This window comes from Erpetoichthys calabaricus, chromosome 12 (assembly GCF_900747795.2).
Source record: "Erpetoichthys calabaricus chromosome 12, fErpCal1.3, whole genome shotgun sequence".
Lineage (NCBI taxonomy): Eukaryota > Metazoa > Chordata > Cladistia > Polypteriformes > Polypteridae > Erpetoichthys > Erpetoichthys calabaricus.
Genome location: NC_041405.2, coordinates 129,302,549 through 129,446,727, shown reverse-complemented (window position 1 = coordinate 129,446,727; position 144,179 = coordinate 129,302,549). Strand labels below are relative to the sequence as shown.

General features: G+C 37.9%; 2 protein-coding genes across 8 annotated transcripts in view; both read left to right on the top strand.

Annotated features, from left to right (window-relative positions):
* mast3b (microtubule associated serine/threonine kinase 3b) overlaps nucleotides 1-31,686 on the top strand; it is a 187,153-nt gene extending 155,467 nt beyond the window's left edge. For 4 of the 7 annotated variants that reach the window (XM_051935048.1, XM_051935046.1, XM_051935043.1 and 1 more), the window contains 15 exons: nucleotides 1,591-1,723; nucleotides 2,134-2,299; nucleotides 4,573-4,674; nucleotides 5,971-6,093; nucleotides 6,288-6,403; nucleotides 11,690-11,844; nucleotides 15,723-15,925; nucleotides 16,489-16,692; nucleotides 16,852-17,078; nucleotides 19,552-19,674; nucleotides 20,619-20,755; nucleotides 25,235-25,419; nucleotides 25,910-28,966; nucleotides 29,084-29,295; nucleotides 29,334-31,686. In XM_051935048.1, coding sequence (XP_051791008.1) covers nucleotides 1,591-1,723; nucleotides 2,134-2,299; nucleotides 4,573-4,674; nucleotides 5,971-6,093; nucleotides 6,288-6,403; nucleotides 11,690-11,844; nucleotides 15,723-15,925; nucleotides 16,489-16,692; nucleotides 16,852-17,078; nucleotides 19,552-19,674; nucleotides 20,619-20,755; nucleotides 25,235-25,419; nucleotides 25,910-26,967 — 2,932 coding nt within the window. In that variant the 3' untranslated portion in view covers nucleotides 26,968-28,966; nucleotides 29,084-29,295; nucleotides 29,334-31,686. The remainder of the gene's footprint in view (nucleotides 1-1,590; nucleotides 1,724-2,133; nucleotides 2,300-4,572; nucleotides 4,675-5,970; nucleotides 6,094-6,287; nucleotides 6,404-11,689; nucleotides 11,845-15,722; nucleotides 15,926-16,488; nucleotides 16,693-16,851; nucleotides 17,079-19,551; nucleotides 19,675-20,618; nucleotides 20,756-25,234; nucleotides 25,420-25,909; nucleotides 28,967-29,083; nucleotides 29,296-29,333) is intronic. The other 3 variants (XM_051935050.1, XM_051935049.1, XM_051935044.1) reach the window with 3 other exon arrangements.
* Nucleotides 31,687-45,253: 13,567 nt separating this feature from the next.
* On the top strand, nucleotides 45,254-139,337 carry pik3r2 (phosphoinositide-3-kinase, regulatory subunit 2 (beta)). Its single transcript, XM_028816178.2, has 16 exons — nucleotides 45,254-45,440; nucleotides 75,629-76,333; nucleotides 88,700-88,792; nucleotides 98,529-98,591; nucleotides 98,839-98,976; nucleotides 107,031-107,226; nucleotides 107,834-107,925; nucleotides 112,167-112,272; nucleotides 114,484-114,582; nucleotides 117,729-117,909; nucleotides 125,536-125,661; nucleotides 128,494-128,636; nucleotides 130,156-130,332; nucleotides 130,614-130,685; nucleotides 134,241-134,411; nucleotides 134,825-139,337. Exons 2-16 carry the CDS (start codon nucleotides 75,994-75,996, stop codon nucleotides 135,009-135,011), a joined length of 2,184 nt encoding a protein of 727 aa, XP_028672011.1. The 5' UTR covers nucleotides 45,254-45,440; nucleotides 75,629-75,993; the 3' UTR covers nucleotides 135,012-139,337.
* Nucleotides 139,338-144,179: the final 4,842 nt, after the last annotated feature.

Here is a 144,179-nt window from a genome sequence, read left to right as displayed (position 1 = left end):
TCTTGTTTTGCATCCAGCCTTATTAAGACAGGCTTTGGCTCCCTGCACCTCAGTAAAGGGAATAGGCATATTAAGACTGTAGATGGATGATCATTATAATACACACACACATGACAAAAAGGTGTATGAGACCTATAAAACTAAGCCTTAAACAAAATCCTTGATAGCCAAAATCCCCACTAATAACAAAAACCCTAGCCAAAATTCCTACTAGCCTTCCTAGATAAAGTTAACTCTCAGGCAGCCTGACTGCCTATGCCGATGGCCAGCTTAGGCCTATACCAGGTCAAATTTGGCTTCAAAAGTTTAAAAATAAAAAATATATATATATCACACATATAAAGTCCCAAAATATAGTCAAAATGCCCACACAAGGAAGAGATTTACCATTAACTCTTGGCTTATAGAGAGATGGTCGACAAAAGAACCTTTTATATAGAAAAAAAAAAAGGAATCGACAGAATTCTCAAAAGAGCAAACAAGAAACAGAAGACGTTGCCATCTAGGCAGTCCAAAAGTAAACAAGTCAGTCAGTCAGTCATTTTCCAACCCGCTACGTCCTAACACAGGGTCACGGGGTCCCAATACAAAATACTTAAATCAAAATCCTTACGTAAAAGCAAAAAGTTGAAAACACAGAAATTCCAAGGACAATCACAATATTTATAAAGTGCATTTACAGTATAAGTACATTAAGTGACCCATAAGAAAGTCCTGTTCCCGGCCTATTTTTATGGGGCTGGGGTGTTCCCTAGCAGTGATGTATTGCTGACCCTGTCTCTTGGGGTGGGGGGGGGGGGGGATTTCCACCCATAAAATGCAAGGAACAAAGGAAAATAAGACTAAGCACATAGAATGTAAATGATAAATAAAATCAAATTTACATAGAATATATCATTAGACAAAAAAAATACCAATAGTAACATAAACTATGGTAATGAATTAAAATATAGACCAGGGAAGACACCCTGGCAAAAATATAGCAGATGAATATTTAAATAACATTTAGCAAATCATTTTAAATATGAAAGTAGCTTCTAATATGACCACTATGTAGACTCCTATACATTCCCAGATTCTGTAATAACAGGACAATTTATAGCCACCAGTTAACATATAAATCTTTGGAATATACAAGGAACCCAGCGCTCACAGAGGTATAAACCTCATGTAGAAATAATGAGAACATGAAAGTCCACTTACTCCCCAATCAGAGAGGAATCTCAAGCCACCTCTTGGAAGATCAACCACCACACCATTGTACTACCTTTTTTTTGTATTTATTAAAATAGTTACATTTATATATTGAAATTATTTCTTTTGGAAGACATGTTAGTGAAAATTTTACAAAGTACATTGCAATGCTTTAACCTGCTTTACAGAATTTTTCACATTAAGTATTGTAAACAAAAGCATAAAACAGGATGATTTTCACATTGATGATTTGATGTGATTTTAACTGTTTGCAAAGCAGATACTTTTAACCGGTGTGTTTCCTTATTTAAAACACAAGCTAAAACTCAGTTTTAAATCTTCGGTAAAATTATGACATGCAAATGATTTTCTTTCTTTCTTTCCTACACCCCACAGTTTGTTAATTACATCCATGGGCCACATCAAGCTAACTGATTTTGGGCTTTCGAAAATTGGCCTGATGAACATGACAACTAATCTGTACGAGGGCCATGTTGAGAAGGACACACGTGAGTTCATTGATAAGCAGGTAGGCATGGATCATTAGTTCTAACATACTGGTAAACTGTAGGTAGACATCCTGTGACAAGCATAGTATTTGAAAAGATTCAGAAACCTTTATTTTAGAGTATGTATGTAGCTTAATCTTTTTCTTGCTTTTTGGCTTCTCAGGTTCTGTTTTGTTACAGATATTATTTTTAAAGTCAATATCTTTTTTTATGCTTATTTTTAAATACTGCATGACTATGTGATAACACCAAAAAATTCTATTAGCATATCTGCAGCTGAATTTACTACAGAATGTGGACAGTTGTCAGTGATCAGCTGCTTTCTTCAAGAATTCCTTAAAATGCTGATATCTTAACATTTTTCCCATTAGTAGTTTAATTCATGCTCTTGGAAATATCAAGTGCCTCAATAATCTGCTTATTTCCTCAGGTTTGTGGTACTCCTGAGTACATTGCTCCAGAGGTGATTCTGCGTCAAGGTTATGGAAAACCTGTGGATTGGTGGGCAATGGGGATTATCCTGTATGAGTTCCTGGTGGGTTGTGTCCCATTCTTCGGCGATACACCTGAAGAACTTTTTGGTCAGGTGGTAAGCGGTGAGTAGTCTGGAATGATATGCCGTCTTTTAAGATATGTTTCATTTAGATCTAGATAATTTAGAGCTGTACTCCTGTAGTGAAAAATAGATATATTTGTTCTTCCTTTTTGACAGACATGTTTTGAAAAGGAAACCTTTATACTTGCATCTAGTTTTTGCCTTCCATCCCCAAAAATTCTCCAGCTTGAGAACATCAGCACCTTTTGGTTGATTATTAGTAAATTATTTTTGATACTGCACAATTTATTCTTAATGCTTAATAAGTTTACAGAGATGAGGGTGTATTGTTTGCAGAGTAACCACAATTTATGTAACAGATTTATTTCTCTGTCGTAAATTAGTATGAATAATTTTGTGCGGTGAGCATCTTCCAAGATATGTTGTTTTTGCCACTGACACCATGTTGTTCACCTCCCAAATCAGCCCTACACTAATTATGGGGTGGGGGGGGGCAGTACTTGTAAATGTTGACAACAGATAACGACTCATCCGTAGTCTATAGTGGATACAGTGTGCTTGAAGTGTATAGTGATCATGCTGGTTGTTACACTATGTGACTTTTACATTACTATCTTCTAGACTTCAAAAGATTTACCTTATTACAGTGTTTGCCATCCTTTACCAGTGCAACTTTAATCCTTTGGCTCCTTCTCATACCTTCAATTTTGTAAAAGGAGGCTCAGTTCCTTGTAGATATAAAACTGTTGATTGGTGCCATTTTTGAGAGAAGACAATTTTAATTTTAAGGTGGTGACAGGAGATAGAAACTGTTCTTTAGAGAAGTTTCTGTTTCTTTATGGTGGTTACTTTTCACTTCTTCAAAGAATAGACCATGTTGTCTCATTGCTTTTCAAGGACCCTCTGTTGGTCCATCTTGCATTCACTGTGTGATGTAAACCATATAAACAAAAGAACTCTAATATAAAAAGTTTGAGGGGTGCTATGCTAGCTGTTTTGTATTTTTTATTTGTTTTTTTTCCCCTGTCATGTTTTACACTGTAGGCACACTGCTTGTTGATAATGTCACATTAAAGGCATTATTTAAAAGTGGCATGTTCCTGTGTGTTATTCTGACACCTCTATTATGAAGAATATGTTACAGAAAGTTGTGTGTGTTCCTTCAGATATGAAAGTACATGAGCTGCACTTTTTTTTTAATTAATCTGTCCAGCGTAATAACATACACTGACTGTTTGCTCATTGATCATGATCTCTTTATTCTACTGGGTCTCTTTCAAATTATTGTGTAGTGCCACACATCATGGTCAAAGAAAGCTATGAGCTAAGATTAGAATAAATATGTAAGTAAAGACTTTCACTCCCTGCTAGTGGGTCAGGTGAACTGAGAGGATGCCCACATTGTTAGTGGACAGGCTCTGCTATTTAACACCACCAAAAAAGCAAAACGTTTATATCTAGCTAGAGTACATTTAATTACATATTAGCTAGACGTCTGCTACAGTAGTAATTTTTACCTTGATTTACCCCTCTGCTCCACAGTTTAAAGTAATAAATCAATGTAAATTATTGCAAATACCCCCAAAGTTAAAGTCTGCAAAGTGCTCTTTAATCACGTCTAAATTGTTTGATTTTTAATTTTAATCTGTGGAGCACCGAGGTAAATCAAGGAAAAATGTGTCTTTGCCCCAAACATTAAGGGCACTGTATATAATTATGTTGCAATAGCAAAAAATTGGTACTTTTACAGAAGAGCTTCTATAGATTTTTAGATAAGAATCTTTTATATGTTGGCTACATTTCAAGGTAACAAACCCTACAGCTTGTTCTATTTTAATTACTTCCTAAAGTTGTGTGAACTGAGAAATTGATCTCTGGACCGTATGGTGCTTTTGCTTGTGATTGTTTATTGTATTAATTTTAAAAACCCTCTATTAGCCAACCCTATCGATGATCAGAGTTTTATATACTATTTGGTGAATCCCAATGATTAATTAAAATCATTTAAAAATGATTTTAATGTGCATTTTTCTAATTTCCAATAATAAACTAATAACTGTAAAATCTTCATTGACGCTTCATCAGTAAATTCCCTGCCAAACATGTTTACAACTTGATTTTTACCTGTGCTGTTGGCAGTGTATGTTGTTTATTAAACATTGTATAGCAATCACCTTCCACTAGGACAGTGCTTTATTATTGTTTTCTAAGGAACAGTAAATGTCACAATCTTGCTGCACTTAATGGAAATCTTAGTAGACAAGTTTTACAAACAATTTCAGAAATTGAAAATATTCCTTATTTTTGTCACAGATGAAATTGTGTGGCCCGATGGTGAAGATGTCCTCCCCACTGATGCTCAAGACCTCATCACCTGTTTGCTGAAGCAAAGTCCACTAGAACGCCTTGGGACAGGTGAGGCTGAAAATGAGCAGTCTTGCAGCATAATTTTACACACAATGTTAAAGTAGATTATTTCTCAACTAAGTGGTTAAAAAGAAAGATGATAAATAAAATGGAATGGATTGAATTTGAAATTGGGTTCAGTCCTCTATAGAAAGATTCATATGTGGTAAATGTGGTTTGAATTTGAGTTATCTTATTGACAATATGAAAACAAGGTCTTTGATGTGTTTTTTTTGCCATCCCTAGACTCATTTATGTGTTCTATACTGAAAATATATTAAACATTATGAAATGTTTTCATAATTTTATTTGTGAAATTAATACGTACAGTTATTAATTATTGAGTGCAGTTATTTGTTATTGTGTTAGTTGTACTCTCTTGGAAACGTTCAACTTCTAAAACAAATGGGTGTTGCATGACAGTATACCAAACCCAACAAAATCATTCACAACTTTGATAGTTAAGTGGAGGATACACACTCTTTGAAAATAAACATCTGACAGTGAATTACGCATGGTTGTCTGCTAACTTGCTCCATTGGCTTGGAGAATTTCTTTTTTCCCTCCATCCCTGAAATCGAATGTGCCTTCATCTTGCTTGTTTCACAACTTTTATAGCCCCTCCTATCCGTCCATTTTCCAGTTACAGAGTGACGACGCCATCCCAGACCCACGGGAACAGGAAATAACCCTGGATGAATATTCAACCTATTGCAGAGAATCTTAACCCACTAACAAAATCTACATTTTTATTCAGAGAATGATTGGGAGATACCATTTGGTAAATTTACATTAGGAAATAGGATTGGCTCCAGCAGACCCCCGTGACCCTGTGTTCAGATTCAGCGGGTTGGAAAATGGATGAATGGATTGGCATTAGGAAATATCCTCATACACACCACATATTTCCATGTTTGTCATGAGTAAATCTGTATGAAATTTAATGACATTCTCTGTAAATGTGGTGAGCCTGGTTTTTACTAAGGAAAAGGATTAATTCACTTGTCCAATACAGGTTGTCCATGACAACTTAAGGGGAAAAACATAAAATGCTAGTCTTGGTAGACTGAGAGACCTGCTCAAGGTCATCCATTTAACCAGTAGTGACATTTCCAACTAATCTAGAAATTACGTAGTCCTTTGGTAATTTTAAATTGTTGCACTCTTTGCCAAAGTGAGCATGTCATATGCAATAACATGCAATTTACTGACTAACCGTTAAGATACATCTTCATTTTGCAGGCCTTGGAATATAGTATCAGATTTTTGTTCATCTTTTCTCACACTTGTTGTTCTAACTCCTAGGTGGAGCCTGTGAGGTTCGGCAGCACCCCTTCTTCTCTGGTCTTGACTGGAATGGACTACTGCGGCAAAAAGCTGAGTTTATCCCTCAGCTGGAGTCTGAGGATGATACCAGTTATTTTGATAGTAAGTAATTTTTTGAGTTTGCTTCTTGTTCTCTTGAAAGTACAGGGAGGGTGGGTAAAATTTGAACACTTGACCCAATTTTGTTAGGACATCCTTGAGATTTACTTGACACAAATTGCATAAATTTACCATTTTTGGTTTGAGTCTTTGTGTCACCCTTGATGCTGAATTTCAAGTTGTATGGTTTCCTACAGCTCGCTCAGAAAGGTACCACCATCTGGCCTCTGAGGATGATGACGATGAGACCAATGAAGATGAATCGTCTTTGGAAATTCGCCAGTTCTCTTCTTGTTCACACCGTTTTAGTAAGGTACAACACAATCCTCTTCCTTGTTAAACTTTTTTTTTTTTTTTTATCATCATTCTTTCTTATAAACTGAAATTTTATGTAAATATAAAGGCTTATGCCACTGTTACAATACAGTTACCATGCAGCCACACAGGTTTATTTTCAAAGTTTATCTCCTCACTATTTCAGGTGCCTGTTGACAATCAATAAAATATCTACATGATTAGCACTTTGAAAGCAAGGTATGAGTTAAGTCATATCTCATTGAATCTGTTTATGGCGTGACATACAATCTAACTTAAAACTCAGTATGCAGTACTACCACTATAGATGCAGCCAGCTTGCTGGTGAGCTTTGCTGCCACATCTCCGTTATCTACTATAAGTGATGCTATCTTTTGGATAGCCATAAATTTTTTTTTTGACACAACAGCTTGTGGAAATTCATTATAAACAGACAGTCGGTAGTTATGTTGTCATAAAAAAGGTGTAAAGCTGCTAATGTTTTGAAACAACTAGATTTGTTTCAAGATTCATATTTTACTGATAATGTCAGTAATCGAGATAGTAACAATCAGTTGGATGGTGTGGAATCTGTAGTCTTTAGAACTGATAGTTACATAGCATCTGACTTGTCATGACTGTCAGGACAGCACTACATGGACATTCTACCTCCCACTGAGCGCAATCACCAACTACCAAATGTGTTGTGTGCAACAAGTGGGGATGGCGCAAAGAAATGTGTTATATTTATGGCGCATGTGCTTCTAAGCCTGCACTCTGCATATTATCATCCTCCAAGAACTCTCATTTAGTTGCAGACTTTTAGTCAAGTTGCTGGTCAAAATAAATTAAGTTTCTTGACATTTTTGACAGAATTACTGTTGATAATAAAACCATTGCTTTCCAATGCATTTCTTTAAAATTACAAATTTTGATAAAGCTCATTATTTATCATATATGCATAGACCTGTACAGAAGGGTCCTATTAATAAATGATTCAGCTGTCAATGTGTTAGAAAAATCTGGCACCTCAAATGCCATGCCTTTTGTTAATTGTCTTTACCAGGGTCATACAATGCAACAGGCCTGGTATTTTTACGGTATGTGCTGTTCTTAATTTTCTGCATGAATTTGTCAATCATGAATGTGAAAACAGGAACTTTTGCACATATTATACATGATGGTATAGTGAGAAAAAGTTGCTTGTAAAGTCTCACACACTCGCACCTTTAGTTTCTCTTTGTACAATGATTTGGGAAATAAACTAAATTAACAGTCTAATTCACCTCTAGCATTGTTTACAATTTAATATTATTTCTTAGGGGCTGAAATTACAAAATCCTTTTCATTTCTTTATCTATATATGTAATTCACTAAGCCGGGAGACAAGTAGCCACCCATGGAAAGCACGCCGGAAGGGGCGTGGATTCACTAAACCGCCGACAAGAAAGACGCCAATGGCGCACGCAGGAAGGAGCCACGCCCACCAACTCTTAGACCATTGGATACGACGAAAAAAAAATCACAGAGCCACGCCCACCAACTCGGACGCGGCGCCTCGGAAAACATGCCGTCATTTCTGTTTGTCTGTGCCACAGCCCACTTGCAGCTCTGAGCCACGTTGACTTTTCATTAGTCAACCTCAGTGGAACCTTGGTTCACACAGAGAGGCAACGCCAGAGAGAGACAGAGGCACACACAGGCAGCGCAAGAGAGAGAGCCACGCACACACACAGAGACAGAGAGACAGAGGCACACACAGGCAGCGCAAGAGAGAGCCACGCAATCCTTTAAAACTGAAGTTAAAACACAATGAAGGAAGCAGTCTTTAAAAACCAATAAGCCCTGTGCCTCTTTTTCATTAGCGTCTCACCTGCTTCAGGCCCTGCAACAGTCGAGACACTCTCTCTGCAGCTGACCTTCTCTGTGCCTGACTCCACTACTGTCAGTCACCTGATTAAAAATGGCCTTTTGAAGGGGAGCTATGGACCCGCTATACCACAGGAACATATTGCCTTCGAGCCTGCTCTCGCTCACTCTAACATACCGGCTTTCTCTCTCTCTCTCTCTCTCTCTCTCTCTCTCTCCTCACTCGCTCACACACTGCACAGGGGAGAAATGCCCGAAGCACGAGTCTACCCGGAAACCGTTTCAGCCACACTTCCACGCCCCTCGCTACACTGTGAGTGCGATGATTATTTATTTAAAAATGGGCTTTTGAAGGGGAGCTGTGGACCCGCTATACCACAGGATCACCTGTGACATTGCCTTCACATTGTTTTCCTTTTATTTATGATCCTGTTGAGCAGATCAGACACCCAGGCAAACAACACTGAATAATCAATAGCTGCAACCACTTTGCCCGCCCCAACTCCTCACCTGAGTCGGTTTTGTCTGTGTTCAGCAGTGTTTCCCAAACTCGGTCCTGGTGAACCCCTGTGGATGCAGGGTTTTGTTCCAACCAGATTCCTAATCATTAATGCCGGTGAAACTCATCCGGGATAAGTCGGTTTTTCAAATGCAGACGTGTAGCACATTAGTCTAGCAGACTAGCTGGATGTAAAAATGTCATTGACGAAACTGTTGCTCTCAAACTTCGCAACATGGCTGTTGGCTTTGTTTGCCAACATTGGGATAACGTCGGCGACGTGGTCACAAACTGCAACAACTCACCACACAAGGACGTCCTGTCTCTCGAGGCATTCACACTGCCGGAAGACAACCATGGGATACGCAGAAAACAGCCATGTCAGTCAACGCAGATCAGACACCCAGGCAAACAACACTGAATAATCAATAGCTGCAACTACTTTGCCCGCCCCCACTCCTCACCTGAGTCGGTTTTGTCTGTGTTCAGCAGTATTTGCCAAACTCGGTCCTGGTGAACCCCTGTGGCTGCAGGGTTTTGTTCCAACCAGATTCCTAATCATTAATGCCAGTGAAACTCATCCGGGATAAGTCGGTTTTTCAAACGCAGCCGTGTAGCAGATTAGTCTAGCAGGATGTAATAATGCGAGATGAATGCGCGCCCTCGCGCTGAGTGAAAAGCCAATATATATTGAGTCTACAAAACATGATCAGCAAGTCTTTCATAGGCTGCAACAAAATGAAAGAACGGGCGCACTTTTTTCACACAAGCTGAGTGGGTGGGTGTTAGTTAGTTAATTAGCAACTCGAAGGATTTCAAGATATAATATGCACAAGAGGTAACACTGCAAAAGTGGCCCAAACCAGAAAAGACGGCTGGCAAATTAAACGCGTGTGCATTGAACTTACTGAAAGCAGCGTTACGGATTTTGCAAATGTTCATTTTTTTCCCTCTGCTTAAAAAATATTGAAAAAGCGGCGCGGATTGGTTTACAGCGTGTAAAACAGTTTGTTTGTCGCGGATAATTTGCTATCCACACAGGGAGGAACCGGGAAGCGAACCCACAATCTTCCACTGTCTCCTTACTGCAAAGCAGCCGTACTACTACAGCGCCACAAGGCAGTTAAAGAATGCACCGGGCCACATGTTCATTTTTTCCCCTGTGCTTAAAAGACATTAAAAAACTGTTTCTCAACTGTGACTCCGGAACAACTCAGTATGCGAAAAGCAGCCAGAACCGCAAACAACAATGAAAACTCTACGTGATTCACAGGTAGTGATGGGCCGCTCGATACTCAGGTTTCGACACTGTCGAGCTTTCGAAGCACTGCAGATTTTAATACTTGATCGAATAATAACATCTGTGATTTAAGGATTTCACATTTTCTTTCTCAAATGTGCTTACCTATATCATGGCAAAGTACAGGGATAAACCTTTATTTTCTGTCTACTCCGTTTTAATTAAGACAGACCAAAGAAAACATTTAAGGCTATTAAATGTGATCTCAAGAAAAGATCAGGGTTAATTATAATACTAACAACAGGAGCAATTATAATGATACAGTGCAAAAGTAAATACTAATTGAAAGAGCCGGGAATGCATGAGGTGAGGCGTCTTATTTTGTTTAACTCTTGCTATCGTATAGTGCATTCTGCCTGTCGGCGTTAGTTATATTTATATTTTTTAGACATCACACACTATAAGCTGCTGACGAACCCTTCTCTTCGTTGTCAGTCTGTAGCTACGAAAAAACAAAACCAATACGACTTTTAACAGACGTCATTGAAGTGTATCATAAGTTTCTGTAACGTTAATGAAAATGGCCAGGAGGTGTCACGAGAGAGGTGAGTGTCAAATGCTTCGAAGCTTCGATACGATTTCCGACACAATTGCTTCAAACGTATTGATGCTTCGTGAGGCTTCACTCTGCCCATCACTACTCACAGGTTACTGAACGAGAAATCAGCAGACTAGCATGACGGATGGGGCGTAATGGGCGTCCTTCCCCTCTCCTCCGGATTTTTCAAAAGTTAATTTTTTCCCTGTACTTAAAAATCATTAAAAAAGCAGCCTGATTATGCGGCGTATGGTACGCCGCGGGTTGGCTAGTTTGCTATATTTTATCCATTTTGGTTTTCACTCAAAGAAATTTGATACAGTGTTCAGATAGAAAAGGACACTCTACATAAGATATTTTAACAGTGAAAATTTTCAAGACAGTTTAGGAAATTTAAACATGAACAAAACTTTTACTTGACTTTCATGGCTTGAATTTCTGTAAGATTTTGTGAGTAATGTGTATCATGTATAAATCCTGCATGGTTTAACTTGATAAAGTGTTCTTTATAAAAAAAGGCCTTTATTATGCAATCAATAAGCACATGTGCACATTCTAAGCAATGTCTTGCACTGAAACCATTGTTTTATTAGTTTTGCACCAAATCTGTATACTGGTGATTAACAGATGACTCTGCCTGTTTAGCTGCCACGTGAAATCCTTGAATAATAAGTAAAGTCTGATGTCAATCCTAGTTAATCTTGTCTTAATGGCATATCCGGAAAAATTGTTTATAGGCCTTGACAAACAATCCAACAGCACTAATGTGTCTCTTAGTCTAAATGACGCTTTCTTACTAAAACTGTCAGTATTGTGTATCTTTCCAGGGTAGGATTTTTCATGTGCTGCTTCTATCTGAGTTAGGCTTCATCTTGGGATAATCAACATATGTAGTGAACATGCTCATTTTTGCTGCAAACAACAGGCTGCAAGTTTCCAGGAGCAAGATTGGGACCAGACTGAAAACTATTCCTTCATTTGCTCTTTTTCTCAGGTCCCTCCTGTAATGGCAATTGTATAACAACATTGGTCAAAATGTTAGTGTGTCCTCAGATTCCTCTCTGTCATCTTTGAGTAACTCATTTTTCTAATATTTCAGGTTTACAGCAGCTCAGAGCACTTGGCAAACCCTTTGAGCCACAGTTCCTCTCCCTCAGAACGTAGCCATAGTGAGGACAAGTGCGACCGAACGGACAGCCAGGTTTCTCACGGCTTAAGCGAAGACATGGTGCGGGGACAGGGAAGTGAAAAGCGGTAAGAGGATGGATTAATAAAAGGCAAAAATTACAAGAAATTACAATCCTATGATTGTTTCTGTTATGTATCTTTACAGTGTGTATTGCATATTTTCAGTTTAAGTGTCTATTTTATTTTATATTTTTTGAAAAACTTTTCCTTCAAGTAGTGTTAGTAAGTAGTATTAAACTAAGGAGATTGTTCATTTTTACTGCTGGTTCTATCGGGGTAGGAAAAAAAACATATCTGTGATATACTGGTGACAGGGGGAATATTGGAGCAGAACTTTTTAAGACCAGATAGCTTAACTTAATCATCTGTTAAGCAGTTCTCATTAAGTTTTACAATTATATGAATGTAAACACGGGTGACAAACAACCCATTAGATTTGTATTTTCCAATGTTTGTTTATCCAAAAACAACCAATTATGTTAAAGCCATGTGTGGAAAAGATTTCCACCATGATTCAGTGCCTGTAGGACCATCATTGATGTTAGACAACATTTGTTTAAAAAGCTATTTTTTATTGGCTTTTATATTTTTATTGACTTAGACTTAAACATCCTTAAGCCTTTTTCTTTTTTCAGCCAATTAAATCTACAGTTTAATTATACTGTAGATTTGCAAGTGTGCTGGGGATCATTGTCCAGTTGCACAATATAGTTTTTTCCAGGTTTTGGCTGTCAGACAGAAATTCTCACATTTCTTTAGTGTTCTCTGATATAAAGAAGAGTTTATAGTGGACGCAATAACTGTAAGGTGTCCAGGTACTGTGTCTTTAAAAAGTCTAATTTACCATCTGATCATTACTGTGCTTGATGGTTTATGTGAGGTCATTGCAGTGATCTGCTGGTTTTGTTTTCAACGAACATGCTGTCATGTTCTGTTTGAAGAGAAGCACCTGGCTAACCCTCCATAAAAACTACATTTTTTTTCTCTTTGCAGTCTCTTTCAGATTGCAACATCATAAAATGTAACATTTACCATATTGATAGAGGTATATGGATTCCTGGAGGTAGCTTTTAGGTCTTTAGTTTTCTCAGAGCATTATAGTCTGCTCTTTAGATGAAGCTGATGGTATGTTTACTCCCGAGATCGTGGGCAAGTTTGAGTGTTCTCCAGTTGTGAAAAATTTAACACTGTTAAGTGGTAGAGATGGATAATGCATTTGGCCATATGACCCTTCCCAGGTTGGGAAACATAAATTAATGGTTGTCACTGAGATCATTGCTAATATCTATTGTCTTTGGCATGACGATACCTCAAGCTTGAACACTCTGTCCCAAAAATGGTTACCACATCTGCACTTGACTAGACGCACTAGACTCTTAATTACCTTTTTAGTTGACATGGACGTCAGGGGTGACTTACAGAAGCAATGTGTAAAAATGAATGTTAAATTATTTTTATTATATTATTATATCCGAGTTTAGAAAATGAAAAAGATTTAAAAGGAAGGGTAATGTACAGACACTTCTAAGGGTAATAATTCTCTGTGTTAATTGCCGTTTTCTTGCCATCATTGCTGGAATATTGTCCAAGTAATACTTCAGAGGGTGCAGTAACACTGTTCCAACTCTGGTTTAAGACAGACAAAGGATGTTGCAATATTCAACAGAATTTGGAACACCTATGCAAAGTGTTTGCTTTAACTTGCAATGCTAAATTTACTTTAATTTCTGCAGAATATCTATAGGTTGTATCCTATGTGTAGTTCCTTAAAGAAGGCTGATTTTGTAATATTCTGAAATTTACTTTTTTTGTTTTCATTATTTGCTAGCCTAAACTTTCAATTTAAAACTCTGGCAGTTTACTGCTTACCTTTTCACCATTTTAGGTCATTCATTAGATTCCAGCTGATTACATCTGAAGAAAATATGGAAAAACTGAAGTGTTCTAAAACTTTTGACCAGTAGTGTGTGTGTGTGTGTGTATATACAGAGTGACCCAAAAAGAAGTACATTTATTCTACAGAAACGCTACAAGATAAAATAAATTTCATTATGACACAAGCAAAATGACACCTTTTATTGGCTAACTAAAAAGATTACAATATGCAAGCTTTCGAGACAACTCGGGCCCCTTCTTCAGGCAAGATGTAATACACAAACTGGAGTTCCCTGTGTTTATATTACATCTTGCCTGAAGAAGGGGCCTGAGTTGCCTCGAAAGCTTGCATATTGTAGTCTTTTTAGTTAGCCAATAAAAGGTGTCATTTTGCTTGGCTTTTCTCTACATTCATAATGGCTAACACAGTACAACACCCTAGTATTACGACACAAGAAAGGGTATACAAAATAGATTTTTTTTTTCCATTGTGTTTCAAAAGTGATGTCTTCATGGTAGTGGCCATCATTAGCGATACACTCTTTGAGACAATTTCTCAACGCTCGCATGACTTGTTTGGCCATTTCAAGGGGAATAGCTGCTATTTCATGGTGAATAGCGTCCTTGTGGGCTTCAAGGTTTTGAGGTCAGTATGTGTATACCTTTTGACTTGAGATAGCCCCACAAGAAGAAATTAAATGGAGCGAGATCAGGCGAACATAAAGGTCACCCGACATCACCGCGCAGGGAGATCAGCTTCTCCAGAAACATTTCCCACAAAGCTTGGATGGATCTCCACGCTGTATGAACTGTTGCTTCATCCTGTTGAAACCAGGCATTCACCACACCTATTTCTTCCAGTTGGGGCTGCAAAAAGTTCTCTAGCATTTCAACATAACATTCTGAAGTGATGGTGACCATTGCTCCCCCATCCTCAAAAAGTAAGGGCCTACAGTGGCGCACCAAACTGTAACACACTTACTGTGCAGGGGTCTCTGATGAAGGTCACGAGGGTTGGTTTCAGCCTAATAGCAAAAGTTTTTGCTTAATTACACAACCAATCAAATGGAGGATTCGCCTGTCAAAGGACCCCCACCCCAACCCACTCAGCTGCCTCTACTTCACATTGTGACCTTGAGAAATGATGTACTTCATTTTGGCACACCCTGTATGTATATAAATATTTTTTTCCTATTAGAATTGCTTTTTTTGGCAAGATTATTCATTAGACTCAATATGTTGTAGTAATGTGACCCATGTGTCCTGTTCTCCATAACATCTCTCTTGAGAGTTACCCTTAGGACCAAATGCAGTGTGGTGATTTTTTTTTTTTTTTTGGGGGCCTTGGTATATATCATAGGTGACAAGGAGTAAACAGCAGAGTTTCTTTTTGCATACAGTTTTGTATTACTGAAACTAAAGATTGCTTAGGGGTGCAAAGTAAAGAATTTTGCCCTTTAAGGCCTCATTCACACATGAAAGTTTTCTTGCATTTTTTTTCTGCAGCTGACCAACACAGATAAATGCAATTATATTCTATGGCTAAGGAGTATAGTCTAATTTTTAAAAATGTGAAATGTTGTGTATAATTCCATATAAAGATGCACCAAACGTTGTATTGTTCACATTGCTGTGTTTTCTATGCACAAAGCTGACCACAAGTGAGTGTAACCTTTTCTGAAAAAAATTTTTTTTTTTTTAAAGATAATTTAAGCCCTAAACGAATGACAGAATCATGTAGAATTAGCAATATGAAAACACTTCTAGATATGAATTAAGTACCATATTGCTATGTTAGTGGCACAAATTTTGTTTGTTTGCATTAATTTTTTTGCAATGCAAAAAAAAAAAACAAAAAACGTTTTGCTGTAAATTCAATTTCTTTTTCACTGCTGGTCATGGCTAATGCACAACTGGCACAAAAATCCAAGAATTGCTTGCCATTCATCCCAGTATAGATTATGGGGACTGTTCATGCCAGCCAGGGTTAACATGTTGCAAACTGGAGAGAAGATGTGCATAGTGATGGTGCTAATGGATGTAGACTGAATATTTGTTTTTGCCCCCAGATGGAGACCAAGAACCTCTTCAAGCTCTTCACAGCCTGACAGAAGCAACAACACATTGGTGAAGAGTAGTACCCATAGCCTGGACACAATGCCACGCTTTGCCTTCTCCACCGAGGATGAAGGTGAGGAAAGCAAGCTGGGAGAGGGCCAGAGACCACAGTTCACTCATGGAGATGGAGGCAGTGAGGCAGCAGCCTTGCCAGGTACAGGTCTGTCCATTATGCGAGCTGTAGGGATAATGCTGCAATTAGGGCTTAATGGGCCAGGTAGAGTAGAAAGAACCTCATTTATTATGTACAGTACATTTCCATTAAGCTATATATGTTTTTATGTATGCTGTTCAACATCTTTGCCACATTATCTACTTGTTTTCATCGCCACTGAGCTCTTAAAACTGAATAATGGGCCTAGTAAGGATTTATTAATAATCTTGATGTTAAACTTTAAATTGTTGCTAATAATCGCAGTATATGTGGTCCTGCACTTCTCAGCTGCCTGGAGAAGAGTTAATAATTTTCAAGATTACTGTAACATCCTTGCACAGAACTGATTTAAAATTGCGAGTTTATTCCTACCTAATACAAAAAAAGATACAAAAACGTTTGTTTTTCTCTCCCAAGTAAGCACTCTTTATTCACATTTTCATTTCCACTCCTGTTTCCATTTGCTGCTTGCATTATTAACCAATCGGTCCCAATAAATTAGTTGCCTATGTCAAATCATAGAAGATTTCTCTTATTTTAGCATGTTTTTCATCTCATTTTAGCAGATATTGTGATATCCAGCATTCAGCGTATCCGTCTAAGAAGTAACAGCACCGGGACTAAGCACTCAACACCCAGAGACCCAGTTAGCAGCCGCAGGTTTGGATACCAGCAGCTAGATACCCCAGAGAAGCCAAAATTGTCTCCTATTGGCAGAGTTCCTAAGTCTGCCTCTGTTTCAGCACTTTCTCTCATCATTACCACAGGTATCACCATATAGTTTCTGCTTGGATGTTCTGAGTATCCACTATTTCAGTGTTACAGGATTTTTTTCTTTTCTGAACGTTACTATTTTGTTGCAGCCATTATGCTGTAGCAACTGTTCTAATGCATACAGATTATTTACTCACCTTGTTCTTTTCCAGATGACATGTCTGGTGCACCTCTAGCTAGTCCTATTTCTCCACGCTCCTTGTCATCCAATCCATCTTCAAGAGACTCTTCACCCAGCCGTGACCTCTGTTTTGGTATCAGTAGCCTTCGACCTCCTATCGTTATCCACAGTTCTGGCAAGAAGTACGGCTTTACACTGCGTGCCATCCGGGTCTACATGGGTGACAGTGATGTCTATACTGTGCACCACATGGTCTGGGTAAGTAAATTGGGATGCCCCTTTTCTGGAATTAGGAGACCTTGAGCTTTTTATTATACAGTATATGCTAATACCTAATTTTTTTTAAATTGAAAAGCATTTCTTTGAAAAAGCTTTAAAATGAATACATATTTAGCGTGTTAATTTACTTTTTATTCGGTTGGAGACTACATTACAGTTAATTTCCTGTTCAGTGTATACATTAAATGTGAATGTGTAAACCATCTAGCTTCTGTAAATTGTTAATATGTAGCTGTCATGGACAATCCTTGACTAGCCTTTTGACCTTCTTTGGAAAAATGCACACCTTCCTTGATACTTGTTTCAAAGCGTATGGCAGTTTAAAGTAAGACACAGAGTGAGAATGACATTCTAAAGCATCAGGTTGTGAGCATGATCCATTATGAAAACAGTAAAGCCGTGTTTATACTTCATGCGACATGTGCGCCTGTGGATGTTTCTGCTACACAAGCTGTGTACTGTTTATACTTGCACACGTACTTTATGTAAATTTGGAAGATTCCAGCAGGTGACAGTATGAGATACAGTATCATCACAGTGAGAAAACGTTTGGCTTTCCTGTGTTGTGAATTGCTTGAAACATCCATTAAATTCCGAGGACACCTTGCCATATTATCTCTGAAAAGGATGGATGTTTAATGATTACATCCATTAATCCAAGGATTTGCCCATTCCAGCATGCATTGGGCGTGAGGCAGAAACAATCCCTGGATGGGGCATAAGCTCTTTGCAGGGTGAATACAAGCACACACATACACTGGAGTCATTTTAGCATCACCAAATCAAACATTAGGCAGGGAACAAAAGGGATATGATTCCCTGCAAAGCAGCACCAGTACTGCTGCCACCATGCCGCCCCAACATGTATAATTATTAACAGTATTCATTACTTAAATGAAGTTAACAACTTGCCTGTAAAAATGTAATATACATGCTTTCATGCATTTCATCATGAAAGTGGTATCAAGTATAAATTTAAGGATTTTAAATGTGTGGAATATCATACATTTAATGTGTTCTGTGTGGTGATTGCTGCTTGCCGCTGCTGTCAGTTCAGAAGGAAGCCCCACAAGCATGTAGTGAATAACAAATGGGTCGGTTTTAAGATGGCGTTTACAACAGTCTACTTTAATGACAAAGTAAACTATGAGATTAAAGTGCAAATTCTGAGATTAAAACAAAAGAGATGTTTTCTTGGTGTCCCTAATTTTTTCTCTTCGTCTCAAATACACTGCCGTACATTGTGATGCTGTTGTGAAGGTGCAAAAAAAAAAAACCAGATGATATGTGAGACCTTTAAAATATATTGCGTCATATAGGAATGTGCAACGCTTGAATATAAAAGCACCATGAATACATTTGTATTTCAGCATTTCGCTTCAAAATACTGAATCATTCATCAAACATTGAAGCACGCACATTGAGCCTGTAGGATTTCCAAACCACCTTGCTATCACATGTTGATGGAACATGACGTCAGAGTCTCTATTTACTAACTTCATCACACTGTGACACCTGATTTTTTTGCTGTTACTGCAACTTGCGCACGCATCGCGTTCATTTCTGAGGGTGTGCTCAGAGGATGTGTCAAATGAATGCTGGGAATGCATGGCAGCCATGATGCATTCATGTACACGTTCTAAGCGTGAAGTATAAACCGGCCCTAGGTGAGAGGCTCAAAGAGAGAGGATCAAAGCTTGCCAGTCCTATTCATTTTACTCCTCCAAAATAATTTCAGATAGAGTTTTGAAGGTCTCAAGTCCTGCGATCTGCTGCACTACTTGAAAACTTATTCTGTGTCTGTGGTTCATAGTGTGAAGAAGAAAGTATTAATGTTTGTGTAAAATAGTACCCTTAACAAGTTTCCATGTGTTACAGCCTGCTTGTTCTGTATTAATTCCTTTCATAATTCTAAACATCTCAGTCATCAAAATGTGTTTCAATGGTTTATATATGCTATGCTATATATATATATATATATATATATATATATATATATATATATAAAATATACACACACACACACACATTTTTATATGTGTGTGTGTGTCTGTATGTGTATATATATATATATATATATATATAGGAATTTGTCTGAAGGAGTCTTGTGCTGTACCCGCAAAACTAAGATCATCACTAGATGGTACAGTGTTTGTTAATGGATGATTACTTTTTCCCACTTATTCCTGATGGTAAAATAACCAATGGTGTAGGCACCCCCTAGTCAGAACTTCCTGAAACTGTAATACTGGATGCTTCAGTGTGTAAGGTTATCTTCATAAACTGAGTACTCTATAAAGTACTTTCTGTTTTACTGATTGCAATTAGCATTTCTGTGTTCCAGAAGATTAATTGGGTGTAGCTGGCAAATATGAATTTTCATATTAGAATTGAATTTGTGCCTCTTAGTTGACATATTTTTTTATGTTATTCTTCTTGAATGTTTTTGTAGAGTGTGGAGGAGGGGAGCCCTGCACATGAAGCTGGCCTAAAGGCAGGCGATCTTATCACACATGTAAACAGTGAGTCCGTCCAGGGGCTCGTTCACACTGATGTTGTGGAACTGCTGCTGAAGGTGCGTCAGTCTCCGTGAAACTGGGGAAGTGGTGTTGCATCAAAGCTGAAAGACATTGGCTTTTCTTGTTCACACAAGAAGAGATATGCACAGTAGTAGATTGCTTATAGTTCTGAATATAATGTTATTCTCTTTATGTTGGGTGGGGATGGAGATAGACCCTAATCTAGCTGCAATGAACGCAAGGATGGAAACCGCCCAGTAAGGGTTGTTAATTTATTAAAGGGTCTCTATAGGAGGAATCCTATGCCTATGGAGAAAATGAAAAGGTTCAATATTCAGAGCATTTGTTTTTACTAGCTTTCACAGATACATTATGTGTAATGCTCGTTTCTGAAGTGACTGTACTTCTGTATTTCTACATTAGGAATCCATGCAGTTTTACTCGCACATTCAGGCTCATAAAATGAGTGAGGTTTAAAGCCCAATGCTTTAGTGTCAAGACCGCACTTGATTTTGTTGTGGGCAGTCCAACTAATTGGGCACAGTGTGAGGATTTTGTTTGTTTGGCACTTTTTTATATTTTTTTATAATGTAAGTGGTGTTGCCATTGTGGTGTAAACCACTCGATCAGTCCATGGACAAACTCAAGATCACATACTTGGGGACAAAAATGTTAGTGAAGAAGCTTTCAGGAAGGCAAGAGGGTTAAATGTGTTGCTGTTACGAAAAGCCAGCTTAAGAAATGAGTAAATATACAAAAAAACATAATGTTTTACAGCTGCTGATTTTCTATTTGCTATGGAAGCGTGCAATCAGAACAATATATTTCTCTGCAGGTGCATGTATTTTACAACTACCACTTGTGTACACATTTCTTTCTGAATGTTTGTCCCTGCCCCCTTCTTCAATGATGTATTTCTTTTTTAAATTTGAATAAATGCCTTATGTATTTTTGTTAGATTAGCCTTTAGTTGTTAATTTCTATGTTTTTATTTTCATAGAGCGGTGGTAAAGTTGCTTTACAAACTACTGCATTAGAGAACACCTCAATCAAAACTGGGCCAGCTCGGAAAGCCAGCTACAAAGGAAAGATGGCCAGGCGGAGTCGGAGGACAAGAAAAAAAGACCACCAAGACAGGTAATTGGCCAGGTTATAAGGGCAAACCTCTCTGTCTTTTCATTGTGCAAGCGCTGTTAAGTAAATAACTTCCATGTAAAATCAAGTGCTGTGTGTCCCCTGCAGAGCTATATGTTGTTATTTCAACATGGTGTTTAACTCATTAATGGGCTTTGTGTATTTACCCAAATTTTCATCAGTAATAACAAAACCAATAGATAGATAGAAATTAGTTCATAAACTTTAGAGTGAGTAAACACATCCATTTCTGTTTAGCCAAGGCCAAGTAGGTTCTGTTCATGTCAGTGTGCCGAAGTAGAATCTACAAATGATTTTTGATTGAATTTTTTTGTTTACATAATTAATGTTCAAAATAAATTTATACAACCGGAGTTGCTGTCCTTTTTCCCCAACATTATTTTCTGATAACTTTATTAATCAATTTATACTGGCCACAATTGAAACTTTAAGGAAGGATTGCCTGCAGGTCTCAAAAGTTTTGTTGTTCTTTGTAACCTTGCAGTTTTCTAATATAACAGTACATAAAAGAATCCATCCTATTTTTAACATACTTGTTCAGGTCAGGGTCATAGGAACTGGTGCCTAGTATGGCAGCTTTTGGTGTAAGGTGGGGATCAACCCAAGAAAGACAGCAGATCCATTGCAGGTCACGCTCATGCATACATACTGGGGCCAAGATAGTCACTAATTCACCTAACCTGCACATCTTTTTGGGGGGGTATTTCAACCTATGACTTTAGAGCTATATTGCAGCAGTAACTGCTATACCATGAATCTGAGCAGTAGATTTAAATAGGACTCAAAATACTTTACAATTCTAGTATTTAGTTATATGTTGTATAGACTGTAAAATTGTAAGAATCAACTTTTAAAACTGTAATAAAATATACATAATTTAGGTAGCAATTATTTTTTTTTTACGTTAGATATTGCTCACAACTATCATTTTCTTTGTTTTAATTTTAACTAAGTTGCTTTTCATGCCTGTTTACTGATTTAGCAATGCATACTCTGCTTTCCATGCAACAAAGAAATTGTTGTGGTGCTGTTAACGAACATTCCACTTTACTATCCAGTGCTTTAAGCATCTGCTTTCTAATCTCACCCATCCTCATAGCTTTTCCACATCATATCTTCTCCAGCATTTCACGTTCTGTTTTCTTTCTTATTTGTAATGTCAAACTAACTTGATTTATTTTAATCACTATAATATACTGGTGCAAATAAAGTGTATTACTACAAACCACTATGCAAGATGATGCACACAGTTTGTGTTTCTTTGTATTAACATACAATGGATGTTTTGTCTTGGGAATCTAAAAGAATATTTACATTCCGTGTCTATAGGTGCTTCTGTAAGTAACTCTTTAATTATTCAAGTTGAATCCTAGCAGTTGAGAGGTTTGTTTCTTCCATGCCTTTAATTTCATTAATTTGAAAATCATCTTTTACAGTATTCAAATGGCCAGAGACAATGTTCACATCAATATAATTTTATAGATTTTTTTTTAGCAGGGAATAATTTAATCAAATGCCTAAATGGTGGTCTTACTATATTTTATTAAAAATGCAATGCATCACTTCCCTAGATTGGTATGTCATACTTATTAAAACAAACTTGATTTTTGGTTTTGGCTATATTTTCTTTTAAAATATTGCTAAACAACAAAAACGAGAGGCAAGTGTGCTCACTGGGTTAGAGCAACTATCTATTGCATGACACACACATATTTGCTCAAACAGGCCCATTTTAGACTCCTGAATTAATTTACATGCATGTCATTGCACTGTAGGTGAAAGACCAGAGTATTTCACCACCCCTACCTTAAATACAGCATGAAAAACACTGAAGTGTAAAATGCAATAAATCTACTACATTTAATGCTATAGTTAGGAGTTATAAAACAATTTCAACTTTTCTAGAGTTAGCAATATCTATATAGAAGCTATAAAAAATAAAATTCTACCAAAAACATAATGTCAGGCATCAATTACTGTTTTTCTAAAGAAAAATAAAGACTTGCTACAATGTGCAAAATACAGACCAGGTTTACTCCTGAATATCAAGATTAAGATACTGCCAAACATTTTAGCTAGAAGTATCTAGAAAGTGCTTTTATTTGTAATATCACAAGACTAAACTGAATTTATTAAAGGTATACATCTAATATGTAATCATCAATGGTTATTTAATATAATATTCTCAACTACAGTATCTGACTGTCTGGGGGTCTTAATTTGTTTGGAACCAGTAAAAGGCTTTGATAGGGTTAAAAGAGGATATCTATGTAATTTATTGTGCAAATCTGGACTTGGACACAAGTATATCAGTATGGATTATATGACTTTATACTAGACCAGTAGCCTAAGATCATATTAATAATATGAATTTGTATAACTTCAAATTAGAATTTGGAAACAGAGACCCTTGTCTGTTATCACCAATACTATCTGTGATTGCCTCCAACCTATTAGGTATTCATCTCAGGAATCATTCAGAGATAAAGAAGATAATAAGCAAAGGCCATGAATATCTTTATCTTGTTGATATGGTACTTTTAAAGTCAGATCCACAATTATGTATACAGTTACTATTAAATCTTCTAGGAGAATGCTGTAGGATATCTGATTTCAAATTTTTTTTGAATTAAAGCATTCTTCTCTAGCTCATCAGACAAAGCTGAATTTTTTCACGAATTGTATCAGAGCAGTTAAGTATCCGGGGATGATTATTACAAGGAAACATGAAGATCTGTATGTACAATTTGGATAGAACAACAGAAATATCAAACACAATTTTAATAGAGAGATACTTTATTAATCCCAAGGGGAAATTCACGATAGTCCTCCCTCCATCTTAGTAGAGGGTTAGGGAGTATTAATGTTATTAAAATGAATATTCTTCCAAAGCTTCTATTTTTTTCATACCTTGGCAAATGTTTCTTTAAGAAATTAACCTCTCTTATAACATTTATTTGGGGATAAAATTAGTCACACATCAAAGCCAGCTTGAGAAAGAAGCAGAAGGTGGTATGGCACTAACTAATTTACAGTTCTATTATACTGCTACAAATATGCGTACAATAAAATATATGAAATTGGCAGAATTCCATGAATCAACTTGTGCTTTGTTTACGAAAAAGAAATCCTGTTCTAAATCTTCTTTACATGCTCTGTGCCTCTGTCAACACTAATTATTGTCAACCATTTACTAACAATATAGAGCCAATGTAGGACACCTTTTAAGGCAGGGAAGCTTTGATCTGTTCCCACTTTACAAGATTACAACCTAATTTTTCTATAACCTATGCAGGATTTGGTCTGTGGAAGGCACATGGAATTATGATTTTAGTCTTCTCAATAGTGATAATGTATTTACATCTTTTGAACAATTAAGCTCCAAATTTAACCTTACAGTTGCACATTTTTTTCTGTATACAAATTAGAAACTATTAAAAGCAGCCAGCACCCGCACCTCTTCTTGCATCTATCACCGATATCTATCTTTGAGACAATACTGGCTATTTTGAGTGAAGATTCCAATGGTATCTCCAGAATATATAATACAGTTTCAAAGAATTTACCCTTTTCTAGTCTTTCAATTGAAATTTAAGAAACAGAACAAAAAGCAGTCTTCATTAAATATATTCCAGGTCATTATGTGATAAGCATACCGTAATTCAACCAATTTTTTTTTTTTAAACTAATTGTGTATACTGTATCTGGTTTAAAAGTGTCTAAAATACACTCAGGATAAGATTGAACCTGTCAGTGATGTCATGAAGTGCTTGTATCGCTAAATGATATTGCAAGGCTACATGTTTTAGAATGCCCTACACTTAAAACAGTTTTGGGCAACAGTGTTTGTGTATATATCTTAGATTTAAAATCCCTCTTAATGCCTTAAAACAAATATTTGGAGTAACACCAGATTGGTTAAGTGTATTTTGATAATTGGTTGTAATGTCCAATACCTCACTACTAGAAAAACCTCAATCCACCTTGTATAACTAAGTGGAAAAGCAATGCTGTATGTTATCTCACTTTAGGGGAAAAAAATCAAATTCTCTGTAATAGTATCTTTGCAGAAACTCATTACTATAATTCCGAGCCTGTGCTTAATTTTTTTTTTTGGTGTTGTTTTATATACAAAAGACTTCTTTGGAATGGGCCCTCTGTTTGTATTACCATTTTCATTAGGTGGGGGCTGAAAGCAGAGTTTTTTGCCCAAAGCCCACCCAGCATGTTATTGTGGCTACTATTCTTATTTGTTTGATTGAGTTGTATAATTTTATAATATTTTGTTTTACAAATTAAATTAATCTTAAATAAAGAATGCATGAAAGTCACTCTTTCTGCAAGACTTTCAAGGGATCAAGGTTGATGGTGCAGTTCTATACACTTTGTATAATCCCTCCTGAACCTTGAATAGAATTGTACTCAAGTTGCTCACTGCAGCCACTCTCTGTCATATTACAGCAAGCGGCGCTCAATTTTTAAGAAGATTCCCAAGCAGACCGCTGTACTCCAAACCAGCCGAAGCTTTTCTTCTGGACTTCAGCATTCAGTTTCTTCCAGCGAGAGTTTGCCAGGGTCACCCACACATAGCTTGTCCCCAGGACCCTCCACACCTTGTCGTAGCCCAGCCCCAGACTTGCCATCTGGTAAGAGATTTCTCAGTGAACCTGCTTTTTTTTTTTATTTATTATTATTATTTTTTTTTACTTTCTTGCAGATAATCTTGGCTTGATATGGAAGGGGTAAGGTATTAAACTAAACAGTTTTAAATAATATATTTATTACCAAATACTACATTCACTGAGATAATCTGGAAAAATATCTTCTAATTCTGATGTTCCTGTGGTACTTAAAACCAAGAGCTAGAGTTTTGACTAGCAAAAAAGATACAGAGGTTATTTCACTGTAGGTGATGCAGAAAAAGACTTAACACATAATGGACTACAGGAGAGATCCCTTTGATGGATTTGTGCTGCTGCAACTGTGCATTTAACATACAGTCAACATTTGTCTAATTTGTTTGGCTTTTTCACCGAGCATGATTTAATTTCAGCCAAGTAACCTTATTCCTTTTGTGATATTCTTTATTTTCTGGAGTTGTTATATAAACATTTCTTGTTCTTCTTTCTCTTCTAGATCACAGCTCTCCACCCAGCACGTCACCCTGCTCTAGTACACCCAGCTCACCAGCCGGCCATATCCGCCCCAACTCTCTACATGGCTTGGGTGCTAAGTTAAGTGGCCAGCGCTACAAAGTGGGTCGACGCAAATCCACTAGCAACATACCCCCATCCCCTCTGGCTTGCAACCCTTGCCCATCACCTCAGCCCCCATCACCCCAAAGATCGCCTTCTCCTTTGCCCAATTTCACCAAAAATTTGCATTCCTTTCATGGGAAGACATTGTCCCCTCCCACAATCATACGACACATAGCTCGCCCTCGCAGTAGTGAACCACCCCGTTCTCCTCTGTTGAAGAGGGTCCAATCTGCTGAAAAGCTTTCAGCATCCTACCACTGTGAAAAGCGTGGTTACAGTTCTCACAGGCACACACTTGAGGTTCCCCATGGAGATGGTGCTGTGGAGGTGTCTGTAGACTCTGAAGGAGAAAGCCCTAGTGCCTTTGGGGGCTACCAGGGAGACCACTGTCGAGGACTCGGTTACTTAGGGACACAACGAATGCGTGACTGGACTGGTGGTGACAAGCCAGAAGGCATTGTAGTCATGAGGAAATTGAACCTGTCAGAAAGGAGAGACTCTTTCAAGAAGCAAGAAGCAGTTCAAGAGGTTAGCTTTGATGACCCTGATGTGACACCTGTAAGTGGTGAAAAGACAACTAGTGACTCTCAAAATAAAGTATGTGGAGTTCTCCCTGTCCCATACCGGCAACAGTTCAAGGCATCCTGGATTGAAAACGAGTCAAACCAGCCATCAGTCAGGAGGTCACCCTTGGTGCCCCAAATAGCTGTTCAAGGTTCAGAGGGAGAAGAACAGGGGAAGAATGTGGTGGAGTGGGATCATGATGGTTTGTACCACTGTCGGGATGCCAGTGTAGAAAAAGATGAAACAAAAGGCAGCTTTCAGGAGGAACCGGGAAACCAAGAGCTGCAAGTGACTGCAGCTGCGTGTTGGGAAATCCCATCAGCTGTGACAACAAAGGAAAAGGAAGGAAAAAAGCAAGAGTCGTCATCTTAGAAACAAAGATGTAATTATGGAGAACCAAGGAGCTCTACAAGTGAAGGGACCATCAATACTAAATTGCCAAAAACTTAAAGCACATAATGCCAACCTCAACATAAAATAAATTTCTGCAAAGCCCTTTAAATCAAAATGAAGGAACGAAATCTGCCAAAATGTAACAATTTTTGCAAAAAGAAAAATACACACAAAAGACAAACCTTTATTTTTTAAAAAGATCAACTAAAAAGTTTTACTCTTTATAAAATCCATACAAAAACCTTTGGCTCCCTGGAGCGTTACGCAGGGATTTATTTATTACTTTTGTATGTTGGTTAATATTTGTATTTGTGGCAAAAAAAATCTTGTTTTTTTTTTTTTTTTTTCTTGTTTTTTTGGATCAGTTCTTCTCAAAGTCCTTTTTAAATGTTTTTATATGTAGCTTGCCTCTGACTGCTCAACAGTCCATTTTATTTTATGTTCTTGGAGGAATTTTGTGGTACTAAAAAAAAGTTCAACAACCTGTTCGATTTAGCCTTTGAAAAATAATGTTATGTCCATTTTCATTGAAGTTGCCTTCAAAAAAATTGCATTCTAAGTCATGTGTTTAGAAAGATGACATTTTCCCCCTTTTCTTCTACAAATTGCGTCCTTTTGTTGCATATTAATTTTACTGTTGTATTCAAACTTTATCTCCATACTCATCAGTTGTTTAAAGACAGATGACAGGAATATAGTTTTAATTTGCAGTTTTCTTTTTTGGTGAAGCCAGTTGGGTGTAGTGGTGACTTTTTAAAATAATTTAACTCTGTTCCTCACTAATTATTTGCTATTTAAAAAATGTGAAATTGAGAGGAGGTGCATACTTGTAGATTTTAGTGAGTTTTAAGTTCCTCTCAGGACTGGACCCAACAGCATATATCCATTTTCTGTTGACATCAGGTTTGTCAGGAACTCCAGGGTGTTTTTTTTTTTTTTCTCTCTCAAGTGAAGGTTGCTGGTAATGCCAGTGGGCTTTGGGCCAGGTTTTTTTTTTTGTTTCAGTTCCAGCAGCAGCTACAATAGAATGAGAAGCTCCATTGATGTTTGCTTCATGAGATTATTGTGCTGAGTGCACAGGACGGCAGCAGTTTTTAGTTTGAAAAGGAAACATGAAATAAATCATAACCAGTGTAACAAGCAGGGATTTGCAACCAGGAAGTCAAAAAAGAAATAACTAGGAGTCAATACTGTAACCAAAATTGTAGTCAAGTAGAATGGGTGGAAATTCAAAACCCAATAAACACATATAGTCAAAACTTAATATTAAATTGTAGTCATAAAGTAGAGCCAGAATTAATTACAGTAAAACAACAAAAGAAGAATCCAATAAAGGAAAATTAAGAATTGCATGACATTTATATCCTTGACCCCCGGGTATGTTCTACACCTCCTGATGACTTTGCCTAGCAGTATCATTGTAACTGTCGTCATCAAACCCTCAAAATGGCGTTATGGGAAATTGTTAAAAAATATCAGGCACAAAAGTAAATGTGAACACTAGTTTCCTTGACAACTTAAACCCCTAAAACAACGTCTTAATTTTTTGAGAAGAACAATTTAATTAAGAACAAAAGCCTGATCATGACAGAGAGAATGACACTCATGCATTTAAAGAACAAGAAACCTTCTGTTGCAGCTTAACCTGTATATAAACAAATGTAAAATACCTACTGGTTACTTGCTTTTACTTGGTATGCAGATAAGACAATTCATTGAAAATTGCATTCTGCTTTTTTTCTTCTTTTATTGGTGAGGTGTTAAAATGTTAATATGCATTGAATTCATGGCTACCATCAAGCCTTGCTGAGAATGCCCCTGGTCTGCAGAAGTGTATATTTAAGTTTATACAATACCTATGCTTTCCTCTGATATAATTGCAGTAGCAACTTTAAGCTTTAATGACATTTTATAAGTCTTAAATGATCACACTATCAGTTCGGATTACCTGATAACAAATAGCCGACCCTCTTAAGTGGTGGCATAACAAAACTATACAAAAAAAGTTATTTTCACTTACCTGAGTTTATCCCATTTAATTGAATTGATAAAATGCATGGAGATTGCTGGTATAATTTTTTTTTTTTTAATGTAGCTTTTATCCCTCTCCAGAAATTGCTTGCCAAGCATGTCCCTCTGCACATGGACCACTCTCGTTGAGCAATTCAACAATGGTTTACATCCAGCAGTAGCTATGAGCTAGGTGGCAGTAAGAACTGTGCATCATTTATAATGTTTGTTTATAAGGAGAACAACTGGATCTGCATGTCAGAAAGTAACCAAATAATATTGGTACATACAGGAAAAGTTTTTTTTTTATTTTTTTTTTAGTCCTGGCTTTATAGTCCAGAGTAGCTTGCCAGTTCCTTTTCTGTTAATGTGTCCAAAACAATGTTGAATGGAGGCTTAAAAAATTTTCTGTGTATTTATATCAATTACACTACGAGGTAACTTTTTTCCATATATGTACAGTTCTTTGAGCAAAAAAGATATTTTTCTAACATATGTGTGAAATTTACCTTTTAAGCAGCTTCCTTTTGTTTTCAAACTGATATCAATCTAACATGTTTTCATAGCGACTTTTATAAAGCACTTTATACTGATATAAGAAGTTTAGTAGCCCATTGATATGCAACCAGACTGAGGGTCAAAAAAGTATAATGTGGTACATGTTCAAATAAAGCAAAATTTGTAATTAAGTCTAAAGAACAACATTCATGAGTAGCAAGGTGACATTCGTTGATGAAACCATAGCATGGCATGGTGGGGTGGGTTGAGAATTAATGTTGTATAATTTTAATTTATTACTTTTGTTTGTTGCTTTAATTTTTTATTCATGGTTGGCAGCAGGAGAACATCCTGGAAAATTTGCTTCCATTGATTACTTATTCTTCCATGTTCCTCTTTTTCACAAAGAAAGTAACATCATGTTACAGCATGTTTACACTTTTTGTCTGGGAAATTTACCAGCTGGAAATCTGCAGACTCATCAGACTGTTACTCTAGAATTTGTACTGAAAGTCGGCAATGGAGGGATAATTAAAGCATATGTTGGACTTTAATCTTGTCTTTAAAAAGCTTATCCTCCTTGATAGGATTTCAGGTTTTAAGGAGGAAAGTGACTTGATTGCTGGATTTCCTGTAATGTTCCAGAAGCTTTTCAATGTTGGTGCTGGCCCGCGATGGCCTACTGGTGGACTCTTTGCTAGCTGCTGCACCTCACCTCTGGGTGCAGGAACCTCTCTGTGATATCTGTGCATTTCTCTGAGATAACCGGCAAAACCGAATGTCTCCTTCCTTTCTGTCTTCTCGTTTAAAATGGAGTGATGTTTACATTTGTAAATGCGCCTGCTTGCTAGCATTTGCCACTGGAGCATAACTGTTACCTTTTTATATTAAAAACCTCCTCTTTGTATCTTTTACTTGTATATTTTGATAGGAATGTTTTGCCAAGTATTGAATATTTGCTGTGCAACTTTTCTTTCCCCCACCCTTTATATAACTTTTTTGAAGTCTTATTTATTGCTGTTATGTGTCTCCTCACTTGTGCACCAAATGCCCTACCCTCATGCACTGAGAACAATCTGGACTGCAAAATTAGGGGTCAACCATTGGCCAAGCTTCCCTTTAACAAAAATCAATCCATTGACTGAGCCTGCTTAATCTAATTTTAGGGTCACCATGTATCCACACTTTTTCCAACACCACTTGGCACAAGACGGGAAGCAACCCAGAATGAAGATTACACTCGCCTAAGTTCACTTGGGCCAGGTCAGTGTAAAACTAAAGAGAGCGCACAGCATCTAGACAGCAAACTCATGAGTGGTACTATAGCAGTGATACCTGCCAGGAAGTTCAAGAGCAAAGCCTTCTGGCATCTTGACAGTGTCTCAATGCCTTTAGCAATGTGTTTTTCATCAGGAGCCTTTCTGTCTGCTTGTTTGATCACTGTGTTTTTAGGTTGCCATTGCAGAAACATTCATCTGCTAGGCCACACTTCTCATACCTTGACAGATGGTGCTGCTTGCCTTGTACTAGAGTTTATTCCAGGCCTGGCCCTATATGGGGGTGCAGTATTTATTTTAATAGGAATGTCGGATGGCTGTTCAGCTTGCACATATGTGGTGTCATGAACAGAAGTCTTTGGTTTTTAGGTTCATTTTTACTGCTATTTTTAGTGACTTGTAAGTGCTGGGACAATTCAGGAGCTCTGCACCTAGATATGGATTTAGTGACCTACTCCAAATTTCTTTTCTGATTTAATTACATAGAGGCGATAACTCATTCTGCATACAGGCGCACTGAGAACAAAACACTTAAGTGCACAGCATTATATGCAAGTTAATTAAATCAAATTGAATTAGAAATTCACAAATGACCTGTTCCATTTCACTGTCGTCTCTGAAGAACAATGCAAGACCAGTAGCACACAGAGGGAATGCTGTGGACTCGTGGGATGGGGTGTTACATTCCAAAAATAAAACCATGCTGGGGACCAAAATGCACAAGTGAGGATTTGGCACGGTTTTTCCATACATAAAAAAAAATATATATATACGTATATATACATTTCTCAGTTCTGCTAAATGTCTGCGTGAGGACTCAAGACAAATGTCTTCCTAGGGTCTGAAATGCAGGCCATTGTTATACTTGTTTTAACTGCTAACTTTGTCATGTAATAAATTATTTACAAATGGATACATTTTCATATGAAACTCCATTTCTGTTTCGTTTTAATATATTATTCTGTTGGTCATTGTCGCACGGAAAGGAGTGTGGTGATGAGAGCAAAAATTAGAAAAACAAGGAGATGGGGCAGAGTTTGTGTTGACAAAAGTGCTTGTAAAATTCAATCTAATTATGGAGGAATTATGGTGATATTGTGTCTAGTCAACTCGTGGGGGTCTTGTGATTTGTGTGAAGTTTTTTTGAGTGAAATTTTAATTTCCACCTGCAGAATGCTCTGAATGTTTTGGCTTGATTGGAAAGCTTTCGGGTCTGTTGGTTGGGGGAACAATATCCCAGTGCATTATGTTACTACTTACAGTTTGACTGTACAGTGGTAACAAATGTAAATTTTATTTTTCCTACTATGCCCCCGAAAAATATGCCAGTGCTTAAATATAGTCAACAAATAATGCTGTGTACCCTGAAAACAAATATGTTGTATTAGTTGGGAGTGTTTTTTTTTTTTTTTTTTTTTTTTTTTTTTTATATAATATATACATAAGTTATCTCACTAGAGGTGTCAGGCTGTAGCACTGAGATCACATCCCAGCCAGCCTAATCACTGCCTGTAATTGTTTTGTACATCCACCTTACGAGTACTCGTCTGTGTTTCCCCCCACCAAACCCCCCACATCTCAGACAGTTGCTAGTTAGAGTGACTGGCCAGGTGTGAATGTGCATACCACCATTCCCCAAAATCCAGTTAACTGTTGTTCTTAAAGACAGCAGCTAGTTTTGTTGGTTTCAATAAAAGGAGCATTCCTGGCTGAGCTCTATCAGAAATACTGATGAGGTATGTTTGTAGTCCATTTAAGTGCTCAAAGCAGTTTCACTAGTGAGAAAATGCTGTATAAATGTAAACAATAATTACTATTATTATAACTTAATTTCAGAGAAACAGTAAGGGTCATTATTCATACACAAATCAGTGCCCATTAGGAGCCATGTAGAGGAGAAGTGCAAGAGGGCTGTGTTGAAACTGTTTAGGTCTTAAGATGTTTTAGATAACACATTTCTTTACACTTGATGTTTTTTGTGTTATGGATTCCACAAGATGTTGGAAATCTTTGAGATTCTGGTCTATGTTGACATGATTGCATCATGCAGTTTCTGCAGACCACATCTAAAAGGCCATCTATTGAATTCAGATCCATTGATTGGGAAGAACACTGACCTCATTGTCATGTTCATGAAACTTGTTTGAGACAACTTCAGCTTTGTCTCATGGTGTTTTAGCATGTGGAAGTAGCTATTGGAAGATGAATTGTGGATATGAAAGGATGCATGTGTTTAGCTACAACACTCAAATGGGCCGAGGCATTCATGTCGACAATTGGTGTTAATGGACCCAAAGTGTGTCAAGATAATATTCGCCACACCATTACACTATTAGTTGAAGCAGGGCAGCTTGTATGTATGCATTGATTAGTGCTGTTGGCTATAAATGCTGACCCTACCATATGTGTGCCTTATCAGGAATCAAGATTCATCAGACCAGGCTATGCTTTTCATTCTTCAGCTATCCAGTTTTAGTGATCCTGTGCCCACTGCAACCTCCAGTTTTTGTTCTTGGCTGACAGGAGTGAATCCATATGTGCTGCTCTACTTTGTAGCCCATCCACCTCAAGCTTTGACGTGTTGTGCATTCCAAGATGTTTTTCTGTTCACCACAGTTGTACAGAGTTGCAGAATGTTGCCTATCTGTTAGCTTCAACCAGTCTGGCCATTCTCCTCTGACTTCTGTAATCAACAAGATGTTTCTGTTCTCTTCCATCTCTGGATGTTTTTGTTTTTTGTTTTTTTTTGTGCACCATCCTAAATAAATTCTAGATTGTTGTCCATGAAAATCCCTGGAGATCGGTAATTATGGAAATACTCAAACCAGCCTGGCTGGCACCAACAAAACCTGCCAAAGTCTAAATAACTGAGGTCACTTTTTTTTAAATTTTCTAGTGTTTGGTTGACGGAAGCTCCTGAATGGTATCTGCATATTGGCAATATAGCAGTATAAAATGGTCACCTTTGGGGTCATTTCTACTTTTGAGCCTAAACCAGCTGTACCCCTAACCCCTGTGACCCTAAATGGAAAAAGTTTATAAAGAAAATTTACTTGTGCATATAAACATTTATCAATATGCAGAGAGTTTCAAGACAAGAGAATTGGTAAAGAAGATAAAACCTGAGATTTAAGGAAATAAGATGTTTTTATTCCCATTGGTGTCTATAAAGATTGCAAAGGCTACTAAAAATAATCCATTGAATTGTTTTCTGAAATAGCTTAATCATCAGAGATGCCTGGCATTTATACCCTGTCCTGGCATCATCTAGAGCAGGGGTAGTCAACCTTTTTATACCTACCGCCCACTTTTGTATCTCTGTTAGTAGTAAAATTTTCTAACTGCCCAGCGGTTCCACAGTAATGGTGATTTATAAAGTAGGGAAGTAACTTTACTTTATGAAATTTATAAAGCAGAGTTACAGCAAGTTAAAGCATGTAATAATAATTACTTACCAAGTACTTTGTCAGATTTTTGCTAAGTTTAGCTGAATAAATCTTTATAAAATAACTTACTATAGTTAAATTAGTCGATTAGTATGTAATTTGGTTGCTCCGCTACTGCCCACCATGAAAGCTGGAACGCCCACTAGTGGGCAGTAGGGACCAGGTTGACTACCACTGATCTAGAGCAAGAGGGAGAACAATCCTACAACCTATCGTCATAGGGCACATGCACTTACATGAAACCATTTTACAGTTGGTAGTTTTCCTACAGGGGTGTGGAAGGAACATCGGCCCACACTCTGAGAAAGACAGCCTTCAGACTCCACACTGGGCCGACCATGCAGGAACCCAGGCTCCTTCACTCTTTTAAAAAAAGAGTTGTGTGATTCCTTGTAGAGTCATTGCTAGACCAAGAACCACTTCATTCTGAGAAGGATTCTTTGCATATAAAATTAAATTGGTTTTCAGGGCTTTGAAAAAGCTCCTGATAGTTGGACAAAATGGTAAATCTTTAATGAATAGTCAGCAGGATACCAACAGATCAAGAAAACCTGAACATAGCCTGTGTTATTGTTTACATTGAGACTCCTTTTAAAATCAGAAACCCATTGGTATGCCACAAATCTGTTATATCTATTTATGGGTAATTATGAAACCTGCTATAGATCTAAATAAATACAAGGTCTTTCTGAACTTTCATCTGGATGATTCTTTTGGGGAACAAAAATGATTCTCCTATGGCATTGTTCTAAAGAAACACGTTGGCATCTTTAATTTGTAAGATTTTGGAGCTGTGAAGTGGCAGGCTTTATTACTGCACCAACATTTCCACCCTGCTACAAACTTCCATTCAAAGTTATTTACTCCTAAAATGGATCTTAATGGGAATGCTTCCTTCACCAGCAGTAGTAATGTTGTTTGCATTTTTTTTTTTTAGTTTAAAGAGAGGTTTTCATTTAAAGCTTTATCATATGATTTGTATTGATCATTAATAACTACTGTTAATAATATGATTATAATTACCATGCTAGATTGTTTTTATGTGCTTTTAAATCTGCACTCATTTCAGTTTAGTTTTAGTACTGATCCTTTGCCTGGCTCATGTAATTCATGACACTGTACCTTTTTTTTTTTTTTATGAATGCTCTATGAATGTGAAATCCACAGAAGCTTAATTCCCACCACTCAAAAAAAAAGTGTAATTTTACAAAGCTATTGTATTATTTCACAATAACTGTTGTGTTATTTCACAAATAAATTGTGTTATTTTGCAGCGACATTGCCTACGGAGGTCGGTAATAGTATTGCACGTACGTGTACACCGCACATCTAGTAACACCTGTTGAGGAAGATGATTAAGCATGTGCTTAGTGTGCAACCAAGTGACAACAACTGAACAAAAGATATAAGCACATCCTTTACATTTAATCCTGCATGGTTCGAGGGGTATATTTGACCTGCCCAGTTTAACCTCCTTAGCATTACATTTTTTCTCAAAAAACATGTAAAAAGAATTGCATTTTTTGGCTTGAAAAATGACATTTTTATTAAATCTCATCTTTCTATTGTAAATTTTCAAAACACTAACGTACAAAATCAGAAGTGTAAAAAGTATCTTTCTACTATAATAAAAAAGTTTTTGGAATACGAGACTTTTTATCCTGCAACGGGAAGTGATCTTTTAAAGAGACTTTTTGGAATGAAGTCCCGCGAGACGGAGACTTTTAACATGAGATTCTTTCAAGTCACGTCATATTTACAACCTTCTGGAGGCAAATTCCGTGAGACAGTGGCTTTTGCCATTAGATTCTTTCAAGTCACACTCTACTTACAAACATTTTCAAACAAGACCACAGTCCTCTCAGACTTGTGAATGCTTTTGTCAGACACACTTCTTGCACTCTAAGCTGTTATAAATTTTAACTTTTTCGTCACTTTAAGTTCCCAATTAAAGAAGACGTATTATGTCCAAATCTTATTGAAGAATTTCATCACGAAGGGTTATCAACAGAAGAAATAAGTACACGGGCAATCCTAGCACCGAAAAAGGATGAAATCAAATTAATTTATGCCAAAAATGTCGATCGGTTACACGGCAGAATTGTTAAACATGTATCAATAGACTATGCTGAAACAGTTGGTGGTGATCGTGTGGAAGATGAAAACATCCATCCATCCATCCTCTTCCGCTTATCCGAGGTCGGGTCGCGGGGGCAGCAGCTTGAGCAGAGGTGCCCAGACTTCCCTCTCCCCGGCCACTTCTTCTAGCTCTTCCGGGAGAATCCCGAGGCGTTCCCAGGCCAGCCGGGAGACATAGTCCCTCCAGCGTGTCCTGGGTCTTCCCCGGGGCCTCATCCCAGTTGGACGTGCCCGGAACACCGCACTAGGCAGGCGTCCAGGAGGCATCCTTATCAGTGCCCAAGCCACCTCATCCGACTCCTCTCGATGCGGAGGAGCAGTGGCTCTACTCTGAGCCCCTCCCGGATGACTGAGCTTCTCACCCTATCTTTAAGGGAAAGCCCAGACACCCTGTGGAGGAAACTCATTTCAGATGACAACAACAACTTACAATATCATGAAGAATATCTACAACCGTTAACACCATCCAGTCTTCCACCACATGAATTACTGTAGAAAGAATGATGTATCCAAGAAAGGTAATGTATTACATCTTCAGGGGATAACATTAGACAGCAAAGGAGATCTTGATATGCCATTCATATTAAAACATTAACAGTTACCCATTAGAATAACTTTTGCAAAGACAATTAACAAATCCCAGAGCCAAACATTCGAAAAAGTCATTTTATTTAATAGAGAGCAAGAAACGAAATGCAATCACGGCCTCACATATGGGGCAGAACCGCAGAGAGGCTAGTGCATATTGCTGTCCAGGGGGTTGGTGAGTGAAGCAAGCAGGGGGCAAAGCCCCCTTGTAATAATGATACAAATAATGCTGAATAATAATAATGCTGATATCATACTGTCAAAATATGTCTTCTGTGTGGTATATCTTTGAATGGGAAAACTGCTTAAATTACCCTGCACTTTTCAGCATAACTGTTCGTCTCACCAACAATTCTTTCGATTATGTCATCATCAAGAAATAATTTAAAGGAAGTAAGTGGACATTAGCTGTCCATGCTCACTTTTATTCTTGACTGCCCCACAAAATGAAAACGAGGTGGTGCTGGTTTATTTGAAGCATGGTCAACACAAACCCAAACGTGAGGTTTGCTTTAGAATTCATCAGAATCACTTTCAGGCTTTCTGTCTGTTTCACTTTCACCGCCTGAAGACAGATTCACTTCGTCATCGCTGCTGATGAGAGGTTCCTCAACATCACTGCTTGTATTACTATTGACAGCGTGCAATGCCTGGGCTGCTGAAAAACGTTTGTTATGAGAGGCCATTAGTAGGCTAGGAGAAGATGCATCTACACCATTGCCGGAGTAACGCTCAAGCCCTATGCTTACGTAAAACACGCTTATTCTGTTGCCTGAGTAACGCGCAGGACTACCACTGTTAGACAGGAGGATTACTCAGGCTGTTAAAGTGCTAACGCTTATGCAAGACATGTCTGTATAGCTGCTCAAGTGACATTCGGGACTAGCACTTTTTAACACTGTTTTCACAGCCTGAGTGATGCTCTGGTCTGATGCTAGGGAGGTTAAGTTCACAGGAAGCCAGTGATTATCACAGCAACACCAAGTGTAAGACGTGAAGCAAATGTGGTGGATGGTACTCCGGTCCTGAGTTGGGCTCAGTCACACAGCCAATCAAAAAGCAGTGTGCTGTGTGCAATCCAGTAACAAAAACCTCTCCTTCAATCCTTCTCAATTAAGAAAACTTGTCTAGTCCTTCATATGCTGTAAAATAAATAACATACAGTTAGGTCCATAAATATTTGGACAGAGACAACTTTTTTCTAATTTTGGTTCTGTACATTACCACAATGAATTTTAAATGAAACAACTCAGATGCAGTTGAAGTGCAGACTTTCACCTTTAGTTCAGTGGGGTGAACAAAACAATTGCATAAAAATGTGAGGCAACTAAAGCATTTTTTTAACACAATCCCTTCATTTCAGGGGCTCAAAAGTATTTGGACAATTGACTCAAAGGCTATTTCATGGGCAGGTGTGGGCAAGTCCGTTGTTATGTCATTATCAATTAAAGCAGATAAAAGGCCTGGAGTTGATGTGAGGTGTGGTGCTTGCATGTGGAAGATTTTGCTGTGAACAGACAACATGCGGTCAAAGGAGCTCTCCATGCAGGTGAAAGAAGCCATCCTTAAGCTGTGAAAACAGAAAAAACCCATCTGAGAAATTGCTACAATATTACGAGTGGCAAAATCTACAGTTTGGTACATCCTGAGAAAGAAAGCCAGCACTGGTGAACTCAGCAACGCAAAAACACCTGGATGTCCACGGAAGACAACAGTGGTGGATGATCGCAGAATCATTTCCATGGTGAAGAGAAACCCCTTCACAACAGCCAACCAAGTGAACAACACTCTCCAGGGGGTAGGCGTATCGATATCCAAGTCTACCATAAAGAGAAGACTGCATGAAAGTAAATACAGAGGGTGCACTGCAAGGTGCAAGCCACTCATAAGCCTCAAGAATAGAAAGGCTAGATTGGACCTTGCTAAAGAACATCTAAAAAAGCCAGCACAGTTCTGGAAAAACATTCTTTGGACAGATGAAACCAAGATCAACCTCTACCAGAATGATGGCAAGAAAAAAGTATGGAGAAGGCGTGGAACAGCTCATTATCCAAAGCATACCACATCATCTGGAAAACACGGTGGAAGCAGTGTGATGGCTTGGGCGTGCATGGCTGCCAGTGGCACTGGGACACTAGTGTTTATTGATGATATGACACAGGACAGAAGCAGCCGGATGAATTCTGAGGTGTTCAGAGACATACTGTCTGCTCAAATCCAGCTAAACGCAGTCAAATTGATTGGGCGGCGTTTCATGATACAGATGGACAATAACCCAAAACATACAGCCAAAGCAACCCAGGAGTTTAGTAAAGCAAAGAAGTGGAAAATTCTTGAATGTCAAAGTCAGTCACCTGATCTTAACCCAAATGAGCATGCATTTCACTTGTTGAAGACTAAACTTCGGACAAAAAGGCCCACAAACAAACAGCAACTGAAAGCCGCTGCAATAAATGCCTGGCAGAGCATTAAAAAGGAGGAAACCCAGCATCTGGTGATGTCCATGAGTTCAAGACTTCAGGCTGTCATTGCCAGCAAAGGGTTTTCAACCAAGTATTAGAAATGAACATTTTATTTCCAGTTATTTAATTTATCCAATTACTTTTGAGCCCCTGAAATGAAGGGATTGTGTTAAAAAATGCTTTAGTTGCCTCACATTTTTATGCAATCGTTTTGTTCACCCCACTGAATTAAAGCTGAAAGTCTGCACTTCAACTGCATCTGAGTTGTTTCATTTAAAATTCATTGTGGTAATGTACAGGACCAAAATGAGAAAAAAGTTGTCTCTGTCCAAATATTTATGGACCTAACTGTATGTTATTTATTTTACAGCATATGAAGGACTAGACGAGTTTTCTTAATTGAGAAGGATTGCTGACACATTCCCAATATGCAGAGTTAATACAGGCAGTCGTTTGCAGAAAAGCACACTCACTAATACCAATCAATCCATAAGTATCGGGGGGAACATGCAAACTCCATGTAGGCCTTGGCAGTAAGAAACAAGAGTGACAGCTCTGTGCTACCACTCTGTCCGTGTTTAAACAGCTGAACTAAATATACTGAACTTTAACCTGATTATATACAGGGTGGTCCAGATCTAACTAAGCAATTATTGTATTGTTTTGCATCGCATTAAAAGTTGCATAGTTAGATCTGGACCACCCTATACAAATGTATACCTATAATATTTGTTCAGTTCATATCATTTAATTGCATGCTATCCTTGCCTTGGTTCTCCCACACTATCTGTGGCCAGACAACCATTAACACATGCATGAATGGCAATAATGGAAACAGCAGGTGTTCTCTTTGCAAAATAACAGAATAATTATTGGGAAATAGCTCTTTTTTTTTTTTTTAAATAAAGCTTCCATATTTTTGTATTGCAATAATTGAGTTTGGAAAATGAATAATTGAAAATTTTAATTTTATTTGATTCCTTTTATTTGGGAACAAAACATTATAATGGAACACAAATTAATAAAAAGACAAGAATAGTAAGTATGACTTTGAAGATTTCTTTGAAATCTGCCCATTAATGGGTATTCAAAATGGGGAGTGGGATGGCATTAGTGCCCCTATGACAACAAGCATGGCCTCCCCCCCAATGAGAAGGTCACCTGGGTCTGAGAAAAATGTATGTGGGCAAAAAATTTTTAAGCACTTGGAATAGATAGATAGATAGATACTTTATTAATCCCAAGGGGAAATTCACATACTCCAGCAGCACCTTACTGATACAAAAAAATATATTAAATTAAAGATTGATAGTAATGCAGGTAAAAACAGACAATAACTTTATATAATGTTAACGTTTACCCCGTCCCACCCCCCCCCGGGTGGAATTGAAGAGTCGCATAGTTTGGGGGAGGAACGATCTTCTCAGTCTGTCAGTGGATCAGGACCGTGACAGCAGTCTGTCGCTGAAGCTGCTCTTCTGTCTAGAGATGACACTGTTTAATAGGCAGAACACAAAGAAAAAACGTGCCCGCCTTAAGAGTCCAACTAGAAAATAAGTCAAGTTGGTGAAAAGCGGCATTAAAAACAAATAAGAGTGAGCTGAATTATTTTAAAACCTGCTGTTTTTATTTTCTATGAGTAAGTTAGCCAGTTCTAATGAGCCTTGTTATTTAGAGGGTGGTTACAGACTGTGATAGAAGACTGCTCAGCAGAACAGAGGTAAGTTACAGTGCGCCATTTAAAGATGAAAAAAGTTCTTTGACCATTTTAATTTTCATTAATTTAATGGGATATTTTACACAGTTATTTACCTGTAGTTAAGTTGTGTAATTATAAGCAGAGCAGATTATCACTGAAAATGTATGCAACAGTAATGTTAACTAAGAATTTATGACATTTGACTTCACAGCATCTTTTACTTTCTAACGTTTGTTTTCCAAAATGTACTTCTCCCCAAAAAAAAAGTAACATGAGGATGAGAAAAGTCATTTAGTGCCAGATAATTCAAGTGCAGAGAGAGCTAAAGAACCAGGAGACAGAGTAGGAAGGCTGGTCAGCTGGAGAGACTGAACATAAGAAATTTGGCAAACGAGAGGAGACTAGTCAGTCCATCAAGCCCATTTGTTTAGCTACGCTGTCCCTAAATCTCCTCCAGATTTCTCTTATAGGTTGTCAAGATTTCTGCTTCAACTCCGTGTCTCGGTAGTTTGTTCCTCATTCCCACAACTTTTTTTCCTAAAGAAGTGCTTTCTGGCTTCAGTCCTAAATTCACTTCCCCTTCATTTCACTGATGTCCTCGAGTACATGATTCTCCCTTAAGCTGAAAGAATGTTGCTGGCCCTACTTTATCAACCCTTTGAGGATTTTTAAATACCTGGATGAGATCCCCTTGCACTCTCCTCTACTCGAGGCTAAACCGGTTTAATTCTCTGAATCTGTCAGAGTAAGACATGTCCTTATGTCTTGAGAAGCACTTGGTTGCTCTCGTCTGCACAGCTACTAGTGCTGCTATGTCTTTCTTGTACCATGGTGACCAAACCTGCCCCCAGTACTCCAGGTGCGATCCTACTTATGTATTATACAGTTTGAGCACAATGTCCCTTGACTTAAATGCAACAGTTTTTATAATATAACCTTTTATTTGCCTTTTCAATTGCTTCTGCGCATTGCTTAGATGATGAAATCGTTGCATCAACATATACCGCCAAATCCTTTTCAGAGGTTGCTTCCTGTATGACCGTGTCTCCCATCTTGTGGTTATAATTGATGTTCCTTTTGCCCATGTGTGGCACTTTGCACTTTTGTACATTTAATTACGATTTCTTGGTGTTCGCCGAGTTCTGAAGCTGGTCCAGGATATTTTAATTCTTTTTGCTGCCTCTTCAGTGTCTGACATCCTTCCAATTTTTGTGTGAGCTGCAAATTTCAGAAGTTTACTAACTTTTCCAAAATTAATGTCGTTAATGTGAATCAGAAAAAATAATGGTCCAAGAACAAACCCCTGAGAGACTCCACTGATGACCTCTCTCCATGTCGAGCATTCTCCTCTTATCTTAACCAACTAGAGATCCAGTTTTGTAGATTACCTCTGATGCGTAATGCTGGTTTGCAGTATAGTGGCAGAGAACAGAGAGAGACCAGTGAACATCTTAAGAGTGAAGCTGAGTCTGAGACCCAGACAGAGGAGCCATGTGTTTCCACCAGCACTGCTCCATCAGGTTTGTGATGATATGTGAGATGTTCTGCTACACTCTGTCGTAATGTGTAGATGTGTTTCTTAATGTTTGCTGATATCTGCAGATTATGACAAATGTGGAAATGATCCACCAGTGCAGCCAGTTTTAAAATTATACCCAAAGACTCCACTAGGAGACAGGAGGAGAAGGTTCAAGGCTGTCTGGTACAGTATTCACTTGAAGAAATTTTTTTTAAAATAGGACTCTACATATTGTTACACCTGCAGACACTTTAGTCCTCCCAAAAGCTCCAAGCGTGTACTTGACTAACCATTAGGATTTAACTGGAAAAAAGTGACTTACAAAGGTGGGTTTGCAATCCATGCAAAGTCTGAACAGCAGTGATTGCATGGAGACACTATCAGGTAGCTGTGAAAAACTGGTGAATGCCTTCACGAACACAACACACAGATTAAAGAAAATTGGGACTATATTAAGACATTAAGCTAGGTACTATTACTTACATCCACCCGAAACATTGCACAAAGAGGACACGACGAGTCAACAGTTAACAATTAGAAACAATTGCTAAGCATGACAAATCTGTGAAAAAGAGGTTGACTTCTACTCATATTGCAAAGTACTTCAGAAAGAGGGGCTGAGTTGTTTGGCAGACATGGTCGGAAGAAAAATAACTGAAGAAGTGAAAGAGAGTGAGGTCTTTAGCATCCTGGCTGTTGATCAAAAGAAGTTAATTAAAAAGAAGACCTCTCTGGTACTACTTCAGTGGGGCTTTTCATGAGCGTTTTCTCCACTTTGGATCAGCTGAGCAACTGGATGCACCTGACACAATTGTATACATACTAGAACATTATGGTCTTGAATACAGAGACAACTCGGTCACCCAAGCACACGATGGTGTCTCACATACAGGAGTCCAAGCTTGTACTTTATGTCCATTACAGAGCACATTGTCTAAATATAGCTTTAGTAAATAAATACGAAATATTTAAATTTTAATTGAAATTTAAATTGTAAATATTTACATTTTTAATTTTTTCTAAATATACTTTTAGTGGATGCAGTCAAAATTTTCCTTGAGGCTAAACAGTTCTCCTCCTTGATAGAAAGACTGTGTGCATTATGTGTATCAGAAATGGTTCAGTGTACAGGGAGAGAGAGCCCCCTGAGACTAAGCCACACTTGCTGGGCATGCTGGTATATGGCTCTGCGTAATATTATGAATAGACTGCCTGCCATTAAACAAATCTTGCAAGAGATATACTGAGCAAAACATAGGCATAGACCAGTTGAGGGGCGAAGTCTGGCTGCACTGTTAAGATTTTGTCTTGTTATATTGTACTTTTTTGGAGCTACCAGAGTTCTTGCCAAACTGCTAACAATCTCCATCGCTTGACCTTTCAAAAGCTGTTGGTTTAGCTGAGGCCTTCATTTAGAGTTTGAATGATTACATGGATGAGTCATTATTGATATCTTGTGGACAGAAGTATTGAAAGTGGCTGAGCAAAGTAATATCATAGTAGAGCCAGCTATAAAAAGACAAAAAAGGCTAAGCTCTCCCATTAGTGGAAAGTATACTGCACTCACTATTGTAGGTCAGAAATGAACAGATTCCCTGCTAGACAATGATAGCTTTCCGGTTGCCATTTTTATCCCTGTCTTAGATCAGATGCTCGCTGACCTTAGTAGATAATTCTGTAGTAAAACCTGTGACATAATGAAAGGCTTCCAAAGCTTAGACCCTAAAAGTGATGTATTTCCCAAAGAGCTCTGTTTTTGTATGCTAGAAAATATATGCTAACCCTAACCCGTAGCATGAAATACATCAGTTCAGGTGACTTTTATAAAAGAAAACTCAGGATCCCATGCAGAACCCCTCTTGTATTGTGGAGCAGACATCATTTATTGAGCCTCATGAAGAAGTTTCTTTGGAGCTCTTCCGGCTCTGCAAAACAGCAGTTTCAATCCCAGTCAGCTCTGCTTCTTGTGAATGGAGTTTTTCAACACTAAACTGGATGAAGATCTATCTTGGGTCTACTATGGCAGATGAGCGATTGAGGTATACGGAGTATTGAGTCAAGAAGGGCAAGAGTGTTGAATGTAGATGAGTCTGTTTGTAAGAAACCGTAAACACTGCAGAATACAACTGATGTAACAAACAAAATGAAAATGTAAGGAGTAAAACTAAGCACAAGCAGGTCATATAAGCTCTGATAAGCAGAGGGTACATTTAAGTGTAAATATATTGATATGTTAATGCTAGAATAAGAACCATAATAGTTCTACAGAATACAAATGTAAAAATGTTACATGTTGTGTTAATAAACGTTGCATTAACAAAATATTCACTGATTTTCATAATTGTCTTTTGATTCTTAATGTCTGTAATCTGGTGTAATTAATAAATGTAAAGTCAAATGCCTCTGGTCCTTCTAATAGAACCGACTAGCTGAAATGTTGTAGACCCTCCACAGTTTATGCAGCTCCCAATCTACATCCGTTTGATTGGGCCTTTATAGGTCAGTCTCATTCCTGCAATTTGCCCTGGTAGTTTCGTTTATTTCCGTCAGTGAAGATGATCGGCATTTTCCGACTCACTCGGGTATTTCCGTCATAATTGGAGTTCGGCTTTCTCCGCCTGCTTCGTGTCGAAAAGCTCAGCCCGCCTCGCCTCGGCTTTCTGCTGCGCTGGAACATGGCTGCAAGCGCGGGGGGCTGTCGCTCGTCAGGAGTGGGAGACTTTTTTTAAGACTCTGCAGGAGTGAAACGTTTAGTGGACTCCACGAGGTGACGGTGGTTCCACCAGAAAGATGTCTACGTCGGTTGCTGGAATGGTGAGTTTTGTGACTTCGTCTTTTTTCACGCAGAACAGGAGAGTTTAAAAGGAAAAATGGAGGCGGGCTGGAGCTACAAGTGTCCTGAAGTTTTTTGCGGAGCGCCGGCCGGTCACCGCCGACCTGAGGCTCCACGTATACGGCTAGGAAGGGAAGCGGAGACGAGATTTGGTGGCTGCGGGACGATTTGAGGGCTGCTGAGTGAGGAATGGGGAGCGTGTATTGGCAATACCAAGAAAATAAGGGGTACGCGGATTGGGGGGAGAGGATGAGGGGGTGGCGGCGGTGGGAATGCTTATTAACCCTTTCGAGCCCGGAGCGTATCCTTTCATGTGTATCGAAAACGAGGGGTACGGCGATGGGGGATGTTGAGTGAGAACGGTCATTAACCCATTCATTGCCGTGAGCAAACAGTGACTGTCCAAAGGAATTGCGGGTTGCCTGGTGCTGTGAAAGGGAGGATTGTTGTAGTGACCATTAACTCTTTTGAAGCCGAAGGTGGCTATTAAATGTCCGAAGGAGATAAAGAGTGCAAGGTTGGTGGAAGGCGGAGTTGCATTAGTGTTACCCTTCGTTAGTAGAATTAAGTGTATTAGGAATGAGGTGTGGGCACAGGGGAGAGACAGGACTTGTGCGCGATCATTAACCTCTTAGCTGCTACAGGTCAGCGCTGGATGCCCAAAAGGATTGAGGGGGTTGTGTTGGTAGAAGTTAACCCCTTTGCAGCCAGAGGTCATTATTGAACATGCAGAGGGGACAAGAAGTGTGGGGATTGGGGGAGGAACGGAGTGTAAGGGGTCATCAGCCTTTTTGCAGCTGTAGGTCATCAATGGAATCGCAAAGAGGATAAAAGGTGCGGGACTTGGATGCGAGTGGTTATTAACCCTTCCCAGCTGTGGTTCATTACATTTTATTTTTATAAAATTAAAATATATTTGGAGAATATTGTGGACAGGGATTTGCGAGTGGCAGTTAACCCGTTCAGACCTTAATGCCATTACTGGAAGGGACAGAGTGGGCGCTTTTCAGTACCTCATTCAGAGCCACGGAGGTGTGCAGTCTTTTTGAGCTCAACGTTCAGGAAGAATCTGCCCAAATCATTAGTAAACACAAATTAGCTGGTTACATCACAGAGTTTTTTAGTTTGCTAAGTCATCTTGCAGACTGTAGTGGAATTTGGGGAAAAATGCAAACAAGACTGACTTTTATATATAGCATAGCTCATGGCAGACACCATCATAAAGTAATTTGCAGGTACAGCAAAAACTGTTTTTGCACAAAGTTGAAGCTCAGGCAGGATAAATGACTCATGCCACAATTACAGAGTGTGACAGAAGTGGGATTTGAATCTTTAGCCTTGTGGATTTCAGTCCACAAACTTAATCACAAGGTCACACCACCTGTCAGCTGAGTAACAAATCACGTTATAGACATGAGTGACTTTCTGCAAGAGCTGTGTAATCTCCGTGGTCTCTGGATTAGGTTTACCTGTTGAGTGCCACATATCACTCCCTTTCAGCTCCAGAACCGTCCTAAATTCTTGGAGGCACGGATTCAACAAGGGGCCCTAAACAACAACAACAATATTTAAATAGCTCAAAGCGCTTTACTGGATATAGAAAGAGAAAAAAGACAAAATATAAAAATAAAATTGGGCAATACTAATTAACATAGAATAAAAGTAAGGTCCGATGGCCAGGGAGGACAGAGAAAACAAAAAAAAAAAAAAAACAACTCCAGAAGGCTGGAGAAAAAAAAAAAATAAAATCTGCAGGGGTCTCAGACCATGAGACCACCCAGCCCCCTCTAGGCATTCTACCTAACATAACATGATCTCAATCAGTCCTCATGGTTTTCAGGCTTCACATGGAAGAACTTGATGATGATGATGGTTATGTGGACCTCTGGCCTTCAATCCATCAATGTAGAGACTGCACGGTGCTTTGATCAGGTGGTGGTGGTGCAGATCACAACAACACAGAAAACCGGAAAAAGAACAGCAGAGAAAGTAGGGGTTAGTATGGATTATAGAGCCACCAGGAATGATAATGATACTGTAATTAAATGCATATACAGAATATCAGGGTCACACTAAAATGAAGCTATGAGAAAGCCATGTTACAATAATGTGTTCTTAGCAGTTTTTTTAAAATGCTCCACTGTATTAGCCTTGCAAATTTCTATCGGTAAGCTAGATTTTAGGTGCATAACATCAGAAGGCCTCCTCACCACTTTTTAAGTTTAGCTTTTGGAATTGTAAGCAGACACTCATTTTAAGATCTTCCTTAGTATTTTTTTTCCACGTGACTTGATATAATAATGCAGTTCTTGTAGGTTTTGCACCCACACTTTCATGCTGCAAACTTTTTATGTAACTAATCTCCAAGGTGCTCAATTTCATTGAAATTTGGTGACTATACTGGCCGTTGGCATGACTTCAGGTCATGGTTGTGTATGTGAACTTGGCTTGAAGGTTATGGGTGTGTTTTCGAAATAGTACTGGAAGTAAGTATTTGAAAAGGTTAGACTGTGGCTGTAAAGAGACACATTTGGTCAGCAAAAATATATAGGTTTGCTGAGGAGTTCAAATTATCATTTGTCTAATGAGTGCCAAGAAGACACGGCCCTCTCCATTACACTACTAACATCAGCCTGTACTATTAATACGACACTGGGTGGATCAGTGAATTCACACAATTTATGCAAAGTTCAGACCCTCCATCTGCTTGTCACACCAGAACTTTAGATTATTTTGACCAGGCAACATTTCATCTAATCTCAAATTGTGCAGGTTTGGTGGTCTTGTGCCCACTTTTCTATTATCACCCTTTTCTTAGCTGGCAGGAGTGGAACACGGACTCGGTGGTCCACTGCAGCTGCAGCAGTCTGCTTCAGAATCCATCATATCATCCACATAGAGATGCCCTTCTGTACATCACTGTTTGTGAAGTCTTGTTACCTGAGCATTTGTGGGACATCTTTTACCTATAAGTCAGGCCATACTCCCTGACCTTGCTCACTTCAAGTTGTTTTTACCACAGAACCTCTGCTCACTGAATGTTTTTTGTTTAGACTGTACAGACTAGTGTGTGAAAAATGGAAGAATGCAGCAGTTTCTGAGATGCTGGATGCACCACATCTGGCAGCAACAATAAGGAGAACATAGTTTGAGTTTAAGTGAATCTGACATCTTGCTCATTCTAAAGTTTGGTTGAACAATAACTAAACCTCCTGACCATGTTTGCATGAGTATATATTGAGTTGCAGCTAACTGATTGGCTATTTGGAGTACCCTGTACTGTATGTGTTAATCAACAGACAGACCTAATAAATTGTATGTCAGCAAAATTGTGCAATTAACTAGATAGAAATATTTGCTTCCAGGAGGGAAAAAACTTTGAGAATTTGAAGATATTACTTAAAAATATACAGTGTGTATATATATATATATATATATAATGAACGAGTTGTTAGTAGCAGTGAATTCTGGTGACGAGATCTTAGATTTAGTGCTTGCCATTGACTTACAGTGTCACCGCCAGTGCTCCACCCCAAAGATTTATATCCTAATGAATATCACTTTGCTGTTCCCGAAATAAATTGTGCAAAGCAGAAAAGACCTTAAACAAAAATGTTTGGCACTGACATGCAACGTATACACCAGTGGTTCCTCAGCTATTATTTTGTACCATCTTCTGCTATCCTGTCCCATTATCCGCATGTCTAACTATGTCCTCATATGTAAATAAATTTACATTGTGGCTGATCAATTGCCTGCTTTTTATTTGTTTAGTTCATGTGTAGTAAAGTGGGTCATGACTTTAACATTTCAGTCCATGATTCTTTAATTCCAAGAGTACTTTATGTCCTCCTTCCTATACTTGGGAAGTGAAGCAAATGATATTTCTGGATCACATCTGTATCCATATGCCTTCTGTTTAGAATTTGCTCGTCTTTTCAGCGTTCACTTGGGATTTCCTGTCATTAGTCTGGCTTGTTGTGCAGCCCCATAATTGTTTTAGTGGTAACTGATTATCCTAGTTATACAGACTTGTGCATATACATTTGCGATTGCATTGGTGTTCCGTGCTGAATGAGTTTTATTTTTTGAGCCTGGTTATTTAGAGCAGGGTTGAACAAGTTAGTCCTGGAAAGCCACAGTAGCTGCAAGTTTTTGTTCCAACCCACTTTCTTAATTAGAAAACAATACTTTACAATAACAGATCTTATTTAATTTTGTTGCTTCTTTGTGTTTTAACTCTTCAATCGGGTCATTCTTATATCATAGATTTTTTCCTGTTTAAAGATGAGTTGAAGCCAAAACAGATGAGTGATTTTCAGTCCTTCATGTTCTTCTCTTCAGTTTCCTTCCTAATATTTTATTAAACCAGACAGTTCACTAAGAAAACACACAGGTGGAAATGGAAACAAGCTAGACGGAGAGCTTCTGGTTCCTTTGTCATCTTCATCTTATTGCTAAAAAGGAGACATTAAAAACGGTGAATGCTGCTGTTTAAGACCAAAATAAGCACTTAAGGGTGGGGAAATTTTAATTGGCAAGACAACTAAAATGAAGCAGAAAATGGCACTTTCAGCAATAGTTAACTTCTCATTAAGCAATTTGGGTGGGACAGAGACCTACAGGCACTGGGGCTCTCCAGCACCATCGCTGCCCACCACTGATTAAGAGAATCATTTTTTTTGCTCCCTCATGCTTCATTTGGAATAACATGAGCATAGACAAGATATGTTGTTTCTCAGTGATCAAATTGACGCATCCTTTTTGTTTGTCGTTTTAGTTTCTTTTTCTAAAAGATGAACAGTAGTATTTGACAGAATACAAATTTTTTTCATATTTTCTGTATCTGAAGACCAAGTTTATGTTGCAGAGGTCAGATATGGTTGGATCTCTCCCACCCATGCTTGTCATCCAACTGGAACCTCTCCTGACCCCCACCCTTCACTTTGTTGTTAGTGAATCTACATGGTGGGTTTTTCTGACTGAGTCTGACCCGAGTATATGTGTCACCCAGAAACTAGCTAAGTCTGTATTCGCTGCTATGGTAGTGAGCTCTGCATAGTGTCTGAAAGAATGAGAGTGTGAGTACAAACAGCCAACATGAAATAACTATGCAGAGCTACTTGAGATAATACAGTAATCCCTCCTCCATCGCGGGGGTTGCGTTCCAGACCCCCCCGCGAAATAAGAAAATCCGCGAAGTAGAAACCATATGTTTATATGGTTATTTTTATATTGTCATGCTTGGGTCACAGATTTGCGCAGAAACACAGGAGGTTGTAGAGAGACAGGAACGTTATTCAAACACTGCAAACAAACATTTGTCTCTTTTTCAAAAGTTTAAACTGTGCTCCATGACAAGACAGAGATGACAGTTCTGTCTCACAATTAAAAGAATGCAAACATATCTTCCTCTTCAAAGGAGTGCGTGTCAGGAGCACAGAATGTCACATAGATAGAGAAAACAATCTCTAGCAAACAAATCAATAGGGCTGTTTGGCTTTTAAGTATGCGAAGCACCGCGGCACAAAGCTGTTGAAGGCGGCAGCTCACACCCCCTCCGTCAGGAGCAGGGGGAGAGAGAGATAGAGAGAGAGAGAGAGAGAGAGTGAGTTTGTTTTTCAGTCAAAAATCAATACGTGCCCTTCGAGCTTTTAAGTATGCGAAGCACCGTGCAGCATGTCGTTTCAGGAAGCAGCTGCACAAAAGATAGCAACGTGAAGATAATCTTTCAGCATTTTTAGACGAGCGTCCGTATCGTCTAGGTGTGCGAACAGCCCCCCTGCTCAATCCCCATACAACAGCAACAACAACAACATTTATTTATATAGCACATTTTCATACAAAAAGTAGCTCAAAGTGCTTTACATAATGAAGAGAAGAAAAATAAAAGACAAAATAAGAAATTTAAAATAAGACAACATTAATTAACATAGAAAGGAGTAAGGTCCGATGGCCAGGGTGGACAGAAAAAACAAAAAAAAAACTCCAGAAGGCTGGAGAAAAAAATAAAATCTGTAGGGGTTCCAGGCCACGAGACCGCCCAGTCCCCTTTGGGCATTCTACCTAACATAAATGAAATAGTCCTCTTTGTAGTTCGGGTTTTTCACGGGGTCACTTGATGCTGATGGTCATACAGACTTCTGGCTTTTAATCCATCCATCATTGTTGGAACATCATGGTGCTTTGGGTAGATGGTGACACCGGAAAAGGAAACAGAAGAGAGAGTAGGGGTTAGTACAGATTTTGAATGAATAGTTATTATAATGAATTGGATATACAGAGTATCAGGATTAAATTACAGTGAAGTTATGAGAAGGCCATGTTAAAATAATGTGTTTTCAGTAGTTTTTTAAAGTGCTCCACTGTATTAGCCTGGCGAATTCCTACTGGCAGGCTATTCCAGATTTTAGGTGCATAACAGCAGAAGGCCGCCTCACCACTTCTTTTAAGTTTTGCTCTTGGAATTCTAAGTAGACACTCAGTTGAGGATCTGAGGTTACGATTTGGAATATAAGGTGTCAGACATTCCGATATATAAGCCGGGGCGAGATTATTTAAAGCTTTATAAACCATAAGCAGAATTTTAAAGTCAATTCTGAATGACACAGGTAACCAGTGTAGTGACATCAAAACTGGAGAAATGTGTTCGGATTTTCTTTTCCTGGTAAGGATTCTAGCAGCTGCATTCTGCACTAGTTGCAAACGATTGATGTCTTTTTTGGGTAGTCCTGAGAGGAGTGCGTTACAGTAATCTAGCCGACTGAAAACAAACGCATGAACTAATTTCTCTGCATCTTTCGATGATATAAGAGGTCTAACTTTTGCTATGTTTCTTAGGTGAAAAAATGCTGTCCTAGTGATCTGATTAATATGCGATTTAAAATTCAGATTACAATCAACGGTTACCCCTAAGCTTTTTACCTCCGTTTTGACTTTTAATCCTAATGCATCCAGTTTATTTCTAATAGCCTCATTGTATCCATTATTGCCAATCACTAAGATTTCGGTTTTTTCTTTATTTAATTTGAGAAAGTTACTATTCATCCATTCTGAGATACAAGTTAGACATTGTGTTAGCGAATCAAGAGATTTGGGGTCATCATGTGCTATTGATAAATACAGCTGTGTGTCATCAGCATAGCTGTGGTAGCTCACGTTGTGCCCTGAGATAATCTGACCTAATGGAAGCATGTAGATTGAGAAGAGCAGTGGACCCAGGATAGAGCCTTGTGGAACACCATATAGAATATCATGTGTCTTTGATCAGAGAAAGTCAGCGCAAGAGAGAGAGAAGAGTAAGCAAAGAGTAAGCAATCTAGCTTCTCAGCCATCTGCCAATAGCGTCCCTTGTATGAAATCAACTGGGCAAACCAACTGAGGAAGCATGTACCAGAAATTAAAAGACCCATTGTCCACAGAAATCCGCGAACCAGCAAAAAATCCGCGATATATATTTAAATATGCTTACATATAAAATCCACGATGGAGTGAAGCCGCGAAAGGCGAAGCGCGATATAGCGAGGGATCACTGTATTCTCTGATAGGAGGAATAGATCAGGAATATGAGATAGTCTAGTAGAACTACTCCTTCAAGAGGAACGAACAAGGACATTTCTGGGATAAATTAGGATGCTCCCTGGGCATTTCCTACATGGGTTTAAACCAGGCACATGTCACTGGGAGAAAACTCTGGACACAGTAGGGATTGGTAGGCTTGGAACTCAAGTAGGAGGAGCTTAAGACTGTTGTCGAGGATAGTATGACCTAGTTTGTCTAGCTTACTGTGCTGCCAGTGCAACCTTCACCTAGAAGATCAAATATAAAGTGAGTTAATGATAGTTTTTAAATGTCCTTCAGTCTGAAACCATAGTTTCAGTTTCATTCCAAATTGGCTCACATTGAGAATGGAAGGCTAGCATTCCCTGTGACTGGGACAGAAAAATGTTTGTCCATCTTAGTCTTGGAAGACTGGCTGTAGGGTTTTATTGCAAAAACATAAACATAGTGTTCATTGCAAATTGGGTAAATTTTGATTAAAGTGTTTCGAAAAAGTTGTTTCATTCTGCAGACCAGATGAGTAGGTAGACCAGTTTTTGTTGCGGATGTGTAGCTGTCACTACTGTGCTTGTTCTTAGTGAATTATTCACTTTTAAATATTCACCATTGGTGCTTTACCACCCTGGACACCTGGACTCTTTTTTTCCAGCCTAGTTGTGTCTCTGTTTACTTTACACTATTTTCCTTGTGTTTTCACATTTTTAAATTTCCTAGTGCTCCAGTTTTATCTTTATATCCCAAACCATGCATATGAGGTTACTTGCTAATTCTACAAATGGCACTTGCATGTGTTCTTACTTTGTGCCCAGTGTGGCTAGGGGTAAGCTGTTCCTCTCTGCACTTCTATAATTTAAAAAGTGTTTTCAGAAGAGCGTAATACATAACTTTTGTACCCTCTGTTAATCCAATTCTTGGTCCCAGAGGGACAGACCTCGTCCTCACATCATTTAATGCAAGGTAAAAACCAGCTCCAAGGTAAAAGGATTAACTATATATCAATATTCGTTAAATGATTTGTTTAATTAATAATATTAGTTAAATAAGCTGTCTAGTTTACAAGTGCAGTTTGCTTTACTGGAAAGTACAGCACTTAATGCACATGTGTGTAAACTATACACTGCATATTCATTTTGTGGTTGAGGACTTGGGTACAGATCCAGGAAAGTGGGTAGTCTAATTAAAGTTATAATTTAGTTTAATGTGGAAATTGGCTGCTAATTAAGGGACTGTTTGCCACAAAAACCTGTTGACAGTGTGGCCCAGCAGGATTGAGACTGTGTGCCTCCACCTTAATGGAAATTTCATTGTTATATTGGGAACAAGCCTCTTTGGTAAAAGCGGCTTGCGTATGTACAAATGCATTTTATTTGTGTAGCTTATTCTGTTATTTTTGATTTACCTCAGTTTGACTGTATAAATGCAAAGTGCATTTCATTGAAGATCAAGTACAAAAAAATCTGCTATTCTTTGTTTTGAACCTTTCATATTGCATCAGTAACAATATGTGCTACAAGTAAAAGAATAAAACATCAAATACAAGAATGACATGCTGCCTTTTTGTATGTTTTAAAAAATTACATTAAGAAATTTTCAATGTATATACCTGATATGGACATATCAAACAATTCAGTTTACCCACCCATCTGCTTTATGTGGTAAAGTGTCATGGGTTGCTCCTCTATATTTAAATATGTTCATTTTTTTTTCTGTAAAATTAAAAAAGTGTTTCTTTTTCATTTATACTGTACATGAGGTTCCTAGGAATTTCCAGTAGTTTTGATAATTGGTTAGTTGTTGTCTATTTTAATTGTACAAAGCAACTTTCATACTGCTGTTAATTCTGTTCAGGGACACGGAAGGACAGAGTTCACCCTGACAGCATTTAATTCAAGTTGGAACCAACCCTGGATGGGGCCAGAGGTCCATCATAGGACCCACACTCACTCATGCATGGGGACAGCTCAGAAGAAAAAATGAATGTAGAACAAATGACTTTGTGATAAAGGTGAAAACCAGAGAAAATCCTTTGGTGTCACAAGAGGTACACTTAAACTTGACGCAGGTAGTGTCAGGCTTCAACGCTATCAAACCCCCATTTTCTTATCAAATTTTTTTTTTGTCATACATTTGAGGAAAATCTGGAAATGAATTTTTTTTAGTGCATTTGGCGAACACTTTCCTAATAAAACTGTGTGCATCCAGAGTATAAACTTTCAAGTACACACCCTGCACCAAATGGTCTTAACTACTTCATGTGTGCCTGTAGCTTTATAGTTTCTTAGCATGCACATTCCTATGCTAGGTAGATGTCCTCTTTTAGAATTGTTGACTTCTTTGTAGTAAACTCCTTCTTCTTTCGGCTGCTCCCGTTAGGGGTTGCCACAGTGGATCATCTTTTTCCGTTTCTTCCTATCCTCTACATCTTGCTCTGTCACACCCATCACCTGCATGTCCTCTCTTACCACATCCATAAATCTTCTCTTAGGCCTTCCTCTTTTCCTCTTGCATCCTTTTTCTCATTATACCCAGCATCTCTCCTCTGCACATGTCCAAACCAACGCAATCTCGCCTGTCTCTAACATTGTTTCCAAACCGTCCAGCCTGAGCTGACCTTCTAATGAACTCGTTCCTAATCCTATCAAACCTTGTCACACCCAATGCAAATCTTACTATCTTTTATTCTGCCACCTTCAGCTCTATCTCCTGTTTTTTGGTCTGTGCCACCGTCTCCAACCCATATAACATATCTGGTCTCACTACCATCCTGTAGACCTTCTCTTTCACTCTTGCTGATACCCGTCTGTCACAAATCACTCCTGACACTCTTCTCCACCCATTCCACCCTGCCTGCACTCTCTTTTTTCACCTTTCTTTCACAACCCCATTACTCTGTACTCTTCCACAATCCCAGTTACTCTGTACTTTGTTGTTCTGTTCATTGTAGTAAACTGAGCCTGTGAAATTCTTTACTATTGTCTTTGGGTTTTTGTGCATGTGATTGAAATGAGAGGCAATCTTTGAAGGAGGTCAATTTGCACAGATTCTACTCACTCTCTTGATACTTTTGGTAAAAATCTTGTATGTTTGACATAGAGGGGCCTTGGCAATGCATTTCCATATATTTTATTATTACACTGTGCATGTAAGTAATACAGACATGCTAAAACATTTTAATTTTTCTGTGACCCTGACATTTTTATTGTCAGATAGTGGTTACAGTGTGACCCCAATACTGTTTTTAAATAAATGAATTTTGAATGTAGGTATTTTTGAATCGATGCAATTTTGTGTTTCCTCTTTTTCACGTATTTGTGTCTATTAGAATAAAACTGAAAATTGTTTGGTGGGATGGGGGAGAAGGATTGCTTTTAACTGTTTTGTAATTTTGTGTTTTTCACTTAGAATAAAATCGGATATTCTTTACTCATATGCTTTTTTTTGTCATGTCCTTGTTAAATAGCATAACGGTTCCTTTGGGGGTTTTCATTTTAAGATCATTTCTTATCCCAGTGGGAAGTTTGAAATGATTTTTCAGGGTTGCCTGGAGCTGGCTTCTTCATACACTGATTGTAGAAAGTAGGTATCGCATACTCCGGTGATTTTAATAGGTACCTGTGTAAGTCTGGCAAAGCCATTTAAATATCTCAAAAGTTTCCAGAGGCATTTACTCGCAGTGGGAAAATTACATGAATAAAGCCATTGCAAGGTTTAACCATGGTTGTAAAAGAATTTTATGAAATTTGTAACATTAATCAAAGAATTATGGGCAAGAATTCTATTCTGTTTAAGCTCATAAAAGATAAAGATTGCAGTTTCTTTGGGATTATAAACATTTGTTTAAGCATATCATGAGCCCATTCATCTGGTTCCATTTATGAATGACACTGACTCAGTGACCCCCTTTACAATGGAATGAACATGCTCCTTCTGTATCAAATTCTGTGCCAGTTGCATAGCCGTTGGCTGTATTAGAAATCAGGTGCAAGTTCACTTGTGATCAAACCACATTCAAGCATGGTCAGAAATGTGTAGCACCAACATATCTCTCTATATATGGAAGGAAATCCTGGAATGGAAAGCAAATGCAAGGCTACGATACGTGATAATCTCGAAAGACATTTAAAAGGACCCGCAAGACCAAGGAGACTTGCCACAGTGTGTCTGGCAGGGACCGTAAACATGAGACTTGGTGCCAAGAGATTGTCCAGGGCCATAGCAAAAAGGACAGGGCTGTACAGGCTTTAAAGAGATCGAAGGGCAGCGCGACAGCAGCTATAACACCCCCCCCACCCCCCGAACGCGAGCAGCGTTATACATCCTGCAAGAAAGAATTCAAACACGCCGGGCCAGTAATAAAAGACAGGTATTGCTTTAACAACGTCACGCGAGACCAGGCAGTAAGCCGTCATTTAAAACAAGTCAACAGACCTCTAAGCTAGCAGTTGTTGGATTGCTTTTGGCAGGCAAGCATCATGTGCTTGGAGCTCTTAAAACAACGACATGCGACAGGCAGAAGAGGCAGCTAGCAAGCAGCAAAAAAGACAGCAAATGATCCAAAGGCGTGTCCTTAGCGTACGTACAGCCGCAACACCCTTCACAACACGAGCAGTATTATAAGTCTGGAAAGAAAGAGATGCAACCAGGCACGTGGCCGAAAATAAAGGACAAGTATTGTTTTTACAAAAGTTTTTAAAGTAAAAGTGAAAATAATGCATATGTAACAATTCACAAGAAAATAACAATCTCTTTAAATTGTAGATTGCCTGCCTAAGGTAAAGTCATCCCTGATGAATGGGAACGTGGGAATGAGGGGTCCTTTCATCGGATTAGTGCTGTTTCAGATGTGGAATGGCAAAATGGGGGGAGGCAGCTTGATGAATGAGGTCTCCAGGACTTAAAACATAACCAAATCATATTATGTGATATCATCTAATGTGAAATTCTACTCCGTACTTCTAGAATTTTTATTTTTATATTTATTGACGATTTATTCTGTTCTGTGTATTGTACTGTACGGCTCAGAATTAAAAGACTGAGTAAAATGACAAAGAACTTCATAAAGACGTTTAAAAAACGTTGATGCTAAACACATGCTGAGCAGGTTAGAGACTATGAAACCAGTGAAATTAGAAAGGCTCAAAAAAACAAAAAACGGCGCTATACACATGTTGAGAAAGTAGATATGAAAGTAGGAAAATTAGAAAATATAAAAAAAGAAAGTAAGGATCGCAGTAGCGCAAAAAAACAAACTGCCTCATTTAACTATGCACCAGTCTAACTTTGGTTTTGCACAATAATTACTACACTATTGCACCTTATCCACTTAATTCTACTTTATTCACATAATTATACTTATTTATTATGTTCTACTATACTGTTATCTTTCAATCTATGACTTTTTGTTAATTTAACTGATATTCTTCTAACATTGCAAAGTTTTTGATAAGCAGATCAGGATGCATTTCACCACGTGTTGTCCTGTATAACTATGCATGTGACAAATAAAGAATCTTGAGAATTTCAAAATGGAGTTTACCGCACATGCATTTATTGGTTACTTTGTTCATGTATATATTTATCTGTCTGCTTATTTAAAAAGCTACATTCACCCCAGGAGTCAAAAACCTTCAGTCTAGCCCTTGTACAAAAACCTAGACAAAAGCTGGGGTATCACCTTGGTAACCCCATGTACTTTTGGAACTGTGAGCGGAAAATAGCACGACCTTACAGACAGGAGTCTAATGCAGAACTCTACTTACTTTTTTACTTTGTAAAAAAAAAATTATTAACTGCTGATGATGTAGATCGTTTTGTCTGTGCTGAAATTCCAAACAGAGAAACCTATCCTGACCTCATTAAAAAAATTCAGCATATTTGGACTGGCAAGATTACAAATATTATTTTTACAGAAGTTCTGAAATAAAAGTGAAACTAATGAAATAGCAACAATTCAAAGAAAAAAAAAATCTTAAAAGTGTGTATCCGGGAAAACCAAACACGGGGGTTGGAGAGCGAAGCAAGCGGGGGGCGAAGCCCCCTAGTTAGTGTAAATATTAATGCCTTTTCTCTTCTCAGTTAATAACAGTAGAAGTGTATGCTTTCATGAATTTTGCAAGGGCAATATGCAGTCACTGGAGATGCATTTTATGCCAGGTGTAAATGTAACCTGGGTACAATCCAGATACAAAATATAGATTTAGTGTCAAATGTGAAGGGGGGTATTGACTGTTATACTTGCTTGAACCCTGCATGTGGCGAAATTATTTTGCATATGAGCTAGGAGGTAGCAGTAAAAATTTGTAATTACTCCATGTTTTAATCTGTCAGTTTCAAAATGAATTATCTGCTTGTTAACATGAATGTTCTATAAGAAAAAGGTAACTTTTTAGAAACACTTTAATCGAAATAACTTTTGTTTCACTCTGCAGACCTGATAAATAAACAGACTCATTTGTGGTTCAGATGTGTAACTGTCACCAACATGCTTGTTCTTAGCAAATTATTCATATCTAAAGTTGCTGAATTCTCATTTAATCATAAATATGTTTTGCAAAATATATAAACTAATAATTGAAAATGATTTTGAATGAATGAAATTTAAATTGTCATTTGTTACCAACTGTTTTTGTCAGTGACAGGATTTTGTAGCATATTTAATTTTGCTGTTGTCTTAAATTATCTTTTACATTTATTTGGTATTCCTTGCAAAGTAATAAAACCAAAAGATATACTGTTTACAGAAAAACAACAAGAATTAATAATATATCACATTTAAATTATGTCATTCTTCCCAAAGTGACAAAAGGAAAAGATATATACTAATAAAAAAAAAAGGTTAAAAATGGGGTGATCCATAATGTTAAAATTGTCAGTTATAATTGCACAAATTCTAAGTCAGTAAACCTTTAACACTGAAGTAGTGCGAAGATGTTTATAGTAATGCACAAGAAAAACAAACTTTAAGACTTTGTACATCATCCCTGGTGTGCACCTTCCTCGTGTACAATAATGAACTTATAAACCTCCAGCCAAAACATTGAATTGTAAGCAATCCCCTTGTCATTTTTGATAAAAGTCATAACAGCATTAGAACCTACATTGTAAAATAATAAAGAATATATTCAATTGCACACCTCAATAATTAAATGGACCTTACATCTTTATATAATAGTCCATGATGGTTTTTTTTCCTCTTTTTCACTAGTGAAATAGTAAAAATACAAAATGTTTTGCAATCGAGAATATGCCAGTAAAATAGAAACACTCATTATAAACATTGTCGGGGCTGGTCTGGTGCTCATGACAATGCGTTTTTTACAGATGCTTGTGGTTACATTCAGTGCATAAAATGTGAAGTGTTGTGAGTGAATCTCTGTAAAAATCCAGACTCGTATCACTGACACTAGAAAATGTTACTTAGGATTCCCAAACATCACAGGTTCAATAGGCTCCACTTGTGTGTGAATAATAGGAGCGGTAATCTCGTTAAAGACTGAATATGTGAAATACAAATCATTCATAGCATCAATGCAGAGATCAGTCCTTTTAAGTGACACTGACCAGTCGTATTGTGTAATTAGACATTCTAATGAGGGCAAACTCCTTCAGCAGGAGTGAAATTGGAGCATCACAACAGTGGCAGAAGCTGTGCAATATGTGTTGTCTTATACTAAATGTACTTTTCCAGTAATTCTAAAGTAAGTTATGTTCATGTATATAATTTTCAATTGCTCCCAAATATAGTTTTTATTGTTATTGAACTTTTTTTTTATGTTTTTGAAGTATGACATTCACAAACCAGTACATTTATAATCAAACTGGTAATTCAAAGGAAACTTTTTAAAACAACATTTGAATAATGCCATTAATATTATGCAATGCATAAACTCTGAACCTTTAATGTACTTAGACATCAGTCTGTTGTGGTTTGCCATACAGCCTTGCACACTTTTGTTATAGAGGATGCATTTATTTTTTTTGTTTTGTTATAGATGAACTATTTTTGCTTTGCGCCCTTCTCCTTCATAACCTATCGTCTATGGGGGAGGAGCGAAAGCTTTAGACTGTTTTTCGATGGACATCGATGTTTTAGGGTCCCCTGATACCGAAAACATCTACAGTGGGGCAAAAAAGTATTTAGTCAGCCACCAATTGTGCAAGTTCTCCCACTTAAAAAGATGAGAGAGGCTTGTAATTTTCATCATAGGTATACCTCAACTATGAGAGACAAAATGAGAAAAAATATCCAGAAAATCACATTGTCTGATTTTAAAGAATTTATTTGCAAATTATGGTGTAAAAAAAAGTATTTGGTCACCTACAAACAAGCAAGATTTCTGGCTCTCACCGACCTGTAACTTCTTCTGTAAGAGGCTCCTCTATCCTCCACTCGTTACCTGTATTAATGGCACCTGTTTGAACTCGTTATCAATATAAAAGACACCTGTCCACAACCTCAAACAGTCACACTCCAAACTCCACTATGGCCAAGACCAAAGAGCTGTCAAAGGACACCAGAAACAAAATTTTTAGACCTGCACCAGGCTGGGAAGACTGAATGTGCAATTGGTAAGCAGCTTGGTGTGAAGAAATCAACTGTGGGAGCAATTATTAGAAAATGGAAGACATACAAGACCACTGATAATCTCCCTCGATCTGGGTCTCCACGCAAGATCTCACCCCGTGGGGTCAAAATGATCACAAGAACGGTGAGCAAAAATCCCAGAACCACACGGGGGGACCTAGTGAATGACCTGCAGAGAGCTGGGACCAAAGTAACAAAGGCTACCATCAGTAACACGCTACGCCGCCAGGGACTCAAATCCTGCAGTGCCAGACGTGTCCCCCCTGCTTAAGCCAGTACATGTGCAGGCCCGTCTGAAGTTTGCTAGAGAGCATTTGGATGATCCAGAAGAGGATTGGGAGAATATCATATGGTCAGATGAAACCAAAATAGAACTTTTTGGTAAAAACTGTACTCGTCGTGTTTGGAGGAGAAAGAATGCTGAGTTGCATCCAAAGAACACCATACCTACTGTAAAGCATGGGGGTGGAAACATCATGCTTTGGGGCTGTTTTTCTGCAAAGGGACCAGGACGACTGATCTGTGTAAAGGAAAGAATGAATGGGGCCGTGTATCGTCAGATTTTGAGTGAAAACCTCCTTCCATTAGCAAGGGCATTGAAGATGAAACGTGGCTGGGTCTTTCAGCATGACAATGATCCCAAACACACCACCCAGGTATGCAAATAAATTCTTCAAAAATCAGACAATGTGATTTTCTGGATTTTTTTTTCTCATTTTGTCTCTCATAGTTGAGGTATACCTATGATGAAAAATTACAGGCCTCTCTCATCTTTTTAAGTGGGAGAACTTGCACAATTAGTGGCTGACTAAATACTTTTTTTGCCCCACTGTATCTTGATGATGGGTGTTTGTGTGTCACAATTTCTTGAGTAGAATCTAGAGCTAAAACATCTGGATGGAAAAATACCAAACTCAAAACTTAAGTCTGTTATGAGATGACAACGTGCTGATTATTTTTTGAGCCAAATTGTGTAAGAGAAAGAGACACTGTGGAGGAACCCTCAAATACTGTAATTCTGCAATTAATTATGAATTCTTCTCGTCAACTGCTATTGTAATGACCTATTTTATGATCCAAAAGATCAACATCAGAGCGGTAACTAATTACTGAAATGTGTTAGAATAGTTTGGATAACTTGGTTCTAAGGGCACAAAGCCTACTGATGCTTACTGTATATACAAATTATTTCTCTGTCTGATCGTGACACAAAACTAAACTCCAATACATCTTTAATCATGTGTATATACTGTGTATGTGTGTGTGTATATGTGTGTGTGTGTATATATATATATACAGTGATCCCTCGCTATATCGCGCTTCGCCTTTCGCGGCTTCACTCTTATCGCGGATTTTATATGTAAGCATATTTAAATATATATCGTGGATTTTTTGCTGGTTTGCGGATTTCTGCGGACAATGGGTCTTTTAATTTCTGGTACATGCTTCCTCAGTTGGTTTGCCCAGGTTGATTTCATACAAGGGACGCTATTGGCAGATGGCTGAGAAGCTACCCAACTTACTTTTCTCTCTCTCTCACTCTCTCTTGCGCTGACTTTTTCTGATCCTGACGTAGGGATTGAGCAGGGGGGCTGTTCGCACACCTAGACGATATGGACGCTCGTCTAAAAATGCTGAAAGATTATCTTCACGTTGGCTACCTTCTGTGCAGCTGCTTCGTGAAGTGACATGCTGCACGGTGCTTCGCATACTTAAAAGCACGAAGGGCACGTATTGATTTTTTTATCTGTCTCTCTCTGCTCCTGACGGAGGGGGGGTGTGAGCTGCCGCCTTCAACAGCTTTGTGCCGCGGTGCTTCGTATACTTAAAAGCCAAACAGACCTATTGATTTGTTTGCTCCTTTGAAGAGGAAGATATGTTTGCATTCTTTTAATTGTGAGACTGAACTGTCATCTCTGTCTTGTCAAGGAGCACAGTTTAAACTTTTGAAAAAGAGACAAATGTTTGTTTGCAGTGTTTGAATAACGTTCCTGTCTCTCTACAACCTCCTGTGTTTCTGCGCAAATCTGTGACCCAAGCATGACAATATAAAAATAACCATATAAACATATGGTTTCTACTTCGCGGATTTTCTATTTCGCGGGTGGCTCTGGAATGCAACCCCCGCGATGGAGGAGGGATTACTGTGTGTATATATATATATATAATATAATATAATATACAATGGAACCTCGGTTTACGAACGTCTCTGAACACGTACAAATCGGGTTACAACCAAAAAGTTTGCCAAACTTTTGCATCTGTTCACGCCCACACATTTGGTATACGAACAAGCCAGTTTCCCTTTCGGTTTGTGCACGTCGATGATTTCCACACGTGTTCAGTCTCTCCATGTGCATTCCCTGTGCAGCGAGAGAGAGAGGGGGCTGGCCGCCTAAGGCAGTTAAAGAATGCGCTGGGCTTGTTTTTAAAGAGACTGATTCGAGCATTGTTTTAACCTCGTTGTATTTAATGAAGACTTTTTTCTATTGGATTTTAACCTCCACTTCACTTCTGTTTACAGCAATCGGTTCATAACATGCATTGTTGCAATGCTACTTTTCTTGGTGGTTTATTAAATTACGGATTTTTCAAATGTTAATTTTTTTCCCTGTGCTTAAAACTCATTAAAAAAAAAAAAAAAGTGTTTTTAGCGAGCGGTTTGGAGCGCTATAGCGCGAATTCTTGCAGTGTGAGTTTTCTCTGTTGTTCAAGGTTTTCTCAGTGTTATTCAATGTTTTTACATTAAGTTTACTATTACGCTGTGCATTCTATGGTATATTTAACTATATTTGTGCTTAAAAATCTTTTAAAGAAAATATATTTACATACAGTTCGTATGGTCTGGAACAGATTAATTGTATTTACATACAATCCTATGGGGGAAATTACTTCGGATCACGACCAAATCGGGTTACGACCAGAGTTTTGGAACGAATTACGGTCGTGACCCTAGGTTCCACTGTATATATGTGTGTGTGTGTGTGTGTATATATATATATAATATATATACAGTTAAAATTCCGTTATAACGAACTCCCAGGGACCTAAAAAATATTTTGTTGTAATGAGATTCTGTATTTGTTAATATAGTGCTTTCTTTAACTTGTATCCAGGCGTTTGCAATCATTTCAATAGCTTCTTTCGCGTTACTTTTAATCTCCTCCTGCCTACAAGTTATGCTGACGAGAATTTTTCTCAGCATTTCCTTACGATAATACACTTTCAGGATGCGAACGATGCCCAAATTCAATGGCTGAAGCGCTGCTGTGCAATTGGGTGGAAGGTATTCAAAGCGAACATTATCTGAATGTGGAAGCATGTTGTGGGCAGCACAGTTATCAGTCAGGAACCGAATCATTATTCTTCATATTGTGAGGTTTCTGAACTCTTTTGAGACCCCCCCCACTCCCCACCCAATGGGAACGACACGCTGAAGTGCGTCCTGAAGCGCGATTGCAGCATCTGTGGAAGATTGTTTGTCCGTTGCTGGGGCAGGGCAATAGGAGGATCACATTGCTGCAGTGAAGCGCCACAGAAGCAAATCATAAAAGATCAGGGTTGTGCTATAGGTCCCTGTCTTGCACCCCAAAACACGAAGCATAGTCTCAGTACTTTAGCAAAACCAGCTTTATTCAGCTTGAAACAGGAACAGTACAGTTATTTATTGTAGTGTGATCTGCCACTCTGCTATGCACAGACACAGCAGTCAGGCAGGATCGTGGCCAGGTCAGTGATCAAGTAATCCTGTTACAGTATCTGCATTTACAATTTACGTGCTCCTAACCTTGCATCACCCATCAAGATCTTTTCTGTTTACTTTGGCGGAGAGATGCAGCATATCTGTGAGCCTGCTATTGCCCTGTACAGACACGGAGATCGCACTTCAGGATGCTCTTCGGCTTGCTGTCTAGTTCATTTTCTTGAATGAGTGCAGCATTACTAGGAGTGTTTCTTGAACGAGCATCACTGAACCACATAGAAACTGCTTTTTTGACGTCTTCAAATGCAGCAGTTCATATATGTTTGCAACCCAAGATTTTTCTTTTTTTACTCTGTCTTTCAAGAAAGTTGACCGTGTCAATGGCGAAATTCCGAATTCTCTTTTCTTTTTGCAGCAATCGAGAGCTGCAAAAAATAAAGTGTTTTTTTTTCTAATATGAACTGTTATCATTTTTCTGTGTCTGCTGTTTCTATAGGAGGGTGACAATGAGTTAAATTCCAGTGGATGTTTTTCAAATATTGATGAGCAATAAGTAAAAGGTATCACTGAAAACCGCAGGAAACAAAAAAGGGGGAAAAAAAAAAAACAGTACGAGGAAAGTTCAAAGAGAGAAAAAAAAATGAGTGTTTCTGTTTGGGGATTGTTGTGCACAACTGAGCTGCGGCCACAGAACTAACTGCTCTGTGGATGATTCATTCGGGTATTTCACGGTCTTTTGTGCACTTCGTTATAATGAAAGTATCTGCTGAATGTACTTCGTAGTAACGAGATTTCTATAGACTCGTGTCAAATGGGTAAGCTGTCGGAACCATAAAAATACTTCGTTGTAATGAAAATTTTGTTGTAAAGATATACACTATAATGGAATTTTACATATATAATATGTGTATGTATGTATGTATGTGTGTATATATATATATATATATATATATATATATATAAAAATGTGTGTGTGTGAAATAAAAACTAAACTAAAAGAACATTATGAAGGAACACTAAAACTAAATTGAATTTCCAAGTAAGATTAAAAATAAAAAGTAATATTAAAAGGCAAACATATAATTACCATGCTAAGAAGGATTCTTTTCCAGTAAACAGTAAATACAGGAGCTTTCAATTACATATTATAACTATAGGGTACATTTTATATAAATAAAGAACAACATACTGCATGTAATAGGTGACAGTCCATTTGTGGGCATACTTGCACTTGTTCACACTGGGCAAATTTAGATTAACAAATCATTCTACCATCTGGGATATAAAGGGAGTTTGAAGTACCCCAACAAAACATTCTGTCATGAAGAGAGTACAAAGTTTGAGACAGTGACCTGTTTTCTGCAGCTAATCTTGATCCCCGTGAATAACGGGAAGTAATGTGTCAGTGTGCTAATGTACATAGTTAGGATGAACCCATAATATTGATTAAACAGTGGTGTGTGCTATGAAATCTAAATACTAAATTGAAAAAAACTGATTGCTGTGTTTGTGTTTTAAAGCACATTGCCTTGGACTGATCAATGAGTAGTGCTCATCTTTTGAAATATGCTGTCTGTATGCTCACTGATGTTTTACAAGAAAATGCTGATTATATGTGAAGAGAACTTTTAAATCAGCCACTATTGACTTTAATATTTGCTAGGATTATTTGTAAACTCTTTCAGTTCAATTTTTTTATTAGGAAGCTGTACAAAAATGACCGCTATTGTTTTTAAACTGGTTTTATATATGTTTTTGATATGTAACTCTTGTAACAGATGACACTTTGCCATCAGTTTGCTTTTCTGGTACACTCAGAAAGCAAGAACTTTAATCTTTATTGCTTTCGTGCTATGTGTCTTTGAAGCTCCATATTATTTGGCCATTGTAGAACTTCAAATTGCCTGTTATTAGATGTTGCAGTGAATCTCCCCACATCGCTCAATTCATGCAAATACAAGCTTGGTGTATTGTGGTGGCAGCACTGACTCTTTAGTAACACCCCAATAGAAGAGAGTGACTGTAGTCTTCAGTCCTGTGAGAATCCTTTGATACCTGTAGGGCCCTTAACGTACAGTATTTTGCGCACTATAAGGCGCACTTAAAAGCCTTTAATTTTCTCAAAAATCCACGGTGCGCCTTTAAATTCGGTGCGCCTTATGTGTGCACTGAGTTCCAAAATCTGTAAAAATGTTGTTGTGCATTTTAGTAAGCGCTCTGCTTGATTGACTGTCAGACCATTTCCTGCCGACATAGGGACGTAGTAATACGTACACTATGAACGCTGGCAGCGATAAACCAATTGCAGAACATTACGTAAAGCCACGTACACTTACCTCCGCCACGCCTACGGCAGGTAGGTATATTGTACTACTGGAGCACTGCGAAACCACATTTGTTTGGCTAAGGACCCTGAAAATGGCATCAGAGAAGAGACATGCTTACGATGCACAATTCAAACTACAGGCTATCAGTTACGCGGTTGTAAATGGGAATAGAGCAGCAGCGAGAGAATTTAAAATCAATGAATCCATGGTTCGGAAGTGGAGGAAGCAGGAGAATGAATTGCGCCAAGTTAAAAAGACAAAAAAGAGTTTCCGCGGGAACAAGGCGAGGTGGCCAGAGTTGGAAGACCAACTTGAACAATGGATTCTTGAACAAAGAGCAGCCGGGAGAAGCGTCTCTACAGTCACCATTCGACTGAAGGCAATAACGATAGCACAAGACATGAAGCTCGAGCACTTTCAAGGAGGTCCGTCTTGGTGCTTTCGTTTTATGAAAAGGCGCCATCTCGCCATCCGCGCACGAACTACCGTGGCGCAGCAACTGCCAGCGGATTACAAAGAAAAGCTGACCATCTTCCGCACCTACTGCAGCAACAAGATTACCGACAAAAAAATCCAGCCCAACCACATCACCAACATGGACGAGGTCCCTCTCACTTTTGACATCCCCGTGAACCATACTGTGGAGAAAAAGGGGACCAGCACGGTATCCATACGCACCACGGGGCATGAGAAATCGGCTTTCACTGTTGTTCTTGGTTGCCACGGTAATGGACAGAAACTACCACCTATGGTCATTTTTAAGAGGAAGACGCTGCCAAAAGAAAAGTTTCCAGCCGGAGTCATCGTTAAGGCCAATCCAAAGGGCTGGATGGACGAGGAGAAAATGAGAGAGTGGCTGAGAGAGGTGTATGTGAAGAGACCGGGTGGGTTTTTCCATGCATCACCGTCTTTGTTGATCTGCGACTCCATGCGTGCCCATATCACCGCTACTGTGAAAAAACAAGTGAAGCAAATGAATACGGAGCTTGCCATCATTCCAGGAGGATTAACAAAAGAACTCCAACCGCTGGACATCGGTGTAAACAGGGCGTTCAAAGTGAAGATGCGAGCGTCATGGGAGCGATGGATGAGAGACGGCGAACACACCTTTACTAAGACTGGAAGGCAGCGCCGGGTGAGTTACGCCACCATATGTGAATGGATTGTGGATGCCTGGGCTAAGGTGTCTGCTTCGACTGTTGTCCGAGCTTACGCGAAAGCTGGAATCATTGCTGAACAGCCACCCGGCAACGAGACTGATTCCGACAATGACGAGAGGGAACCCGGCATGTTTGATGGCGAACTTGCCCATCTGTTCAATTCAGATACAGAAGGTGAGGACTTCGATGGATTTGTGACAACAAACTGATCAAAAAACAATGTGAGTGTATTTTTAAATACGTAGTAGAATAAGGTTTAACTAAACTCATTGTTTTGCTTCTGTTACCTTGTTTTTGCATGCGCCGAATAATACGGTGCGCCTTATGTATGGCTTAAGTACAGAAATAAGCCCCGCAATTGAGAGTGCGCCTTTCAATCCAGTGCGCCTTATGGTGCGCAAAATACTGTAGTAGGTTGTAGAATGTTGGTTTTAGATTGTAGACTGTGGGAAAGCTGCAAGAATGAAAAAATGTAGGTTGTAAAAAATAGGTTCTAAATATTTTTGCGGTTGTTACATACTGTATGATTTCTATGTAACATTCTGTTCCATAAAGTAACTGTTCATCAGTCATCTGTGGATGTGGAATGGCACTTGAACTACAAGTATACTGGAATCCCATTCAATGAGTGACAGGTTTTATTCCTGCAAACCTTAACTACAGTGACAATTTATTTTTGTATAGCTCAAAATCATACAAAGAAGGCCTCAATGGCCTTTAAGTAAACAAACAGTACATAGGGTGATTTTTGCTATGTTATTTTCTTCTTAAGTAGGCTATTTAAAGAATAAGATAATATTATTTTAGGTTGTTTGTTTAAAGTAAGACAGTTCCTTCCATTTGTTGCAATACATTTTAGTGGAATTATTAGTCTTCAGAAAGAAACACAGATGGTTTCAACAGAAAAGCAATGAATTATTCTATATATGACTTCTGTTGCATATACTTTTTTTGTAAAACTTCTATCACTTTTAAAGTAGTTAAACAGCATGGTGTACTTTTTAAATCTTATTCTAGTGGACTTTATGCATCTGGCTTACAGTATGTCTTTGGAAAGTTAAGGCTTAATTTAAAATGGTTGATAATGTACTGTGAAAACTCCAGCTGCTTGTTCTGTGCAGGCTATGCTGTTAACTCAGTGGCTTCAGCTTCACTACAGCTTTGGGGTGTCTATTTTTTATATGTGTGTGTTCCTAGTTACTTTAATTGCACTGTTGAAAAAGCAAAATGTGTGGTGTTTTAAACTGTATGTATTCCTTGAAAGCATTGGATTTTCTATAATAGCACTCAATGAGAAGTTTCACCAAAGTTTTGTTTTGGGTATTTTAGAGTACCTCAATAATAAATTAAAACACAAGTGTATCCTGGATTTTACATATGGGAATAATGTTGCAAGAATAAAAATAATGTGAAATTCTTACTAAGATGTACAGGATAAAAGAATAATCGTCATCTACATTATGACCTAATTTCTGTTTAGATTTTGTCAAACTGCTGGTCCTTGTTCAAAGTTATGTGAAATTTGATGTTCCTGTTACTCTGCATTTGAAATATTGCAGAATACAATCCTCTAAAGAAATTGTCAGCTCGCAATGTAACAAAGGCAGCATTTACCAGTATAACACACATTGTGCGTTTATATTGTACAAGTGTTTAGGCTAGTGAAAAATAAAGTTGTGTGTGTGTGTATTATGGAAACTAACAATCACTTCTTTACAGTTACATTTGAGAACAAGTAGAATATTTGAAGCCTTGTCTTTGAAGCATACGCCCAGCCATCTGCCTAGTAGAAGTAATACTGGGAAAACTTATTAGTTACTTGAACAAGCTACATAGACCAAACTGTTTCCTTCAATTTATAAATGATCTTTTAATCTTGGATAGATTAAACACTTTGTCCTTTACAGATGAAAAGTAGATTTCCCTATCAGTGTGCTGGTATTTAATTAAATTTGAATTGAAGGCTTCCATTGATGATATTAGTATCTCTGTGACTCATTTTATGATGCCGTACAGAGCTATTTGAACGGAACTATACAGTAGTTAATAGGGTTGATAAATTGACAGTAGTCTGTTTTTTCTGTGGCTATAACATTTTCTGTTATAATAATGAAGTATTAGTCACATGGTCACCATCTTTCAACAAATATCTTATGAAAATCCCTATGTTGTTGTTTTTTGTTATTGTCATTATTATTAATGAACCTTCATGAAATTCTCCTCTTAGATGGTTCAATACAAACGCCTCACTACCGTGCATGTGTAATACCTGCTTTAATGCATTTCATCATGAAAATGATATCAAGTGTTTATCTTAGCATTCTAAATTTTCAGAAAGCAGGAATATCATGAAGTGAATGGATTCTGTATGGTGATCGCTGTCTTCTCTTAGTGCAGAGGAAGTCAGTTTAAGAAGCGTAGTGATTAACCACTGGGTCGGGGAACGTTAACACAAAGCATTTAATGTGCTGCATTAATTTATGATGGGGTAAATTAAGTAATTGATTAAACATTGATTTTAGGAAAAAGTTTAGTTTACGACATTCTACTTTAATTATGAAGTAAACTATGAGAATAAAGTGGAAATGTCGACTTTAATCTCAACATAAACGGCGAGAATAAAGTGGAAATGTCGACTTTAATCTCGACATAAACGGCGAGAATAAAGTGGAAATGTTGACTTTGTTCTCGACATATAGGTTGTTTTTTTCTTCCCAGTATAGCTTAGCTTGAAGCAAGGTCCATATTAATGCAGTTTGCTTAAATGATGGTTCAGTTGGTAAAGATGTCATCACCAAGTTGCACTTGTTTTATTTTATTTTAATTTGGTGAATACTGTGTAATGCATCTGGGCTTGAAGTCTTGAAGTAATAGTGCAACTATCAGTAATAATACTATTATTTATTTTATTGTTATTATTTATTAGTTTAAATATTATGCAGTTTAATGATGATAAAGTTGTTTAAAAAGTCACTTTAACGTGTCAGTGGACAGAGATTGTTAACATTAACAGAAAGTGTAGTTGGTTTACAAAAAATATTTACTGTTTATTCCTTTTCTAAGACATATTCGGTGCAATACAATTTTTGACAAGCACTTCTGGATATTTTACTAAGTCTAAATGCCTCTTTGTATGGTTGAAAATATGTTGTCAAAATTATAGTTTGTTTTTGCAAAATATGTTCAATAAAAAGGTTCTATATTTTGACTGCATCTGTCATGCAATGTGATACCTTCTCCATTAGTGCCACCCCCTTGAAAACTATCACTTTATGGGGCAATGCAAAACTGTATTAATACTTGTGTGCACATTAAAATGTTTTTTTTTGTACAATGTACAATACTCTTGACAGTGGAATAGGTTATTCTTAGCCAGTAATTGCAGTGGAAAATGTGGTTAACATCCACTCATGCATGGGGAAAAAAATACCGTAGAATACCGTGAAACCGGGATAATTTAGAAAAATACCGTGATATAGAATTTTGGTCATACCGCCCTAAGTCTATCTGTTCCAATTCTATGGATGCTTGCATTTTTAAAGCCTAAATTTTACTGGAGATACTGTGGGCAAGTTTTGGATGACTGGTTATTTATACAGAAGCATGGCACAAAAAGTTACAAATAGTAAAGCAACATGTAGCTGCTTTAAAATATTATAATGCAATTTTAGGATATACAGTGTACAGTATGCATTGTTAATTTTAAGTGCTGAGTTAATTCCTGATTGGAGAAGTTTTCAGTTAGTGCTTGTCAGTTCCCTTGTTAGCTGCAACCCTTAACTGTTTATATGGATGCTGGTGCCTCAACTCTTTCTGTCCATCCTTTTCTTTCCAAGACTTTTACTTATGGCAAGCCATTTTACCATTTGATGTCATTCTTGACCACTCTTAATCATTTTTAATCATATTTTGCCAGCTCAGAATTATAAATACAGTATATATAACGTTATTTTAACTACTGAGAACTTGAATTTGAGACGAAAAAGTGAGAATTGCAAATACTTGTAATTTAGTATTTTTAGTTTGAACTTGAATTCAAGATATTTGTAATGTTTCATGAAATATGCAAGTTAAGATACTTTTTCTCAGATGGAAAGCTTCTCAGAAGTCAATATTTTTTCAAACTATGGATACCTGTAAAACATTTGCCTAACCAAGGTTTAAATAGATCTCTGTAATTTTGACTAGTTACAATTACAGATTATCATGAATTACATTGACTTTAAAATTGCATTTAAATATTAAAAGTTACTTTAAATGTATTTTAATTCAAGCAAATAAAACATTTGTAAGTCTAATCACAGCTAGTTAAAAGTATTTTGCACTTTGCTGCAATTGAAAGTTCCATAGAAATCCATGATAAAGTTTCCATTGAAAAAATGGACTCAGAATTGGTTGAGTTTGATGTGGAGTACAAAGTACAGTTTTGATCATTTTGATTTTTTTTCTTGAGTGTTCATCAGAAAAGACTAGTATATAGATGAGCAAGGCTCTAGTGTATTTTTTGTTCTATTCGCCCTGTAGGCTAGCAAGAAATCTAGTTTCAGTTAAACTGTAGCTGTGATTAACTGAATGTTTCTTTTTTTCTTCTTTCTGTCTGTCTTTCTTGTGGTTTGAGCTGTACTGCATCACCATTCATTAGAGTGAACTCCATGACTCATGGCCTGCTCCCATCTCTGTGGTTTAACTTTGGGCCCTCTTGCAGTGCAGTAATTCATACTGAACGTGTGGTGCGTGGATTATAACCTCTAAGAACTACATTTAATCATAGCAGCATGTCAAGGCTCGCTGTCCTGGTCTTTGCAGTGTTTCCATATGTGCGCAGTGATGAAAAGCTAAATATAGAACTGCTGCAAAAGGATTTAGTGGTAGTATAATGCAGTCAGGGTAGGGGCGAGGGTCTGTTGCAAGTTTTTTGCACCCTTAGGTTTGATTTGTTTTCATTTGTACAGGTTTCAAGCAGTTTCATTCTTTTGGACCTGACTTATACAAGGTACATGGTACCAACATCTTCCTCTCAATAACTGTCATTTTTAATTTGTACCTACTTGTTATGGTTTATTTTGTGTTTGCAGTAATCGTGAGGATATTTTGGTACTTCGTCTACCTTGATTATTCTTACTTTTGAGTGTTTCTTGTGAGGCTTACTCTGACTAGTTTTATCTTTGACTGACTCTTCTAAAATAGAAAAACGTTCATCTCTAGATATATAAAATGTTGGTGATCTCTAAATAATTCCTTAGGTTTTGTAACTACCTTTTCCATGTAGGTTTTGATGTCACTAATGCTCAACTGTTAGTGGTCTGACCCATTAGTGGTCCGACCACTGATATTTAGACTATTGATGAAGTTCTGTTACAGCATCTTATAGGGTTTACTCTATTGCTCCAGCTCTCTTGCTCATTCTTCTGAGGTTTGATAGGGTGTTCCTTAAAAATTTCCGTCTTGTTTGAAGATTCATTTAGTCTTGCTGATCTCTGCCTGCACTGTTTGAGGGTTGCTTGGATCTTCTTAAACTCTGGCTGACTCATCGGAGGTTTGCTTTGCCCTTGCTTGAGATGAGATGATCTTACCAACTTATGCCTTTCTCTGTATTTATTTCACCTGGGTTACCCTAATTTCTGTTAGACGCTCGTCCTTGACTTCAAGTTCATGTGGTCAACAGGGTTAGGAAGCTGATTTTAAGACAAAACACTGTGTATTTGCTTTTGAATTCAAATGATGATGACTTCTGGATCTTTCGCTTTTTTTGTTTATGCTAAATGTAAGGTTTTTACAGAACTTTTAACCCTTCAGTGTTTGTCCATCTATCCATCCCTTTAACCCATTTAGTCTGGTACAAGGCTGTGGTGAGCTGAAGTTTTTCCCATCCAGAATCAACCCTGGATGTGATGGCAGTCCATTGAAGAGTCTACTCTCTTATACCTACACACACACTGTGGACTAATTTTGAGAACATGATTACTCTAGCACATATCTCTTTGGAATGTGGAAGGTAACTAACATGCTGTAAATCCACACAAACATGAGGAGAAAAAACCGTTTGAGTCTGTGGCCAGGGCAGCAATTGAACCTGAGTGTACCCTGAACTGTAAGATATCAGCGTTAACCACTCTGCCAATGTGCCATTTTAAATGAGTGTTGATATAAGACATCTAAATTGTTTTATGTTGAACTGCTTATGATTCTCAATTTATTTTGACTTCTTCACAGTTTTCACCATACTTCAGAAGATAATTGTTTATAATGCAGTGTAACTTAAACCGTATATACTGTAAGTGCCTGGGTGACATATTTTAACTCAGTATAATTTTTTAAATTGCAAATATGATTAAATTGACACAAGACTGCTTAATGACGTGATGAAACTGATTCATCAAAGATTTCTGATTGTTAAGTATGATTTAACATGAAACTGGAGAGGGCTGGCAGAGTGTGCCTTAATAGCCACACAAAAAAATAAGCAACCCCCCCTTCCACAAATAATTGAGACTTTTGCTGTCTGTCTGATCGCTGGATTCTTTTCTGTCACAGATTTGTATATGTGAGGTTTTGTTTTCTCTAAGACTTTTTGTTATGTTCTGCATGCATAGAAGTTTTTATTTTATTTTTTTTTTTTTATATAGAAGAAGACAAAAATTGTTGGTGAGCTATTAGTGTCATAAATGCTTGAGGTATAAAATGCTTGTGCAGAATCTGGTTAGTTTTTATGTTTATTTAGTGAGTACAATTACCCGCTAAGTTCCAATACTAAGAGGTGGGTTTAAATATAGATATAATCCTTATACTGCTAATAGATTTTTTAATTTAAATTATTTTCTGTTTTCTTTTTCAGGTTTAACAGTTCATACCTGAAGGCTCAGGAGGAGATCTGCCTGGTTGCCTTATAAAATTGAAGTTGATCCAGCTGTTGATCCATTACCGCGGTTATGTTGGTCACAGTCTCCCTCTGCTCCATCATTTGGTTAAACCGAGGCTTTAAGCTGAGAAAAGTGCAGATGTTGGATATGGGCCAGTAGTGCTCAGGAGCTTACACACAGTAACACATTAAGGTGTTTGCTGTTTATTATGCGTTTCAGTCTTCGCTGAGTGCCTCTCTCTCTCTCTCTCTCTCTGGGTTTTTTTTTTGGGGGGGGGGGGGGGACAAATCAGTGCTGTAAATCGCTGGTTATCTTCAAAAACATTTGGGTAGGTGTAAACATGGCTGCTGAGGGCTACCAATATCAGGCTCTGCACAAGTATGTGAAAGAACGAGAGGAGGACATCAATTTGGAGCCAGGTGACATCTTGACTGTGGATAGGTCATCTCTCCTTGCACAGGGCTTTAAGGAAGGAGATGAGCAACATCCAGAGCACATTGGCTGGATTTTTGGGATCAATGAGCGCACCAGGCAAAAGGGAGATTTCCCAGGAACATACGTCAAGTACTTGGGACCAGTGGTAATGTCGCTGCCACCCATCCGGCAACGTTTCCAGAGACCTTTACCCGCTGCCCCTGGACCAGGACCACCCCGGCCAGAAAGTTCCCATGAGACATTGGGTAAGACATAAAGTTTTCTTTTTGGGATTCCTAGAAGGAAGTAGTTTCATCATGTGTTTGCAGGCCCTTCTACAAGTTTGTAAGTTTTAAAATATATAGCTGCACTTGTGGACTACTTAGGGAGTGGTGTTGACAATGGAAAAGCACTATATAAAGTAGTGACAGGTTGTTTGTATAATTATTTATTAATAGCTGTTTTCTTTCTTAAATACCTAAAATAGAAAACCCAGCCTATTTCCCTGCTATTTATTTGTTTGTTTGTTTTTCAATAGTTCCTCCTTTTTCACCTGCTTTCATGATGTACATGGCTGTTTAATATTTAAAGGTCTTTATATGCTGATGGCCCATGCTTTCCCTGCATTTTTCAATCAAGAGAGAATAGCACTAGAACATTAAAAAGCATGGTGCTTAAAGTCTTTTAACAGCTTTTGAAGTATGCAACAATGGAGCAACATTTCATGAACAAATTATAGTGTGATTCTATTTGCCTAGCTTACTTGTTACATTCATTAATAAAAAGTTTCTGAAAAGGGGAGCGAGACTGAAAATTTCTACAGTTTGACATTCTTCATGGAAGTAGACATCATTATTAAAGAGGTGAAATACCCGAGGTTTAAATTGTCTGCAGTAAATGTCTGAAGTTTGCTCTTGGTATCTTCAAATGTTTCATGTTTTCAAGTTAAAGCATGCATTTACTCTCTGAACTACTGTGATGCAAGAGTTAATTTGCAAAGGCAAAGATGCCTCCAAACATTTACTGAACTTATTGGACAATAGGTAACTGCCTGAAGGATGGTTTTGTCACTTATGGCTGATACAACTCTTAAGTGTGATTTGACAAATTTTGCAAAACTCTGAATATTTAAGATTGTGGGGCAGAACTAGGAATTGAATGTGATGGGGAAGGAAACTATTGTCTTTTTCATAGTCTGCTTCATTTGTGCTTGACAGTACACACTGTACATTGTCCATTCATCTATCAATATTTACTTTACATTGCACCATTTTGAACATGCACTATTATACAACACTTTATGTTGTGACATGTTTATAATACTGTGTCAAATATACAAAATAAGAGATAAAATTAGCACTACATATACATAAAAGTGGACACTGACAGTTACCTGAGAAATGTGAAGTATTCCAAACAAATTTTAAGCAGCAAGCATTAAAAATAGCCATTTAAAATGCTCAACTTCTACAGTATAAAACTGCAAAGAACTGAATTTTGCAAGAGTGTTAAGACATGAAATTAGTTATGGTGTACCACTCTTGAAACTCAGACCATAAGTGTGTAGTATACTGTCTGGTAGTGATATTACTCTGAATAGCAGGGATTGTTGGAAGTGTAGGTACAACCATTAGAAATCTAGACAGAACAGGTTCAAGATTTTAATCTGGATTGGAACACGAAAACTGAATGAGCCTTCTGAACAGTGAGTTTCAGACCATTGTAGCCAAAAGCAAAAATGTCAGTGTAGAGAAAAGAAAGCAAGATATAGTGTGCTCATGTTTGTTTTTCTTTTCAGTTCATGACTCAGACAATTATTCAGAACTTTTTGCAACCTGTAGATGCTTCACACAGGCTTATCACTTAAAAAGAATATTAGTTATACGACTGAGAAATGATTAAATCATGTGAAACTACTTGAGCATCTGATCTGCAGAGGTAGAATTGAACTCGGGCAGTGTTACATACATGAGTGCTTCTCAAGCTTTCTGGTTCTATGACCCACTTTTTCCCAAGTTTCTACCCCCTCTGTGAATCAAGCGTGATCCCCCTTGGTGAATAGAGTGTGATTGAACGCAGTTATCAGAGCGGTGACCCATCGTGACCCACTACTATTATAAACAATAGCAACTTGCGACCCTTTTTTGGGTTGTAACCGCATGGTGGAGAAACACTGACATAGATGGTACAATTAAGTTTTGCCTGCAGCAGAAATATAAGAAAGGCAGCAGTCTATTAACACTAAAAATGGTCACAGGACAACTGTTAAAGTTATGTAATACTTTTACTCAAACAAATCCACTTTATACTGTGCATTGTTATTTGAACTCTTGTTTGTCTTTTTTGTTATTTTTTTACCAAATGAGCAGTCATAATTCTGAGCCATCTCATGTATGCAAATCTCAGTGTAGGCACCTTATTTGACCTGTTTGGTGCAGTACACTTGTTTCAGAGATCCGAAAGTCTGCTAAAATGGAAATCCCTCCTTTTCACTAATGGGAAATGGCATTAGGTAGAGGCCATAACATGATAGAGATGCATGCAATAACTGAATGGACAGGCAACCAGAAATTCAAATCACCAGTAATCAAGCCAAAAGAAACACCATGTTAGCACATGTCACAATGTAATTTTGTAACAAGTGCATAGAGATATAAGTGAAAAGGAGCAGCTGACGGCCTCAGAAAGCACTGCAGTTGCAAAGAGACAAAGGCACAGTAAAAAAAAAAATAGAAATAAAGTATATATACTTACTCACACGTATATTTAAAAGTACACACTGATTGTGAGAGAAAATCTGCAGCATGACCTATCAAAATTAAATATTGTCTTGATGAGTACAGAGATGTTGAGGAGAGTATTGTAGTTAAATAATAAACCTGTGCTGTTAGATCCAGTGTTTCATTAGTGGGAGATGCACTTTTCACTAATGAATATTATCCACATAACCTGCATGATGCATACTCTGTTATTATGATGTACTTAACCAATTACTATTTTTTTTAATTCTTTAAACTTGCTGTATATGCGTGTTAGATTGAAATATCTAACATGTAAATATCAGGTATTTGGTGAAATTAAAATCAATTACACCAAAACACATAAAATAAGTGTTACTTATAGTTCTTCACAATTCTAAGCTCACAAACCTTTTTCTTTTGTCAAAATGAAAGTTTCATAACAGCATTACATTTCAGTCAATTGAAACAATTCATAATTAATTTTTTGTTGGTTTAAACTGGCTTCTAAATTTCAGGTTTTACCTGAAGTACTAGGGTGTTATACCATGTTAGCCATTATGAATGTAGAGAAAAGCCAAGCAAAATAACACGTTTTATTGGCTAACTAAAAAGATTACAATATGCAAGCTTTCGAGACAACTCAGGCCCCTTCTTCAGGCAAGATGTAATCTAATCTAATGTAAGGTTTTACCTGAAGAATTCGAAAGCTCATATAGTACAATGCTGAGCTTCCTGTGAGAAATTTCTAGGAGGCAGATAAATTGCAAATGCATTCATTTTATTTATTTATTTTTTTTTGCTAATCTTATAACGGCAAAAATCTTATTGATAATCTGTTAAAGTAGAGTATCACGGAGTAGTTTGTAGGTAAGAACATTGATTCATTTCACGGTGACACTTGGGTCAGGGATGTTTTCAAGTAAAAGTTGAGAGTGATGACCTGGTGCCCTCCTGCCTTAAATTTATGGAGTGACTGTTGTCTCCCCTTGCCTTTCTCTGTAGACATGAAAGTGTTAAACTCTGAGGGGGTGGGGGATGGGAGTTAAGTTTATCCCCAGCTGCCTGGACACTATTGGGCTCCCTTTATCATCTGGCAACTTTTCTGAACCCTCCCTATGGTTTTGGCTACAGCTTTCTTTCCTTGCATTCGTAAGGAATCCATAAATCTGAATCATGAAGGAGACCTGGCAAGCATCCAGTCTGCAGAAAAGGCGCTTTTTGTGTGCCTCTGGAAAAGCGACGATTTGCTGAAACAGCAAATTCCAGGCTGCTTGTGTGACTGTTGGCCTTTTGGGGTGTTCAGCATTTGCTTTCTAGTCATTTGTTCTGGAGGGAATAGGGCTTATGCACTTAATTCTGATGAAACTATACATGCTTTAGGAAATTGGCCTTTTCCCTTCACATTCTGTTCTTACTTAAACATTTATATTACATTTTATTGAAAATTTAAAAGGTGTTGGTTCATTTCTCCAGGAAAATATGGAAATGGTCTGGCTGATCATGTATAGTTAATCTAAATAATTTTATGGAATCTTTGTAACTTTTCAAGCACACATCTCTTCATCAAATTTTCTTTTTGTCTCATTTGCCTTGCATGTTTGATTGATTTTTTTTTTCTATTTCATTTTTAATGATTATTTTTCAGATGTCCAACTTGGGATGTGCAAACTATCTTGTTAATGCATTACAGTCCTGGCATATTCTCTGAGAAAGCAGCATAAAATGTAGAGGTTTAATTAGCAAATACCCTAGAGGCAGTTAAAGGTTTGCTGAAGAATCTAAATAGCATTAAAAATTTACCAGATAAAAGTAAAGTGGAATTTCATATATACAGAGTCGAAGAGCATTAGCGCTGTCCCGAAACTCAATTTAAAGCAGCAGAACACTAATTCTCTTTAAGAGATATTAGTATATTTTCAGATTGAATAATTTTAGTTGACTTCGCTTTGTGATGTCAAGCTAGACAATCCCTAGAAGAAAAATGACCTGTTAGCCTTTAAAACACAAATGTATTATTATCACTGAATTGCAGTTCTTTCAATGAATAATTTCGTAATGGTCCAGTGGGGAGTGCAAAGTTGAGGAAGTTTGAGTCAATAATAATTATGCAGGATTCAGGTGAACGTTGTAAATATATCTTGCATTACACGCTTAAATACTTTCCAAATAGAAAGGCTTCATAGCAGCATTAGTTACAATATTCATGTCACATTTTCCAAAGCCTGCTTAATCCTGTGCAGGGCCTAGGGGAGCTAGAGCCTATCCCAGCAAGCACAGGATACAAGGCAGGAACAGTCCAGTCCATAGCAGTGTAAACACTCCTACACACTCATACACTAACACACACTAGGGCCAAATTGGCATTGCCAGTCAACTTAACCTGCACTTTGTTGGATTGTGGGAGGAAGCTGGAGCACCCATAGGTAATCCTCACAAACTCAAGGAGAAAATGCAAGCTCTGCACAGGATGGACCAAAGATGTGGCAGCAGCAATACCACTGCCCCTCAATTATAATGTATCTATCCTTAATTTTAGTTATTTATAGAAATGGAAATGTTCATTGTATTCCTTTAACAAATGTTGTCTATACTGTACTCTAAATTATTAAATCACAACTAAGGCAGTGAGTTTAGCTTACTGAATGTATGATTTGGTTGAAAGGGATCACTTGGTTTGGTAATATTGTTAATATTTGACTTATAAGTCAGCATTGGAAAAATATAACATGAGATATTAACTATATAAAATAAATATTGAGTCCTAATAAATATAACAGACTTAGTGAACATGTAAATCTGGTGACTAGAAGAAAAAATGCCCAACACATACTAGAATAATGTGTTTTAATCCAAGATGTTTGGGTGTTGTAGTGATGTTAAATTTGAACTTTTTTTTTTTAACAACACAGGAGAATAAAACATTGGAATAAATATCACCATCTGACACTACATAATTGTAAAGCTTTCATGCAATTTGACTTATGCATACATAATTATCCTAGGTTAACAATTCATTACTTTCACCAGGTATTAGTATAGTGTAATTTAACAGGTTTTTAATGGTTATGGGAGAATCAGTGTTATAATTCAATGTGAAATAAGATTTAGACAAACCTGCTTTAAAATGTTTAAAAGACTTAAGATTGAGAGTACGTGCATATGGAAACGGCCAGAGATGGAGCTGTAAATGCAAGCCCAGGCTGCAGCTTCCATGTCTTGGCACAGCAGAAGGAATGTGCTGACACAGCGCTTAAGCTGAATACAGATTAATAACTAGTCACTTCTGGGCCTCTTTCTCCTGCCAGGATCACTGCTTGTGGTGTAGCCACAGATTTGAGAGCCTCTTGTGGAGTTTTAACTGTTAAACCTTCACTTTCAAGGGCAGTACCTAAAAACTGCAGAAGTAGATGTGCTATACTTCTATTTAAGAAGGGAGTCTAACAAATTTATTTACTTTAAAATGTGAATGTTTGTCTTTCATACAAATTTGTAGTTTTGACCTTCTGCCACTGTAGTGCAGGAAAGGTAGGGTTGTCATTTTTATCACGTGAGCCCCAAATCAGCTTTACATAAACTGAGTATAATTTCATGAGAGATTTATAGTTGGTTTCTTCCATAGTATTGCCTTGTGGCTGTACTGAATGGGAAAAATATGCAATGTAGAGCCATTGCTGCTGCTGTTATCTGAATGTGTGTATGCCCAGGTTATAGACCGCAAGTTCCTTCAATTCCTTGGGTTGGTTCTAAGCAGGTGATCTTGTTAAATGTAAGGATTTCCATATGCCAGAAAAAAAAAACAATTTTCAAAATTAGATACAAATGGGTAAAGCAAAATGCCTACAGTTCAATTTCAGTTAGTTCTTTTATAGAAGCATTCTTTTTGTGGAATCAGCTGTGCTTATTGGCTCAGGTGGAGGCCTTTCTTTTTATGTTTCTGAGATGTAAATTGTTGGAATAATGTAGCTGAAAAATGACTGACATCCATCTTTTTTTTTTTTAAGCTCATTATCCAGTTATGCCTAGCAGGAAGAACTATGAGGGGAAAAAAGTAAAGATTTTAATATAATTAAAAACAAGTGTAGAACAGAAAAAATGTAAATATATAATATATACCGGTATATATTAAATACTTTATTACAGTTGTAATAAGTAAATCGGAATCAATGAGGTGATTATTAGTTTAGAGTTTTTTTCTCATTTCATTTTAATATTCAAATCAAAATACAATAAAGCACAAACCTGATACAGTTAACAGAAAAGGGTGTCCCATATATTGTGGGCCTTTCAAGTACATTTCCTTTTTTATGAAGATTTAACTATATTTAAACAAAAATAAAATGTTTGTTTGAATAATGATTTTGTACCACATGAAAAAGATATATATATATAATATACACATTGTGTATGTATATGTATAAACCATCTTTTGGAGAAATAAACTTCAGTATTTTAAGGTATGTGACTAATTTTCTCCCTTTGTGGATCTCTAGCTATAAATATGCAAACCGTATTACAGATCTTCGCTTCCATATATAGATAAATATCTATATAGATACATAGATATATTCACTTATCCACCTATTTATGTATGTATTTATTTATTTAAATATCTTATGTATAAAGCTTAATTTCCCCCTGGGAACAAGTAATAAAACACTGTCTATCTAATAACAAAAAGCACGAGTACGAACAGTGATTTAGTTCCACTTCAAGCACAGGGACATTGTACATAGTTCACTATATTAATTTTTTACCTGTTTTTTCTTTACAGTGTGTTTTAATTTCATTGTATGTTCCATGTAAATGTTCATCTTGTAAAAGTCAATGTTATATGTAATAAGTTAAAGTAAACCATAATTCAGTTTATATTGATTTTGATCTGAGCACTACAAAACTATGTGATGGTATGAGATTACAGATCAAAGCATTAAAAACAATTTTGTTTGAAACTAGCTACAGGGTGAAATTATATTTATACTCAGTATTCTTGTTATTTGTACTGTATACCTGTTTGATTTAAAAAGAGTACAGTTTCCTGTTATATTTTTGTCCAATGACAATCAACAAAAGCCAAGGTATGTTACTAGGAAAATGAGAAAAAAGATCTCCATCACAGATGTTTTGCTCCTGAGCAATTGTATGTAGTATGTTCAAGAGTAAGGAGCTGCAGTGAACTGATAATATTAACCCAGTTTAAGAAAAGAAAAAGAAACGAATGTCTTGGTTAAAAAAAAAAAAAAAAAGTACTCTGTTATTGTAGTATGTCTAATACATCAGATTAACAGTGCTATAACCAAGGCCCATAGTCTTAGGAAATTTCCTGGGTGAAGTCCGATAACACAGCTAGTTAATAAATAAATAGATACATAGATATCTATATATATATATATATATATATATATATATATATATATATATATATATATATATATATATATATATATACACCAGAATGATAAAAAAGATAAAAAATAAAACGAAAGAAAGCCGTTGACTGCCAGTTACACTTGCAGTGAGGCATTGTGCAGACATATTGCTGTTGGTGTAAAGGAGCCCCAGTACTGTTTCTTGACACAACTGCTGAATAATTCCTTGGTTGAAAGTACTCCGTGTTAATGTGTCAGAGAAAGGATGTGCAGCAATAGTCTTAATGGCACTACATTTTGTTTTCATTTTGTAGTTCGCTTCTACCTTTAGGAAGTTCAGAGTGAGACCCATAATTGAGTCTGTGATTTGATTAGCTTGTTAAGATGCATATTAATCATGGACATTAATATTTCAGCTTGTCAATATGAACTTAAATTGGTATTGTGATTATTTTAACCCAAAATGAGATTTGATATTTCTCAATATGTTTTCAAAACACCTTTGAAGATCAATGCCTTATAGACATATATATGCATGTTTTCCACAGTGTTCAAAACCTTGTATATTTTCTCTCAAAAATAATAGGAAATATTAGCAAAGGAAACGGTTTTCCCTAAATTTAACAATTTCATGAATAGATGTGTCTTAAAGAAACATCTTTAATAACCTGTGGTTTATCACATTTATTTTTGTTTCATATCTTCTCTACTTATGTTGTGAGTTTCCATTGTATGCATGCTTTGCTTGTGTCTATGTCATCCAGTCAGCAAACACTGCTCTCTTTCTCTTTTTAATACAATGACAAAGCTCTTGATTCTTTAAAGCACAAATCACATTATATATATATATATATATATATATATATATACAGTGCATCCGGAAAGTATTCACAGCGCATCACTTTTTCCACATTTTGTTATGTTACAGCCTTAATCCAAAATGGATTAAATTCATTTTTTCCCTCAGAATTCTACACACAACACCCCATAATGACAACGTGAAAAAAGTTTACTTGAGATTTTTACAAATTTATTAAAAATAAAAAAATTGAGAAAGCACATGTACATAAGTATTCACAGCCTTTGCCATGAAGCTCACAATTGAGCTAAGGTGCATCCTGTTTCCCCTGATCATCCTTGAGATGTTTCTGCAGCTTAATTGGAGTCTACCTGTGGTAAATTCAGTTGATGGGACATGATTTGGAAAGGCACACACCTGTCTATATAAGGTCCCACAGTTGACAGTTCATGTCAGAGCACAAACCAAGCATGAAGTCAAAGGAATTGTCTGTAGATCTCCGAGACAGGATTGTCCCGAGGCACAAATCTGGGAAAGGTTACAGAAAAATTTCTGCTGCTTTGAAGGTCCCAATGAGCCCAGTGGCCTCCATCATCCGTAAGTGTAAAAAGTTCGAAACCACCAGGACTCTTCCTAGAGCTGGCCGGCCATCTAAACTGAGCAATCGGGGGAGAAGGGCCTTAGTCTGGGAGGTGACCAAGAACCCGATGGTCACTCTGTCAGCGCTCCAGAGGTCCTCTGTGGAGAGAGGAGAACCTTCCAGAAGGACAACCATCTCTGCAGCAATCCACCAATCAGGCCTGTATGGTAGAGTGGCCAGACTGAAGCCACTCCTTAGTAAAAGGCACATGGCAGTCCACCTGGAGTTTGCAAAAAGGCACCTGAAGGACTCTCAGACCATGAGAAAAAAATTCTCTAGTCAGATAAGACAAAGATGAACTCTTTGGTGTGAATGCCAGGCATCACGTTTGGAGGAAACCAGGCACCACTCATCACCAGGCCAATACCATCCCTACAGTGAAGCATGGTGGTGGCAGCATCATGCTGTGGGGATGTTTTTAAGTGGCAGGAACTGGGAGACTAGTCAGGATAAAGGGAAAGATGACTGCAGTAATGTACAGAGACATCCTGGATGAACTGCTGCTCCAGAGCGCTCTTGACCTCAGACTGGAGCGACAGTTCATCTTTCAGCAGGACAACGACCCTAAGCACAAGGCCAAGATATCAAAGGAGTGGCTTCAGGACAACTCTGTGAATGTCCTTGAGTGGCCCAGCCTTGAATCCGATTGAACATCTCTGGAGAGATCTTAAAATGGCTGTGCACCGATGCTTCCCATCCAACCTGATGGAGCTTGAGAGGTGCTGCAAAGAGGAATGGGCGAAACTGGCCAAGGATAGGCGTGCCAAGCTTGTGGCATCATATTCAAAAAGACTTGAGGCTGTAATTGCTGCCAAAGGTAATTCGACAAAGTATTGAGCAAAGGCTGTGAATACTTATGTACATGTGATTTGTCAGTTTTTTTATTTTTAATAAATTTGCAAAAACCTCAAGTAAACTTTTTTCATGTTGTCATTATGGGGTGTTGTGTGTAGAATTCTAAGGGAAAAAAATGAATTTGGCATTATAAAATTCAGATATTTTTGTTTCAGTAACTGTAATGGCCTTTCCTGGGCAGTGAAGAATAGAGCTATGCAGAAATCAAGGAGGTTAATTTCTATCCACGAAAAACTTAAACATAACAATAAAACAACCAGTAACTATTTACAATCCTCCCATTCTTGCGGACAAGATTCTTTTACTTTAGCCATTATTCTTTGTTGAAGGAACTTGCACATCCAGCCTACTACTTCAAATTCACGTCAGTCTGTAGAAGCCTCACGATTTTCCTATCTTGTAGCTTTTGTTAATCTGTGGTGTAGCAGACAATTTCATCATCCCACACACAGCTAGGCTCATGGCACTTCAACAACCCAAACTGAAACCACATGCCAGTTTCACTTTGCATCCTTTTTTTTTTGTTTTTTTTTTGTTTTTTTTTTTGTTTTTTTTTTTATGCCCAGTCCTCTTACCTCTGCATCTACAGCTGCTGCTTTTCATCATCAGTCAGCTCTTGAGGCACCCTGCTTTGGGGAGATTTTGACCAGTTTGTTACAGTGTTTTATTATTGTATTACTAACCTTTTCTCACAAAGTAATATGGTTGTGTATTTGACTTCTCCAATAATCATAAAGATTAATGAAAAATGAATGCACTATGTTGACTATCTATTACTGTAATTAGGAAGATCATTTCACATGCTAAACAAAAATATAAATTTAAAATTAAAATGTCCTGTAATGCAGCTTATCCCATAAACAAACACTGAAAAATTCTCAAGCACGCTAAATATTTTATGAAACTTAGCAAGGACCTTTTTTTGCTGCCTGTTGCAGGCATCCCAAAGTATTCAGATGTCTTTTTTTATATTCAGTAATGTGTTTTATCTTTAGATGTTATATTGCTTAAACTGTCATCCCAGGTAAAACCAAACAGTAGAGCAAGCCCTACCTGCTCCAAATTTTATTTATTTTTTTAAACATGCATCAGTGCCAGTCAATACAGTCATGCTTAGAGCACTTGAGACTTTGTAGGTTTTATTTAATGTTCAGAAGACGTTATGAAAAAAAAATCAAAGTGCTGAATATTGCTATATTGACTTCTGCAAATTGAATAATTTGATGTATTCCCAGCCCTAATGGATATTTGTGAGAATAATGCATATTCATTGAGATACTCCATAGTTTAGCAGTGTTCATGATGCAGATGTGCATATTTCTTCTAAGTAAAAGCCATCAGAAAGCCAATGCTAAAATTGAATAGTGAAGGGGTGTGTTTTTACCATAATACACAAAACAATTGCTAAACCTATAACTGAGGTGAAACATTTAACTCTTCTAATGGTAAAGGCTAACCAGAACTCTGCTTTGATATTTGATTTTGTAACTTGTTATTGCAGGACACATATAGCCACATTCATTCACACAGGAGACAATTTACAGTTGCCATTCCACCTACCATATATGAGTTTGGTAATGTGGGATGGAATCTAGTACAGGCACATTGATGATATATAAAAGCCACATAGATAGTGATAAGGGAGTGAGATTTGAACCTAGGAAACTGTATTTGTCTGGAAGCAGGGGCTAGCTGTGCTGTCCTTTTCAAATCAGAAAATGGAAATTCCTTTGCAAATTTGTATTTCACTAATAATGCATTGCAAGTTGCAGTTACTGTTTTTTTTTGTCTCCTTCTCTGTTGAATTATCTTTATTCATGTTAGTTCTAACAAAATAGGGACATCTGTATTTGCACATTTCTGTATGTTAGACACTTCTGCATGTATGATTTTAGATTCATGCACAATCCTAAGAATTAATTTAAGTGGTCACCATTGCTTCTTATTCGTTATAAAATTTTTTTGTTTTGCAGTGTTTTTTCTGGCATTATGTTTACCCTTTTAAACTTTTATATTACGTTTTAAAAGTTGCAAAAATGTTTTATATTAAGCAGCATGCTAAATACTAGTTTTAAACACTCTTAAGCATTATTTTACATCACTTAACACTGAGATACACATTGTTACTCATTCTGGGAATATGCAGAGTTTTGCAGTATAATTTTGATTAGTCCTTTCCAGTTAAATGATTTAATTTATGCAATTTTTATTTTATTTTTTGTTTCCTGCAGTAACCACAGTGCTTGATCTGACAGAGCAGTTCTCCCCTCCTGACAGTGCTCCCCCAATTCTTATAAGGATTATTGAGACCATCGAGAAAAGAGGTAAAGGATCAACTCATTAATTGGGTTAATAAGCTTTTCATATATCTGTTTTGTTTGTTTGTTTGTTTGTTTGTTTTTTGTTTTACCTTTTTACCACTATTCTTCTGTCTAGTTTTGTGTTCAACATTTAATGTAAAAATCATTTAAAATATGTATATATGTGTTTGTGTATGTGTGTGTGTGTATATAAAACATCAACCCCACATAGAAGTGGGAAAAGATGAAGAAGAAGATAAATATATAGATAAAATGCAAAGGTAACTGGCTGATTCACTTATCAACAAAACCACGAATTTCCATTTAGTTCAAAAGCTGAAATCTAGCAGGATGGTACATCTAGGGCTGTAGGTATTCACTAAGAGAAGACATTTCTTTACATCATTATTAATGAGTTAAAAGCCCCCACAATAGAAAAACTAAATACACCAAAATCACAAATTCTTCGACTGATTTAATTGAAACTTGGTAATGTTATGGAAAAAAGAAAATTAGGCAACTCATTTTTTTATTTGTCATTATTTGCTGGTAATAATATAGTTAGTGAGGGATTCTTGGGCACCAGGTCCTTTTTCTATCTAAGCACAGAGAAATGGGTCTTGCAGTTTATGCAAACGAGCACCACCACCACAACAGTGTTATTGACCAGGCTGAGGCTGTAATCGTGTGGAGAAACGGTGCTGCCACGTTATGCAAATGAAAGTCGGTACCACCAGTAATGTGAAAGAACATTTGGTAAAGCTCTTAGAAGAAATGCTTAGCAAGTTGCATCACTGGGTACATGCTGTACTCCCTATTCTCTTGACTTCTTCTTACTCCTCACTATGCATTAAAAATACATACAAATTCAAGCCAAATTGGGTTGTTGAGCACATTTATATACATATGCTTTATATGACAGGGTGTGACAATGATTGTCCTTTGGTGATGAAATATATGAAATACTGCGGAGAACTAGGGTGTCCCCTAGGAGGTTGGACCACAATGTGCTGCTACTCTGTGGTTCACAAAGCAGAAACTTTGAAGTGCCAGTATGTTTACAGGCCCGCTTCAAGCTCTGGGTACAACGCAGGCCAGGATCGATACCATGCCTTGGTAAATGTAAACGCTTGCACATTTCAGTAAAGGAGTCAACCACAGATTAATATTAGTTCGTGGTAAATATATACTTGCAGGAAAACTTTGGGATTGGTGGCAGGATTGGCATTCCAGCCAAAGTAAAAATTTCATGCAGCTACATAAATCCCGGTCAGTGTGAAAAGTAACGCTCGTGCACTCACCTGCTGCCCCACCCTGACTCCTCCCAGAATTTTGCATATTTTAATATGCAAATCAATATAAATAGCAATTTCCATTCAGTGTTCGGTTAAGTGAAAATAGAAAAAGCATGTGGGAAAAAAAAAAAAAAAAATATCAGTGAATGCCAAGTTGAGGCAAGGAAAAATGTAGTTTGTTGGCTTAAGCAGTGGTATAAACAACACAAGGAAATCGATCAAGTGACAGAGTGATGGAGAAACTCGAAAGTTCAAGTTCAGAAAGTCGCACAGTGCCCTAAATAAAAAAGAAGTGGTCGGATATCAAAGTCACCATAAAAAGACGAGATTGTATCTCACTGTCTGAGTGTCATATGGAAGCGTATTAGGGTACAGAGAAAAGAAAACAAAAACGGGGACACTGGGGAAAATAGGTCGAAATTTCCGCTTTAATCACATAGTTTATTTTGTCATTAAAGTAGAATGTCATAAACTTCATCTTAAAATCATTTCATTTACTAGTTTCTCAAATCCCATCATAACTAAAGTAGCACGTTAAATGGTTCATATTCTATGTGTTCTTCTATGTGCTGTATGTGTGTGAATCACTATGCTTCTTAAATGGCCTTTCTCTTATGCCAACAGGACACAGAATACATTACATTCATGATATTACAGCTAAATACTAAGATGTATACTTGATACCATTTTCACGATGATAGTAATTAAAGCATGTATAAAGCTTTGGGGCACAGTGGTAGCGACGAGCTTGCATTCCGTCCAGAGATTGTTCTTGCCTCCAGCAAGATGCTTGCTGCGCCATACATGATCCTCGATTAAAATAATTTCTTGCAGCAGTACTGTCTCTTTCAAATGTACTAACCCCCAATTCCTGTCATTCCTTTTCTTTCTCCAAGTAACCAATCACCACACAATCAGCTGTCAAGCCATCTGTAAGCTTAAAATGCATATTCTTCCAAACTTTTAAGGAATATTGAAATATCTTGTAGTACATGTTTAATTATTCCATCCATTTATCAATCCAGGGTTGCTCTAGTCCCAGCAATCATATAGTGCGAGGCAGGAACAATCCCTGAAAGGGGGCGCCAGTTCATTACTACCGCTGTCCACCGTGTCCACACATTTACTTATTAACAGTATACATTATTTAAGTTAAGGTAAAAATGTATATGTGTAATGTAATATACATTAATGCATTTCATCTTAAAAATGATATCAAGAGCTCCAAGAAGATAGCTCTTGGAAATCTAAATCGACTTAGAAGCCAGTCGTTGTCATCTGTAAATTATGCTCTCTTCTATTGAATCGAATTGAATTCCTTTATTGTTTATTGTATGGTACAATGAGATTCAATATGCACATCCTCCATAAACTTATTTTCCTATAAAACGGTAAAATAACAATAACAATAATAATATGATAAAAACAATGAACAATATGAAAGCATAAGTGGCTCAGGTTGTGCAATACTACAACTATAATGCAAGTTTACAGTGAGGTAATTGTACTTATAAGTACAAACAGTTCTAACGGGAGCACTTGATGGACTGATTAAGTGAATTTATAGCACTTGGGATGAAACTGTTTCTGAACAGCGAGGTCCGTACAGGAAAGGTCTCTGAAACGTTTGCCAAATGGGAGAAGTTCAAATAGACTGTGCCCATGGCTGAGGCAGCATGTCCTAGAAGCTGTATCCTGATAATTCTCCCCTCTCTTGACACAATCTCCCCTAGAGCTTTCCATTCAGCTGCTGCATAGCTGTGATTCGATACTCAGATACAATAGGTTAAAATACTCTGAGTGGTGCACTGAGAGTAACAATGCTAAAGTAGTTATGGTATTTGGAATAGTTTTGCCATTCCGTGCACCATTATATGGTTACAGGTTATTTACAATCGGATGCCTTAAACTGAAAAACGATAAGCAGTTGATTTTGGTGTATCTGATAAAGCCACGTCAGGAATGTGAATCTAAAAAAGAAAGGGAAACCACACAGAAACAGTAGCACTGCATTGACGCTGGGTGCCACCAGTTTGCAAAACTGAGCTGAAAAATTTGCGTACGCAATGGTTTGAGCTGGCATGAGAATGTGTGTGGCTTTACACCAAGTTTAGTTTTTATACAGTGTAATGTGAGTGTGGAAATGGGTGTATGCAACATTTTTGTGCGTACACACTGTTTATACATGAGGCCCCTAGAGGGAATAGGAGGTGGGCCGCTCACTGCTTAAGTCCTGAAAGGTAGCGGGAGTGGGAGAGAGGTGTTCTGTTGAGGGAGCCTTTCTGTGTCTGTAGACAGGAACTACCAGAGCCTGCGTTCAAATTGGGAGCCCTGCTGTTGAGTCATGTAAACGGCTGGGACCCAGACCTGTTGACCATAGTTGGATGGAAGGCTGTGTCTGTCGGATAGGCATCTCCTTAGCTGCAAGGTCCGGTCAAGATAAGCTGAGGAGATGTCAGTTGATGGATTGTTTGACTGATTTTAAGCTCCACAAGAATTTCTATTTTATTTGATTATGTATGTGTTGAGCATTTTGGCACTGCATTTATTGAGTACGGGGCGGCACGGTGGCGCAGTGGGTAGCGCTGCTGCCTCGCAGTTGGGAGATCTGGGGACCTGGGTTCGATTCCCGGGTCCTCCCTGCGCGTGGAGTTTGCATGTTCTCCCCGTGTCTGAGTGGGTTTCCTCTGGGTGCTCCGGTTTCCTCCCACATTCCAAAGACATGCAGGTTAGGTGGATTGGTGATTCTAAATTGGCCCTAGTGTGTGCTTGGTGTGTGGGTGTGTTTGTGTGTGTCCTGTGGTGGGTTGGCACCCTGCCCAGGATTGTTTCCTGCCTTGTTCCCTGTGTTGGCTGGGATTGGCTCCAGCAGACCCCCGTGACCCCTGGATTTATTGAGCACTTTGCTTGTGTTGGACTGTTTTTAATAAAAGCACTTCACACCAGTATGCACACACCCCTTGCAATGTGGGTGTTTTGTCCTCATCTGCCTGGTTCATCCGGTTATGTTATTGATGGTGTCGGATTCAAGAGGCTTCTAGAACAGATGTGGGAGTGTGAAGCTGACCTGCACTGTCACAATCCCCGAAAGAGTTGACACCATAAGAGAGCCAGTGGGCTCAGCCCTGTTTGGGATTGGAACTGGTGTGGTGCTAGGTTGTCGCCTGCTGCCTTGCAGCACTTGGTTCCCAATTTGAGGTGACCCGTATGGGTAGGCGCATGGAACGTCTTGTCTCTTTGGCATGATGATCATGTTCCTTTCCTGTTGAGGGAGCTTCATAGAAGCCGCATTTCAGTGGTGGCACTCTCTGAGGTGTGCAATCCTAGGACTAGGCAGATCTCTATAGGTGGGTACACCTTTTATTGGTCTGGCCGCTCTGATGGCTGTCATACTCGGGGAGTAGCTGTTGCAGAGGCAGATCCATTCCTCCAGATGAAGTCCGATATCACTTCTTTCAACGAGTGTTCTCTGGGTGACTTACAAGTTGTCTTAGTGTATGCTCTGACCGTGGTGGGTGATGTCTCAGTGAGAGAGACATTTTATTCGCAGTTTCTCTCGGAGGTCGATGGGTGCCCATGAGGTGACATTCCTCTGGTCATGGGTAACTTCATAGCGACCACTGGCACAGACAGGGCTGGCTATGAGGATTGTGTCGGTCCCCATGTGTCTGCTGACCATGGTGAAAGTGGCTCCATGTTATTTGACTTAGTAAAAGGTCAGGGGCTGCAGATCACTGGATCCTGGTTTCAGCACCATGAGCTACATCATTGGACTTAGTACTCCAGTACTGGTGGTGTGGTGAAGGAGAAAGATCACATTCTCGTGGGCAGAAACTGGAGGCTACTACAGAACAGCAGGGTCTGCAGAAGTGCCAATTTGTGAATTCTGACCACAGACTTGTTATTGCTACTCTGAAGATCACCTACTAGGAGAATGAGGCTGGACCTGGCCAGACTCCAAGATCAGGCTGTTTCTAATGAGTTTGTACACAGTTTGAGTAAGGACTATGCAGTTTGTGTCAGCAACTAACTGACTTGGGTGCAACTTCAGATCCTAATGTGATGTGGGAGACCTTCCGTGATAATACCCTGAAGGTTGCTGAGGGTTGTGTTGGTGTTGCCAGTGTTCCCAGAAGGAGATATTTCATCTTACAGGGCACCCTGGATATCCTCAAGAGGAGTCTCAGCTCATGGCTTGATGGCAACTCTGGTCTGTACCGGGAACCAAGAGGAACGGCTTTGAGGGCAGATAAGGAGGTGTTTGTTAGAGGAATCTGTGAGCAAGTGACACACCATCTGTGGTCTAGCAACCCACATCCTTCTTACAGAGGAATCGAAGCATTACACACATCTGAATCTGATCAATGGAGAGTCAGGACAGGTGATGGAGCAGTCCTTACAAACGATGCTGCAATTGTGACCAGCTGGGCTGGATACTTTGAGCAGGTGTTTAAAACTGAACCTCTGGCTCCATGGTCCTTGAGGCTGATCCTCCAATTAGCTGTGAACCACCCAATCTTATTGAGATTGCACAGGTAGTGAAACAGCTGAGGGTAGGGAAGGCTGTAGGGATCTGTGGTATCTGGGGTGAACTTCTCCAGGATGGTAGTAAGGCTGTGTTCCTGGCATTGCAAGCAATCTTTGCTTCCATTTGGGAGATGGGTGTCATTCCAACTGACTAGAAAATGGGACTTCTTGTTCCTGTCTGGAAAGGGAAGGGTGATTGCCTGGATCTCAGCAACTACAAGCAGATAACGCTGTTCTTGGTTCTGGGTAAGTTCCTTGCTAGGGCCAACTTCAATAGGATCACTTGCTCACCTTCCAGTGACTGGAGCAGTCTTGTTTTATGTTAAGAAGTCTTCCATCAACCAAATTCTGACACTGGACGTTCTCATCAAGCGCAAATGCAAATATTAAGAGTTTTTTTTGAAGCCTTTGTTGATTTTTTGTGAAACGTTTGACTCAGTTAATCAAGCTGCCCTGTGGGACATCCTGAGGCTTTGTGGGATCCTCCCGAAGTTGCTGAATATAATGTCCCACCTATACACTGGTACTGTGAGTGCTGTGCAGAGTGGAGGAAGAATCTGTGTTCCCCCCCATCATTGATTCTGGGGTTCATAAGGGGTGTGATCTTGCTCCTACTTTGTTCAGTGCTTACATGGACTGGGTGTTTCACAGGGTTGTGGAGTCCATTGGCTGTGGGACATGTGTTGGTGAAGAAAGATTTACTGATCTTGACTTTGCCAATGATGCTGCGATTATTGTGGAGTCAGTGGAGGCTCTGATCGGGGCTGTTGAGATACTGAGCGAGGAATCTGATTGTACTGGCTTGCGCCTGTCTTTGATAAAGACCAACATCCAGGCCTTTAATGATCTCTTGGGCACAGCCATCAGAGTGCGTCTTTCTGTGGAGAGGATGTCTGCCTCGTTGAAAGGTTTACTTACCTCGGCAGTGACATTCATGTCTCTGGTGACTCTTCCTGTAAAGTCAGGAGACTGATTTGGGAGAGCATGGGGGGTCATGAGGTCACTGGAAAGGGGTGTGTGACGAAGGTCCAAGTCTTTAGAGACCAGGGGCCTCATGTATAAACGGTGCGTACGCACAGAAATGTTGCGTACGAACGTTTCTACGCTCAAATCACGATGTATAAAACCTAAACTTGGCGTAAAGCCACGCACATTTCCACGGTACCTCATACCCTGGCGTACGCAATTTCTCCGCTCGGTTTTGCAGACTGGCGGCACCCAGCGTCAAAGCAGTGCTATTGTTCCTGTGTAGTCACCCTTTCTTTCTTAGATCCACATTCCTGACGCGGCTTTATAAATACACTGAAACTAACTGCATATTGTTTATTAGTGTAATGCATCTGATTGTAATTAACCTGTAGCAATATAATGGTCCAGGGAAAGCCATAGTATTCCAAATACCATAACTGCTCTAGCATTGTTACTCTCACTGTATCTTCTTCTTCTTTCAGCTGCTCCCGTTAAGGGTTGCCACAACAGATCATCTTTTTCCGTATTACTCTCACTGCACCACTCGGAGTATTTATATCACTGTATCTGAGTGGGGAATCACAGCAGCAGCTGATTGGAAAGAAAATTATCGGTATACAGCATGAAGTAGATGCTGCCTGAGCCACGGCAAAACGCTTCAGAGACTTTCCTGTGCGGACTTCGCCGTTTAGAAAAAGTTTCATCCCAAGAACTTTAAACGCACTCAATCAGTCCATCAAGTGCTCCTTGTAGAACTGTTTGTACTTATAAGTACAATTACCTCACTGTAAACTTGCACTACAGTTATAATATTGCACAACCTGCACCACTTTATAAAGCACGTATTTACATATGATGACGATATCATTTTTAAGATGAAATGCAGCAAAATATGTTGATTATATTATACAGATAAAACTTTAACTTATAATTAAACATGTGAGGACACGGTGCCGCAGCACTAACTAATTCAGGGATTGTTCCTGCATTGCATTGTATTCTTGCTGGTGCTGACGCGACACTGGAAGGATAGACGGATAGAATAATTAAACATGTACTACGAAGATATTTCAATGTTCCTTAAAAGTTTTGAAGAATCGGCGTTCTAAGCTTACAAATGGCTTCACGTCTATTACAGAGCTGATTGTGTGGCGATTGGGTATTTGGAGAAAGAAAAGTAAGGACAGGAATTGGAGGTTAGTACATTCGAAAGAGACAGTACTTCTGTAATAAATTGCGTGAGACATGAACAAGCACTGCGCCACAGTGTTCCCATGTTTAATAACATGCTTTCATTCCTATCATCATGAAAAAGATATCACATATACATCTCAGTATTTTAATTATTCAGAGAGCTGTAATATCACGAATGTAATGGATTATGTGTCCTGTCAGAGAAAGAGAAAGCCCGTTTAAGAAGCAGGTAGTGATTCACACACACAGAGCACATAGAAGATCAAATACAGAACTAAGCATTTAACGTGCTACTTTAGTTACAATGGGATTTGAGAAACTAGTAAATCAAATGATTTTAAGATTAAGTTTATGATGTTCTACTTTAATGACAAAATAAACTCTGTGATTAAAGTGGAAATTTTGAGATTAAAGTTGACATTTCGTGCTTTTTTCCCCACTGTGTGCCTATTTTTTTTGTCTGTACCCTAATAAGCTTTCATATGACACTCAGACGGTGGGCTACGACTCGCCTTTTCACGGCAACTTTGATATGTGACTTCTTTTTTATTTCGGCCCTGTGCAACTTTGTGAACTTGAGCTTTCGAGTTTCTCTGACACTATATATCACTCGATCAACTTCCTTTTGTTGTTTATATCACTGTTTAAACCAACAAATAGTACGTTTTTCCTTTGCCTCCACTTGGTATTCGCTGAAATTCTTATATTTTCCCCGGTGCTTTTACCCATTGTCTTTTCACAGAAGGCTATTTATATTGATTTGCATATTCAAAGAGGCGTAATTCTGGGAGGAGTTGGGGCGGGACAGAAGGCACGTGCGTTACTTTTCACGCTGATCTGGATTTATGTAGCAGAAGAACGTGGAAGTTTGCGTACGTAGATTCCTGCATCTGGATTTTTCTGTGCGTACGCACATTCCCGCTTTTGTGCTTACGCCATATTATAGTGTGAGTTCTACGCACGGCGTTATACATGAGGCCCCTGGTGTTTCCTGTTTTGTTATTTGGTTGTGAGACATGGACACTATCCAGTGACCTCAGATGAAGACTGGACTTCTTTGGTACTATGTCTCTTCAGAGAATCCTTGGGTACTGTTGGTTTGACTTTGTTTCAAACGAGCGGTTGCTTAAGGAGTCCCGAAAGAGGTGCATTATCTACATTGTGAGGGAGTGTCAGTTATGGCATTCTGGCTATGTGGGGCGATTACCCGAGGGTGATCCGGCTCGTTGGATCGTCATTGTTGAGGACCTGAGGAGCTGGGCCAGGCCAAGACGACCCAAGCAGCTAGACCAGGCCAAGGGGATGCCCATGTAATACCTGACTGTGGCAGATAGATGGTCATTTGCGGAGGGTGGTGCTGGACCAAGTGTCTGCCAGGGGGGTTGCCAACCAGGAACCTGAGCTGTTTTCGTTGTGTGGTGGGTGCAGCAATTCATAGATAGGATTGAAGCTTATTAGAAGTGCACAGTTTTCTTAGGAGGAAAGGAATAGGTCACTTACTTAAAATTCTCTTTTTAAAATAACGGGATCCCTTCCAGAGTCACTCATCATTCATGACAGCCAAGAGGATCCTTTCATACTGCTTTTGTGACATGACCGTTCTAGTTACCAATAAACACTAGGATTTCTGATGCTAACAATCTACTGTGTGTGAATATGTACTGTATATTTAATTTTAATCATCATATTTTATTCAGCATTTAAGCTCCTTAGCAGTTTTTAAGACTCATTTTTCTTTTAGGAAGAGATCTAAAATTTGAATTTACATATTACAGGTTTGGACAGTGCATTTTTGTACAGAACTGTCGGGTCAGAGCCACAAAAAGCCACGAGAGCTGGTGAGTAGGGCAGCTTGGGCTTGTCACTGCTATGACTACTGAGGCTTAGAAAAATTATTCTACAGTTTCTCTCTACAGATTTAAATAGCACATAAATACAAGCCACTTACAATCACTTATTTTGGTGATTATTGTGTATATTATACAGAGAACCTTTATTTTTATGTAGACTTTGTCAATATTTGAAAACTTTTTTTATCCAAGTATAGAATTGCTTTTATTTATTGTCTTATTCATGTTTGGTAAGATTTCTTTGCAGTGGATGTTGAACAGCAAGATACCCAGACATTGTGCGAAATGGTAAAGAGTTTCCTGCAGGAATTGCCAGCGCCTGTAATTCCTGGAACAGTTTACTCTGAACTCCAAATGGCTGTGCAAAGTACATGTGAGTATACAGCATTGTTCTCCCACTTTGTCTCTGTAAATACAGTTCTTTCCTAAGTAAAGTATATCAGGTTTTCAGAATACCAGATTTCGTCCGGCTAATATGAGCTTCTTAGAAATCTGAAAGTGTTGTTATTCATTTCTAAGAGTGACCTTGTGACACACTGTCTTCATATTATTCTTAACATCAGCAATTTGATTTTTCAGTTGAAAACAGCCAAGCTAACCATGTTACCTTGTTTTACCAATTCTTTGTAATAAAGTTGTGAAAATGAACATAAAACAATAAAATGAACAAATAACTATACAATGACTTAACTGAATACTAAATGCTTTAAACGGTACATAAAACATTAGCACATTACATTTGTGACTGCAGTGTTTTTTTGTATGTTCTAGCTTTAGTTGTGTAATCTTGTAACACATTCTTGAATAAAGAAATTCTGCTTTGTGCATTTGAATAGGGAAAGCATTTAATTTTACCATTCTTTATGTGTACATGAAAAGTATCAAAGAATAGTTGATCAAACAAGAAAAATCTAATGGAGAATGTTATGCTGAGAGTGGAGAACCGAGTATGTTGATTTGAGTTTTGTACATTCCTTTAATAAAAACCTTAGTACTAGGGTGTTGTACCGTGTTAGCCATTATGAATGTAGAGAAAAGCCAAGCAAAATGACACCTTTTATTGGCTAACTAAAAAGATTACAATATGCAAGGAGTCATTTTCCTTGGCTTTTCTCTAAAAACCTTAGACTAATCTAACTCCAGAGAGGCACAACTCATTCATACAAAAATATTTTACAGTTTAACATTTAAAGTATGCTTTCATGTGGTGACATGAGTCAATATAAAAAATTTTATGCTTTTGAACAGGAGTTTTACACATCCTTTCCTTCGTAGCTCTGCATTGTATTTACAGAGCCAATAACTGTCAGGGCAAACATGTCAGTGGTTTAAAACTCATCCTGAAATAAGTTATTGGCTCCATGGTAAAACTGATGGAGAAAGAGTTCCACTTTTAACTTTTTTTTTATGAGTGCAAACATTTTTTCCAATTCTGAATACGTTTTTTAATCTTTTAAGCAGAGTTGCACTTTAAAATTTTTGCAGTCTAATATATAATGCATGTTAGTTTTTATGCAGCATTTTTTACACATTTCTGGGGCATGCCCACAAACCCCAGAATGTCAAAATTTAAGGGAATTTATTACTGTCCAAACATTAATAGCAGTTCAGTATGTAATTTGAAAGAGTTCTGTTTTGGCTTTTGTACATATTCTTTTCATAGAAATACATTAGTAACCACTTGCAAATTTTCAGCTTCTTATCCAGTTTGGAGATCACTGATGCCCTCTGTCACGGGTATTAATTTATCTATCTCTCCATTTATCCATTTAAGTGTGCTTAATCTTCTTTCAGCGCCAGTTAGCTTGAAGTTCAGATGGGATGAATGGTCTGGGAGTTATTGATGTAATAAAGAGTAACAGGATGCAGGATGTGTGTATTTTTTTCATTATTTGTCCCCTTGCTCTCTTTTGTATGTACAGAGTCTTTCACCAAAATTTAAACAGCAACTTTTATCCTTGGTCTTCTTGAATGCACATCATCTGATGCACAAGTGGCCAATGAAGAGAATGACTGGTTATATTGTTAAATCATTGAAAGTAATTTTTGACAACTTTTCAGCCTGTACGTGTATATTATCACTGGTCAACAAGCATTTTGCTATTGGAATTCTTTCATCTGTCCTCACAGGTGGCGCAGTGATAGTGCTGCTGCTTCGCAGTAAGGAGACTGTGGAAGATTGTGGGTTTGCTTCCTGGTTCCTCCCTGTGTGGATAGTGCTTTGAGTACTGAGAAAAGCGCTATACAGTGAACCCTCTTTTATCACGGTCAATCCGTTCCAGACTCTACCGCGATAAATGAATTTCCGCGAAGTAGGATTCTTTATTGATAAATCGAATATTTTCGCAGTTAGAGTATAGAAAACCTGTTTACGACCTTCTAAATACGTTTTTTAACATTATTAGAGCCCTCTAGACATGAAATAACACCCTTTACCATTCCACTCGTATTACCCAATATATTAGACAAAAATAAGAGAAAATAAGACCTATTAGACGTTACAAATATCATATTATTATTATTGTACTGTACATTTAATTACACACACACACAGTTCTTACACACAACCACTAACCTATGAAGGCACAACCTCAGTAGGAGAGTCTTCAGGTGGTGCAGTATCTTCAGCAGGTGCGTCGTTCTCTTCTTCCGCTGAAGGAGTACTAGAAGTAGGCAGTGGGTGTCTGGGTGCGCGGCTGAAGAACATTGTGATAGGCAGTTGCTGGCACTGTATTTTTATATGAGTGAGAAGGCTTTTGTAGGGTATTGCCATCTTTGATCATATCCAAGAGTTTCACCTTCTCCTGAATGGTAAGAATCTTCCCCCGGTGCTTAGTTTTATTGTCAGAAGCCTTAGAAAAAGCAGCACATTTTGGAGCCATCGTGGGGCTTAGATAAAAGTTCTCAGAAAGCGCATACGTAGTGACGTAAGCGTGTATGAGAAAAAAACGCAATAGAGTGAAGCCGCGAAAGTCGAAGCGTGATACAGCGAGGGATCACTGTATAAATGTAATGAATTATTATTATTATTATTATCTGTACTTTAACAGATTTCACTTGCTGACTCCAAATCTGAAAACCGTTTTCATCCAGCACGTCCCATTTTTTAGTTGTGATGTTCCAGGTCTTGGACAACTAGGGTGACTGGACAGTAAAGGCGATGCGTTTCAGCATTTAAGAAATAAGTTTGGTCTCGAGAAAGTGAAGCCAAAATTAAGGAAGGTGTTTTTGTTGGCCCTGAAATACGTGAACTGATGCTTGAAAATGAGTACAGAAAGAAACTGAAACCAACTGAATCAGCACCCTCATTCGTGCAGATTGTCCAGAATTTTCTTCAAGAGCAGAGAATTATACTGCGCTTATGGAGAATATGCTGAAAGTATATTAGCTCACGGCAGCTAGAATGTCACTGAAGATGCATTTTTTGCATTCTCATCTCGACTTTTTTCCACCAAATCTAAGCGATGTAGGAGATGAGCATGGGGAAAGATTTCATCAAGATATAAAGGTGATGGAAAACTGATCGAGCATGATGGGTGACTACTGTTGGTTCTTGCAAAGAGAGATGGATGTGCAGTACAAGCGCAAAAGCAAGTGTCTCCAACATTTTTGGGCATGCTGACCTCACATTTTTATATTGAGATAAATTGACATAAATATGCTTTATCGTGTCTCTGGTATCGTCTTCTGGTTTGTTTTCAGAATAAACACATCAAAACAATTTTGGTGGGACATAGTCTAAACTCCAGATATCGTGTTGATATATTATATTGATATTCAAAAGTGTCAAACGTCAATGATGTGTATTTCAAAAACCTGACGTGCTTGCTTAATTCTGATTTCATATATGAAATCAGTGTAAAAAAATTAATAAAGAGATGCTCTGAAGTTCCCAGAAGCAAACAAAAAATATTTTTTTGTAGACTAGTGAAATCAATTGGTGGTTTTGTTAACAGTTTCTGGGACATAATTCACTGGCATTTTTTAAAATTTTTAATGCATCAGTTGTTGAGAAGTGATGAAAAGCTATATCCCTTTTCTTACTTGGTCTGTGTATACCTATGAGAATATGCATTATTTTGGGTCAGTTTTTTGGGGGGGCTTTCAGCCAATTTCTTTATTTTTTTTCTTCTTTTCTTTACTGGTATGCACACAATGTGAGTCACTGTGTCTCTTCCTTCCTGTTAATCAAATGTAGGCTTTGGCTTTAACAATAATGAGGTTACACATGTTCTTTTTCCTAGAAGCCTGTGAAAATTTTTTTTCTCCCTGAACATCGTACTTTCCCTAACATACATATATATATATATATATATATATATATATATATATATATATATATAGGCCTATGTATTTTCTGTGTGTCTCTGAACACATACAAATCGGGTTACGACCAAAAAGTCCGCCAAACTTTTGCCTAGAACACCCCTTAAATTCCAATGACTGCAATATCTCAGAAAAGGATGTTTATTGATTAAATCCAGGGATGTGTCCATTCCAGCAAGCATTGGACACAAGTGAGAAACAATCCCTGGACGATGCCTCGGCTCATCGCAAGGTGAATACAAGCACACACATACACTAGCATCATTTTAGCGGCACCAATCCCCAAATCTGCATATCTTTGGAAGGAAACTGGAGCACACTGAGGAAACCCAGCAGGAAACATGTAAACTCCAGGCAGGGAATATCAGCGACGTGACTCCCTGCAAGACAGCAGCGCTAACGCTCCGCCACTGTGTCACCCCATGTGTGTAATTATTAACAGTATTCATTATTTAAATGAAATTACAGATTTATCTGTAAAATGTAATATACATCATACTTTAATGCTTTTCATCATGAAAGTGATATCAAGTATAAATCTAAGGATTCTAAATGTGCAGAGAGTTGGAATATCATACATTTAATGTGCTCAGTGTGGCGATCTTTTGCTGGCGATTCGCTGCTGTCAGGAGCAGAGGAAACCCTAGAAAAAAAGATGGCATAGAAGACAGTATGTGAGAATTTTAAAACGTATCGTGTCATTACAACCGGGAATATGCGACGCTTGAATATAAAAGCACCATGAATACATCTATATGTCGGCATTTTGCTTTACCACATTGAACCATTTATCAAATATCGAAGCGTGCACACCAATCTCGTAGGATCCGCAAAGCAGCTTTCTGTTACATGTAGATAGTAAACAGAGACTCTGATGTCACATTACAACGTTTAGCACACTGCACCCCCCAACTTTTTGCTGGTACTGCAACTCGTGCACGCGTCGCGTTAATTTCTGAGGACCTGCTCAGAGGACGCATCAAATGAACGCTCAGAACGCGTCGCGGCCATGATGCGGGCGCGTACACATTCTGAGCGTCAAGTATAAATGAGCCCTTAGGGTAAAGGTTTACTCAAATAAGCTGTCATTGTTTATGCCCAGCTACGAAGATACATTTAGCCTCACAACTTATCTCTGGTTTTGTAACCTGAGTTTTGTAATTGGTTGCCTATTTGTGCACTTATTGTGCCTTTATGGAATGTATATGCAACCCTAAATATATTTTATCATCATGACTACGCTGTCACTATGGAGCTATCTTGTTGTTTGCTATTCTTGTTTGCACCACTATTTTGTGATAGTTTTGTGTTGCCACAGTGATTTTGTTTATGCCAAAGACATCTATTGTAAGTCTTGTGATCGGATGTTACCATTACAAGTGAATTCATCATGTGCTTCCTATTCAAAGTGAGCCAGTTTAACTGTATACTGTATAGGATTTATTTTGAAAGTAGAACAAATGTATTTTGTAGTTTACGATGAAGAAAGTAAATCTAGATGGTTTGAGTATCTTTTTGCCTTCTTTCGACTTTGATTTTTGCTGGATAGTTAGCTTGTCAACACGTGTGATTTTGTGCTACTTTACTTTCTTATTTAAATAAAAACATTACCCATGATGGTCATTGTGAACATGTTAATGTATAAGCACGTATTCTTACGTCAGAAACATAGTGCCAAGAACCTGGGATAAAACCTATTGCTTCCAATATCCTGTTGTAGTCATAAACATACCTCAAAATACTGAAAGCATACTTTCTGAAATTTGAAATTTTGGTACTTCAAAGTGGACAGTTTTGATACAACAGAATATTTCAAATAATAACACAAATGAAAATGGCCTGGACCCTTAAGCTAATATTTTGTTGCACAACCTTTAGAGTCAGTCCCTACAAACAGGTGATTCATGTAGCTCTCATCGAGACTTCTGCACCTGTCAGTAGATAGTTTGGCTCACTCTTCCTAAGCAAACTGTTCCAGCTGTGCCTGGTTTGAAGGGGCCTTCTTCAGACTGCATGTTTCAGCTTCTCCTTACATGTTTGATAGGATTCAAACCGGATTTCAGAATAGTACAATGTTTTGTTCTTAGTCATTCTTCTGTGCTTTTAGCTGTGTGTTTTGGGTCATTATCCTGTTGGAGACATGACCTGTGACTGAGACAGAGGTTTCTGACACTGGGTAGTATGTTTTGCTCCAGAATGTCTTCATCTTGATTTTTCATTGTTCCCTGCATTGACTCAAGGGGGCCTGGGCCTTGCCAGACACAGTAAAGCAGCCCTAAAACATGTTCTTTTATTTGAAAGCTTCATTTTCTTTTCGTCTGTGGACATAAAGCTGATGTGACTTCCAAAAAATCTCCAGTTTTGTCTTATCTGTCCAAAGAACATTCTCCTAGAAGCACTGTGGCTTGTCAAGATGCATTTTAGCAAATTCCAGTCTGTCTCTTTTGTGTTTTTCTTCCATTGAGCCCACTGTCATTTAAAAAGCATAGGATGGTACAGTCTCACACTGATTGACCTTGACCTTGAAGTTCAGCTTATATTTCTTTGGACATTGTCTTTGGCTTTTTTTCTACCATTGGTACATTCATTCTGCCCATTCTGGGGTCAGCTTTCCTCTTATGGCCGTATCTGGGGAGGTTGGCTACAGTTCAATGGACCTTAAACATCTTAAAAAATATTTGCAGCTGTTGTCACAGGGACATCAAGTTGCTCGGGGATGATCTTATAGCCTTTGCCTTTACCATGCTTGTCTATAATTTTCTTTCTCATCTTCTCAGACAACTCTCTCCTTTGGTTTCTGCGGTCCATGTTCAGTGTGACACACTTTTCAGGAGGCATGCAACACTTTGTCATTGAGCTGTAAGGGTACCAACAAATTTGTCCATGTCTGTAAGCCTGCTAAGAAATAAGTTAGCAGATATTTATCGTAAGAAAGATTTTGCAATGAATACACCCTGTTGTAGAAAGCCACTATTAATCAGTTGAAGCTTTACGTTTTGAGTAGTGTCTTAACCAACAAATACTTTAGTTTAAAGATTAAATTATTACGGCCTCTAACCTCACCAGTCTTGACTACCCGAGTGTTTAATGTGTAAAATAAAATTCTAAAATAGTTCAGTCAGTAAAGTTGAATTGTCCTAATTCAGTTCAATTTTATAACCACTACTAGCTGTGTGTGGACTTCGAGACAAAAAACAACCCGAAGACTCCCTAGCAGTTTTATTGTATTCGTGAACTTGGTGAGGCATCAGATGACTCTTCAGAATTACCAGTGCAGAGGACGTGGACCCACCTTGTGGTTGCTGTCTCATTGGTTTTCGTAAGAAGACACTGGCGATACCATATCTTAGCCATATCGCTGGCATATGTGTCCTATTAATCTTTGTCTCAAGAAAATACCTCCAGGTATACCATATTTTTAGTGAAAACTTCTAGCCTTGCCCTCTGTTGCTGCAGTGTTTCACTTGCACATTGTTGCGTAGTAGCGTTTGCTGAACACAGCTGTTTCGTAGAGAGAAGCAAGGTGCATGCATGTGCTGAAAAAATTTAAAAGTGCATGCATGCACCATCTAGTGGCTGTGGTTGAGCGTGAATAGAGTAGACTGCTCCATGTACACACTCTCACATTCACCTCTTTTTCATTTTAACCACCATGCCAATGAGCATATTAAAAAAAAATATGTATTTTAAGGTCCAATAGTAAAATTTTAACCAATGTTTTTTTTTTTTTTAACAGTGGTATCATATTAAGCATGTTTTTCATAGGAGACCAAAATGCCCAGGCCTGAATATTTATGGAATAAATCATTTATAAAGTGATTGTTTTCATTTTGTCTTGTGTAATCTATAAGGTTTCTTTGTTGTCTTATTTGTGCCAACTTCTCTCCATATTTTTTTGTCTCATTTATGGTAATAGTCAGTGGTGACAATGTAATAATGTAATAATAACAGATCAAACTAGGGCCACAATTTATCTGATTTGCCACTCTGTATTATATCCTTACCTTGTCTAATCATTTATACATATTGCTCCAGGTAGGGAATACTGACTTTATGTGCACAAAATAATCTGCATTACTTACTTTTCCTCACTTTCTATAGCCACACCCAGTGACAATTGCCGACAGCTCATGCTAATTCTTGAGTCTTCTACACTACCACTTCAGAACTTTCTGACACTGCAGTACCTGCTTCACCATTTTGCAAAAGTATGTGAATACTGTGACCAGAATGGCCTTACTACCAAAATACTTGGTGAGCTTCTAGGTCCCCTGCTCATTAGACTTCCCTGGCCTGGGTAAGGAATTTTGAATTTGCTATTCTCTGAGGCATTTTTGTAACTTGTGCTAATGCATAGAATTTCTGACACCTCATTTTAACTTAATCTGCTTGTGGACTTTTGTACCCTATTCAGCCAATAAGTAGTATGTAATTATCAAATATATTTTGTTTTTACAATTGGACAGAAGAGTTTTATATAGTGCATTTTTATGTATTAGTTTTTGTTATATTTATTTTTGATACTTTAATCACTCATAAAAAATTCCATGCCATCTTATTCATAACATCCATTTCAAGCCAGTCATTTTCTAGAATACCAAATTGTTTTTGTCCAATGTTGTTGAGTACACTCTGGCTCCACTGTGACCCTGAATTGGATGAGGGGCTTGAAATGTTGTCAGTATCATGCAGTATATCTGCTACAATCATACCCATTACTTATTTGTGAAAATGGAGGTATTTGCCACTTTGATTTTCACACATTAACTTGGATATCAATTTTAATCTTTTATCATATTGTACATATCAATAAAGGCTATCAGTTCAATCTGATTTATGTAAAAAAAAAAAAAAAAAAGGTATGGTGCAAGGTGATTGGATTACCACTGTTATTTCTTTTGCAGACTTGAGATAAGCTCAGACTTGCCATCTGTGGTTCTGGAGAAGCTCATTGTAGGGCGAAGATTAGAGCAGAAGCAAGAACAAGCCCCCCCAGGTACTATTGTCTTTTTCCCTCATTATCCTTATGCTGAATATTCATTTTTCTCTTTCAGTTCCTTTTTTGTTGCCAGTATGACTTATTAGCATGAAAATGGATTTAAACCACAAATTTCCATTGCATTCCTCACCTCTAATTCTGTGTCTCTGAGCAAGTGGCACTTGTGAAGCTCTGTACTTGTAATTTGTTTAGTACTGGTGTTTTATAAAAAATGAATATTGGTTGTTTGTGAGGTCTTCAGTATTTATATACAGGTGCTGGTCAAAAAATTAGAATATCATGACAAAGTTGATTTATTTCAGTAATTCCATTCAAAAAGTGAAACTTGTATATTAGATTCATTCATTACACACAGACTGATGTATTTCAAATGTTTATTTCTTTTAATGTTGATGATTATAACTGACAACTAATGAAAGTCCCAAATTCAGTATCTCGGAAAATTAGAATATTGTGAAAAGGTTCAATATTGAAGACACCTGGTGCCTCACTCTAATCAGCTAATTAACTCAAAATACCTGCAAAAGCCTTTAAATGGTCTCTCAGTCTAGTTCTGTAGGCTACACAATCATGGGGAAGACTGCTGACTTGACAGTTGTCTAAAAGACGACCATTGACACCTTGCACAAGGAGGGCAAGACACAAAAGGTCATTGCTAAAGAGGCTGGCTGTTCACAGATCTCTGTGTCCAAGCACATTAATAGAGAGGCGAAGGGAAGGACAAGATGTGGTAGAAAAAAGTGTCAAAGCAATAGGGATAATCGCATCCTGGAGAGGATTGTGAAACAAAAATGTGGGGGAGCTTCACAAAGAGTGGACTGCAGCTGGAGTCAGTGCTTCAAGAACCACCACGCACAGACGTATGCAAGACATGGGTTTCAGCTGTCGCATTCCTTGTGTGAAGCCACTCTTGAACAAGAGATAGTGTCAGAAGCGTCTCGCCTGGGCTAAAGACAAAAAGGACTGGACTGCTGCTGAGTGGTCCAAAGTTATGTTCTCTGATGAAAGTAAATTTTGCATTTCCTTTGGAAATCAAGGTCCCAGAGTCTGGAGGAAGAGAGGAGAGGCACAGAATCCACGTTGCGTGAGGTCCAGTGTAAAGTTTCCACAGTCAGTGATGGCTTGGGATGCCATGTCATCTGCTGGTGTTGGTCCATTGTGTTTTCTGAGGTCCAAGGTCAATGCAGCCGTCTACCAGGAAGTTTTAGAGCACTTCATGCTTCCTGCTGCTGACGAACTTTATGGAGATGCAGATTTCATTTTCCAAGAGGACCTGGCACCTGCACACAGTGCCAAAGCTACCAGTACCTGGTTTAAGGACCATGGTATCCCTGTTCTTGATTGGCCAGCAAACTCGCCTGACCTTAACCCCATAGTAAATCTATGGGGTATTGTGAAGAGGAAGATGCAATACGCCAGACCCAACAATTCAGAAGAGCTGAAGGCCACTATCAGAGCAACATGGGCTCTCATAACACCTGAGCAGTGCCGCAGACTGATTGACTCCATGCCACGCCGCATTGCTGCAGTAATCCAGGCCAAAGGAGCCCCAACTAAATATTGAATGCTGTACATGCTCATACTTTTCATGTTCATACCTTTCAGTTGGCCAACATTTCTAAAAATCCTTTTTTTGCATTGGTCTTAATTGATATTCTAATTTTCCGAGATACTGAATTTGGGACTTTCATTAGTTGTCAGTTATAATCATCAACATTAAAAGAAATAAACATTTGAAATACATCAGTCTGTGTGTAATGAATGAATCTAATATACAAGTTTCACTTTTTGAATGGAATTACTGAAATAAATCAACTTTGTCATGATATTCTAATTTTATGACCAGCACCTGTATGTGTTGAAAATATTACAATTATAGATATTATAAAAGGATTGACTATGGAATTATTATAAAGTAGAATAAAAATGCTATACAGAGAGAATTAACCATTAACTATTTTCCCTGAAATGTGTAAACTGTTGAAAACATTAGTGTTAAAATTCATCATTGTTTACACTGCACTACAGATTACTCAAAAAAGAAAAAGAATTTGAATTTAACATTCAATCTATGTTGAAGTGCATACAAAACAAAAGCTGTAGCCAGCCACGCCATGAGCAGGAACACACAAAGACTCAAACCAAGGAAAAATGCTTCCCTTCTCAGCCTTCATTTAGAAAATGCAGAAAATAGTTTTTTTTTTTTTACTCATAGATTTGAATATGCATTTCATAAAGCTGGGCAGCAGATGGTACACTATAAGTGTTGTCACATCTGCCAAGATTACCTGCTCTTGTCAAGTATTTGTTTTCATATTGGGTTCGATAGTGTAACAGCAATGAAAGAGCTTAACTTGAAACATGCAGTTTGTAAACATTGTAATATCAAAATTCTCTACTTAGGCACTCAACAAACTTGAACAGTCATTAGCTAAACAGAGAATTTGAAGGTCAATTCAAATCAAATTGAATTTAGAATTAACAGAATGAAGTAATCAAAGAGAACGTGTTGATTTAAAAAAAAAAAAAAAAAAATTATATGTTACATATATGTTGTATAATATACAAATAGTTAAGCAGGTACAAATCATCACTGGATTTCAACCCACCATCATTAATTAACATAGATTTATATTGTTTGATTTACCGCTACATTGTGTTCAGTACACATTATTGTATTAAAATTAAGTACTATTTTTATTGTGAAAAACAAGTTAATGTTTTTAATGTATTTCATTAACGAATGCATTGTATTTATATGGAACCAAGAATTTTAAGTACACATTAGTATATATTTTAACAATATTTTTAACAATATTTTGGTATATCAAATATTCTTATCTCAGTTAGTTGTTAACAGCCGTACTACAGACATAAGGGCTCATCTCACAGGGACTCACAGAGCTAAATTTCGAAAATGTACTGATACACTTGTGTTTAATGAACCGTACTTTGGTATTCCCAGTCTTGCTGTAAAATCTATTGATATAGGGAAGTCTATTTCCAGAATTAAATGATTTAAGTGAGATAAATTAAGTGAAGAGATTTTTAGTTGGCTGTAGTGTATTGAAACTTTATTAAAGCTGGGGATATAATTAATTTAGCCTTTTAACTTAAGTTAAATAGAAAGAGAGATGTAATTCAATTTTACAGTATAAATGCTTAGTATTTTAAAATAAAAAAATCACTATGTTATTGTATTTCAATCCGGATATTGGGATAGTGTCATGTTATTGAGTCCTTTAAAAATTTTAATGTTGTGCATATTGTTCTTCTTGATTGTTACGAAATCTTCACACTGATGCTAATTGCATGTTAAGAAAACTTAAATGAACAAGTAGTACCAGTTTTTAATACATTTATTTAATGGACAAAGTCAGATTTGGAAAAATAAAAGGTATTTTTGGGGAAGTTATCTGTAACTTTTCTCTTGCAGATTTTGAAAGGAATTTTTTTTTTTAGGAAAAGACAAGGACTATAAACAAAAAAGATATGTTCCACCTACTGCTGCTATTGTACTTTAAATGATGTTGCATCAATGTTTAAATGTATAAATTCAGATAGTGCTCCTGGCCCAAACTGATCTGATGTAAAATCTTACAAGTATGTACAGAACAATTGTTGTACTTCTTTTCACAAGCTGTTTCAGTGGTCAACAGAAATTGGAGTAGGCCCTAATATCTGGAAATGTGTGGTGATTCAGTATATTGGAGTGAAAGAGATAAAAAGTGTAGTGATTCAAAACAATAGACAAAGCAAAGAATGATACATTTTCAGTTTTATTAACCTTTGTATCTCTAAATTGTTTCAAGCTCATTATTTTAAAATATTTTTTTTTCTTCAAACTTTTCATGTTTTATATGCAAATGTGCCTTTAAAAAGATAAATGGCAGTTGTTTTTAAATTTTAGCAGTTTGTACTCTTCTACTCCATGAGCAAGACTAAAGCTGATGGACCTCTTGAGTTATTTCAGAACTTTTCCTGTTAAAAATAGATTTAATTGTACTGTGTTAAACAGTGCTTAATTGTCCTTATTTAGACAGGAGCCTGTTTTAGATAGTGTTTAACATGTGAAATTCAACCAAAAGGAGTGAACTGGGCTTGTTGTGACAATAAAGTTAATCTGTTTCAGATAACTAAATGTATTTTGAGATTTTTTTTCCTGGCATGCTTATTTGGACCTTACAGTCTGTCTTGGTGAAACTTCTGACACATGGCATTTTCCTGTTAAATTTTAGCTCTCCCTCCAAAGCCTTCTAAATCCAAACTTACATCAAACAATGTGGTCAATGGCAACAGTGTCTATTTGAATGAAGCGGAATGGTACTGGGGTGACATCTCCAGGTAAGCAGCCAACTTTAAATTGATTTTTCATTCCCAGTCCAGTCTTTTTTCACTTGGGGCCTAATCATTTCAAACCTTATGGTATTTATATACATTTGCAGAGCATAAGATCTAAAATCCATGTAACATTTTATTGAAGATATCTAATTTTATAATAATATGGAAGGATTTGTGTAGCTTGCTTTCATATGCAAGTGATAAAACTCATTTTAAAATATAAAAATACTATTGAAAACATTGCATTTAGATTATAGCAGAGGTTGTTAAAGTTGAAATGTCATATGTTAGACTTGAATCACCTCTATGCAGAAAATAGTCTAAACTGTTAAGAACAAATTCCCTCAAATAGTAAAAGAGAAAGATCCACAAACAATTCCATGTGAACTATACAGAAGTTTGTTTTATTGTAATCCTATAAGATTTTTTAATAGAAATTTGTATTTTTTTGATACTATAGCACTTAGAACCTGTACTCAGAAGAGAGAACTAGACAAAAACAAACTGATTTGAAAGGAGAATGTAGTCTCTGCTTCAGTTTCATATCTTGAAATGAGTGCTTGCACATCAGCTATCTTTGGTCATCCTCAGTCCCTACTAGAACAATGGATTTAATAGATGTTTTCATATTCAGAAAATTCTACAGATTCATCTTCCTGGGGTGTTCTTTCAGTTCCAGGTTCCCCAGTTTGTGTTTATAGTCTCCTCCAATACAGCTTGAAATTCTTGGATATATGAAGGTTTATTCTCATCCTGTATTTGAACACCCAGCTGCTCACAAAAGAAATCTCAGCATCAGTTCCAGGAGATGAAATTTTTGCAGAAGCTGAATCAATTAGGTTCTAAATGGAAATACTGTACCAGTTTGTTTCTTTTGAGAACGTATAGTTTCCAGTCATGGTATTAGATTCAGTGAAGAGGCAGAAATTTCCTTTGTAATAAAGATCAAGATTTCTTACGCAGGTAGAAAGGTCTTGTTACTTTCTGTTGAGTATCGGTTCACACCCTCTGTTTTTACTCATTTGAAATTTATCTGCTAAAATTTTCATTCATGAAGTGGGCAATTAAGTACATTTCCCTTAGGTACATTCTGGATACCTGTTGTGTGCATTGGTCTTCAGAAGTACTGTAGTCTTTTCCAGATTAGGCAGGATTATGTTTCAACAAAGGTCTTGATATTTTGTCAGATCTATTTTTCAGTTTCGCTTCCTGATTTTAGCACCTTTTATAATTTATTCATTATTTTAGAGTGGGCAGTGACAAAGTTACTAGGTATTAGCAAAGACCACAACATGTCTTAGGATCTCTTTGACCCTGAGGTTTCCATCTGATGTTATCTGAAGGTATGATAACAAACATTTCAGACTGCAATCTGAAATGTCATTTTTAACTTAGGAAGAATTTTTTTTAGAAGTAAAAAGCAGTTTTATATCTGGGATATCTATTATTTCAGTTATCCATTTTAATTGCTAGAAGTGTCTCAACTTGTCATCTTTCTGTGATAAGTTCATAGTCATTCTACAACTCCAGTCTAAAAGTATGTAAATATTGTATTTATTTGCAGATTGATTTGTTTTTCTTTTCCTCCTTATGACCATATTTTCAGACAAGCTTGATGTCTTTGGCATACTACATTTTGATAGTAATATGTGTGTGACCTTGTGCTACTAAACAAGGACTTTTCAAAAAAAGTTAACAGAAGTTCAAAATCCAGACATTGAAATCTAGAGTCCTTAGAAATATGAATCTGTAATACTTTAATGTAGTCACATTTTATCACAGATGACGTTTCACAGCTGATATTGGAGCAGCAACATGCTATCAGTAATTTTTTTTTTTTTTGGTTATATCTATTTTTCTGGCATCTTATGATGCTTAAGAAAGAAAATACTGGCAATTGGGTATCATTGAGTATAATCATTAATTAAAGTGATTTTTATTTCTTTTTAGTTTTACATACTTGTATTTTATTTTGTCTACCATTTAATGTTCCCAGAGTCTACTAATAAAATAGAACTCAAGCTTATGTTTACAATGAACAATTAAATTCAAAACTTTAAAAATGTATGAATATATTAAACACTGTATAGTTCGATTCCACACTGGATATTCCTATTGGAATAATTTGTTGCATTTAAGTTGGTTTATCCCTTTGATTTGTTCTAAATGGTAACTTTGTTTATTAATGTTCATTTTTTTCTTTCTTTTTTAAAGGGAGGAAGTAAATGAAAAAATGAGAGACACTCCTGATGGAACATTTCTGGTCCGAGATGCCTCCAGTAAAATTCAAGGAGAGTATACACTAACACTCAGGTAAATAATAATATCAAGAACAAAATGTGCATTAAAGATGTTCAGGTTTGAAATCTGGAACCTTGGGTAGAATTACTTACATTGTATATAAAAAATTAGGAGTTAATTGCTGTTGAGAAATGACCCAGGGTCATGCCAGGTACACAAAAAGTGGTATCTTTGGTTAAATCTTGCTCAGCAAAATAAGTAAAATGTTAAAAAAAAAATAAAAAAAAAATCACAAAATTGCAAATTTGCTATAGGAAGAACTATTTTCTCTTACATGTAACATCTAAAAGTGGACAGACACAATTATGTGAGTTCAGTAGTTTAAGCTTAACTTAGTGATTGATAATATTAGATGCAGCTCCCTTTTCCCCCCAGTTGGATTTCTTTTATGGTTTGCTGTTCGTGGCATTTTTAAAAAGATTCACCTGTAGTGTTTGCATTGATTTTTGTCTGCCTGTTGTAGTATTCATGCTTTCAATCTTCAGAAGTTAGAAGGACCTGCAAAAATTTAGAACCAGAAATAAGTATTACTGTCTAATGAGGATTGACCGCTCTCTTTTTAACTTTAGATATTAGGCAGGAACTAAACATGAATTAATCATTAAGAGAATTTTTATACAGACCCTCAAAACCCTTTTCTGAATTGCTTTATAAAATAACCCAATTATCAATCATCTTTTTAAAGTAAAATCCCTTTACCTCTACAAAGATTTAAATAATAGTAAATGTAATCAATTAACATTTACTGACAAAGCAGTGTTGGCATTGATATGGTTTGGCTTGAAAACAAGAGTATTCTAAGAAGCACTATTTAAGGAGGAAATAACAATATATATTGATACAGGCATCAGGGCTATGGTATTTATACAAGAATGCTTTTTTATTGACTTGTGAAGTTGGTTTTGGTGTTGGTACGTAGGATAGCAGTAATATTGAGGCACTTAGAGTAACACTTCTTGGGGCTTGCGATTTATAATAAATGTTTCCTTTCACGCCACTAAGTACAGTAGAGTAGTACTGATAGTGATAACTTGCGACCAATGTTAGAGCTGTCAATTTTTCGTGGCTACAGATTCCCTTCTCTTACCTTGTATTGCAATATGTTTTACATCCACAAGATGGAGTAGAGAGCTGAGGAAAATGAAGTGCACAATGAATAGAAAGAATGTTTTATTTATGTAGAAGTGGCCTTCTGGTGTCTTAGAATTATGATTCACTGCTGATCAACTTAGAAATCAGGGTTATAGCTTAAGGGGAGTAATATATAGATGGCAGGTTAAGCTAAAGTTGATGAAGAATGTTTATTTTGACAGTAACATTTCTGTAACATGAAATTATTATTTACATGAGCTACTTTGTCGTCTTTTGAAGCAATTATACTGTGTGTTTTTCATTTCAAACTCGATTTTTTACAGTTACTTTTGAACCTACATTAGTAATGCATCACTTATCACTTAGGTTCAAGTGCTTTCTTTTGTCACTTCTTCAGTCTTAACTGAATTACTAGGGAAATGTTCATATTTGTAGTAGAGTTCATACTTGTTGCACACTGGCTCTTCATGCAAAATTAGCTTGTCTGTCATTATTTCTGTGAAGCAGCTTGTGTTATTACTTGCACATTAATTTTATTGGCCTACATAATCCAGTTCAGTTTGGGGTATTGTAACATGGAACCAACCTTGGAGTGAAAGGTTAGAAGGCACAACGGAGGGATTAAATTTTTTCCAAGTGGAAACTCTGCCCTGTACTTATATGTATTACTTTGTTCAACCTTAAATGCATAAGGCATCAATAATAAATAGTGTTTGATTCAAGTTAAGCTTGCAGTCGGTGCTAGCCATTCATAAGGCACAAACATGTCAATAATACCAATTATAGTTTTAACCCTGAACACTTTATAACAGTCCCAGCTTGTTTAGCATGAAACACAACTAGATATATTTATCAGCTTCCCAGTGCTAAGTAAGCAAGTTTAGAAAATATATGGTTAGATGGATCACATTCCGTTTAAGCTCACTCATCTCCCTTGTGGAAATAAATAATATAAGAATAGGCCTAGTGGCCAATGACAGGTCCATCAGTAAACAGCATTTCATATAAATAAGTCAAGTTTTACAAGACTTGGTTCAAAAAAAAAGAAGGAAAAAAAGAGGGGAGAGAATCTGCTTCCTCAATTAAAATGCTTATTCTAAAATTTTATTGATTAGATCCTGCCAGGTTTTGAAAGTTTTATACAGATCCTCTAAGTGAGAATTTGTTTTTTTCCAATTTCAAATAGTATATAACATCAGTTACCCACTGACTTGGTATAGGTGAGTTAGGATTCTTCCAGTTGAGCAAGATAAATCTACGTGCAAGTAGTTGTAGTAAAGGCAATTACAGTTTGTTTGTCCTTCTCCACTTTAAGCCCATCTGGAAGTACACCAAACACAGCTGTTAGTGGATTAGGAGGGATTGTGACTCCACAGCTGTCTGAAAGGCATTTAAAGATTTTGGTCCAGAATTATGTTAATTTGGTGCAGGCCCAAAACGTGTGACCCAGTGAGGCTAGAACTTGATTGCAACGTTCGCAGGCTGGATATTGCCCTGCAAAACATTTTAGACAATTTTAAACGAGACAGATGCGCTCAATATATAATTTTAAGTTGAATAATTATATGCTTTGCGCATATGGAGCTCGAGTGAATTCTGTGCGTTGCTACTTTCCACTCCTTTTCTGAGATGTTGAGTAAGAGATCCTTTTCCCACTGTACTCTTGGATCTTTGAAAGGGAGGGACTGTAAAATGGTTTTATATATTAGAAATGCTGTCTGAGTCCTCAAGACTGATCAATATTTTTTCCGGCATAGAGGTAGGTGGGAGGTGAGGAAAATTGGGCAGGTTTTATTTAACAGAGTTTCTAATTTGAAGGTAGTAGAAAAAAATGTGTTGCTGGATAGTTAAATTTGGAGTGTAATTGTTCATCTGATGCAAAGATGTTGTTTGTATGTAAAGATCTTCAAGTGATTTAATCCTGAATGTTTTTCAGACATTAAAAACTACATATGTTTGAGAGGGTGGAAAAAGGTGGTTACACCCAGAGTACACACTTTTGATTGTGTATATTAGTATTATGAAATGAATATGTGTACTTATATTTACATGCCTTTTTCTTTCAGGAAAGGTGGTAACAACAAGCTGATAAAAATTTTCCACCGGGATGGCAAATATGGCTTCTCTGAGCCACTAACATTCCCATCTGTTGTGGATCTAATCAACCACTACAGGCATGAGTCTCTTGCCCAGTACAATGCTAAGCTGGACACCAGGCTGCTTTACCCTGTGTCTAAATACCAGCAGGTAAGGAGTGAGTTTGAAAATGAGTCATTTAAAGAATCCATGTTCGCCCCAATCTAAGTGTTGATTTACTTTTTAAATTAACAGCTTTGTAAATGTCTGTCACTAGTACATTCTCATGCACTTAAAAAACATACTGATTGTTTTTGAAGCATAGTTATTGTGGAGCTGAAGCTGTTCTGGATTCTTCATGTAATTACGCATACATATTTAGAAGCCACTAATGCTGCTATACAGACATTGTGTGGTTTGCAGTAGGTTGCTTTCCAATCTGTACATGTTTCTGAAGATTGCAATTTAATATCTGGTGCTGTCTCAAAGCAAATGTATTCTTTGGGTAGGTTTTAAATTTCTTAGTGATACTGGTAGTTGTTAAGAAGCGGGAACTGTGTGCAGATGGTAAAAGGCTTTGTAGAGAATAATGAAAGAACCCATGAATAACTAAACATATGTCATTTGAACAGCTTAAAGCTGCCAGATATTAGAAAAAAAGTGAACAGCACTACATGACATTAGTTATGCTTAAGTCACAATCAGAGGAAGATATGTGGCAAACACTGCATTATCTGCTTAAGAAATCCTTGTAATGAATAATGTAAAATATGTATTTCTACATTTTGAAATAAGCTTGTATGAAGTGTTAACATGATGAGACATCAAAAAAATCGGGAAGAAAAGAAAGTTACTAGCAGTTCCATAGTGTGACACACATGCAAATTCATAAACTCTGTGAGAGAAGCTATGCTGCTGTGAATGCCCCCCATATTTAATATCAATAAAAATAAATCTAAATCAGTTATAGTATAGTAAAGAGGAATAAATGCTCAACAATCACATCCTTTCAATACCTCGCACAGACAAGTGTGCCATACGGATTAATTTGATTCACAGTAGCTTATTGGTTTTGACCCAACATTGTCTGCACACTTACTTTTGCACCTAGGCGTGTAGGAAGTCCCAAAGGTGACTGGAAGTTATCCAGATCTACATCTCTTTCTACATTAATAGGATCTGTTTGACTAGATTCCAGTATAATAATGGATATTTGCATAGACATTTCTTTTACTACATCAGCTTCAGGAAAGCTTTGGTAAACTTGCTTATTTGCTGTGTACTATGTCATTTTGGTTGCATGCAGTCATTGGTCTTTAGTTGTAAATCCATCTCTCTGAAGTCAGTTTTCTGTGGTGGTGTTCAAGATTCACTGCTTGGTCCACTTTATTTTGTCAGTTGGTCACTATAGTTGATTAATCTACACGATAGCAAGTTCCACTAGGGTGCTGTTAGTATTTATCATTACTCCAGAATATAAATGAACACCCAACATATGCAAGCTCACTGCTTTACATAATTACATAAGTACATCAAGGTAATCCCCAGCACTTCAATAACATATCCAGATAAACCATGGAAACTTACTGACTATGTGCATCACAGTCTGTAAAGGTAGCTGCTCTGTGTTAGATGATTAAAACTGAGCAAACCATCATCAAAAGCCAAAAAATATATAGGTGGTACTGGATTAAAAGTTTGATTCCTCTGGAGAACACATTTTTTCAGAAATTTTAATTCCTGGAAAAAATAGGTGAATATAATAGACTGATCCAAACTGAACATAAATATGTCTTCAGATAGATGGAATCATGCAGGAATATGAAGAAACATGAAATTATCTTTTATTGAATTTATCATGTTTAATCACTTAATGATGCTGACATATTTCATTAATTCAGTTGAACTGAAAAAGTTTTGCTGCTAATTGTCATTTGCACTGATACTTCAGTGTTCAAAAATAGTCGACTAGCACTGATATTTTCCACTTGCCCTGATAATGCTTCTTCATTGTTGCAGTTTCCTTGCAAAAACCTTCCACCGTATTTGTCACTGACTGGATTAGTATTAGCATGGTAGAAGTCCAAATGTGAATGCAGGAAATGAATCTTTAGCTACAGGTTGAAATTCAGTTCTTCCGTATGCTTGAATTATGTTGTCAACCAGCTGGACGTAGTTTGGTGCTCTGTACTTGCCAAGAAAATTCTCAACAACACCCTTGAATGCCTTCCATGTGATTTCTTCCAGCCCCACTAGAAGTACAAGTCCTTTACCTTCCTTGTTCATTGCTTTTCACCACTGTTAATTTCCATATCAAGTGTAAGCAAAAATATCTTTGTTAGGTTAACCAATGGTTTATGTGTCACAATTTTCTTTCCTGGAAAGAAATGCCTGTGGAGCAGCCTTGTACTGTTCTGAGATTCTTGAGCACAGCTGACCCATTTTCAAATCACACAGCAGTACTTTGTATATCTGAGCTGCATAACTAGTAGCAGTGTCTTTACTTGTGCATCACCACAATCTTGCTGTTGTAGTTGTTTGTTGTATTTGTATACTTATAAAAGGAAATTACAAAAATAAGTGATGGCAAAGCAACAGTATAGTGATATGAACATTTAAAGGTGTGATCAATAGAAAATCCATGAGATATACCCAAAAGTATTCTGGATCTTCATTGTCAAGGTTTTTTTTTTCCCCACCAAGAATGTGTCTTGTGAAAATGTTCCCTATTGTGGTTCTATCTAATAATAATAATAATTTTTTATTTTTTTACAACAACAACAACATTTATTTATATAGCACATTTTCATACAAAAAGTAGCTCAAAGTGCTTTACATAATGAAGAAAAGAAGAATAAAAGACAAATAAGAAATTAAAATAAGACAACCTTAGTTAACATAAAAAGGAGTAAGGTCCGATGGCCAGGGTGGACAGAAAAAACAAAAAAAAACTCCAGAAGGCTGGAGAAAAAAATAAAATCTGTAGGGGTTCCAGGCCACGAGACCGCCCAGTCCCCTCTGGGCATTCTACCTAACATAAATGAAATAGTCCTCTTTGTAGTTATTGGTCGCACGAAGTCACTTGATGCTGATGGTTATACAGACTTCTGGCTTTTAATCCATCCATCATTGTTGGAACATCATGGTGCTTTGTGTAGATGGTGGTGGCACAAGCCACCACCAATAGGACACCGGAAAAGGAAACAGAAGAGAGAGTAGGGGTTAGTACAAATTTTGAATGAATAGTTATTATAATGAATTGGATATACAGAGTGTCAGGATTAAATTACAGTGAAGTTATGAGAAGGCCATGTTAAAGTAATGTGTTTTCAGTAGTTTTTTAAAGTGCTCCACTGTATTAGCCTGGCGAATTCCTACTGGCAGGCTATTCCAGATTTTAGGTGCATAACAGCAGAAGGCCGCCTCACCACTTCTTTTAAGTTTTGCTCTTGGAATTCTAAGGAGACACTCAGTTGAGGATCTGAGGTTGCGATTTGGAATATACAGTGGTGTGAAAAACTATTTGCCCCCTTCCTGATTTCTTATTCTTTTGCATGTTTGTCACACAAAATGTTTCTGATCATCAAACACATTTAACCATTAGTCAAATATAACACAAGTAAACACAAAATGCAGTTTTTAAATGATGGTGTTTATTATTTAGGGAGAAAAAAAATCCAAACCTACATGGCCCTGTGTGAAAAAATAATTGCCCCCTGAACCTAATAACTGGTTGGGCCACCCTTAGCAGCAATAACTGCAATCAAGCGTTTGCGATAACTTGCAATGAGTCTTTTACAGCGCTCTGGAGGAATTTTGGCCCACTCATCTTTGCAAAATTGTTGTAATTCAGCTTTATTTGAGGGTTTTCTAGCATGAACCGCCTTTTTAAGGTCATGCCATAGCATCTCAATTGGATTCAGGTCAGGACTTTGACTAGGCCACTCCAAAGTCTTCATTTTGTTTTTCTTCAGCCATTCAGAGGTGGATTTGCTGGTGTGTTTTGGGTCATTGTCCTGTTGCAGCACCCAAGATCGCTTCAGCTTGAGTTGACGAACAGATGGCCGGACATTCTCCTTCAGGATTTTTTGGTAGACAGTAGAATTCATGGTTCCATCTATCACAGCAAGCCTTCCAGGTCCTGAAGCAGCAAAACAACCCCAAACCATCACACTACCACCACCATATTTTACTGTTGGTATTATGTTCTTTTTCTGAAATGCTGTGTTCCTTTTACGCCAGATGTAACGGGACATTTGCCTTCCAAAAAGTTCAACTTTTGACTCATCAGTCCACAAGGTATTTTCCCAAAAGTCTTGGCAATCATTGAGATGTTTCTTAGCAAAATTGAGACGAGCCCTAATGTTCTTTTTGCTTAACAGTGGTTTGCGTCTTGGAAATCTGCCATGCAGGCCGTTTTTGCCCAGTCTCTTTCTTATGGTGGAGTCATGAACACTGACCTTAATTGAGGCAAGTGAGGCCTGCAGTTCTTTAGACGTTGTCCTGGGGTCTTTTGTGACCTCTCGGATGAGTCGTCTCTGCGCTCTTGGGGTAATTTTGGTCGGCCGGCCACTCCTGGGAAGGTTCACCACTGTTCCATGTTTTTTGCCATTTGTGGATAATGGCTCTCACTGTGGTTTGCTGGAGTCCCATAGCTTTAGAAATGGCTTTATAACCTTTACCAGACTGATAGATCTCAATTACTTCTGTTCTCATTTGTTCCTGAATTTCTTTGGATCTTGGCATGATGTCTAGCTTTTGAGGTGCTTTTGGTCTACTTCTCTGTGTCAGGCAGCTGCTATTTAAGTGATTTCTTGATTGAAACAGGTGTGGCAGTAATCAGGCCTGGGGGTGGCTACGGAAATTGAACTCAGGTGTGATACACCACAGTTAGGTTATTTTTTTAACAAGGGGGCAATTACTTTTTCACACAGGGCCATGTAGGTTTGGATTTTTTTTCTCCCTAAATAATAAACACCATCATTTAAAAACTGCATTTTGTGTTTACTTGTGTTATATTTGACTAATGGTTAAATGTGTTTGATGATCAGAAACATTTTGTGTGACAAACATGCAAAAGAATAAGAAATCAGGAAGGGGGCAAATAGTTTTTCACACCACTGTAAGGTGTCAGACATTCCGATATATAAGACGGGGCGAGATTATTTAAAGCTTTATAAACCATAAGCAGAATTTTAAAGTCAATTCTGAATGACACAGGTAACCAGTGTAGTGACATCAAAACTGGAGAAATGTGTTCGGATTTTCTTTTCCTGGTAAGGATTCTGGCAGCTGCATTCTGCACTAACTGCAAACGATTGATGTCTTTTTTGGGTAGTCCTGAGAGGAGTGCATTACAGTAATCTAGCCGACTAAAAACAAACGCATGAACTAATTTCTCTGCATCTTTCGATGATATAAGAGGTCTAACTTTTGCTATGTTCCTTAGGTGAAAAAATGCTGTCCTAGTGATTTTATTAATATGCGATTTAAAATTCAGATTACAATCAACGGTTACCCCTAAGCTTTTTACCTCCGATTTGACTTTTAATCCTAATGCATCCAGTTTATTTCTAATAGCCTCATTGTATCCATTATTGCCAATCACTAAGATTTCGGTTTTTTCTTTATTTAATTTGAGAAAGTTACTATTCATCCATTCTGAGATACAGGTTAGACATTGTGTTAGCGAATCAAGAGATTTGGGGTCATCAGGTGCTATTGATAAATACAGCTGTGTGTCATCAGCATAGCTGTGGTAGCTCACGTTATGTCCCGAGATAATCTGACCTAATGGAAGCATGTAGATTGAGAAGAGCAGCGGACCCAGGATAGAGCCTTGTGGAACACCATATAGAATATCATGTGTCTTTGAGTTATAATTACCACAACTAACAAAGAATTTTCTCCCTGCCAGGTAGGATTCAAACCAGTTTAAGACACTGCCAGAGAAGCCCACCCATTGACTAAGGCGATTCTTAAGAATATTATGATCAATAGTGTCAAATGCGGCACTCAAATCTAAGAGGATGAGAACAGATAAATGGCCTCTGTCTGCATTTACCCGCAAGTCATTTACTACTTTAACGAGTGCAGTTTCTGTGCTGTGATTTGTTCTAAAACCTGACTGAAATTTATCAAGAATAGCATGTTTATTGAGGTGCTCATTTAACTGCATAATGACTGCCTTGTCTAGAATTTTACTTAAGAAAGGCAGGTTAGAGATGGGTCTATAATTTTCAAGAGCAGAGGGGTCGAGATTATTTCTCTTAAGTAGGGGTTTAACTACCGCAGTCTTAAGACAGTCTGGGAAGACCCCCGTATCTAATGACGAATTTACAATGTCAAGAACATTATCAATAAGCACACCCGATACTTCTTTGAAAAAATTTGTTGGTATTGGGTCAAGGGCACAGGTGGATGGTTTCATTTGAGAAATTATTTTATGTAAATCAGGTAAATCTATCCTAGTGAAAGACTCTAATTTATTTATTATGGAGTACTGGGGTTTCGGGGGATCCTTAGTGTTGGGGAGATATACTATGTTATTTCTAATATCATTAATTTTTTGATTGAAAAATACAGCGATAGCCTCACAGGTTTTACTGGAAGTACTTAGGAGGCATTCCTTTGAGTTACCTGGGTTTAACAGATGATCAATTGTCGAAAATAAGACTCTGGGATTACTAGCATTGTTATTTATAATCTTAGAGAAATAGCAGCGCCTCTCAAGACGGACTGTGTTATTGTATTCTGTTTTTTTAACTTTTAATATCTCATAGTCAATAGTTAGTTTAGTCTTCCTCCATTTACGCTCAGCTCTACGGCATGTTCTCTTTAAATCAGACACTCTTTGGGTCTTCCAAGGTATAACAATGCTAGAAGATTTTTTAACTGTCTTTTCAGGTGCAACTATGTCAACAGCAGCCCTCACTTTAGTATTAAATCTTTCCACCTTACTATTTACATTCTCCTCGCTATTATAGTTGGCACTATAAACGGACTGATTGGTTAGAATGTTTGTAAGTTTTAAAGTTGCTGATGAGTCAAAGAAGCGTTTTTTAACAATATGCTTCTCATGAGTGTTTTCTATCATTATTTCTATATTAAAAAGTAGAAGAAAATGGTCTGAAAGACCCGTATCAATGACCTGCTTTATATCAACTTTTAGTCCTTTAGTAATTACTAAGTCTAACGTATGACCTGCTTTATGTGTAGGCTGATTAACGAGCTGTCTCAAATCAAAAGAGTCCAGGAGGTTCATAAATTCTTTTACTTTTTGGTCACATTGATTATCTACATGAAAATTAAAGTCACCGACTATTAAGAGTGTGTCATAGTTCGTAATTAAGATTGACATCAAGTCAGAGAATTCCTCAAAGAAAGACGCGTTGAATTTAGGAGGTCTATACACGGATAATACTAGAACGTGAGAATCTCCCTGAATAACAATGGCGAGATACTCAAAAGACTTGACTTTTACATTTATATAACGCTTTTCTCACTACTCAAAGCACTCTACACACAGGGGGGACCCGGGAAGCGAACCCACAATCTCCTTACTGTAAAGCAGCAGCACTACCATTGCGCCACTATCTATACTGAAATCACTACTGTTGCTTAAATCTCTGTACATTTTTTCCCCCAAAGGCTGTTGCCTTTAAATGATGTTTTTCAGAAGTCTCCAAGCACTGCTTACAACTTGCCTTCTGCTACTATTTTATTGTTAGAGCTAGAATTTAAATAATGGACTTTTTGGCTTCTCATATGCAGCACATTTTTCTCTGATTTTTCCAGGATCAGGTTGTGAAGGAAGACAGCATTGAAGCAGTAGGGGAGCAACTTAAGGTATACCACAAGCAGTTCCAGGAGAAGAGCACAAAGTATGACATACTGTATGAAGACTATACGCGTACATCTCAGGTATTCATACTTAAGCGTAATTTAAGTCGTTTTATAAATGTAAAATACATACTTATTTGTTTAGATGGCCCAAATAGTACCTTAAAAGAGCAGCAGTTTTGAGTCTTTTATTTAGGTCCTTGATTTGGTCATCTGTACTCTTTCTATCTATATTAAAACAAAAAGCATCTTACTGTAGTGATGTGTCTTTTTAAACATTTAACTATATAAAGATTAAAGGGGTCAATCTGTAAATTATTTTTCCATTTATGTTTAAAATGCATATAATTTGTATTTTAAATACATGTTGTTAGAAATATTTACTGTATCTTCTCCTTCTTTGGCGTTACACTTGACTGTTTTTTTTTTAATCTAGAAAGATCCTAATACCTTCTTCTTCTTTTGGCTGCTCATGTTAGGGGTTGCCACAGCAGATCATCCTTTTTCCATATCTTTCTGTCTTCCGCATTTTGCTCTGTTACACCCACCACCTTCATGTCCTCTCTCACCACATCCATAAACCTCCTCTTAGGCCTTCCTCTTTTCCTTTTTCCTGCAGGCTCTATCCTTAGTATCTTTCTCCCAATACACCCAGTGTCTCTCCTCTGCACATGTCCAAACCAATGCAATCTCACCTCTTTGACTTTGTCTCACAACCGTCCAACTTGAGCTAACTCTCTAATGTACTTATTTCTAATCCTGTCCATCCTCATCGCACCCAGTGCAAATCTTAGCACCTTTAATTAACTCTGCCACCTCCAGTTCTTCTGGTCAGTGCCACCCTCTCCAACCTATATAACATAGCTGGTCTTACTACCATCCTGTAGACCTTTCCTTTCACTTTTGCTGATACCTGTCTGTCACAAATTACTCCTGACAGTCTTTTCCACCCTGCCTGCACTCTCTTTTTCACCTCTCTTCCACACTCCCCCTAACTCTGTACTGTTGATCCTAAGTATTTAAACTCATCCACCTTCGCCAGCTCTACTCCATGCATCTTCACCATTCCACTTACGACCCTCTCATTTACATACATGTATTCTGTCTTGTTTCTACTAGCCTTCATTCCTTTCCTCTCCAGAGCATATCTCCACCTCTCCAGGGTCTCCTCAACCTGCTCCCTACTCTCGCTACAGATCACAATGTCATCGGCAAATATCATTGTCTACGGGGACTCCTGTCTAATCTCATTTGTCAATCTGTCCATCATCATTGCAAATAAGAAAGGGTTCAGAGATGATCCCTGATGTAATCCCACCTCCATCTTGAATGCATCCGTCACTCCTACCACAGACCTCGCCACTGTCACACTTCCCTTGTACATATCCAGTACAACTTTTACATACTTCTTTGTCATTCCCGACTTCCTCATACAATACCACAACTCCTCTTGAGGCACCCTGTCATATGCTTTCTCCAGGTCCACAAAGACGCAATAAAACTCCTTCTGGCCTTCTCTATACTTCTCCATCAACATCCTCTGAGCAAGCATCGCATCTGTGTTGCTCTTTCTTAGCATGAAACCATACTGCTGCTCACTAATCATCACCTCACTTCTTAACCTAGCTTCCACTACTTTTTCCCATAACTTCATGCTGTGGCTCATCAATTTTATCCCCCTGTAGTTACTATAGTTCTGCATGTTCCCCTTATTTTTAAATATCGGAACCAGTACACTTCTTCTCCACTCCTCAGGCATCCTCTCACTTTCCAAGATTCAATTAAACAATCTGATTAAAAACTGTACTTCCCCATTCCACCACCAGGTTTCCTTTTCCTCCTTCCTCTGTCCAGATGTCACGCCAAGCACCCTTCTTGCTGTTACACTTACTATATCATCCTACAGAAAACTAGCTTATGCTGCTTAACTACAATTTCCCATGCCACCACTTTGCAGTCTTCAGTCTCCTTCAGATTGATTCTTTTGCCTAGGATGTAATCTACCTGTGTGCATCTTCCTTCACTCTTGTACATCACCCTATGTTCCTCCCTCTTCTTAAAATATGTATTCACCTGAGCCATGTCCATCCTTTTGGGAAAATCCACTATCATCTGACCTTCTTCATTCCTCTCCTTGACACCATACCTACCCATCACCTCCTCATCTCCTCTGTTACCTTCACCAACATGTCCATTGAAATCTGCTCCAATCACCACTTTCTGTCTCTTGGGTACACTGTTCATCACTTCATCCAACTCACTCCAAAAATCCTGTTTCTTATCCATCGCACACCCAACTTGTGGGGCATATGTGCTAACAACATTCATCATCACACCTCCAATTTTCATAATCATCACTCTGTCTGACACTCTTTTCACTTCTAAAACACTCTTGACATACTGTTCCTTTAGGATAACCCTTCCCCATTTCTCCTCCCATCCACACCATGATAGAACAATTTGAATCCACCTCTGGCCTTACTCCCTTTCCATTTAGTCTCTTGCACGCACAATATATCAACCTTCCTTCTCTCCATCATATCTACTAACTCTCTCCCCTTTCCAGGTATACTGCCAACATTCAAAGTTTCTACCCTCAGTTCCACTCTTTTTACCTTCCTCCTCTCCTCCTGCCTCTGAACATGTCTCCCCCCTCCTCTTCTCCTTCTTCGGTTAGGTTTTATTTATATTAATCAGTTTATTCTTTGTTTTCTATGTGTTTTAACAAATCTGCAAATTTGTGTACTAACTTTTCACTGCACTATGTGTCTGCACTCAGTGAAGAGTGCCATACAAAAATGAATTGAATAATATTCTCTTATTATTTACAATATAGTTAACTACCCACTTTACCTTGCAGCTGCAGTCACCTAAATAAGTATAATGCAGTATTTGTTCTGGTTGCCTATATAGGAGTTGCAAATGAAGAGAACTGCAATTGAAGCTTTTAATGAGACAATTAAAATCTTTGAGGAGCAATGCCAGACCCAGGAACGCTACAGTAAGGAGTATATAGAAAAGTTCCGACAGGAAGGCAATGACAAAGAGATCCAAAGGTATATTTTTTATAATTGAATATTTGAAATAGCCATGAAAGAGAAGTGGTATTCATTGTTAAGCATGCTAAGGCGTGAAAGTCAACCTCTGCCCAACTTTCTATTCATAATACTGTTCTTTTGACTAGAATAATTTCATTTTTCATTTACTGTAATTTTATGTAATATAACAGGTTTTAAGTCAAACATGCTTCATGAGAATCATTCCTTGCTAATATTGTATATAGATTGTAATTTGCTTACTTGCATTATAAAATAGTCCATAAAATGGAAAAAACGTATATCTTGTTTTAAAACATAAAAATGTATAAAGAAAGTTAGAGAAAACAGTCTTTTGGCTGTTGAGCTTTCATTGGTTGGTTCCATCATAAGGAGCAGACAAGTTAAGGTATGTAAGTGTTGCTTTTTCCTTCTTTATTTTAGTTATCATGTTAGTTAGATATTCATTTGTCATAGTAAAAGAATATACTTGAAATATAGTCATTGGTATTCATTGAAATGAGTTAATTCCTTGAAATTCTGACAAAAGGAAGCACTTAAAATGTGCCGGTTGGTTTTATTATTTATACAAAACAGGAGTTTTGAGTAAATTTGTTTTCATGTTGTTTTGGTTATTGTCATTTGGCATGTACTTTCACATTAATAAACATCTCACCGTCCAAAGACTTAGGCTTGGGAAATTTTCTTGTTTTGAACATTGTATACAGTCGTGTGGAAAAAGTACACTTGTATTCAATGATGTAATTTTTACATATCAGGACATAGGTTTAGTGGTCCAGATCTAATTATGCAATTTTCATTATGCTTTAACTTATTAAGTTTATTACATAGAGAATTCATGGCACCTGCCCTGCACATAGAGATTTCACTTAAAATTATTTTTGTTGCTGATAGATGGCAGCACCTGCCCTGCATTCCAAAATGGCGGGGAGACGGTTGTCATTCGAACAGTTGCATAATTAGATCTGGACCACCCTATATATATATATATATATATATATATATATATATATTCTCCCCGTGTCTGCGTGGGTTTCCTCCGGGCGCTCCGGTTTCCTCCCACAGTCCAAAGACATACAGGTTAGGTGGATTGGCGATTCTAAATTGGCCCTAGTGTGTGCTTGGTGTGTTTGTGTGTGTCCTGCGGTGGGTTGGCACCCTGCCCGGGATTGGTTCCTGCCTTGTGCCCTGTGTTGGCTGGGATTGGCTCCAGCAGACCCCCGTGACCCTGTGTTCGGATTCAGCGGGTTGGAAAATGGATGGATGGATATATATAATATAGCATAAGTGTTTGTTTTTTTTCCACAATTTCTCCTGAAAAGTAGTTGTACAATTTACATCTGATTGTTTTATGGAAAAAAAAATGGGATGTAGATTACATGAAACCATTCTCAGAAACCATAGTGTGTAAGTTTCAATATGTGGGCACCACCCTTGAATATCAAAATAAATCTGGTTGCTTCTTAGAAGAGGATGAATTCTTAACTAATGGCAGTATGCTAATTTACCTTCTTTTTAGAATCCTGCACAACTCAGAGAAGCTTAAATCTCGGATCAATGAAATCCACGATAGCAAAATGAAGCTAGAGCAGGATTTAAAGAAACAAGCTGCTGAGCACCGAGAGATAGACAAAATGATGAACAGCCTCAAACCAGACCTGATGCAGCTGCGCAAGATCCGTGATCAGTACCTTGTGTAAGTGCTTCATCCATATGCAAAAATACATTCCCCATGAGAGAATAAAAAAAAAAAACGTACTGATAAATATTGGGCTTTCTCTAAAACTGAAAAATATCCAAAGTCAGTTGATAATTGCCATATAGTACAATATAGCACATGAGATCTGTTCTGAATTACAATTAATTCAAGTGGATCTGCAATATAAACCTTCAAAATTAAGTAGTCATCTTTGTATTTGTTTAAAGTTGTTAGACTAATTGTAAGCATTGTGTTTTTTGCCTTTTTTCATCTTGTAGGTGGCTAACACAGAAAGGAACACGACAGCGAAAAATCAATGAATGGTTGGAGCTTAAGAATGAAATTGAAGAGTAAGTATAAAGTATTTAATTGAAAACTGAAACAAAAAAAATAGTTTGACAATGAGACAATTGCCTTTCTGTTGTTAATTTATAGAATATTTAATGAATAATGTTACAAATTATTTTTACTGAACTTTTGACATAAAGTAGATATATGGTGTGGGCAGATATTAAGTGAAGAGTGACAGAAATCAGCATTTTGTTTGTTTTAAACAGTAAACAATAGATGGGTGTTATACAATATGTTGAAATCCTCTGTTACTCAAATTATACAATAATTTACAATACAAATTTAAACAATAAATATAGGCAGTTAAATCAAATTACAGTATATATTCTAAGAAAATTTCATGTGGCAGTTATTTCTGTTCAAAGCAGTTTGTCAAATAGGAACATACATGATTGACCTGTCCCCCTTTATATTGGGAAATCAGAATATGACAGAATATTACTAAACGAGAATGGTAAACCTGATATGGATGCAGGGACCTGCCCGTGGACGCAAAAGACATAGTGCGCAGGCGCCACACAAAGCCCCCCCTCCAACGAGAATGGTAAACCAGATATTCCCATAGCACACAAAAAAAAAGGAGTCAGACGCAGGAGCCACACAAAGCCCATAGCACACTAAAAGGAGGAGTCACACACACGACCCAGAGTGAAACGGGACAGACTACGGAGTCCACACAGTGTCACCCATCAAGCCTGAGATTACAGCGCCCAAACCCAGTGTAAAACGGGACAGAATACGGAGTCGAGAAAGGTTCACAAATCAAACCCGACATGATACGCCACCCCAAAGCAAAACGGGACAGACTACGGAGTCCAGAAAGGGTCACAAATCAATTGGAGTACGGAAAGCGCCAGACAGTACGCAAACACACTACACATGCATGATCCACGCACCTCTAATAACCCACAAGCAAAAACACGATATACTACAGAAACCACACAAATACGGACTCCACAACATATTTGAATCACATTACAGTGATACAATATTTACAGTGCAACCACACAAGACACAGGCACAACACCTGATGGGCAATAAGAATAAACGAACACTCCGTATTAAAGGTTCGTCATCCTCGCACGTGAAGACTATATAGCATAACTTAATCATCACATTACAGTCATACATTTTTAACAATTCAACCACAGAAAACGCTACGTATTAACAGTAAGTGCAATCCATTATCCATGTTACTGACGCTAAACAAGGAAGAACTAATGTAGTTGCGCTCACGCCTCCAAAACAATAGACCAGATACCACTGTTAACGCGACGGGCTATATTATGTCCAAAGAATATTGATGTTGATCACATAAATAACCAAGTCATTGCATTACTACCTGGAGAAAGCCGCCTCTTTCTAAGTACTGACAAAATTGATTCTGCAGACGACATTGAACATCTTAATTTCCCTTTACAATATCTGAACACTATTAACCCAGCCGGATTGCCACAACACAATCTTAACCTTAAAATCGGAACAATTGTCATGCTATTAAAAAACGTTAATACTAAACACGGTTTATGCAACGGTACACGTTTAGTCATCAACACCTTTTCAAACAATGTTATTGAAGCAAAAATACTTACAGGATCACATACTGGCAATATTGTTTTAATTCCTAGAATTCACCTTACAAGTTCTGCCCTTGAATTGCCATTTACACTTGGGCAACGCCAATTTCCCAGTAAACCTGCATTTGCCATGACAATCAACAAATCCCAAGCACAGACCATGGACAAAGTTGGTATATACCTCTCTGAGCGCGTATTTGGACATGGACAACTTAATGTAGCCTTCTCATGAGTTCGGCGTTCATCTGACATTAAACTTAAAGTTATAAATACTCCAATACCAAGAAAAAATCATTCAAGGACAACAAACTATCTTTACTACAAATATTGGATATAAAGAGATATTCCAATAAATCTTTGTGATTTGCCATACAATGCGTTCTTTACTTCCTATCCACCGTCTGAAACTGCGGAGGCAAAACAGGCACGGGTTCAAACCGAACGAGCTCAACTGACGGATATACGCCTACAACGCGCGTCTCAAACCGCAGAAGCAGGGCAAGCACGGGTTCAAAACAACGCAAGCTCCTACAATGTGCGTCTGAAACTACGGCTGACCAGCGGGCACGGGTTCAAAACGCCGGGGGTAGGCGAGCGAAGTGACAGAATAATCTGAAAAATTTTACTTTTTATCTTTTTCAAGTTTTTTTTACTTTTCCAAATTGTCCTTAATAGTGATTTGGTTACTTGTCAATCTGTAAAGACCATGTTCCTAGTTCTACAATCTCTTGTCTAAAATTATATATAAAATTACCCATCCATCCATCCATTTTCCAACCCGCTGAATCCGAACACAGGGTCACGGGGGTCTGCTGGAGCCAATCCCAGCCAACACAGGGCACAAGGCAGGAACCAATCCTGGGCAGGGTGCCAACCCACCGCAGGACACACACACAAACACACCCACACACCAAGCACACACTAGGGCCAATTTAGAATCTCCAATCCACCTAACCTGCATGTCTTTGGACTGTGGGAGGAAACCGGAGCGCCCGGAGGAAACCCACGCAGACACGGGGAGAACATGCAAACTCCACGCAGGGAGGACCCGGGAATCGAACCCAGGTCCCCAGGTGTCCCAACTGCGAGGCAGCAGCGCTACCCACTGCGCCACCGTGCCGCCATATAATATAAATATAAATTATATATATATATATATATATAAATTACCCACCCTTCTGTATTGTTATATCATCATAGTTATTGTCTAATTATTGCACTCTGAAATGTAATTTCATATCACTATATTATTTACCAATGTATGTATACATGGTTTGACAATAAAGGTCAACAGACTTGACTTGAAGGCTTTTGCATACTTTTACATGCTTTTTATAATTCTTTATTTGACCTCCACAGTAGCAGTATATTTTACTTTTTTGTAGATCCTTTGACTTGAATTTATTGTCCTCTGAATCTGGGAATCTTCAAAACTGTTCCCATATTAATTCTCACCTATACACTGGATGACCCTTATATTAGGTCCTCTTACCTAAGAGAGATGCTACTTTTTTTTTCTTTGCAATGTGAATTAGGAGAGTGCGTCAAAAGTGAAGCACATTTGTGACGACTCGTGTCAGCTCTAATATGTTTTATAGATAATGCAAATTAGATTGTGTTGGAACTTTTCCAACCAATATATTTTAATTTCTCTGGTGTTTTATATTTCTTAGTGTACCAGAACTGTACCTTCTCATTTTCATAGCAGGAGTGAAACTTAGCTGGGTTGACAGCTGCCATATTTAATTGTTTGTGTCAGCAATGACCTGACCTCTTTCAGGACTCATTTTTTTATTGTATCCAGTATCTTCTGCTGCATAAATCATATCAGTAACAGTCATGCATTTAGATCCAATTCAGTATAATAAGACAGATTTAAATGCAATGTTTTATGTAGTTGTTAAGTGTCCTCATCAGACATCAGTAATTTGATTACTTTTGTAATACCCAACAACCCCACCTCCCTCTTTTGAACAGTCCTTACTCAGTGATGGAAGATGAGGACGATTTACCACACAATGATGAAAGCACTTGGAATGTTGGGAAGATTAACCGTTCACAAGCTGAAGAAATGCTGTCAGGCAAACGTGATGGTACCTTTCTCATCCGAGAGAGCAGCCAAAAGGGTTCCTATGCATGTTCTGTTGTGTAAGTATCATAGAAAGTATTTGATTTGAATAGGTGGATGAAGATGAGCCTTAAGCAAGTTATCTAACATGGCTGCAGCTGGTAGTGCTGCTGCTTTGCAGTAAAGAGACTGTGGAAGATTGTGGGTTCACTTCCCGGTTCCTACCTGTGTGGATAGCGCTTTGAGTACTGAGGAAAGTGCTATATAAATGTAATCAATTATTATTACTGTTTCTGTACAGCAGTCTTATCACACTGCTTAGTAAGTGGCACAGAACAATTTTAAAGATTACTGCATCTAGACTATTCAAATTAAAATAAATGCAGCATTATACTGCATTATACTGCTTTTTTTTTCCACTGTCGTTCTCCAGTTCTTCTTTCACTGTCCATTCATATTAATGGTTATTTTTTCCTGTATTTTTTTCCTCCAGGGTGGATGGAGATGTTAAGCACTGCATGATTAATAAAACGGCTACAGGATATGGATTTGCTGAACCCTACAACCTTTACAGTTCCCTGAAGGAGCTGGTTCTCCATTACAAGCACACTTCGCTGGTCCAGCACAATGATTCATTAAATGTGACCCTTGCCACCCCAGTCTGGGCACATCAAAGATGAGCCATGAGTCAGCCTCCCGTTGCTATGGTTCAGCCTATGCTTTACTCATGGTGCTAAGCTTCAAAGAAAGAGAAGAAGGTTGACTTCAGCCTGAGATATTTTTGCACACCATAAGAGTTGGTGCTCGCTCATTGCTATCCTCCACCACTGCCCAGTACTCCTAAATAGTGTTTTCAACACTTCACTTCTTAACTGGATTTTAGATGTGCTTATCTTATCCTCTGGATGTATCTAGATCTACAAAAAAAGAAAAAACACCACGTAAATACAAAAACCACAAACCATCTTCTGAAGGTGCTCAATGCCCATTTCACTAAAATATTGTTTGGGAATTGTACTGAATATCAGATAACCTATGTTCATGGACATAATGCCCTTTTCGTAGTTTCATGCCTCTGCTGCAGTCCAGGATTCCTTAAAAGGTGCTATACATCCAGATCTGGGATCTGTATATGGGCAACATCATCCACAGTTCTTTTTTTTATTGGGAAGGCATCCATCTGGATGTACTAAACCGAAGTGTTACTCATCCATGTTTATCCAGATTTAGGCCCAGGTTGTGTTTGTCAGAGAGTGACCCAATAGGGTTATCTGACTGACATCTACAATGAATGCCAGTGTATTTTAGCACTAACATATAAGTATCAAAATACAGACTTAACACCTTTGCACTTTCTGTATTTGGAAATGGCCAAATATTTTTGTGATTTTAAAAAATAATTGGCCATTTTAATGTTTGTTTTACTAAAATCATCTGAGAGTGCAGAATAATCAAGAGTAATCATTTTAAATGGTTGTAAAGGATTGAAAGCTCTGATGACTCACAAGCAACCTTATTATTTTGCTGCTTTTGAGAAAACTACAAGGTGCATCTTGGGTTTTTAGATAATACATGTAGCTTTGGTGGGAGAGGATCATTTTAATTTTTGTTGGTAGGTTATTACCCCAGACTCCACTCATGCTCTTTTTGTTGTCCTTGAAAACTATTAGATTTTATTTCTTTTTAATTCTTGCTTTTAAATGCTGTAGGTTAGAACTTATCATCCTGTCTCCAGTTTTTCTTAAAACAAACAAGAATCGCAGTGAAGGGACATTTAAGCGAAAAGTGACGTGTTGGGGTATCAGTTCAAAATACAGTGCGATTACACTGGAGGAGCAGGTGGACTTCTTTGCAGTGACATCACTGTATGTGAAGGGTACATAAGCTATCATTTTTACAGAAATATATTTTTATCTCTTATTTTGAAATGAATCATGTGCAGTTAAAGAAGCTATGTTCAGAAACAAAAGACAAATGAGATTCAAAATTGGAATCTCTTGCGGAACTTTTTTTTTTTCCTCTCCGTATGTACTGTATATCTGTATCTGTACTCTATACATATCCTATATACTCTTTGCATTGTGCTTGCAATGGTAGTCCTAGAAAACTCACATATACTATACTGAACAGTCCGCTAGAAAATGTGCCCACAAGCAGGCTATTTTTCAGCAACAGATGTATCCTGGCTAACGCTTGAGCATGTAACATTAAGCAGGCCTCTTCTGTTCATCAGTATTCAACACTGGTCTTCCACTCCTCGTACCTGACAATATGGCTAAAACCTTCAGTTTCAGATGGACCTGACCAACAACTTCCAGTTGACAGGAGAGAGTTTTCTAAGCCATTGTTTGTTACTTGAAATTCTGAGTGGTCCTACTCACCTGAAGCTCTGCCATTGCTTCACTTGTGCCCCTGTCTAGTTATAAAGATGCTTGAGAGCAACATTATAAAAGAATGAGGGCCTTCTGCTTTGTTGTTATTTTTTAGCAATGGAGGCCTAAGTGATGGATTTATATTGGTTTCCTAAAAAGGTGAGGTTCAGGGTGCTTGGGAATAAAAATCCCTCTGGAAGATTCAACCTGTTTTCGACCGTTGCCTATATTGCATTCCCATCCCCCACCTCTTTGTCCTTCTTATAAGCTGTAAGGCACACGTTGAAGGCAAAAAAAATTAAGATTTATACTAAAAACCGTTTATATGAAAAAGTATGCATGAGTACTATGTTGTATCCAGCTATTATCTAAAGCTCTTGTAGTAGTTATCAATACTGTTATAAAAAAAAAAAAGTACTGTGTATATATGGGTAAGCGTGCTAGTCTCACATTCAGAGCACTAAGCAGAAGACCGAGGCCCAGGACTTTAATGTGTACTACCAGCTAATAGTCTTGAATGTCTGTCGGAGATGAGACAGCAGATCCAGAACCCAGACAAAAATAAAAACCCTGTCCCGTTATGATAAAACACCGTTGTACCTAAGTTAAGAGAGTAAAAATGTGGAGGTTTTGTTAATGTTGCTATTGTCAGATAGTTCTGCCTACATTTGTGTAATTTTAGCAACTAGGTCTTATAGTAGAAAGTGTGTTGTATTTGAGCATAGCTAACTTCAAGAAAAGCATTTTGAGTTCATTTGCTAATTGCTCTTCGTGGAATCAGTCTGCCAGGTTCCTTTAGGGTATCAATAATGTTAGCCATGAACGGATAAAATTCTTCTGTACAGATTTGAGGGCATCACACACTTTCAAAGGTGCACATTGTCTCCTATGTGCTGTCTCTTCAAGTGGTTTAAATACACTCACCTAAAAATGACTTCTTCGGTATTCACCGATACATTAAAAGAACACCACACAAAATCCGAGAGAGCATAATAAGAGGTTATCTTGCACATGAATACAAGTACGAATCTTTAGGTGGCTCAATACAACCAATTTAAAACAAGTCCTTCCATCTACCTGTTTTTTTATTAAATTTAAACTTTGTTACATAAACAGCTGCAGTGCTTGGGCGCTTTTGACTGCAGCCAAGCGACAATCCTGTAGAGAAACACAGGTGGTATCACTTCATCATAATGTATTTTTAGATATATGTATAAAATAAAAAAAGGACCTGCCATGCTTTATCAGTTTGAGACTTTGCTGGCCATCATTTGCATGTTTGAAACGGTTTGAACAACAAACTGACAGAAGGGTTAATGTGATTAAATCGCAGCTAATTTTGTTACCCACTTGTGGGAATGAACAGGCAACCTTAATCTGCCTGACTACAAATGTAGAGCATGGGTACAATGGCCTTTAACTTTGTTGTCATGAAAAAAGTGAATGTTGCTTTTCTCCCACAATTGTGGGTATGAAAACTTGTAAATAGGATAGCCATGTTCACAAACTACCCCAATAATTTAAACTGACTTGAAAAGAATAGAGGCGGGCTTCAGAGTTACACGTAAGCTGGTAGTACCCATCTCTATCTTATGTGAAGCGTTTAAATAACTGGGGGTTTGGAGGTGTTGAGAATAACACTAACTGAGGCAAAGTGAATGTAGGTAAGAATAACTGCTTCAGCCACTTGCTTGGATGGCGTGAACAGAAGGTGGTCCGCAAGTGGCGCTGTGTCTCTTAGGTTGCACTTGCACGCACTACAGTAGCTCTAACAATGTGCCTCTGTGTAAAAGGAAACCTGTTACTTGATCACTGTGTGTGATTCGTTTCTGGATTTTGTTTTTTTTTGTTTTTTTTTAATTAGGTTTTCAGGTAAAGACGCTGTGAAAGATGTGAGGAGCCATGTGGCGTGTCTGATTAGAATTATGAACTCGTTTGAAATGATGCACGAAGGCAGGCGTACCAAGCTGTGTGTTTTACAGATTGCATATGGCCAGCCGTGGAGCCTGCTCTAGAATTAGTTGGCGCTGTTTGTCCCGTCAGACACCTGTGTCAGATAGCAGTGGCTCCCTGAAGTGTTTTTTTCAACTTGAGAATTTGGACTTTATTTTTTTCATCCCTTAAAATCAGACAGCTGTTTTCCCATGAGGGTCCCACCTCTGCTGCCTTATTGTACCAAAAAAGCTCGCTGTGAGTAGATTTGTTGGCCAAGTACTTGAAAACAGGAATGACTCCACCTCCATATTGGAGAAGTACTACTGGCTCGGAGAAAGTTGTTTTTTCTTTTTTAATAAACTTGTCAGGGCTGAGCACATGCTTATTGTGCGCTATACAGAACACACCTTTTGTTTTTGTCTTCAGTAATTGGGAATGATCTAGGTGACATTGTTTCACTAGCTCATCTTTCTCTCTTTGTCAGAAGACATCAGTCAGCCTTGTTGGCAGACTGCCCCTTGCATGCGTTTTCTTTTTTTTTTTTTAATGTGGTGCCCTACTCTTTTGAAATATAAATAAAACTTGCCTTAACTCACAAGTAGGTAAACTTGTGTTCAAATTGTATTTTTATTCCAAAGCTTAATGTTTGTAAAGGTCCCTATTAATAATGAAAAATAAAAGTCTTTTCTATGTGTCATAGTTGATTTGTCTTCTCATGTGGAGAGAAATGCTGTTTGCTCCCAAGTCACCTGTTTCACTTTCACAGTGTGCATTAGTTGTGTTCTTTACAGGTCCTCTATAATGACAGAGTGGACTAGAGCTGCTTCACAGGCTTGCGGAGAAGACGGTGCACCACTACAACAAGCAGTGTGCTTTTGTGATCCTGGAATGGTCAGTACACGGTATGTCTATAGCCTTGAAATGGTATCTTTTTAATTAATTATGAAAAATAGGAAATGATTTTACCAAATGTATACTCCTTTTACATTACAAGTGGGTGCAACTTTGTGTGTTTTATCTATACATCCTTTATCTGAGCCTGTAATCTCTATTACAAGGTCAAAGGAGCAAAAAAAACGAGAGATATTTGTGCAACATGCCAGTCTGATGCAGGGCATAGATTAATTTACATGTGTTGGTAGATTGGCATATGTTTGGGATTTGACAGGAAACCAGAGTATGAAGGAAAGATGTGCAGACTGCAGAGGGCTGAACTCCAATCTCTAAAACGATAGAAGACCAGTGTACAACTGTGCTGCTCAATATGTTGCCCTCCATCCAGCTTTGTGACATGCTGAGTTCAATATAGAACTAAGTGCAAGAGGCAGGAACCAACCTTGTTTGGGATGCCAGTACATTGAATGGAATTGTACTCTTAACTAATTTAGTGTTGGTAATTAACCTGATAGCATGGGTTTGGGATTTGAATCCTCACAGAAAACCTATGTGAACTCCACACACATGAGCCCTGATCCCTTCAGCTGTGATATATCAGTGCACCAACCTGTTGCCCCATTTTAAAACATGCACATTCGTACTGGCCAATTTAGGATATTCCCATAACGTAAGGTGAGAATTTGAGAGGAAAGATGAGTAACAGGAGAAAAACTACATGAACAAAGAAAGAACATGCAGACTCTACAAACAATAGCTGGTGAGTCGGCTTCAAGAAGCTGTGGCACAGCAGCGATAACCATTATGCCTCCATATATGTAACTAGTTCATTGGAATTCTTTTTCAAACCTTTTATTTTTAACTTTTTTTATTTCTGAAACTAGGGGGCTTTGCACGCTGCTTGCTTCACTTATCCAGCTCATGGTTGAGGATGGATTCAACATTGTCATACATGGGGTCACGAGGGCCTTGTTATGCTATTACAGTGACTTAAATTTCTTTGGCACTGAAGTGGTGACGTTTTTAGGGTCAGGTCTGTAGTTTCCAGCAGTGACTTGGCTCAGCTGCCCATGTTTGGTTTTTCCCTCCACTTTCAAAATCCAAGTAGAGAGTTTGAGTTGTGACTCGAGTCTTCTGTCATTTGACAGTCCTCACAACATTTCTTGCAGCCCCCACTACTGAGAATACAGGCAAGACATTTCTAGTGATGTGGTGTTGGTTATTTTTGTGATGTTTGTTTCCCTTTGCTAAAGGGGGGGGTCGGTCGTTCGGTCTGTCTGTCTGCTGCTTTTCCTGGAATGGTGGAAAATTAGGGGATTTCTTGCTGCTCTGGTTTCACTTCTCCTAAATGGAAAATGTCATTTGCCAACAGTGCAAAAGGCATACTTCCTTTTATATCAACTGAAAAAGTGGATTTGTATTATTCTGCAATTTTAATGTTTATAGAGTGTAGTCTCATAATCAAGAAGATAGTAATGGGTGGAAAGCCCTGTCTGGCTGTGTTCTACCAGCTTCACCTTTGGAGGAGTGAGTTGGCTGTCTAGGAAGGAATTGTACCTGCTCAGGATATGGCAGAATGTTGTGGATCAATGTCATCTCATCTTAACACTAAGCAATTCCTGGCAGGCCAAAGAGTGTACTTCACATGGCACAGCCTCCTGGGCGCATCGTAAGAGCAGCAAGTGGTTTCAGTCAGTTCCTCAGTTCTTACTCCAGGGTGCCCAGCAGGGTTTGTGTGACACTTTCTCCTGACTGACCCACCATGGGCAGTGTCTGCATGTTCACCACTTTGCCAACAGTTGGAGTCATTCATGTACCACATATCCTGCTGTCATCACATGCTCTTGCCATGTAGGGTCTGTGTAATAGAAATGTATGCAAAGACTCGTTTTAGGAAGGCACCAAGCACAAGATCACTTCCAAAAGGAAGAGCAGAGCTGATCACACTATAAAGGAGGACTGGCTGTCCGGGCACTGCTAAAGCTCAGAGATTTTCTGGATGTGCACACCCCAGTCCAGCCATAAGGGCTGTCCACTACTTGATGGTCCTTGCTTTGCCCAGTTTGGTTTGGTCTGGTCCGTGTGGACTAGCACCTACTTTGGTTAACAAACTCTCCAAGAGGTTTCTGGCTGCAGACACCCACTTTGAAGCCAGAAGTCCACTGAAGTGACAGAGGTGACGTTTCAGTGTCTGCAGAAATTGGGCCACATCCCCACTGTCATGCCAGAGATCTACTGCTGTGAAGGGACTTGTTTGACTGTTTCAACAAGGTCTGCCCTGCAGTGAAATTTGCACACTCCCATCTTCGGTAAAGCAACTCTCTCCCATGTTCTGTTTGCTTAAATTAAATTATTGGATTGATAAAATGACTGATAATGAACAATAAACCTGCTGAATCTGTGCTCCTTACAGATGTGTAGTCCTCGCTAATCAGGTGTGCATTGATACAGCTCATGTGGACCTGATGGACGTGTGCCTTATTTTTCATCCATCCTGTGCCTGAATTAAGCCAAAGATCAGAGTGCACTGGAGCCCATGCCAGCAGCACTGAGCTTACGACATGAACCAGCCGTGGGTGGAGTGCCAGGCCATTGCAGGTCATGCTCGTTCATGCAATACTAGTTAACCCAATAAACGCATCACTGAGCCATCATGACGCCTGTCCCTCACACACTTTACTGTGAATCCTGCAAGAAATAGGAGAATCAGAATGAGATTATTTACTCAAGACAAATTAAGGGATACTCCACCAAATACATATATATATTATACACACGCACATACACATACACACATTACCGGTCAAAAGTTTTAGAACACCTCAAGTTTTTCTTCAAATGTAATCAGTTGAAATGCAATGAATAAATTAAATGGCGAAAAGGTAAGCAGTAAAGTACCAGAGGTTTAAATTTAAAGTTCAGGTTAGCACAAACTGAAAACAAGGAACTTTTGGAATATTACAAAAGGGCCTTCCTCAGGGAACAACTCATAAGTTACAACCTACTGATGTTCTGCAGTAATTAAAGTAAATGAAGCCTTGCAAGTTGAAGCAAACAATTAGTACAGGTGTCCCAACTTCTGTTGATTATTTAAAACTGTCTAAAAGCAGAGTTGGAATGGACTGTGTTACTACACCCTACATATATTTATATACATATATATGTACAAATACATAAATATATATGTGCATTAATGTATATGTATGTATAAAAAATAAAATCAGATGGGTAGGCCCTTGCGATTTGTAGGTTTGTTTTCACTATAATTATTTCGTAAGTTTTGCAAATGTAAATGCTTGAATGGATGGATTGGCATCCCAGTTAGGCAATAGTAGATGGATAAGTGATACATAAGTGGATGCACAGCCCGGCCAGGATAACTCTAAGTTTGGGGCAATTACATAATGGATGGGTGGGGAGCAACTGGTTATCAGGGACAGTTTATCCTGCAAGTGGCAGTGTTACTCTAGTATGACCCCTGTTTGCACTCCTGCAGGGTTTCATGGGACCTGTAGCTCAGAAGGACAACCCTGTCGGGATCCCTGGGTACCACCAGAGGGCGTTGCTGGGAGACAGTCTCCCTACTTTGGGGAGCTTCTGTATAACCCAGAAGGGCGTCTGTCATGCTCCTGATATAATTGGCATCTAGAGTGACCAACGCTGGACAACAGAAAATGGTATAAAAGTATCCATGAAAAATTTTTTTGCCCCACTTGTGTTACTAAATCTACATGTGAAGTCATCCAGTATGCTCACAACATCCCAAACCACATGTATCCCACAGGTGCCCACAAGCACAGGGCAGTCAGAAGGTCTTTATGTTCAAGACACATTCAGTCCGCTGCTCAAACAGAAATGATCAAGCAACCGTCAAGCTGGTGAATGAGAGCCACTCACTGGGTGGGTGTCTTTTAAGAGAATGCTGGACTGATCTTCACCTCTAAAGCAGGCCGATCGGCCTTTTGTTTTGTTGAAGATAAAAGCGTCCATTAACAAAATACTCAGCAGAAAGCGGAGGCGCTGGCGGCCCTCTGTCATGCTAAGCGATCCTTGAATCATCACTTTCGTTTTTTCAATCTATAAACACCAATACGTATATGACACCGAGTAAGTACAAATGCCGGCGTTTTAGATTATTTCATGACACGAAGGAACGTCTCTTTAGTGGGCCCTGTTTTTTTTTCCTTTATCAAAACATCCATCCATTGTCTTCCTCTTATCCGAGGTCGGGTCGCGGGGGCAGCAGCTTGAGCAGAGATGCCCAGACTTCCCTCTCCCCGGCCACTTCTTCTAGCTCTTCCGGGAGAATCCCAAGGCGTTCCCAAGCCAGTCGAGAGACATAGTCCCTCCAGCTTGTCCTGGGTCTTCCCCGGGGCCTCCTCCCGGTTGGACGTGCCCGGAACACCTCACCAGGGAGGCGTCCAGGAGGCATCCTGATCAGATGCCCGAGCCACCTCATCTGACTCCTCTCGATGCGGAGGAGCAGCGGCTCTACTCTGAGCCCCTCCCGGATGACTGAGCTTCTCACCCTATCTTTAAGGGAGAGCCCAGACACCCTGCGGAGGAAACTCATTTCAGCCGCTTGTATTCGCGATCTCGTTCTTTCGGTCACTGCCCACAGCTCATGACCATAGGTGAGGGTAGGAA

Coding starts and splice junctions, on each gene's coding strand:
- pik3r2 (XM_028816178.2), top strand. CDS start 75,994: ATGGCTGCTGAGGGCTACCAATATCAGGCTCTGCACAAGTATGTGAAA. Junction 107,227..107,833: donor ATTAGACTTCCCTGGCCTGG/GTAAGGAATTTT, acceptor TTTCTTTTGCAG/ACTTGAGATAAGCTCAGACT. Junction 134,412..134,824: donor TCCTATGCATGTTCTGTTGT/GTAAGTATCATA, acceptor TTTTTCCTCCAG/GGTGGATGGAGATGTTAAGC.